The sequence below is a fragment of the Monodelphis domestica genome, chromosome 1 (assembly GCF_027887165.1).
Source record: "Monodelphis domestica isolate mMonDom1 chromosome 1, mMonDom1.pri, whole genome shotgun sequence".
In the NCBI taxonomy this organism is placed as follows: Eukaryota; Metazoa; Chordata; class Mammalia; order Didelphimorphia; family Didelphidae; genus Monodelphis; species Monodelphis domestica.
This window is the reverse complement of record NC_077227.1, coordinates 162,511,011-162,623,510: the sequence shown is the minus strand read 5'-3', so window position 1 is coordinate 162,623,510 and position 112,500 is coordinate 162,511,011. Positions and strand designations below refer to the sequence as shown.

The window sequence follows — 112,500 nt, the reverse complement described above, 5'->3', positions numbered from 1 at the left end:
AACTAAAAGACCCTTCCTTCTACTCACCTCTAATTTATTCCTTCTCTTACTTCCTTTTAGAATGGTCTTGACAGGTCCAACAATAAATCTACCTAGATTAAACTCAATCCACCCAGCCTAACTCCCTTTTTTTGTTTTCCTTTATTTTTTGTGCATAATGTTTCCTTGTTTTGTTTTTTTTTGTTTTGTTTTGTTTTTCTCATCTCCTCTCCCCCCCCCCCCCCCAATTTACAAGGTCATTAAGCATCAGGGAATATTTCAAAGTATTTTTCTTTCTTATCAACTTAACCCCAACAACCTTACCTATGTATAATTAGAACCTGCTCCCCAGGACTCCAAATCCCAGTATCCCACTTTCCTTCTCACATTATGTCCTTGCAGTTTTGGGGATCAAGTTTGTGTGTGACCCCACCCCTCCTCCCTCTCTTTTTCCCCCAAACATAGCTGGGAAAACTTTTCTTTACTCAGGCTGCTACTTTTGTCCTTTTATTTCTTCTACTTCAAGTGATTATTAATAAATCTTATAAAATGTAAAAACTTGGAGTTTGGGGATATTAATTTAAATCTTACATGTATATATAAGAAGAGTTTGGGGAATGTTTGCTTGATTCTATATGTGTCTTTGAGGCAGCCAGTGTCTCAGTGGATGGAACACTGGGCCTGGAGTCAGGAAGCTGAGTTTGAACCTAGCCTCAGATACTTCCTAGATGTGTGATTTCACTTACCCTCTGATTTTTGGAATCAGAGATCCACTGGAGAAGGAAATAGTAAACCACTCCAGTATATTTGCCAAGAAAACATGAAAAATAAGATAGGACTGAACAACAAATATTTGTCTTTTCTTTCCACTTTCACTTCAAGGCAACAAACGAGTCTTATGAGTCTTCTGTATATCTCCATCAAGCCTAGGATAGTTATAATTCTGGACACATAAAAGGTATACCGGAAGTAGCTATAAATGTGTCAGAGGCTAGATTTGAACTCAGAGTTAACTGACCTCAAGGCACTCAATCCACCATGCCACCTAGCTGACTAAGAAGACCCAGATGATGCTTGTGGTCCCTTCTAGCTCTAAATTTATGACACTGGGCTCTCTGAGGTCCCTTACAACTCTAAATTTCTAATTTTATGATAAAAAACCGGGTACTCTAAGAAACAGAATCTCCATTTTACAGATGTGTTCCTGGAGCCAGGAGACCAAAGTTTGAGTCTGACTCTTCTACAAACTCCATTTGTGACCTTGGGTAGGTCCCTTTGACCCTTCAGTTGCCTGACTTGCAAAATCAAAACATTGATTAGATCAGTGTTTCCTAAATTAATTCGATCATCAAATAATACTACAATTAGTCTGCTATACTTGGGAGTATGGAATAAGAGATAAAAGGTGTTGGGGAAATTTGAAAGAAAAAAGTAGAAATCTCATCTTTCTCTTACAAAAAAAAGTCATACATAATAAATATTGTTGTTATATGTGTGATTTCCTATGTACTCTATGAAAAGGAAAACTATTACTAGCTTCAATATTTTCTTGCTATTGAAACCTTCAGTTCCTGTAGTACAGAGTATACAGTAGGAACTCATTTTACACAAGCTCAACATAGATGGATTCAGTTATATGAGATTGGCAATTGAGAAAACAGAGGCAGAAAAATACACAAATTTAAAATTTTTAATTACACTAAATCTGAGCCATTTTCCAAAGTGGTAAAGTCTCCCAGCACTTTCCCCAATCATACTCATTCTCTCTTTGAGAAGCTTTAGTGTGAGTCATTACATTGTTTTGCTCCAAATGTTCTTTGGGGTCACATTGGTATTAGTCTGGGGTTCTCACTTATAAAAGTGTCCAGGAGACAGCAACGCTTCTCTTTGTTTCATGAATGATATTTAGTTATTCATAATGGCCCCAAAGTACAAGAAAAGTAGCTCTGATAAGTCCAAGAAAAGTTGTAAAGTGTCTAGGCATTAAAAAAAAATTTTTTTTAAACCCTTATCTTCCATCTTGGAGTCAATACTGTGTATTGGCTCCAAGGCAGAAGAGTGGTAAGGGCTAGGCAATGGGGGTCAAGTGACTTGCCCAGGGTCACACAGCTAGGAAGTGGCTGAGGCCAGATTTGAACCTAGAACCTCCCATCTCTAGGCCTGGCTCTCAATCCACTTGGCTACCCAGCTGCCCCCTAGGCATTGTTATATAAGAAATACTTGCTAAATAATGGGGTTCACTATTAGGCATGATTTTCAACTTATAAGAAGGGTCTTGGGGGCACCCAGGTAGCACTGTGGATAGAGAGTCTGGAGTCAGGAGGACCTAGATTCAAATCTGGCCCCACAAACTTCCTAGCTTTGTGACCCTGGGCTTAAAAAAACAAACAACAGCAACAACAAAACAACCCAAAAACCAAGAAGAGCCTCGGAATATATTGGGGAAGTCCTCATGTAATTTGGGACTCTGTTGAAGGAGGAGATCTCTGAGATCTCTTCTAGCTCAAACATTCTATGATTTTCAGGTTCTATGAAATGAATGAATCAACTTGTGAAAGTAAACACCTAAGTGAACAGTGTTTCAGGGCCCCAAAATAGCATCAATTTTATCACATGTATTAAACAAACATTTATTTTACACCTACTCTTAGCAAGGCACAGTTTTAGGTGCTGAAGAAAATACAAAACAAGATACAATCCTCACCTATGATAAATTTATATATATAGTGGGAAAGAAAAGATTTTTGCACTTTTCTAAGCAGAACAAGGTGAATAATATACACAATGACTATATTAATGTCATTGAAAATAACTAAAATTATAATGACCAACTTCAGTCCTAGAAAAAAAGATGATGAAATGCACTTCTCTCCTTTCTCTAAAGGAATGGGAAACAATGGGTTCAAAACATTGCATGTACCAGCAGGAAAAAAAAAAATATGTTATCAGTTGCTTTTTCTATGGACTCTATGGCGACAATGGTGGGAAAACATCAGGAAATTACAGTGGCATAAAAGTAGGAAATGTCAATAAACCTTTTAAAGACACTTTAAAAAAAGATATATGTTTCTTCAGCATTTCAGTGCTTCAAAAGAACTGTTGGTTCCTCCAAGGATCCATGGAATAGGAAGCATTTGGAAAAGATCCTTAAAGGATAGGCATTCAGGAAATGGCAGGAACTAAAGTGAATTGGAGAACTAAGGAGTCCAACTCATGTCACAGGTCTGGTGAAGTCCAATCCTCTTTATAGGCCAGCCTTACTCTTGTACTCTCTAACCTCGATCACTAATCTTGGCTAAATCACGCTTCCTCTCTGGGCCTCAAGTTTTCTTCTCTATAAAAGCAATCATTTGACTTCAATGGTCTCTACGGTCCCTCCCAACTCCAACATTTTATGTTCCATGATCTTCATTTAGGTTGGGTTTTATGGTACGTTATTTGGTTAGTTTGTTTTATTGATGGCTTTTGTTTTTATATTACAGTCATTTCTGGATATAGTCCTTCCTTCTTTTCTACCCCACCCCCAGAATCCAACAGAGAACCTTCTTTTATAATAAAGAAAACCAGTTAATCAGAAAATCAAAACGTTTGCCTGCCAACCTATGTGATATCCTACATCCCATCTCTTTCAAGGAATGGAGGGACATGCAGTATTTCATTTCTTCTCCAAAAGTGACCAAAAGTGGTCATTACAATTACCCTGTACTATAGTATTATTTTTTAAACCCTTGTCTTTTGCCATAGAACTGATACCAAGTATTGGTTCCAGGGCGGAAGAGCAGTAAGGGATAGGCAATTGGGATTAAGTGATTTGCCCAGGGTCACACAGCTAGAAAGTGTTTGAGATCACATTTGAACCCAGGTCCTCTTGACTCCAGGTCTGGTGATCTATCCACTGAGTCGCTGTTCTGCCCTTGCTTTAATTATATTTTATCCATCACTCTCTTAAAGCTAGATAATCAACAATATGATGAATCAAGTCTTGATTTGTAGCATTTGCTGATTTTTGAGGTATAATAGCTCATACTGAAATTTTATCAGTCTGGCTGCCTTGATCCTTTGGCTTCTAAGGGAAAAGACATTTTAGAGAGAAAAAGAAATTTCCTGATGTGTCAAGTTCCTTGGAAAAAGAAGTATACTGATCACAGAGGGCCTGAGCAACATCCTTAGAGAGAAAATCCAGTGAACCACCCAGACTGTGCCAATCTAGTGGAGAGGGATTTGCTTGTTCAACAGCTTCCTAAGTTTGTTTACCTTCCAGAGGGAGTATGAACTACAGGTTGGAACTTGGAGGCTTGGGTTGTCTTTGTAGGGTTCTTGGGGGGCGGGCAACCTTACCAGACTATCAAAAACTTTCCCCAATAGTAATCACAAATTCAGTTCTTTTCCAAGGCAAGCTGATGGGCTATTTGAATGCTGTGGACCCCATCTGTTCTGGTTTTTGTAAGGCCTAAGGATGGAGTAAAATAAAGGCTGTGCCACATCTGATTTACATTTGTTATCTTGAATATTTGCAAGATGACCAGGGAAGCCACCATCCTCATTTGGGGAAATAGCACACAGGGGAAAGAACTTTGGCTCTAGTGTCAGATGACCTAGGTTCAAATCCTGCCTCTGATGCTTCCTGCTTGCCTGCCCAATTCTCTTAACCTCTGGGAGCCTCATTTCCCTTACCTGGAAAATGAGAACTTTGAACTAGAAACCCTTCTAAAGTCTTCTCCAGTCTCTAGAACTGTGATCCAAATTCTGGCCAAAACAGAGATTTCCCTCAGAGATTATTCTCTTTTCTTCCTGGTCCCAATGACTCCTTCATTACCTGTTTGTTTTTCATATTTAAATGTTTTCATTGGTTTCTGTTTGGCAATGAGCCTGAAAGAGAAAATCGAAATCCCCCCCAGGATCAAAGACAATCCGTGTAATCCCAGAATCTTGGTGTTCCCTAGGTTATGGGTTACCTCATAGAAATTTCCCCTCATTACTCTGAATTACTTAGTCATTGCTTCTTGTGACATGGTAATAATCAAATACCATCCAAATGTCATAGTTTCTTAAGCCATTCCCAAACCATTGGCCATCTACTTTGTTTTTAGGTTGTTGTTTTTTTCTCAAACAAAAATCACTGTTGTGAATATTTTGTGCATTTCTGAGACCTTTCTGAGACTCTGATTTCCGTGGAGTATGTGCTCTGCAGGGGTAGGTAATTTGCCTTCAATGATCCCAAATTGTTCTCCAAAATAGTTGTTCCAATCCTTAGTGTACATGGTATAGTGGAGTTTGTGTAAGTGCTTTTTAAAAGACCATTTCCCTTTACTCAGACTTTCAGACCATTTTGAAGACTTCCTTTTTTTCCTTCCACAAACCATTGTCATCTCCCTTGATAAAGCATGACCCTCTCCCTAACTTCCCTATTTTTTGTAATGGTATCACTATCTTCCCCATCACCCAGGTTCAAAACCTAGGTGTCACCTTTGACTATTTCCTTTTCCTCACTTCCCACATCTAAGTAGTTTCCAATTTCTGTGCTTTCCACCACTGAAATATCTTATGAATCTTGTCCAGGGCTGGACCTAGAATCATGCCTTAGGGAGTCAGTATATAGGGAGAGAACACATTACCCTTAGAGGTAACTCCAGATGGTACCATGACAGCCCTTCCCCATTACGAGGTGCAGCTGCTGATAAGACCAGCCCCAAAGGATTCTAGGAGTATGATAACCTTCTCCAGGTACCCACCTCCTGCCTCCTCCCCTCAACTCCTTTGGGGATAAGGGTCAGGTTTTCCCTTCCAATGAGATTGGACCTGCATTTGGAAGGTCCTCTTGACACCACCTGGCTGCCTCTGCCATTAAGTGGCTGAAGTGAGATTCAAATGCAAGTCTTCTTAACTCCAAGTCATTATTTTTTTTTTTCATTTCCCAAAGGCCATACACCTTCAGACTTTTCTATAAGGTCTCAGAGATCACTTCAGCCTCTCACCTCAGAAGTAATTTCTACCCTTGGGGCCTCTCCCTCTGACTGGATTGCTCCTCCCAGAATCTCCATTTAAATTTCATTTCCCACTAGACCATATTCTTCTGGACCTCTCCATCATATCCCTTCACCAAGTGCCATCACCACCACCACTACTTTCTCCTCCTCCTCCTCCTCCTCCTCTTCCTCCCTTCCTCCTCTCCTCCTCCTCCTTCAATTTTTAATAAAACCTTTACTTTCTATCTTAGAATCAGTACTATACTTTAGTTCCAAGGCAGAAGACTGGTAAGGGTTGGGAATGGGGGAGTAAGTGACTTGCTCAGTCACACAGCTAGGAAGTGTCTGAGATTAAATTTGAACCCAGGATCTCCTATCTCTAGCCCTGGCTCTCAGACCACTGAGTCACCTAGCCGTCTCCCAGGTACCTTCTTCTCATCCTCCCCTCCTTTCAGTTTCCTTTTATATGTTGTCTTCTCCTTTAGAATGTAAGCTCCTTAAGGGTAGCACTTGTCTTTTTCCTTATTTGTACTTGTAATCTAAAGTGCCTGACAATTACTGAACACTTAATAAATGCTTGTTGACTGGTCCATACTCTGTCCATTATGTCAGGATACTTCACTTGTACGCTTTGTGGTTTTTTAAATGAGGAATAATACTTTGTAATCTGTAAATGCTTTCTATTTTGATCATCATTCTTATTTTAGAAAGAAGACAAGTCAGAATCATAGAAGTTAGTCCCTCACCCAAGCAAGCTGAGAAAGCCTGGACTAGAATGGAGGTTTTAGCTGAGTTCTCTCTATGATGTCCCACATTTAAGCTCAGGCCAACATCCCCCCCCCCCCCAGACTGAGAGCTTCTGTTATATTAGGGCAGTTTGTGAACTCAGAGACTCACTTAGATTATGCACCTGCTGCTGCTATAGTCAGTGTCCTCCTGAGACCTGGTCCCAGGTTGCTTTTGTAGTCAGGGAGGGTCTTATAGGCTTTCCTAGTGAACAGGCTTCATCTTTGCCATGACTTTGGCTCCTCTGATGGTTTCCTAGGATCTATAATTCAAAAGTATTTGAGCAAATACATTTTCTATGTAGGGGCAGCTAAGCTCCAGGACTGGAGTATGGAGGACCTGGGTTCAAATTTGACCTCAAATACTTCCTAGCTATGTGACTCTGAGCAAGTCACTTAACTCCCATTGCCTAGCCCTTGCTATATACAGTATTGATCTAAGACATAAGGTAAAGATTTGTTGTTGTTGTTGTTGTTAATTGATACTAAGACAAAAGGTAGGAGTTTAAAAATTAGTTTTCTAGCTTTTTGGACAACCAGAAGACATCAAACTAAATTCTCTGTCCTCTTACCCTCTCCTGCACCCCCAAACACTCCAGAATCGCCCAACAGGAACCAACATTGATTTGGGGTGATTTGTTTAATTCTAGTGCATTATGTGTTTCCCTACTCCCACCTGCTCTAACCGTCCCCCTCTCCCACCCTCAATCATGCTATTGACTCAAGAGAAGCAGCTGGTTGGATTCAATTCATTCATTTATTCATTCAAAAACCATTTGTTTATTGTCTACTCTCTTTCACCACATTCTTGGCTGGGGGAGATCCAAATAAGACAGCTCAATTCAACAGACTTTCATTGAGTCCCTCCACCAGGCAAACCCCTATGCTGGGCACTATGGGCAATACAAAGATGGTGGATCTAGGTTCTAACCCTCCAGGAGTTTACAATTAAAGAGAGAGGTGGATATGACAAGTCTGCAAATACTACAACAGGAAGTATGCTATAGGTAATGTTGTTTGTTTTTTAATTTTAAACATTATTTTATTTGGTCATTTCCAAACATTATTCACTGGAAACAAAGATCATTTTCTTTTCCTCCCCGCTCCCCCCCCACCTTTCCCTCTCCCATAGCCGATCCACGATTCCACTGGTTATCACATGTGTTCTTGACTCGAACCCATTTCCCTGTTGTTGGTATTTGCATTAGAGTGTTCATTTAGAGTCTCTCCTCAGTCATATCCCCTCAACCCCTGTAGTCAAGCAGTTGCTTTTCATCAGTGTTTTTACTCCCACAGTTTATCCTCTGCTTGTGGATAGTGTTTTTTAGATCCCTGCAGATTGTTCAGGGACATTGCATTGCCACTAATGGAGAAGTCCATCACCTTCAATTGTACCACAATGTATCAGTCTCTGTGTACAATGTTCTCCTGGTTCTGCTCCTTTCACTCTGCATCACTTCCTGGAGGTTGTTCCAGTCTCCATGGAATTCCTCCACTTTATTATTCCTTTTAGCACAATAGTATTCCATCACCAACATATACCACAATTTGTTCAGCCATTCCCCAATTGAAGGGCATCCCCTCGTTTTCCAATTTTTGGCCACCACAAAGAGCGCAGCTATGAATATTCTTGTACAAGTCTTTTTCCTTATTATCTCTTTGGGGTACAAACCCAGCAGTGTTATGGCTGGATCAAAGGGCAGACAGTCTTTTATCACCTTTTGGGCATAGTTCCAAATTGCCCTCCAGAATGGCTGGATCAATTCACAACTCCACCAGCAATGAATTAGTGTCCCCACTTAGCCACATCCCCTCCAGCATTCATTACTTTCCATAGCTGTCATGTTAGCCAATCTGCTAGGTGTGAGGTGATACCTCAGTTGCTTTGATTTGCATCTCTCTGATTATAAGAGATGTAGAGCACTTTTTCATGTGCTTATTAATAGTTTTGATTTCTTTGGCTGAGAACTGCCTGTTCATGTCCCTTGCCCATTTATCAATTGGAGAATGGCTTGATTTTTTGTACAATTGATTTAGTTCTTTGTAAATTTGAGTAATGTTCTAAGAGAGGTACAAATGCACTGCTGAGTGTGAGCAAAATGGAGGGAGGGAGAGATCAAGTCTTACTTAGAGGATAAGAAATGATTCTTGAAGGATGTAATAAAATTTTGCCAGGTGGAAATGGGAAGCTGAGGGACCTCTCCCCTCTCTCAACTAGTGTTAAAAGGGCCCAAGATTGATATGCAAACCGAGACACATTTATTAAACCCTTATATTCTGTTTTAGAATGGATGCTAAATATCAGTCCCACCGAAGAAGAGTGGTAAGGGCTAGGCAATTGGGGTTAAGTGACTTGCCCAGGGTCATACAATTTAGGAAGTATCTGAAGCTACATTTGAACCTAGGAATTTCCTGTCTCTAGGCCTGGTTCCCTATACACTGAACCACTTAGCTGCCCCAATGAGACACATTTTTGGACATGGCGAATATGAGAATTTATTTTACTTGGCTGTATTCATTTGTTACAATAATCGAGTTTTTCCTTTTTCTCATTTGGGGGAAACAAGGGGGAGAAAAAAGAAATGTTTGATAACAGAAGGATAATGAGTAAATCATTATTGAGGGCTGCCCCTCAAAATAATCTGGAAATATATAATAAATAATATATATAATATATGATATGATGCCCTAGAAAGGAAAAAAATATGTAGGTTTAAAAAATACACAAATTGTATAAAATTATACAAAATTACTATATTAAAAGTATTTACTATTAAAGCATTTTTAAAAAAAATATTATTTCAATCCAACCAAGTGGAGTTGTCATTCATTTTTGTCATTGTTTCTCTCCATCTTTAGCTCTTTCTTTTCCATTCTTTTAACAGGAACAGAATTGTAGGGCAGTTAAGTAGCCCATTAAGTAGAGAGTCAGGGCTAGAGTCTAGAGAACCTGGATTCAGATCTGGTATCAGATATTTCCTAGCTGTATGACCCTGGACACTTAATCCCAGTTGCTTAGTCCTTATCACTCTTCTGCCTCTGAATCAATATTTAGTATCAGTTCTAAGACATAAGGTAAGGCTCTAAAAAAGAACATAATTATAGGCCAAACAATGTTTCTATAAGTAAAATTAGATTTTTTAAAAATCTCCATTTGTATTTAGACCAGTGTAAATATAGTCAGTCCATAGTACCTTCTCACTACTTTCAGCCATGATCACCAAATCTAGGAGATACGAGAGTCATTCTCTCTTTTTACACCTTCCTTAATCTGGTCGTTTCTGACCTCTGTTCCCTTTCAAAACTGTTCTTTTTTTTTTTTAACCCTTACCTTCTGTCTTAGAATCAATACTGTGTATTGGTTCCAAGTCAGGAGAGCAGTAAGGAATAGGCTATGGGCTTTGTGATTTGCCCAGGGTCACATAGCTAGGAAGTATCTGAGGTCTGATTTGAACCAGAATCTCCCATCTGTAGTTCTGGCCCTGGATCCACTGAGCCACATAGTTGTGCCCTCAGGGCTATCCATTTTAACTTTATTTCACCTGTGTACAAGGTATCTGAAAAGTCTTAGTGCCTTAACATGCCTAAAGCTGCATCCAGACTTTTGGGACAGTCCGTTTTAAAAAAATATATATATATATTAAAAAAAAGGGGCAGTATGGTTCTATGAATAGAGTATTAGCCCTGGAATCAGGAAGTTTGCCTGGCACATACCAGTTGTATGAGCAAGGGCAAGCTCCTTAACCTCTTGATGCCCCAGCTATATCTTTTAGATTCCAGAAAATTGCTGAGTTTCTATACTGGGAGCTTGGGGTTCCCTACATCCATAAAATCACAAATAGAGGCAAAAAATGGTGGCAATTTACCAAGCTTGGAGGGGACATAGAGTGATTTGTTCTGGGTCCCAGATCCTTCAAGGGGATAGCCTTGTCAGTGACCCATAGGAAGTGGTAGATGTCAGGACCCTCTCAAGCTACTCTATCACCCTTCTGCTATTTTCATAAGAACCTTAAAGGATGCCCTTTTTCCCAGAAGGCTGAGCTCACAGTTCCACTTTATGTTACCGTTAATGGCATAATCAAATTTGCTTCCTATTACACTCACTCATTCAACAGAAACTGACCTCCCCATTACCCTGTAGCATTCCAGTTAAAGAGGAAGAGGAAAAAAGCTATAGACCTAAGCAACCCCAAGACTCTCCACCTAAAGAGATCCATCCAGAATCTGCAGAAAGAGATGGAGATCTGACTCTGTCCAACTTCCTAAAAATTATCAGAGATTCCTGAGGTTCCATAGACTCCTCCATTTTACCCACAAATCCCACCACAGCCAAACCTCTCAGCTTGAAGGAGGTTGCCCATTTGCAGATCAGTTGCTCAATTGTTGTTCAGTAATGTCTTTTGTGGTTCAATTTGGCTAGGGGAAAGAGCAAAAACCAAATGGAAGAGTAAGTTAGAGCCAGAACCAATGAGATCAAGCTTGCAGCAGAAGTGAATGGACTAAGTAAGGCCAAGGCAGAGTATTTCCCAACTGTTCCCTTCCTTCCTAGTAGAATGTCAATCTCTGGAGGGCAGAGACTTTAATTTTTTTGATCTTTGTATCTCCAGCACCAACTAGAGTACTTTGCACACAGCAGGCATTTAGTAAGTGTTGAATTGAATTGAGAAATCAGAACCAAAATCAGTCAGAGAGACCAGACCCAAAGGCAGAATTAGTCAGAAAGGCAACTAAATTGGAGCTAGAGCGACTATCAGAGTTAAAAAGAATAAACAGAATCTGAGGTAGAGAAATAACCCATTTCCCATCAATTTCTACCCAAGCCTCGTGCTCAAAATCAAAGAGCAGATCTTAGAGGCCAAGCCCAAACCTTTCATTTTATATATTAAGAAACTGAGACTCAGGAAAATTATATGTATAGTGATCAATAGGAGAAAGAGTTACACCCAAGACTTTTCCCTCTAAAGTCAATACTCTTTCCTCAGTACCAGATCTATTTGATTGGAAAATGATAAAGTAGGGGTAGCTAGGTGACTCATTGGATAGAGAACCATACCTGAAGATATGAATACCTGGGATCAAATCTGGTTTCAAATTTGGCTTCAGATACTTCCTAGCTGTGTGACCCTGGGCAAGTCACTTAATTCCAATTGCCTAGCCCTACCCTTTTGTCTTAGACTTTTTATTAAGACATAAGGTAAGGGTTAAAAAATTATTTTAATAAAATAATTTTTAAAAGACTTTTTCCAGAATGTTTACTCAGGGCCAGCCAACATTTCTGGTGATGTTGCTTCTATTTCTAGTCATGTCTATGGAAGATAACAATTAAACAGAAGCCAGTCAAGCACAACATGGCAGACTAAAATATTCTTACTGACAAAGGATCATAGATTGAGAGCTGGCAGGGAATTAAGGGCAATCCTTTCTTCTGGTTGTTGAGTAGTTCAGTAATTTCTGCCTCTTCATAACCCCAATTGGGGTTTTCTTGGTAAAGATACTGGTATGGTTTGCCATTTCCTTCTCTAGCACATCTTGCAGATGAGGAAACTGAGGCACAGGATTACTTGACTTGCCCAGGTCACACAGCTAAGTAAATATCTGAGGCTAGATTTGAACCTAGGTATTCTGAACTCCAGACCTGGCATTCTATCCACTTTGCCACCTAGCTGTCTGAGGAAACTGAGGAATTCACCCATTAAAGGATCTGTCCAGGGACACCAATGAAGAAACATCTCCAGTAGGATTTGAGTCCTGGTCTTCCTGAATCTAAGTCCAGAGTTCTGTCTATAACATCATTGCTAGCTCTAATCTTGCCCTATATTAAGTATGCTGCTTAGAGAACTAAGGTAAAGCATTCTATTTCTGGGTTACAGGCGCTTTTATTAGACTCTGTTTGGGATTGAAGAGCTAAAGCTAGAAAGGCAAAGAGGTCAATAGCTTTTTTTTCCTTCAAAAGACACTTACCTTCCAACTTAGAACCAATACTACGAATTGGTTCCAAGGCAGAAGAGCAGTAAAGGATAGGCAATAGTGCAGGGGTCCCCAAACTATGGCCCTTGGGTCACATGTGGCCCCCTGAGGTCATGTATCCGGCCCCCACCCCACTTCCAGAAGGGGTATCTCTTTCATTGGTGGTCAGTGAGAGGAGCTCTGTATGTGGTGCCACCACAAAGCAGGGCAGTGTTCACGTAAAGTATTATTTCCGGTGATGTAATCCTTTGTGTGGTGCCTTGTTCTGAGAGTAACTGAATGAGAACGAGGCGTCATGCAAAGGATTATGTGGCTGCACAATGGAAGACGTCAGCATGGTGAGCGGTGGTCTGGGGGAGGGGATTCCGCACTGTGTATACTGCTGCCCAGTATAGTGGTGGCAGTGATGGGCCTGTGCAAGGTGTGACAGGCCCATCACAACCAGTGCTGCAGCCTCTGCTATCCCAGACAGCGGTATACAATGTCACAGGCCCAGCACCACCTCCAGTACTGTGTACAGGCATTGGATAGCGGTGATGTGGCCTGTGACATCAGTGGCGCACCTCTACTGTGAGAAGCCTACCACTACCACTGGGTGTTTTATAAGACACCCCCTGTTTTTTTGGGGTCAAATTAATATGATAGTGTCTTATTTTCAGGGAAACACGGTAGTACAATGGCCCCCATACTTCCCTAGATGCACAACATAATGGCCCCGATTATAGGGGCTATTATGTTGTCAGTTTGTTGATTTAAATTTACTTGTTCTTTATTTTAAATATTGTATTTGTTCCTGTTTTGTTTTTTTACTTTAAAATAAGATATGTGCAGTGTGCATAGGGATTTGTTCATAGTTTTTTTAATGTTCGGCCCTCCAACAGTCTGAGCAACAGTGAAATGGCCCCCTGTGTAAAAAGTCTGGGGACCCCTGCAATAGTGACTTGCTCAGGGTCACACAACTAGGAGGAAGTGTCTGAAGTCAGAAGTCAATAATATTCAAAGACACCACATTAATGAAGCATCAGAGAGAGACGATATGAACCAAGACCTTTGACTGCAGCCAGATTACTTTCTACTAGGTCATGCTGCTCCGACTGTACCCTCTTCAATTTTTCAGGAATGTCACCACCAAAACTCCCTTTATCATATCATTCTCTTACTTAAGAACCTCCTTCCAGCTCCCTACTAACTACAAGGTAAAGTTTGAACTTGTCAACCAAAGCCCCCTTCAAAAAGTCTTCAATGAGTCTTTCTAACTTAATCTCCCACAAGGAAGGGAGGAAAGAAGGAAGGGAAGAAATATGCATTTATTAAGTACATACCATGTGCCAGATACTGTCTCAGTCAGTCAATCAACAAGGGCATTCAAAGCTCTTTATAGCCTAGTCCTACCTTCTTTCTTTCTAGGCTTTTTTACACCTTACTGTCCTTGCAGTCAATCCAGTGTCAATCCAGTACATTGGCCTCCTGACTATTTGACAAAGAAAACACACCATCTCTCAACTTGGGGTCTATTTTCTGGCTGTCCCCCATACTTGCAATGTTCTTCCTCCTTATCTCCTCTATTTCTTTTCCTGGCTTTCCTTAAGTCTCAAGTAAAATCCTATCTTTCATAGTAAAACTTGCCCAACACCTTTTTTTTTTTTAAACCCTTACCTTCTGTCTTGGAGTCAATACTATGTATTGGCTCCAAGGCAGAAGAGTGGTAAGGGCTAGGCAATGGGGGTTAAGTGACTTGCCCAGGGTCACACAGCTGGGAAGTGTCTGAGGCCAGATTTGAACCTAGGACCTCCCATCTCTAGGCCTGACTCTCAATCCACTGAGCTACCCAGTTACCCCCTTGCCCAATACCTTTTAAGACATGTTATTATTTTTTATAGCACAATAGTATTCCATCACCAACATATACCACAATTTGTTCAGCCATTCCCCAATTGGAGGACATACCTTCATTTTCCAATTCTTTGCCACCACAAAAAGAGCAACTATAAATATATTTGTACAAACAGGTCCTTTCCCCTTTTTTATGATCTCTTTGATATCAGACTCAGCAGTGATATTACAGGATCAAAGGGTATGCACATTTATAGCCCTTTGGGAATAGTTCCAACTTGTCCTCCAGAATGGTTGGATCCATTCACAACTACACCAATAATGTATTAGGGTCCCAATTTTGCCTCATTTCTTCCAACACTTAACCACTTTCCTTTACTCTCATATTGGCCAATTGGATAGTTCAACAATCTTTTCAAAGAATTTTGTCACAGGTGGAAGAAGAAGAAATATGGGACTATAGTTAGTGGAAAGGATTTTTCTTTTCCTTTTTTTTCTTTTCCAAATGGAGGAGACATGAGTATGTTTGTAGGCAGTAGAGAATGAGCCAGGAGACAAGGAGAGATTGAGTATAAAAGAAAGAGTTGAGATGACAGAGGGAGTGATCTGCTAGAGGAGCTGGGATAAAATAGGATAACTGGAACAAGTAGATGGGTTAATCTTGGAAAGGAATAAAGCCACTAACTCATGTAAGACAGGTATGAAGGAGGAAATAGTAGCAGAAAGCATCTGAGTGATAGGAGATGAAGAAGAGGGGAGAAGAGAATTGTCCCAATTTTGTCTGTAAAATATGACACAAGGATCTCAGCTGAGAGAGGGGAAGGGGAAAGGAGCTATGGGAAATTTGAGAAGGGATGAAAAGGTTTGGAAGAGCCTCTGTAGAGAGTGGGATGGTAAATTGACAAGAGAGAAATAGAAGGATTATCAAGAAACTATGAAAGCCCAGTTAAAGTTATGTAAGATAAATTTGTAGTGGACCAGGTCAGAACAGTTGCATGGTTTTTTCCCCTTTTGTTAAGCAGTGTGGGTATTGGAGTGAAAGCAGGGAATAGTGGGAGTAATTCAAGTCTGAGGCTTGGCAGGGCATAATCAGTGATATGATAAGGAGGCTAGTGATTTAAGAGAAAAGAGCAGTGGCTCACTTAGGGGTCAAGGAGAGAAAAAGAAGAGAAAGTACATAATACAAGGTGCATAGTCAGTGAGAGAATTGAAGGGTCAAGGGATTGGAGGTCACAGTGTGGATAAGAGTAGGTTATCCACTCCACCACCTAGTTGCCTGCCACTATGTAAGTTTTTTAGAATGTATTTTCTCTATCACTGATTTTATCATAAAATTATATTCTGTTTGTTTCTCCACATTCTCCAAATAGACTATAAGCTCTCAGAGGGCAGAAATGAGGTCTTAAATCTCTTCTCTATTTTTCCTCACTTCTAGCATAGTGTTTTATGCACATAGTAAGCACTCCATATAACACTTTTGAATATATGAATGAGGAAACATCAGATTTTTAAAATATATATATATTTATTGTATTGTATATGTATATGTATATGTTGTATATATATATACAAGCTCTCTAGCTTTTCTGAAAACAAACAATGACATGTTTCTATGTGATATGGCAACCAAAAAAGCTAATGCAACCCTGAACTGCATTAAGAGTGGAATAGCAGCCAGGACTAAGCAAGTGATAGTTTTAGTGTCTGATATCCTGGCCGGATCACATCTGGGGTATTCTATTCTGCTCTGAGGAATACATTTTTAAAAGGACATTGTTAAGTTAGAAAGCATCAATGGGAAGGTAACCAAGGTTGGAAAAGACCTTAAGACCTTGCTATATGAAGATAAATGGAAAGAAGAGAGATATTTACACAGGAGAGGAATAGCTCAAGGAGAGACATCCAAACAGGCTTTGAACATTTATGGGATCATCACTTGGAAGAGGGATTTGACTTTGTCTTCTTGGTTCCTTAAGGAAAACCTAGGGAATAGCAAGTGAAAATTGTTTAAAAGTAGATTTCAACTCATTGTAAGACAAAACTTCCTATCAGGGCTATCTCAAGACTGCCCTGGGAAGTATGGGTTCCCCCCTCACTAGAGGTCTTCAGGCTAGAACCAGACAACCATTTGTCAAGGCATGTTGTAGCAGAGTTCCTTGTTCAGGCATGAGTTAGATTAAGTGATCTATATGGTCTCTTCCAGCTCTGAGAGTCTGTTCTTCTATTTTAAGCTTGGAATTCTCTCTTCTCATTTGCTTCTCAGAAGCTTCTCAGAAGCTTAACTTCTGTCAAACGGAAGCATGGCATTGAGTTCAGTCCTTTCAGTTGAGTCCATGATCATGACTCCATTTGGAGGCTTCTTGGCAGAGATATTGGAGTGGTTTGCCATTTCCTTCTCCAATATGGTATAGGGTAAGGAGGTGCATATTAATAGGAAAAGTAGAAATGTTGAAGGCTAAACATCATTTTTGACCTAAAAGTTTTATTTGAAAATTCTATGGGTCTCAGCCAAAGGCATTAAGTACTTAATTTACCCAGCTGTCAGGTATATTATAGCAGAAACTGAAGATAAGAAAGTCCCAGAGTAAGGGAAATAAGGGGATGAATAATTTGGTAGTAAAAAATTGAAATCAAGGTAATGGTAATATTCGTTGTAATTGGCATGGCTATTGGATCATTGTACCACATATAGTGCCCTATAATGTCAGATAGTCCATAAGCATTTATTATGTATTTATGTCCCAGACATTGTAAGAACAGAGATGCAAAGGAGGAAAAAATAGCCCTCAAGAAGTTTCCTTCTAACAGAGGTGATAAGTAGATATGTACATCATAGGCAGATACAAAAAACGGAATAAATGGAAGGTAATCTTTGCAGGAAAGGCTTTGCCTAGAGTGATGGGAAAGATGGAAAAGGCCTTCTGCAGGTGACATTTGAGCCAAATCTTGAAAGAAGCCAGCCATATATGAAGAAGGAGAGCATTCCAGGCATAAGAGACAGCAATGTAGAATGGTAAGGAGAAAGAGGGAGGAAGTGAGGGAGGGAGGGAGAGAGAGAGAGAGAGAGAGACAGAGAGAGAGAGAGAGAGAGAGACAGACAGAGACAGAGACAGAGACAGAGACAGACAGAGACAGACAGAGACAGAGACAGAGACAGAGACAGAGACAGAGACAGAGAAAAAGAGAGAGAACAAGAACCTATTACTCCTTACCTCCATATACTCCACTCTGTTCAAATCAGAATGCTTGGAGAAGGGACCTCTTCCAGAGTAGTTCTCATATTCAAGACTATAAATAGCTCTGGGGATTTATTATCCATCTTTGTGACTATTATTTAATCATTTTCAGTCATATTTGACTCTTTGAGGTTTTCTTGGCAAAGATTCTAGAATGTTTTGTATTCCTTCTCCAGCTATTTTTTACAGATGAGGAAAGAAAGGCAAACAGGGTTAAGTGACTTGCTTAGGGTCACACAGCTAGTAAGTGTCCAAGGTCAGATTTGAACTCAGGAAGATGAGTCTTCCTGATTCCAGGTCTGGCACTCGATCCACAACACCACCTAGCTTCCCGTCTACTCATTTAGGAAGATCTCGATTTTCCTCTTTCTTTAACTAAACTTTATATTAGAATATCACAAAATATTCACTTGCTAGAAAGGAGTCAGTGCCAATATACTGGAAGTGGAAATAGCATGTCATATATTTTTTTCATATTTCCTAGGTAGGACTGTAAGTCAGTGGCTTGGGGAAAAATCCCCCAAACTCTAAAAGCACTTCCCATCATGAGATCAAGATTTATAAAAGGATATGAAAGGTTCTCCCAAGCATTAGCTGAGTCCCAGAAGCATACTAAGAGGAAATGAAGTCCTACAGCTAGGAGAATGGAGCACTGTGAATTATCAATGAACTTTATATGATGTTGGCAAATTAGGATCATAGAGAGTTGAAATAGACCTCAGAGACACTAGTCCAATGCTTTCATTTTAAATATGGAGAAACTTCAGCACTAGAAGATTAAATGACTTGCCCAAGGTAACATAAGTATCAATTATCAGAAAGGTAGAATTTGAACCCAAGCCCTCTGACTCCAGAGGCAATGTATTTTCTATTGTATTACCTTGCCTCTCTCCTAGGGAGATACTCTGGCCTTACAATGGGGCCAGCTAACACATCTGTCCAAAAAAAAAAAAGCATTTATTGAGGCAGCTAGGTGGCTTAGTGGCTCCAGTATTAGACCTAGAGACCAGAGGTTCTGGGTTCAAATTTGACCTCTAATGCTTTCTAGCTTTGTGACACTGGGCAAGTTATTTAACCCCAATTGCCTAGCCCTTGCTGCTCTTCTGCCTTAGAATAGCTACCCAGGAATGATTCTAAGGCAGAAGATAAGAATTTTTTTTAAAGCATTTATTAGGCACCTTCTTTCTAAGTGTTAGACTCTTGTCTGAGGATACCAAGAAAGGCAAAAGACAGTCTGTATCCTTAATCTAAAGGGGGAGATGAACAAACAACAGGCAAACAACTATGTATAAATAAACTATATATATATACAGGATAATTAGGAAATAATCAGCCCAGGGAAGGCACTAGCTTTAAGATGGCCTGGGAAAAGCTTTCTCTAGAAGGTAGAATTTTAGCTGGGATTTGAAGAGATCCACACAAGCTACTAAGCAGAAATAAAGACCGAGAGCATTCCAGGCATGGGGGACAGCCAGAGAAAATGCCCAATGTCCAGAGATGAGGAACAGCAAGGAAGTCATTGTCGCTGGTTCAAAGAACACTTGTGATTTAGATCAAGTTTTCTTCCCAGTCTCTTCTTCTACCTCAAAATATCCCTGGTGTCCACCTCATTAGCCACACACAGATCATGGATTTGGATCTGGAAGAGACCTTAGGGATCATAAATCTAAGCCTTTCATTTAACACTTGAGGAAACAAAGGGTTTGTGAAGTCATAACTTGGTCAAGGTTAAATAGGTCCTAGATAGAAAATTAGGATTTGAACTCATGTTCTTTGACTCCATTGCTCTTTCTGAACTGATATGGACATAGGAGAGCCTTTTAACAGCATAGGTTGTAGTTGAGTTGTTTTTCAGTCATGTCCGAAGCTTTGTGAGCTCCATTTGGGGTTTTCTTGGCAATGATATTAGTCTCTTGACATTACCCCCAGATCATTTTATTGATGAGGAAACTGATATAAATTGGGTTAAGAGACTTGCCCAAGGTCCCATAGTTAACCAGTATTCAAGATCAGATTTGAACCCACGAAGTCTTCCTGATTCCAACCCAGTGCTCCCTCGACCGCAACACCTAGCTGCCCAGCATGGATGAGTCTGTACATTTCTTCTACCTTAACGCAAGTTAAAATAGAGAGTTTACACCACCTTGGGTTTGTCTGCCTTCTGGTGAGGTCTTAGAAGAAATTATACACAAACATGTACAGGATCTAGGAGTTGGGAGGCTTCCATTTTAGCCCTGGCTTCACCTCTTCAAGCCTCAATTTCCTCATTTGCAAATGATGGAACTGGACTAGAAAAATCTCTTCTAGCTCTAATAGTTTATGATTCTTTTCTTGTTAATATACCAAGGATTAAAGGCCACAGATTTAGCATCAGACAGAACATTAGTGGTCATCTAGTCCATCTGCTTCTTTTTATAAATGAGAGTATCTCCCCATTCCACAAGATTTCTCCAGCCCTTCTTTCTAGTAAGAGAAAATCTTAGCCTGATACCACTGCAGACTTCCCTATTTTTCATGAAAGAGCCTGGGCTTATGAGTTAGGAGACCTAACTCCAGTTCCAGTCCTGCCTCGATCACTAATTCAATGTGACTTTGGTCTCTTGGAATCTTAGTTTCTTCTTCAAAAGAGAGTAAGGATCCTTGTCTAGTCTGCTTGAGAGGGGTAATGCAGGACCAGATGATATTGAGAGAAGGTGCAGCTTTTAATGTATGTAAAAGCATTATACTCACAGACAAGATAACATAAAAGCTGAGTTTGTTTTTTCTTTTTTTATAATTATGAACATAACAAACACATATTTTAATAGACAAAACTATAAAAAGAATTGTGTATAAAACTATGAACTTGTTTTATGTTTGTTTAGTTTTGTAAGTGTACATCAAATTTAAGATGGTAGTAACAAAACTTCTCTGTTTGTTTCAGTGGGTTTTCCAAAATGATTCCTCTGCAGAAGTTCTCTTTAACTTGCAAAATCTCTAGTGGCTGGCATTCACATTTCCCAGTAACTTCCTGTTTATGTCACTTTAGCCCCCACCTCTAAAACTTTCTTCCATCCCTTTCGACTCTTCCCCTTTTCGTAGGTGTCTGAGAAGCCAAGGGTTTGCAATGTCACTTCGATACCCAGAGATTTCCCTCTCCTCTAGATAAGTCCAGTAGAAAAGGGAAGAAACTCATACCCTCCATTTCTTTAGGCCCTTGAAGCATTATTTTTATTAGATATATCTGAATGTCTTTCTTGCATTGGGTCAGAAATGGTTTTCTTGCTTACTTCTCAATTAGACTGTTAAGTTTGTTGTTGTTGTTGTTGTTAGTGTTGTGTCTGACTCTTTGTGACCCAATTTGGAGTTTCCTTGGCAAAGTTTGGAACTGAGGCAAACAGGATTAAGTAACTTGCCCAGGGTCACACAGCTAGTAAGTGTCTGAGGCCAGATTAGAACTGAGGAAGATGAGACTTCCTGATTCTAAATCCAGTGCTCTGGCCATTGTGCCACCTAGATGCCTCGAGATTGTAAGCTAAAGGATGGCTAATATGCTCTGAAATGCTCCACAGAACTAAGTGCTGGGACAATGAAACAACTAGTTTCAGTGTGATAAACAAAACTCCCTGACAGGCCTCCCCTCCAAAAAAGACAAAAACCAAAACCTCACAAAAGATCATCCTGGCCTAAGTTGAGTTGTTCCCTTGAGTTACTTAAAGAACTCAGCCACCATATAAAGCGGGGGTGGATTGCATTACAAGGAAATACCTCTTAATCTCCTAAACCTTCTCTTTTAATTTTTAAGGAGAGAAACCTCACAAATCTCTTAATGAGGGAGCCCAATCATTTTATTAAGTGTTGACCTCACTATGTAAATCAAAGATGGGAAAATTAGAAAATTGTCAATAAAGGTCAGCAACATACTCCTTCTGAAACTTTCAGATTCCTTTAATAGGCCATCAGCTTTCCTAATTATTTTTCTTCCTTGTGGAAAATGAACAAACATCCAATGGACCTTCTTTCCAGCTTTTATACACTACCTCCTCTCTGGCTGAAACCTTGAGTGATCATCCAAAGATTATCAGGAAATAGGGCACTAGGAACAGCCAAATAGTCAAGTAAGGATTTTTCTTAGAATTTGGGAAACATTTTATTTTTTGGTAAAAATATTTTATTTTACCAATTGCATGTAATTTTCCACATAAGTTTTCTGAAGTTATATGATCCAAATTGCCTGTCTCTCTCCCTTCCCCAGGAAAGTAAGAAATTTGATTTAAGAAGGTAAACAAAAGAGCAGATCACTGATATCTTTCCTCTTCAGAAGAAGATAATAATTGTTGATGAATCTTATTTGATTCTTCATGACTCTACTTGGAGTTTTCTTGGCAAAGATACTGGAATGGTTTGCCATTTCCTTCTTCAGCTCATTTGACAGATGAACAAACTGAGGCCAACAGGGTTAAGTGACTTGCTCAGGGTAACAGAGATAGAGAAGTGTCTGCAGCCAGCTTTATACTCGGGTCTTCCTGAATGGGAGACATATTTTAACAAGTTTAGTCTCACCTCTAACTACTCCTTCGAGTAAAGCCTTTATTCCAGTGAAATTTATTGTTACTCCTTCATCTTTGTTACCTTTCCACCTTTTCCTTCACTTTAAAATGCCTTCCCTTCCCTATCCAAATCCTACTTCATCCTCCATGGTTTTACTTCACTCTCATCTCCTCCTGAACCTTGACTAGAATTCCAATTTCATGTCCCTCTCTCTCCTTCTCCCTTTTCCTCTCCCTCCCTCCCTCCTTTTCCCTTTCCCTCCCTCCTCTCTCCTACTCTCTCCCCCCTCTCCCTCTCTCCATCTCTCTCTCTCTCTTTCCTATGAATGATTGCACTTATTGTCTGTACCTCTCATTTGCATTTATAGGAGATAATAGATTTGATGCAAGGAAAGGATACCTTGTAGATCATTTTGTCCAGGGACTACTAAATGAAATACATGAAATAGCTTAAAAAAATATATATATATGTATATATATATACATACACACATGCACACACATATACATATATCTATTATATCTATATTTAAGTATATATGCTTTTCAATATAATTATTTTGCTTTATAATCCCTTAAAAAATTATTCATTTAAAATATCACTCTATTAAGGTTCTGACTTTACCAACCACCAAAGGGGATGATTGTACATAAAAAAATTTAGGGGGGCACAGCTGAGTGACTCAGTGGATTGAGAGTCTGGCCCAGAGATGGGTGGTCCTGGGTTCAAATCTGATCTCAGACATTTCCTAGCCATGTGACCCTGGGAAAGTCATTTAACCCCCATTGCCTAGCCCTTACCACTCTTCTGCCTTGGAACCAATACATAGTATTGATTCTAAGATGGAAAGTAAGGGTTTAAAAAAAAGTTTAGGAATTAATGATCACTTACACATGGGAAAATTAAGGCCAAAGTCACACAGATAGTATCAGAGTCAAGATCTGAGGCAAGGTCCTCCAATTCCAGGCTTTGCTCTTTCTGCTACACCATGTTTTCTCAACATCCGTTCCTCTATTTTTAGTTCTCCCTATCTGGGGTGCACTGGACTCTTCCCAGAAGACTGTACCTCTGGTGGGAGGGCTTGCCAAGGCTTGCCACACTCTGTACAGAGTTACTTTTCATCTTTGATGTCCACCTGCCACCCAGCTCTCACCTGTTAATCCAAGAAACCATAGCATTCACAGTGGCCACACCATGAAAAAGTCTCAGCAGATGGGCTAAACCAGGTTGAGGGTAACCAACAGGTCTCAAACCTGTTAGTGAGTTAGGGGAGGTGCCTACCCCTTTCATGTGAAGACTTCCCCCTGGGGAAAAGGGTGAGGAAGGCAGCTAAAGCTAGAGCTGTAGAGTGCTTAGAGCTTGGCCAGACATGGAAGAAGCCAAGGTCATCTACCACTTCCTGGGCCTTAACTGGTCCTCTTAACTTTTGTCTTGCCAATGGATTGCAGTGACTGGAAGAGAGAGTGAGGCTGATGACTTTGTGCAACTCTGCCTCCCTTAAATCCATTTTATACAGAAGTGAAGAGATACAGCCATAGTGATGTTTTGATCTTCTTCAAGCATGAAGGACAACAACCAGCTATATCTTTAAGTATATATTGTGTCTCCTTGTAGATGGTAAGGTCCTTAAGGATAAGAACAATGCCTTTTATTTCTTTGTTTCCTCTGAAGCACCTAAATTTGGTAGGTACCCAACAAACACTTGTTAAATAATTAAAGGGGATTGATATTTCCATTCATATTTTCTCTCCTATAAATATCAGTCATCAGACACCAAGAATACTCAGCTTTCTCCTATGAATTAAAAAAAAACCTTCTAGTGTATTAATTTTTAAATTTTATGTTTCATCAGTTTTACAATAAGACATGAAACATACATAGACACACTGCTAACAGCAAAACTTGATTCTAGAATGATTTTTTCATAACTGCCTTTGATTTATATAAAGGACTTCTGATTCTACTTATCTCACTTTATATTATTTTTATGTAGACTTTTTCACACTCCCCACATTTATTGTCATTCTTGATATTAAGCACTTTTCCAGGGCACTGATGTAGACCTCCCCCATAATCTGACACTGATCTACCTTTCCAGCCATGTCATATTACTTCCCACCAGACACAGAACCCTCTAGCTAAACTAGACCACTCAATTTGTGCCCCTTTCCTATTGCCTGCTGAATTACTCATCTTTTAAAGGTCAAATTAAAGGCCACTTCTTTCAGTATTCTATAGCATCTACCCTCTGGGATCTCACAGGTCATTTTGTTTTTTACCTCTCTAATTCATGCATAATGTAATTTTGTGAATTATACATATAATAGAATATAAGAAGATGGAGGGTACAGATCAGTTTACTTAAACTTTGTAAACATAATTTTTAGTTCAATGAGTGAATGAATACTCCAACATTCTTCTAGCTTTGGGTAATCCTGGTCCTGCTACTTATTTTCTGGACTTGGGCAAATCACTGTTCCTTCCTTAGCCTTGATTTCCTTATGTGACAAATGAAAGGATTGGGTTAGATCAAGGTCTTAACATGATTTCCTTGGACTTGTTTAAATTTTTCTTTTAAACTACATTTTAGTTTGATTGGGTTCTTTTATAATTTACATATTTTAATATATATTTAAAAACATTTTGAGTAGTCCATGATAAGCAAAAAGTTGCTGAATCCCTGGATCAGATGACATCTAGAGTTGTTTTCACTTGTAAGTCCTGCAGTGCATTTTGCTTTTTTCTGGTTTACTGATATCACAAACAACAAAGCTATGGATCTCCATATGGTTTTTCAAGAAAAGAGATGAAAAAGGCCAATGATTTTAGAAAGCAAAGGGGATGAACGTCTGGATCATCTTGTAAAAAGGCTTATGCATCTCCTTTGCTGTCCCAAAAGATGAAAGATACTCAAACCTAGGTCACAAACACTGAAGTTTAAGGTTGGGATAGTGTTGTGGGTGGGGTGGAATCCGGAAGCTTGGTTATTCTTCATTATTCCCAGGGTAAATTACTCCTTCCCCTGGATCTATTTTAGGGGTGTTAGTGTGTAGTAAAAGGCTGACTGTGGTGGTGAAGATGATGATAACAGTAATAACAAGGGAAACCCTTTATTATTAATAACAAGAAGGAGACAATGACCAAGCTTTCAACCAAGGGAGAGATTTCCTGGAATTTTTAAAAAAGGAGATAATCTCTCCTCCTTGGGACATCTGAGCATTGGTCTTTGAAAAATCAAAGTAACTAGGCAGTCTACAACCCCTGAACCTGCCAAGTCAGACAGCTCTATTTCGGGAAGGGATAGGAGGGAGAGGTTTAAAAAAAGAAAGAAGAAAGAAAGAAAAGACTAGCAAACTCAAAATAAAAATGGATGCTGTGATCAGTTCTGAAAATAAAAGGCCAGATTCTTACAGATCTGCTGACGCCAGTCACAAAATCAGTAGCAGTAGTAGTTCAAGTCTGGGGCAAGCCCCCACCCACCCCCGTGGAAAAAAAAAATACTTTTGCCTCTCCTTTAATCCAGGCCTGGATTTCCTTCTTGCCCTGGTGACTCCTGTGTGAGCCAGGAATTCCTCTCCCACGTGGGGTGGACTCCAAGGTACTCAATTAGGCAGCCAATGAAAAGTCAGTTCTCCAGTAGCAAATGACCCTGACACTTCTTGTAACATAAACAGTTGAAACGTTTCCAATTAGAACTGGAGACAGAGACGTTTGAACTTTTTTTTTTTTTAATAATTGTCAAGCGCCTTGGATTGTGTGTGTTTTCTTTTTCCTTTCCCAAACACCAAGGTTAAAAATGTATTTTTTTTTTTCTTGCTCGTCTTGTGGCCCGGGGCGGGGGGGGGGAGGGGAAGAGGTGAGTTGGTGAAGTTTAAAAAAGGGATCTTGACCTCTTCTCTCTGTACGCCCCCACCCCCATCGCAGCTTTTCCTCAAAGACGGCTTGTGCTAGAGAAGCCCAGGACTGAAGGAGTTGTTCAGGGAGACGGAATGAGGTAGTGATCTGGTATCGGAGCTTTAGAAACCTCAGGATCTAACACTTCTGACCCTTCTTTAGTGGTTTTACCCAACAGTAACAAGATGAAGCTGGTTTCAGAAAGACTAAGGACAGCCCTGTATGGGCCTCACCAAGAACCAGAGACCGGAGCGCAAAGCCAGTTTTCTTTTAGGCCAGAATTTTCCACCTACCTGTGCAACCTAGACCAGTCTCAGAGGTGTTCTGTGGTATTCTTCAACACCAGTCTTTCTCCCCATCCCCATCCAGGGGAGGGCAAAAGCCAACGGGGAGACACTGCATCTCGTAGGCATTGTATTTAATAAACGCGACATTGCATTACTTATTTCCCCTTCCCTTACACTCTTCTGTGTCCCTCACTTCTTCTCATCCCAAATAGACATCTAGTGTGGGGTCCCCTTTTTACAAGGCCTTAGAAATTTCCACTTTGATTAAAAAGGGTCTTCAAAGGGTACCTTTTAATTTAACCCTTCTCCCAACACCATCTTTCTTGCCCTTTCTCCACTGAGAGCATACTAAGCCGTCCTTCCCAAACCTTTTCCAGACTCACCGACAACAAAAATTAAAGTCAATCCCCTTTTTCAAGGGTTGAAGAAACTACCTGCTTCATGTGTGTTGAGATGAGGACGGCTGAGTTTTGGCTTTTTTTTTTTTTGGTTTGTATGTGTGTATTTTTTTTTTACCTTTTATTATTTAAATTGATACGTTTCATTACTAGGGAGAAAAATAAAATATTCCTTTGATACACAAAATCAAATTGATATTTAGCCTCTGCTTACTTTTTTATGCATGGCTCCTTTATACCACATGGTAGTGACAGATTGTTTGAGCTGGAAGGAAAAGCCATTCAAAGCTAATTAAGCAGCCATTCCAAGCACTATTTGCAAGCGGGAGGCTCAGAAGCCCAGGCATTTGTCAGCGCTCCCCGCCCCGCGTGGTTTTGACTGACAAGCCCTGCTGGAGAAGGACAGTCCCCACCGACTGCACCAATTGGCGCAGGGCAGCTACCTAAGCTCTCTGTGATTGGTTGTTGGAACCTCGACGGGGGAGGAGTCGGAGATTCCCACGTGGGGCACCTGGAGAGGGAAGGGAGGGGTGAAAAGGGGAGGGTGAGCCCACCCGTGACGTAAGGGGGAGGGAAGAAAAAAGGGGGGTGGGGGGAAGAAGATAGAGAGAGGAGCCATTTTGTGTCTAATAGATGCTGTAGCCAGATGTTTGCATCTGCCGAACCGGGTTCTCCTCTTTTTCAGCTCCATACACTATTTTTATTTTTATGTAAATAAATAAATAGATTTTAAAATGTAGTGTTGGCAGGGACCCGTGGTAGCAGAGATCTAGGAGAGAAGTGTTAACTCTTTAAGAAACTGAGGCACTCACGTGTAACTCCCTTTTCGCCCCCCCCCCCCCCCCCCCAGACTCCCCATGTTGGAAAAGGGATCGCATCCTCCTCATTAAGATGCAAACGCCAATCTCCGCTCTTAATGAGAGGAAAATATAGATCCAGGCCGAGGAAATAAGCTCGCGACTGCGCTCGCGCGTGTTCTCTCCGGTTCTTCTTTCTCTCCAATTGTACCACCTCGCCAACATGTTGGGGAAGATCCTTTTTGCTAGCTTGCCCGCCTGCCCGCCTGCCCGCCAGCCCTTTCCTCTCTAGCCCGGAGCTGACATGGTTTATTGATGATTTACAGAAATGATAAAAGAAGAGGTGGTGGGGGTTGGGAGGAGAGGATTGGGGAAAAGATTGAGAGAATAGTTACTGGCTTTCACCTGGCCACAATTGGTTGCTCAACCCTGATGGTTCTATGTTTGAGAATCCAGGTTTTTGTTCCTTTGTATGAGGAAGAAGAAGGGGTTCTGTGTATGTGTGTGTTTGGGGGGGGGGGGCGTGTAGTGTAAGACAGTGTCTTTTCTTTCTCTTTCTTTCTTTCTTTCTTTCTTTCTTTCTTTCTTTCTTTCTTTCTTTCTTTCTTTCTTTCTTTCTTTCTTTCTTTCTTTCTTTCTTTCTTTCTTTCTTTCTTTCTTTCTTTCTTTCTTTCTTTCTTTCTTTCTTTCTTTCTTTCTTTCTTTCTTTCTTTCTTTCTTTCTTTCTTTCTTCCTTTTTAATTACACACATACTAAAGGCCTTCTCTTTTTCCTCTCCAGATCCGGCCTGGAGTAACCCCGAGATATAGTGATAAAGGACTATCTGTGATGGGTTTACGGTTTCCCGTTCCACTCTCCGCCTACCTCCCTCCCCCGGCCGCCTTAATGGCAGCAACAAGCTACCCTGGGATGGGTTGGTCTTTCCCACTCAGAACCCTATTGCTGTCAGGGTATACATAGGAAACGCTCTAGGTTAGTTTGGAGCGAGCCTGTACTAGGAGGTGCATTGTCAGACCCCCGGTCTTGTATTTGCCTTGGAGTATTCTAATCCTATGGTATGGAGTAAATTTAGTCCTCCTCTCTAATAGGCTTAATAAAATGCTGCGAGTGGATAGCTTTACTGACTGGTGGGGGTAAAAAATCCTCCCGCACGATCTCATAGACGCTACAGTAAGCACTACTTTGTAATGAGAATCCAGGGATATTAAAATGATGTTTGGTGAGTGTGTAACTTTAATGATGGTTACCCAAGTAGTTGACCAGGACTGCTCCGACTGGAAAGGAGACCAAGAGTTCGGGGATATGTGAGTGAAACAGGTAGTCCGGGTGGAACCGGGTTGTTTCCATTTTTTGTTAGCAGCCAACCAAGAGTTCTTCATACCTTCTCACTACCCATCTTACATCAAAGTGGGTGTTTATTTTGATTCGCAAAAAAACTGGAGCATGAAAGAGAAAATGGGGCGGGGGGTGGGGGGTGGGGGGTGGTAAGTTGAGGAAAAGAAAGGGCCGCCTAGCTATTCTGAACACATTTTTAAATAGTGAGGGGGGGAGGGGGAAAGGGGGGAAGAAGCAACTTTGGGAACAACCATTTTATCCGCACTAAATCTTGTGAACTGAAAACATAAAAGTGACAAAGCGATTCTGTTTGTTTTATAGTATCTAATTGGACTGCTTTGCAGACCTAATGAGATTAGAGGGAGGAATCGTTCGCCGCCGCTGCAGAATAAACTGATACATTATTACCAGCCACAGGTTTTTTTAGAATTGTGGAGAGGATGTCTTTTTTCTTTTGTTATTTTTCTTCCTTCTCCCTCCCGCCAAATAATTATTTGCTAGTGGATCGTGGGAAAAAAAGAGGAGGGAAAAAAACCACCCTAGCAGCCCAGGACTATAATATATATCTATTTATTATATGTCTTTCGGTTAATTCTTGATCTGAGGAGCGCTGTTTCTCACTCCCATGCGAAAGTCACCAGCGGGTAGGGGCTGATTGCTACTTTTCATGCATAGTTTTAGACACAAGAGGGCATTGTGACGTCGCCCCTGCAATCACCCATTCGCAGGCCGAGTTCAGCCGCCCCACGTGGGGGTTCCGCGCTCCCATTGGCCAAGGCCGGGCAAAGCTGCCACATTATTTTGTTACTTTTCAGTCCCTATTTGGAACTGCTCTCGCGGCAGTTCAGACCTCGTGCTTGTCCCCCTAGCCTCTGTCTGTGTGTGGTATCCGCAAGGTCCGGGGCACTTTTTTTTTTTTTGCTGTGAGTGTATGTACGTGTGTATGAGTGTGTGTTTTGGGGGTTAGTAAAGGAAAGAGTAAAGGAGAGGGACCGAGTGGAAAGCCACAGAGCTCTCTTGTCTTGCTGGGTCTTTCCTCTTGAGCGTCTCCCCCTTGCCCGTACTCGGAGGCAGCAGCAAGAGGGCTTTCTTGTCTTCGGGATTTGCTATTCCCTGGCTTTGAGGAGAGCGAATTTCTCCCCGGAGCGAACCCTGGCTAGTTCCTTCCTGCGCCTGGTGGAGTTAAGATGCCAAGCAATTGAATCGAATCTACTTAGAAGCGGCTTTTCTCCAGCTCCGGGAAGGGAATCGAAGCCACAGTCATCGCGGAGGAGCAGCTGGGTTCTCCGAAGGGGGCGGTGGAGGAGGGGGGTTGGTCAAACCGCCTGAGCTGAGCTCCTGTCCTCACTCTTCGGCACTCTCACCGCCTCAACTCGCCACCTTGGTCCTTCCTAATTCATCCTTTCTCCTCCGGGAGGGTTTTCTTCGGAGCCAGCCCGAAACCCGGCTACATTGGGGATCTTCTGAGCGCTCCAGTTGGTGGACCTGTCTGGTCGTGGCCCCCTCCCAGCCCGGCGGCGGTGATTCGGAGGAGAAGGGGTAGGGGAGGTCAGTAGTAGCTGCATCCACGGGTCTTGGGACTCCAACGCAGGACACCGCACCCTCCCCCGGTGAATCCGCGGGGAGGACAAGGATGTCTACGAACCCCCCGAGTCTGACTCCCTCTTCGCACTCGAGGGAAACCGGCCGGCTGCTGGCAGCAGAGCCCTAGCTAGACAAAGACAAGAAGACCCCCTGTTCCCCACCCCCAGCAAGCTCGGCCTCCCCATTCGCTTTCTCGAAGGACTTTTTTTTCCTTAATTTTTCCTTGGCTCTTTGTTTCTACTTGAGTCTGGTCCCGGAGCCTGGGATATTGTTTCGAGTGTGGGGTGGGGGGGGGGGCGGGGGAAACGACTCAATTTCCCTGCCGCCCCCTGGTCCGGCTCTCCCCACCCCCCTCTCCCTCACCTCCCTGGGTCCAGGTCTCTGTGATTCAACCTACTCTCGCAGAATCACGACCCCTCCCTGCGATGTATCCGCAAGGCAGACATCCGGTGAGTAATTGTAACTCGATTTATTTAATCAGCTATCATTGGAGGGTAAATGAAGCTGTTTATCTTGCACCTCCATTTTGCTTGTTACCTTTATGGTTTGTGTGCGTGCGTGTGTGTATGTGTGTGTGTGTGTGTGAGCGCCCTAACACAAAGAGGGAGGAAAGAGAGACTGGGGGGGGGGGGGAGGGCGGGGGAGAGCTGGCGGACTGGCGGACCGAGATGGTTAAAGCCTTCCGGTGCGCTTTGATGAGGCTGGTGTAGAAGGATGAAGTGCTTTTACACATATACGCCTTCGGTCCCCCACTCACCCCCACCTCTGCGTCTAAACAAACAGTGCTTTCCCCCTCCCTTTCCATGGTCTTTGGGATGCTGCCGGGATGGAAGCCCTCTAATGGAGGGGAGTGCTTGGGGTGCCTCTTCTCACGGTAGCTAAGAAACTTGGAGCTGAGGGGAGGAACTGGTTTAGAGGATTGTGTAGACCCGAGCTGCCGCGCGTATTGGGGGAGCTCCAAGGCTAGGGGATCAAGGAAAGCAGGACTAGGGGGCAGATGGTGGCTGCTTTGCCTGTGCGGATCCCGTCGCTGATCTCTTTACTCCCCTCTCCCTACGTCTGTCTCCCCCTGGCTATAGGCTCCCCATCAACCCGGGCAGCCGGGATTTAAATTTACTGTGGCCGAGTCCTGTGATCGAATCAAAGACGAATTCCAGTTTTTACAAGCTCAGTATCACAGGTAAGGTCTGAGGTGGAGGCTGGGAGCGAGTCATATCCCCAGAATCTCTTGGCATACTCTTCCCCTGTTTCCTAGGGGTTCAGAAATCCCCCGAGGAGAGAAGACTTGGGGCGCAATTCTTCGTTTCTCTTTCTGATCGGCCCCAGTTTAACTGTCACCAGGAGACCCCACTTTCTACTATTAATACCATCATCCCTCATTCCCAGAGTCATTTGGATCAAGGTGTTTGGGGGTAATTTCTAGGGTGAAGATTGCTTCCTTCTCCAGTGACAGGTTTTGATTTTATGATCCTTTAGCACTATTTACTGTCAGCCCACTCCCCAAGTCTCAGAGAAAGTTGACCTTATGGGAATGTTGCAGTTTCTTTGTCAGGGTTGAGTGGAGGGGCAGGTTTTGCTCTGTCTTCTTGCTCCCGCTTGTGGGTGGATAGGTGGTAAGGGGGTATCAATGAGTTATATCTCTTAATGCCAGCTGGAAGTGGGACAGTGCCCAGTGCCCTGAGCATCTAGAAAAGTGATTTTTAAAGCCCTCTTTCTCGACTTGCACATTTAGTAGAACCCTTTCCACTCCCCACCCCCACCCCCTAAAAGACTCAGGTTGGGGGTAGGTTCTGAAAATCATCTGGTTTTGGTCTTCATAGTCTCAAAGTGGAGTACGACAAGCTGGCCAACGAGAAGACAGAAATGCAGCGCCATTATGTTATGGTAAGAGCTGCTCTACGGAATGTCCCGGGAGTTGGGGGTTTGGGGGAAGGGGGAGTTGGGAGGGAAACAGTCCACAAATGTGAAGTCAGTTTAGACTCCAAGCATGGGGCCTAGGTAGGGACAGTGAAAAGGAAAACTTGGTGATGTGTGGAGGGGGAGGAGAGGAGGACAGGCATTTGGAAAGAACCAAAAACATACTTTCTTTCTGACTCTTTGCCCCGATTATCCTTATCACCCCAGGGTTCCTGGTTTTGTCTAGGCTGTCCAGCAGCAAAAATCCTCTGTCTCCATTAAAGAGGGATATTGCTTTAAGATAGGAGACACTTTCAGCTCAGTTCCAGGCTGAAATAAAAAGGAGAATTGAACTGGACCCATACATTGACCTCTCTCTAGTGTCCATTATTTTTGTTTTTATTTTTACTTTGACACTAAGCAGATGGTCTCCAGTGGTTGGTTCACCCAGTACTGTATTATATCCAGGGTCTGTGTGCCTTTGTTTTGGGTAAACAACTAACTTTGGAATCTGTTTGGTAACTTTCTTGCTCGCTTAGCCTTTTGGTGAAACCCTGGGTCTGGCCTTTAAAAGCCCTTTTAAACCATTATTTTTCTGACCTCCCCTAAGGCCCCTTTTAAGGAGGAATGATCGGCTTTTGTAGATAGCCATGGTATTATGTCCCCACTGTCAGCCTTCCCCCCCCCCCCCCAACAAACAAACAAACAACAGACCAAAACAAAACCTGAGAAATCTTTTTTTCACCAAATCTTCTTGGGGGGGGGGGGGTAGGGGGTCTGGTAGTAGGAATGCTGCCTCTCCTTTTTATATCCCTGAGATTATCACAGCAAGTCTAAATCTTCAGTTTGTAAGTGAGCAAAGAAGTACTTAAGCTCTTCTCCTCCACACTGCTTTCCACATAAGAGGCCTTTGACACTGTGCTAAATAAATAATTCTTAGAGGAAAAGAGGTAGCAGTGTCCCAGTGTACATAATATTCCCTGTTGAACTCGAACCTTGTATCAACAGGATATGTGGACTGCTAGAAGGGAGGCTGATCGCTATTCTCACTATATATGTTCCATTTGGTGGTAGCAGAAACACTTGTTCATTGTTGGCTTCTGGGGCCTCTGTAGGCTGGGCTATTAGTTTTGATTTAAAACTTCCTTGGCAAACCTATCATAAGTACAGTTTGGCCAGAAACCTTCCTCATCACAAGCAGCATTGGAAGAATGAATAGATTGCTGTGTGGTTTGTTTATCATTAATGGGAACACTTTTTGCCTTTTTTTTAACAGTACTATGAAATGTCCTATGGTCTGAACATTGAAATGCACAAACAGGTAAGTGATTGTTGCCAATCTGTGAAAAGAATACATTAAAGGAGAATAACTTGGTTGAATTGTAGTGTCTGTGGAATTTCCTGAGTTAATCTCCAGTTTGGGAAGTGAGGTTAGCTGCCTCCCCACCACACTATTCCCCCCCCCTTTTTTTTTGTCTAAGACAATGTGAAACTCAAGTTACAGCTTGAAGTGGTAACTGTAGGGCACCTACTTTTCTTAAACTGCTAAGCTGGGTTCCTCTAATTCATTACAGAGAATGCTACCTAATTGTCAGAGGCATCTGATTTAACATTTAGGCCATACCTCATTAAGAAGTTGTAAACAAAATGGAGGCACCCCTTAGATCTATCAGCTTTATATCTTGAAAGTGAAGGGATGGATTGTAACTTTTTATCTGCTTTTATGTAAAATTCTCTAAAGGAAGTGCTGGAGGGCTTGCTGGGGAAAAAAAAAAAGAAATGATGTTTTACCTAGATTAGATAACTGGAAGGGGCCAAAAGGCCCTAGGCACATGAGCATAAAATTTATGGGAAAGAAACCACTGAGATTAAGCCTGATTATTTACTTACTACTTCCAAAATCAGTCCTTATTAAGAATTAAAAGCAGGGGAAGGGGCAGCTAGGGGCTCCGGGGATAGAAAGACACACCCAGAGAAGGGAGATCCTGGGTTCAAATGTGACTTCATATACTTCCTTCCTGTGTAACCCTGGGAAAATCACTTTCCCCGACATTGCTTAGCCCTTATGCTCTTCTGCCTGGGAACCAACACAGTATTAATTCTAAGATGGAAAGTAATTGCATTAAAAAGAATAGAATTCAAGGAGAGACCACTTGAGCTCAGCTGTGGAATTCTGAAGTTAAACCAGTTTCCCTAGTAGGGGCATGGTTTAATGGATGTGTAAACTTATCTTATATTGTCACTATTCGAACTACAGTATGCCTCAAACTGAACAAATAGTAATATCCTTTATCTCAGTGGATATCTGTAATCTGGCACTATCCCTGGGAGGGGTAAAGGGTGAGGCCCTGGATATATTTCTGTTTGTAGGAGAGAGGCTGTCTGTAATTTGGCCTCTAGAATGATTTGCATTGACTGAGTCCATACTGATAAGGAAGGCTGGTTGGTCTCTTTCACAATTGGTGCTCCTTCCAAAGTTGTTGGCTAATACTGACTTTTGGCATTTCTGTTTAAGTGGACTTTCTATTAGAAATTAACTTGGCTATGAGGTTTAATTTCAGTTCTAGTTATGAAAGGTGTCACAGGTAGGAGGATCACTGAGAGTCTTGGAATGGTGGAGCTGAAAGGAACCTTCAGGATCAACTAATCTAATCCCTGGTATTTCACTGGGGAGGATATTGGTACTACTGTAATTCTAAGTCCTACATTGCCCTTCCCACCACATCTGGATCTCCCTTTAGGGATCCCCAAGTGAATACCCTGGTTTTTGTTGTTGTTGAGTCATTTCAGACCTGTGTGCTTTTTGTGACCCGATTTAGGGTTTTCTTGGCAAAGACACTGGAGTGGTTTGCCATTTCCTTCTCCAGCTCATTTTACAGATGAGGACACTGAGGCAGACTTGCCCAGGGTCACAAAGCTAGGAAGTGTTTGAGGCCAGATTTGAACTCAGGAAAATGAGTCTTCCTGACTTCTGGTAGGGTACCCTTTCTTCTACGCCACTTAGGTGCCCCATGCCTAGAAAATCCAGAAAGGTTTCTCAGTTGAGCAGTTGGGGAGAGATTCCTTTGGCAAACTTAGAGATTTGTCATCCTAACCAGGAGAGGGATGTAGGCACTGAAGTTAAGATTATAGCTTGACATTTTAATGAACCCTTTTAGAATGCTTCCTCTAGATAGGAAGGTTAAAACCAACCATGCAGCTTTGTAATGGGATTATTTGAAAAAGTTTAACATTTGTGGGAATAATGTGGGAAACATTTGTGGGAGTGTGGTATAATGAAGAGGGCTGGAGTTGATTCTGTTCCAGCTCTGCTACTTCTTATGTGACTTTGGGCAAATTCAACCTCTCTAAACCTAGTTTCCTCATCTGCAAAAACAGTAAGATTGGACTAGATGCTGGCGCAATAACAGTGCTTGAGTGTCAAGTTGATGGGGGTCTGGGGGGTGTCAGGTCTAAAAAAACTGAAGAACTGTTGTCCTGACTCCTTGTCTCCCTTCACACCCTTTTCCCCAAGAGCTGAGTTTCTTGGGTGTGTTTAAAGAGAGTAATTGCACCCAAGTTTAAAATTTATAGCAGCAGTTATCCTAAGAGCCTTATAATTAAGGTGTAATATGTTGTTGCATGTTGAGTTCTGCTGTGTGTTGGGCTTCCATGCTCCCAGTAGGAGTGGATAAGATAGCCCTCGACACCATGTGAACATAGAGGACTTTTGTAGTAGTCCCAGTTTTTTAAGTCTGGGGCTTTGGCATACTGAGTGTCCAGGAAAATGTTGGTTCAAAATCTTAACCTGTTTAGCATGTGATAATTTGAGAAATGGGCTTCTTTGCTAAAAGAGCCTTCTCTCAATTCTGGCTGATTTAGGAATTAATCTATTATATCTGTGAGTCATTGACCCAGTAAAGTTCTCTCCCCTCCCCCCACTGGCATCTGGTTCCCCGGTTTGATGAGTGTTTTCTGGTTCTTAGACTTCTTATAGCTTCAACTTGCAAATCTCTTAAGTTGGGTGAAATCGCCCTGTGGCAATGCAGGAACAAAGGCATAAGGAGGTGAGGAAACACTGTGATGATAAATGCAACCATAAGCTAATAGGGCTTGTCACTCCCCTGGCTTTTGAGAGCTCTGCAAAATAAATCCTGCCACTAATTGTAGTATGGGTACTGGGTGCATTCAGTGGATGGTGGTTAGGCCTGAGCAAACAAGTTTATCAGCTGACCTGTTTAGCGGTTGACTGGTGTTTTATCTGCACACACAATCAAGTGACTGGAGTGCTTGAATTATTCATGCAGTGTCCTGCCCTCTAGACTTGACTGTTCGTGTGATTACATCTGCCTGGAACAAACTGGATGGGTACTTCTTAAAGTAGAGGGGTGGGAGGGGGATTGCTTGTACATTTCTATAATACATTATCTACATAGCACCTTCTGGAAGTGTTGAGGTCTGCAATCCACAGAAGAGACAAGGTCTCTCTCTTTCTCTCTCTCTCTCCCCCCTCCCTCTCTCTTTCCCCCTCCTTCCCCCCCCCCCTTTCCTCTTCCCTCCCCCCCTTCCTCCTCTCTCCCCCCCTCCTCTCCCTCTCCATACCCTCTCCTACAAACTACATTTTCTTTCAAATTGCACATAAAAATGGATGCTCGTTTGTGTTTCTATGGGTTTGGCTGGATGGTGCCTAAGGTATTGAAGGAGGGCAGCTGATAATGTGCCAGCTCAGTCCATTTTTGTTTTACAAACAAGCTTTAGATGTGGTTTTGGTTGTCTATTCAGTCTGTGTGTCTGTCTCTGTTTCTCTTCCTCTCCTAGCCTTCAGATACCTAGAGAGGTAATAAATGGTTTCCCCTTCCTACTCTTCTGCCTTCCTCCCTAATTATGTCAAAGTGTAAATTACAAAATCTCTAGGGCTGGCCTGTGTTTACTGCCCTTACAGGGATTTTAGGAGGTCATCTAATTCAACCCCCAGCCTTCAGGCAGGATGTCAAGGATGATTCAGAAGAGCTGAGAGCTTACCAGTTCTCATCTTTCTTGTTCCCTGTTGTGTGTTTTGCTAGAGTATCCAGAAATAACAAAGTTAATTGAGGGACAAATCCCAGCAAGCTGATAAACTTTCCTCCTTAAATGAACAATAGTGATGATAGCGTTGTTAATAGTTTGGGTCACTAATACTTCAGGATATTGAATTTAAGCTATCCTATCATCCATCCTTCATTTAGCTGGTTTTTCTTAAACCCATTCCTTCTGTCTTTGAATCTGTCAGTTCCCAGGCAAAAGAGTGGAAAGGGCTGGGTAGTGTCTGAGGCCAGATTTGAAATTAAGTCCTCCTGTTTCCAGGCCTGACTCTCCTCTGAGCCCACCTGGCTTCCCTCTTTATTTAGTTTTAGTGTTTGGGGGGAGGGGGCTTGTCAAGGAAGGGATGAAGGTGGGGAGAAAGGGCTGGTCCTTGGTATAATGCAGGGAAAACTCTTGTTCCCTTGGAATTCTTATGTCAGAAAAATTGGAGAAGCCCTGGGTGGATGTGCTCCTTGCCCCTTTCTTGGCAAAATTTTATTGCAAGATATGGATAAGAGAATCATATGGATGGGTAGGCATGGAAAGGCTGTGATCTGCCTTCATTGGACAGTATGCTGTCATCGAGGACATCACAAATCCACTTGATTATCTGAGTCAGTTTTAAAGACTGAGATTTAAGGCATTTTGGTTTCAAAGCAACATTATATGCTAAGAGGAAAATGTTCTTGTTCTATAAACCTCCAGACTTCAGTAAAAGGGCTTTTTAAAGTAAGACAGAAGAAAAAGATTGAAAACTCATTCCTTGGCTGTTAGGAAGCCAAGTATTTAAACTGCCACCAGCTTTTATATTAATATCTAAAGGAGCTGAGGCTATAAACTTAGTATACAGAAGTGCTGAGTACCTAATTTAAAGTTTTATAACTGTGTCAGCTTGCCCTCTTTGTACTCATCATGTTTTGAATTGCTAGTTAGATTCAAATATTTGTACAACTAATGATTAAAAGTGCATAGTAATCCACATGTACCTAACTAGTTATCCTAGGTAGGAGATTTCCTGCAGAGAGGTGAAGACAGCATGTGAACTTTGCCTGGGGTGGGGATGAAGAGTTAGCATATGAAGTGGTGTGGGGCTTGGGAGCCAGGAAACTTGGGTTCTAGTCCTGCATTTGCCTTTGACTAACTCTGGCACAGACCACTTAACCAGGTCTGGGTCCCAATTTTCTTTTCTTTGGAATGTGTGATAGAATAGAGAGTTGTGGTGGAAGAAAGATCACAGAGGTCACCTGGCAGATATTCTATAAGAGTCCTTTGTAGGATATCTATATTGGAGGTAGGTATAGTTTGGATGGAAATGTTGGTCCAGAGTTGGAATTGCTAACATTTCAGAAACATTGCCAGAATTTGGCTCCATTCCATTTTCTTAGTTGTTGTTCCCTCCTCTTTTAATAAGACAAGAGCTCCCATGTTTTGCTATGGCAATGAATCAGTTTGAAAGAAATTGTTGTACTTTAGAATTCAAGGCCCTCTACAATCTGTTCCTCACCTTTCTTTCTATTGTTACTTTTCTCTTGCTCCCCAAGGACAGCACTTCTGAAAGTATGTCTGGGAGTCTCAAGAGGTTCCCAAAACCTTTTCAGGAGGTTTGTACAGTCAAAACTATTTTCCTAGTAATACTCATATGTTGTAACTTCTAACAGTAAATAATGATAACTAACCCACATAAAGAAAAGTCTTTAGAAGTTCTTAATAAAGAATACAAAGGGGCCCTGAAACCAGTATTTTGAAATGTGAGCTTCTCTGGGGAACTGAGTCATCTATTCCAGATCTTTACATATATACTTTGAGCATTCCCACTGAAATGTTCGTTCATAACTCTTTTTCTCTTTCAAGATCCAGCCATGAAATAGGAAGTAATTTTTCTGACCTGAAGTTTCAGAGCACTTTGTTACATGTATGTTTAACCACGCATGTGATCATTATTAAATATTATCCTCTACCAAATTTCCCACCCTTCTTACTGGATTCTTTGAAGATTAGAAGAATTGATCAAAGACTTAGAACTAGATGGCACAGTGGATAGATGTCTGTATCTGGAGTCAGGACAAAAGAAGTTGTGGCCTCCAGACACAGAATAGGTTTGTGACTGTGGCAAGTCACTTAACCTCAGTTTCCTCAACTGTAAAATGGAGATAATAATAACACCTCAGGGTTGTTGTTCAGATCAGATGAGACTAAAGTTTGCAAAGCAATTAGGACAGTGCCTGGTACATTGTAGGCACTATATACATGTTTTCCATTATGAAGTGTTTTGCCTGTAATAGATGATTGATAAAATGGTTGCTCAAATTCTGAGAAGACTTTGTTGGTTTATTTTTTTCTTTCATTTTTTAAAATAACCCTTACCTTCTATCTTAGAATCAATACTAAGTATTGGTTCCAAGGCAGAAGAGCGGTAAGGACTAAGCAGTGGGGGTCAAGTGACTTGCCCAGGATCACATAACTAGAAAAGTGTCCAAGGCTAGAATTGAAACCAGGACCTTCTGTCTCTGGACCTGGCTCTATCCACTGGGACACCCAGCTGCCCCTTGTTGGTTTATTTTTGAGTGGGATGAGTAGGAGAACCTAGGGTAGATAATTTGAGTCCATGATAGTTTGAGAAAATATACTTAAGGATATCTGCAAAAAAATAAGTATTTGAGTGATTCAGGCAAAACTTGGACATATTTGCCTTTCTTAGTAACCAGGGTTTTTGCTGTTGTCATTTATTTTGTTTTATAATACGCAGTTGGGATTCATGTATATTAATAATCCTACTGTTTGTGTATTTTAGCCCGGTCTTCCCAACTAGATTATATTATAATTTATTTTAAATTTTTATTTAATTGATTAAGAAAACTTTTCTGTGGTTATGTGATTCATGTTCTTTCCCTCCCCTCCTCTCCCACCCCCCTCCCATAGCCAACACTCCATTCCATTGGGTTTTACATCCAACTAGATTATAAACTTTAGAGCCAGGATACTTTTCTTTCTGGATCCATTATATCCAATATAGAACAAGATACGTAGTGGGTGGTTTGATAATTGTACAGCCACATATAGGCAGTGACTAGAGCAGTCCAGTGATATAGTCCAGATCTGAGAAGCAACTAGTTGTGACCTTGGGAAAGGCTCCTATCTTGTCTGCAAAATGAGAGAACTGGGTTCAGGTGGCCTGAACTCTCAGGTCCTTCCTTCCTTCTCAGCCCTGGACTTCTGACCCTGTCTTCACCCTGCAGAGACCCTCCAGGTCTGGCCTCGATCCATCTGCTGAAGCCCCATTAGGGTGGAAGCTCTTTTCTTTCCCCATCATCTGAGTTGGCAAGAGGCTGCAGGTCCCAGCTCCCCTGGACTTACTGTGCTCGTTTGGACTTTATTCCCCAAAGTGGTATTGTCTCCTTTCTGATACTGGTAATTCTGTAATCACTGGTTGTGACCCACCCCCCTCCCTCATATTTAATTCTCATCAGTATAACTCTCCACTCTGCTATTAATGATAGCAGCCAGCAGAATAGCTTTCAACATGCCATTGACAGTCTGGTTTAAGAGAGCACTTGAAAGAGTGCTAGACAGCTGAAAGTACCCATAATTGTGTACCGCAGTGAGAACTGCCAGCTCAAGGGCCTTGTTTTCATATGCTTAAAGGGACAATATCTTGTTTTCAACAAATGCTTCCAGTGACTTACATCCAAGATTGTTTCTTCTCTTGTGTCCACCCCTTTCCTCTTCCATTTTCATTTTTTTTGGTCTTTTTTAGTGTAGATATTCAGCCCTTTTAGGCTTTTCAGAGTATATGTGTATACATATTTGTGGAGGGAGAAGCATGTATTTGCATGGATAGCTCTTAAGGACAAACTGTGTCCTTGATCTGGAATGCTATCTGGACTAAGTGCCTGAGGAAAAGGGGGAGGGGGACAAATTTTCTAGGCTGGACTGTCCATGCCTTGGGGGTTTTTTTTGGCTGGAATGAGACCTGAACGGTTTTATGACACTTAAGTCTCTTGGGAACTCCAGCTGAATTTTCAGAATTGCATTGTTTATCCTTGCTGACTATACAGGCTTTAGGTTTAGACAGCAAAGCTCCCAGAGTCACTGAGCTTGTCTACACAGCTCCTCCCAGCTAGGCAAAATTGAATAATGAAAACTGAATGAGTGCTTTTTGAAGAAGATGCACGGTCTGAACTTAGATGATCTTTGAGGCCCTTACTAGCTTGGAAATCTTATAGTTCTGCTCTCTTCTGGATAGTATTGAACTATGAGAAAAAGTGTGGTATTGGCACCCAAGAAGTCAGGCCAGGATTAGAACAACTTCCTAGCTCTGTGGCCATGGGCAAGCTTCTCAGTCTATTTTCTCATCTGTAAAAATGAGGATAAGTGAGTGATGCTTATAACCTTAACCTTACAGGGTTGTGGGGGAAGCATTTGGTAAACCATAAAGCATCATGTAATTATGAGCTATTGTTGTTATCCCTAATTTAATTCATTTCCCCAGATAATTTATCATTGGAAGACCCTTCCATGTGATTTTCACCCTGCATTTCAATTAATATTTTTTGAACATGGCATAATTTCAGAGGTTCTGGGCCATATTAGAAATCTTAAAATTTTTATATTAAGTAGGGGGCTGGACCTTAAGAGATCTAGTTCAATGCCCTTCCCCCTTTTTTCTTTTCTTTTTTTTTCATAAATCCATACATTCTATCCTAGAATCAATACTAAATATCAGTTCTAAGTCAGAAGAACAGTAAAGACTAGGCAAACGGTTAACACCAATTGTGACTTGCTCAGCCACACAGATAGAAAGTTGCCAGAGGCCAGTTTCTAACCCAGGTCCTCCTGCCACTATCTACTGAGCCACCTACCTCCTCCCTTCCCCTACTTCTACAGATAAGGTAAATGAACCTCAGAGAGGTAAAGTAGTTTAGCCAAAGTCACACTGTCAGTAGCATAGCCAGGACCACCACTCAGATTTTCCTCACTACTCTCCTTCTGGTATCCATACTTTTTTTCTGGCCAAACCATAATAGTACCAAATTTCTGGTTAAAAAAAAATCTTAGTCTATGGAGGTAGACTTAACCCTAAAGCTTCTTAGCTCTGTTTGTTGTCCCATGTGGGTATCAACTCATGAGGGGTTCATTGTGCACTCACTAGAATTCAACTGTGCACAGTTGAAAATTGGGTCCTTGATCTTCCTTATTTCGTGTTAGATCTCATCTAGTCACAAGCAAAGCCCAGATCCCCCTGCAGCCTTTTGCCCCTTGCTGCCTTTTGTGCCCAGAACCTAAAGAGCTGGAAACATCATTGGAGATGGATGGGGTTAGTTTTCTTAGGGAGTTCTTCAATCTTTGTTAAAAATATGCTTATTTAATATCTATGTGTCCGGTCATGTGCCATTTTATTATGTGGGATAAAAGTGGAAATCAACAGTCCTCTTGAAGTCCTTCTAGCAATGGAAACAAAACTTAAGTACATCAAATAGGCAACACGATAAGACCACACATATAGGGCATGGCAGGTGATGTTGGGATAGACTCCCAATTTTAGGACTCTGAATAAGGCAGAGATTTGTGAAGGGATCCCTCTATTGAGGAGGTAGCTTTGTTCAGGCCATGAAAGACAGTTTTGAACTGGGTACTTTATAAATTCTTAAAAATAAAAAAAATCATGGTTTTTTTGTTTTGTTTTTTTTTTTGAGAAAATTCTCCAGAGCTTAGGAAATGTAATGTTGGATTCCTGTCCCAATAAGCATTCATTCATGTCCTATCTTATCCTGAGGATAAAAGAGAAAAATAGACATGATCCCTGCTCTCAAGGACTTATATTTGTACTAAGGGAATTCTAGAACCAAGTCATATGATTATCTTCCTGTCTTTTGCCAAAAAACCAAGAAACATTGTTACAACATTAATTACACTCCCTTGATGCCCATATACAGTTGTGGCATCTCTCTTTTACCCCCCCTCAAAAAAAAAAAAAGGCCTAACCAAAGACAAACTGAGCCCATCCTTTCCTCACTTCAAGTAAAATAGAGACATTTTTTGGCGGAAAAAAAATGAGATCTGACTTTCGCTTTGGTTTGAAAAAAAAATACTTGTATTTAAGACTCTCAAAAGCAGCTTTGCAGTTCTTTCTACAACTCTTGGCTTTGAACTCTGTCGGTGCTCAGTGATACCTAGTCCTTGTGTGCAGGGCTTTACAGCATGTGTATTTTCTCAGGGAGTTGTGATCCAGCAAGGAATCTCCAGATAATCCCGCTCAGTGTTTTATACACCTTTGCAGGTTTGGAACTCTTCAGGGAAACCTATTTCTTAAGCCCAAGTCATCTGGGGATTCTATCCAGTTCTCTTCTGGCTTTTTACAAGGATACTGATGAGCTCCATTCCTTAACTTTCATTAACTGGAAGGAAATAAGGGTCCCTTTCATGCCTCCAAAGAGGGTCTTAAGACAGATGGGGGCAGCTAGGTGACTTAGTGGATGAGAGCCAAACCTAGAGATGGGAGGTCCTGGGTTCAAATTTGGCCTCAGACACTTCCTAGCTATGTGATCTGGAGAAGTCACTTCACCCCATCGCCTAACCCTTAACCACTCTTCTGCCTTGGAACTGATACTTCATTCTAAGACAGAAGATAAGAGTTAAAAAAAAAGATGACATCAACAAATCTGGAGGAAAACAAAGTGTTGCCAACCAATAAAATCACATCACATTTCTTCCAAGAGTCACTGGGGTATTTTTCAAGTCATATACCTGGATGTTGGGCAGCTCGGTAGTGCAATGGACAGATCTTAGACACTTAAAACTGGGCAAGGTACTTAACCCTGTTTGCCTCAATATTCTCCAGTATATTTGCCAAGAAAACCCAAAAATGGGGTCACAGAGAGTTGGATACCATTGAAGAACAATCTGGATGTTGAGAGAGGAGCCCACGGGGTGGGTAGCCTCTTGGAATATGGGAAACTGAGTTACAAAGGCTGCTCCAACTCCAAACTTGGGTGTGTGGATAGAGGGAAGGAGATGATATTTTAGGTAGTTCTCCTGGACCAGGAATAAATTAACAGGGACAAAGATCTAGCTAGAACTCTAGGACTCAAGTGTGAAGTAACAGCAGTAATAATTTAGATTTAGATCTAGTGTTTATATAGTATGTGGTTTGAGGGATATTTTACATGCTTTATTTCAATTGTGCTTCAGAAGGACCCTGCGAAAGTAGTTGCTATTATTATCCCCCTTTTATAGATGAGGTAACCGAGGCTAAATGAGGATACGTGATTTGCAGAGGGTCACGCTGCTAGGAAATTTCTCAGGCCTGATTCAAATTCTGGTCTTCTTGATGCCATATCCAGCACTACTTAGTTGCCTAGAAGTAAAAAGTGTCTTGCCATATGTAGTATGGAAAAAGCCTGGGCATCTCTCTGAGCACTGCCTCCTTTGTGATCTTGCAGGTGACTTATAAAGGTGCCTTTTAGCACTGTGATTTTGGGGCTTCTCATTCACATGTCCCAGTCCTTGAAGATGGGCAGAGGACTAGCTTTGGGGGGGGGGGAGGAGGTATATTTTTATAATTGAATACAATAGCTAAACTGAAGCACATGACAGGAGAGTGGGGGAGTCTTTTGCCCTTTTCATTTCACAATGATAATAGTTAATAATAGCTCACACTTATATAGCACTTGACAAGTTCCAAAGCCCTTTCCTCATAATAGCCCTTTGAGGTAGGTTGTAATTTAAAAAAAAAAAAGTGAAGGGCAGCTGGCCAAAGGGTATGCCAAATAAGGGTGGCTTGATTTGCTTCTCATTTTCCTACTCTAATACACTCACTTCTTTTTTTCCCAGTTCTTCTCAGTTCAATTGGACACCTCCCCAAAAAAATTCCTTCTCCTAGGGGAGCTACTATAATTAAAAAAAAAAAAAAACCTCAGCATTAATTCTGATGAGAGAGACCCCAAAATTCAATTTAATGACCTACCTCTGTGTAGTTTACTTAAAAAAAAAAACAGCCTGTTGCTGGGAGAAGGAGATTTGCATAATGTTCTAAGGGGATTAGGTGGCTGGGGGTTGCTATGGCAACCCCATAGTGATGAATTGAGATTTTTTTTGTGGCAGGAGTTGGCTGATGGAGCTAAACTAAGGAGGGGGCAGGGTATGAGGAGGGGAGTGTGGAAGGGGTGGGTAGCAGCCGGAGGCTCTGTCAGAGAAGGCCCTATTGGTTTTTAGGATTCAGGATGAATGGGCAGTGTTTGGGGGTATGTATGTGAGGGAGTGGGGGGAGTATGTCCTATGAAAGCTTCCCCTGTTTCTGGTTATACAAGTGATCTCTTTGAGGGCTTGATAAACCTAAAGCAGGAGTGGGTATGGGAGGGGGAGGATCGTGGGGGTGAGAGGCAAGCAGATTTAAATGTGTTTGGGAACTGAGAAATTAAAGTGAACAAATATTTAAAGATTATTTCATCTTGTTAACAGGAAGTCTGATCCCTGTAAACTTTGGCGAAATAGAATCAAAGACTTAAGAGCCAGGAGAGACAAATTATTTGATGCCAACTAGGTACCTAGCACTGTGCTAGGCACTTATGCCTTCCATCTAGGAGCTAAGGAACAGAAGATATGTACCTAATTATAATAAAAAAGAATTCACTGCTGAGTGGATTAGGCAGAACCAAGCATTAAGGACATTTGGAGGAGAGAAAGCTTATTTCCAGCTAAGGACATAGGGGAAGATTTCATGGAAAAGGGATAATATTTAAGGTATCTTAATGCCCTAAATTCCAAGATGCCCCAAATTCCAAAACACCAAGGATCTTGAAGAGTGGGCAAGATTTCAACGAGTAGCGATGATGCAAGGCATTCTAGGCATACGGAAGATCGGGGATCAAAAGGAAGGTGAACCCCTAGATCAGTTTGGCTAGACTTTTTACAGCCATCTGGGCCAACTCCCTCTTCTGACAGATGATCTTCGCTGAGGTTGATACAGGAACATGACTTACTCAAGGTCACAATGCTCAAATCCTTGACTAATTTGTCAGGTTTTTCCTTTGACTCACTTAACCTAAATGTCAAAATTATGGGGTAGGATGGGAAGTGTGTTAAATTGGCTTCAGTCCTCCCACAATAACCATAATCCTTAACCCTGGATGGATTTTCTAGGGGCCAAATTTTGAATTCTGCCTTAAGGGCATAATTGCTGGGATTACTCCTGTCACCAATTAGTAGACTGCCTCTAGGGCTGGTTAAAGGTTTTGAGTTGGGCTGTAAGGTGGGGTTGTGGGGGTGGGGAGGGTGATCACAAATCCCCAATAAACAATAACACTGGAAGGCTGTAGGGCCTAATACTTTTAGTCCTCCTTGCATAAAGAATTCAATAGGTTCCCTTGGAAGACATAAATATTTAATGGAGTTGTAGTTATATATAATTTGATCAATATGTCAATGCTAAAAGGGGTTTTAAGGAGGATCACCTATCATTTAGCAATCTGTGATGGAAGCCTTCACCAGCCCCATGAGTAGCTGGGGTCATTATCTCCTGCTGCTGCTAAGTGGATCATTTATTTACCTTGAGCCTTCAACTTTCCTTGCTGTTTTTTTTTCCTACCCTAGCTCTAGTGCATAGCCCAAGTGACACCCGTTCTTAGAAGGCTGAACCCAAACCTAACACCTCAGTGCTACTCCTTAGGGGTTCAGGTCCACTTGGCTTTGCCTCTGCCTCTTAGTCCAGGCCCTGCCAAAGCAGCAGGGCAAGTTTTATTTCTATGTCCTTTTCTTTCCTAGCTTGGGCTGAGGAGCAATTCACTAGAAAGAAAGGTTATCTTATAGTTAAACACTTGAGCTCTATCAAAGACCTGTCATTTTGGAAATACATAACATGTAATCGAATATTTTAAGGTAAAGCTGTGCCCAGGACATGCTGTTCTGAAATCTTCAAATATTTGACTGCCGCTGGCTAATCTCTAGCACCCTGCTGTTAGTAACATTTGGACTGGAGGCTCTGGAGACCGTGATTCTTTCTGACCATTCTCTCAATTTGAGATGAAGACAGCTCACCTGGAGCTTCCCAGAATCAAAGGGAAACTGATTGCAATGATCCTGCAAAGAAGAAATCATCTTTATAAATATCTTTATAAATATAGTTAGGATCATAGGAGGGGCAATAATAATAATAGCAGCCTACTTAGAACCCTTTAAAGGTTCACAAGGCACAGTACATACATTATCTCATTTGATAAGATTGCAATTGATGTTGGGGGAAGGAGTACTGATTTTGAAACTTTGGTTCTGCAACAATGCTGGCATAATTTGGGGAAAGTTATTTTATTTTTAAGCGCATAGATAAAACAATTTATTATGTGCTAGGCTTTGTGATAAGCACTGGGAATACAATTAAAAGGGAAATCATCTCTACCTTCAAGTAGCTTTTCGGTTTTTCCAACCCCTTACCTTCCATCTTAGAATCAATACTGTGTATTATTTTGAAGACAGAAGAGTGGTAAGGACTAAGCAATGGGGGTTAAGTGACTTGCCCAGGGTCACCCAGCTAGAAAGTATTTGAGGCTAGTTTTGAACCTGGAACCCTCCTGTCTCTAGGCCTGGCTCCCTAATCCATTGAGCCACCTAGCTGCCCCCAGAAGCTTCTATTCTTTAAAAATATATGTATATATCATTTTTTTTTTCAGATTCACATTCTCTACCTCTTACCCTCAATACCTAATTTGAGAAAGCAAAAAAAAAAATCTATGAAACACTGCATGGTCAAACAAAGCAGATTTCCTCGTGACCAAAAAATACATGCTTCATTCTGCATGCCAAGTCTATCACCTCACTATCAGGAGGTGGATAGCAGGTTTCATCTTGAGTCCTCTAGAATTGTGACTGGTTATTTTGTTGATCAACATGAGTAAATCTTTCAAAGTTTGTCTTTACAATATTGCTATTATTGTAGAAATTGTTCTCCTGGTTTTTCTGCTCTCCATTTTGCATCAATTCACGTCTTCCCATGTTTTTCTGAAACTTTTCTATTTATTTCTTAAAGCACAATGGCATTCAGTTATGCACCACACAGAATATGTATATTACACAATAACTTTTTTTAGACATTCCCTAAGTTTTTAATTTGCCACCACAAAAACTGCTATATTTTTATACATGTGGATTCTTTCTTCTCTCAACACACTGAATGAAGGAAGGGGGCTACAGGCAGAGCCATTTGAGGATATCTGTAAGACCTCTGGGTACTCTCAATACTATGATTCACTTGTTAAGCTGTGAATAATGATTTTTGTATTACTGACTTCCCAATGCTACTATGAGAAAAGTGCTTTGTAATCCTTGCAAGAGAAAGTAAATGTTAGTTGCCATTATTTTTTAATTGCCCACATTCCTTTTTATTAGTTATTAGTTATGCTAATTAAAACTTAAGGTAAAAAATATCCTTTAAAATATTTTCAAGGCTAAAGTGTAAATAGAGCAACAAATTTAACTTCCTTTGAGGGGGGAGTGGAAGAAGGAGTTTCCAATGTAATCAACTCTTGATTATTCATGCTAATACAAAGAACCTGTGTTATAGATGATTCCTAGATGTTCTGTTTGACTTTGGAAGCACATTTTTTCTTCCTAATTTGTTTTCTTTAAAGTTCTTTTAAAATGTTGGCTTTACAAAACATGAGATTCCCAGTGCATTTACTAAATATAATGGAGAGGGGAACAGGAAGCAATAGTGGAATATCCGGAAACTATTTGATCAAAGAAGGACAAAATTTTAGAGTCCTATGGGACTATTTTACTCTCAAGCAATCTAAACTTGCCCCCTAACTTGTTTGTGCTCTTCATTTCCCTAGCAAAGTCTATATCTCCATGGAAATTATAGGGGTCACTTCTTAGTGTCCCTAACTATGGGACAGATTCAAAATTTATATGGTGAAGTGGGAAATGCCTTGAACTTGAGTCAAGAGATCTGAGTTGAAGTTCAAGCTCTGCTAGTTATTTCTATGTGATCTTAGGCAAATCTTTACCTTTCTGGGGTGGGCCTCTGTAAACTGAGGGGGGGGGTTTGAGCTAGATGACCTCCCAAAGGTCTTTATTTCCCACATTTAGGAAGGTTTACCTCCTGACTAGAGGAATAATCTCAGTTGTTTCTAAAGGAGGAACTGTGATTTGTCCACCAGGAAAACTGGGTGGTTTGAAGCTCCATGTGGAAAGAAATTTTAGGAGGGGACTGACAGCAGGTAGGTAGTAGAAGCCCCAAATGATCTCTTCCAAACTGCTTTCTCAAAGTTGATCTTCAAATACACACCTTAACATGCCCACTGTCAGTTGAATTTCTGATGGTTTTGCTAAAAGACCAAGCGCATAAGACAAAGATGGTGGAGAAGATGCAGATTGACCTAATGAAGCCTGTATACTCTATTGATAACAGATTGCTCTGAATTACGAAAAGGAATTTTAAAACTGTTTGATCTCCTTCCAATTTGTGCTTTTGACCAAAGTCTCCTTTGTCAAAGTAGCAGTTCTTAATTTCTTTCTCTGAGCTTGTTGGAGTTGGATCAACAGCTGTTTTAACAGCTGTTTCGATCTGAGAGGCCACAGTTATTAACCCCTGTGGTATATTTTCTTTTAAAAGCCACTCTTCCAAGGGATTCCAAATTATTAAATGTTATCTTCTAAATTGGACCTTGGTGTCATGGAGGTTGGGAGATCCTTTAAGTATTATTTTCTATATCTCCAGGAGACTTTCTCCTCCCCAATTGGGGGGAGGGGGGAAAGGGCGGGAACTTAACCAAAAAAACAGCAAAGAAACATGAGCTATGCATGGAACAATAATGGGAACTCCCAGTGGTTATGGAGTGCAAAATCCTTAGTTCAGATTCTTACTCTGTCCCTTGTACTTCTGTTGCCTTGGAGACAATCATTTAAACTTAATGCTTGCTTACAGTTTCCTCAGTTGTAAAATGGGGTTTTATAATATTTGCACAGTGACCATGAGACTTGAATGACTTAATGACAAGATCATTGTAAGTGTCTCCTGAACTGAATTCACACCAGGAATAACTGTCATGACTAATCTTGGCAGCAAAGATGAGAAAGCAGTTCCTTTCACTAGGGAATTTGGAAAACTTCTGATAGAGACTATTAAATGCACTGTCAAGATCAGGACACACTAGTATTGAATTTGATAAGATGTATCAGAAGGTGATTTTTGTTTTCTTAATCACTGAAATTTAAAAAAAAAAGTCTGCCTGAAAAAAAGCCAGGATCATGGAGGGAAAATTAAGTATGATCTAGTCCAATACCCTCATTTTCCAGATAGTTGCTGAATGGCACTTGTATTTCTGATTCACATAATCTGTTAAAAAATAGCAGGAGAGAAGGGAAGAATATGGCTAATCTGGAGAATTTGAAAATGTTTTTGATTTGGCTTCAATATAGTTCGACAGACACATTTGTGCTAAGCACTTCAGTCTTTTTTTTCCTGGAAGAATTGTGTTTGGATGATTATGGAATGGCAGGGAAGATTATGGAGGGATAGAAGAAAAGAGGATCAGGAGCTATTTCCTTTATGGGTAAAGAAGCAGAGAACGCAATTGAAGTTGCTTACAAAAGATTCCCAAAGAACCCCAGCTGATTTCTCAGCAACAGAGAACAGAACTCAACTGGGTAAATATATCGTAAAATCTTGCTGAAGTCACTTGTTGTGACTCTGGGGAATCAGATGACATTGGGCACCACACCAGGCACTGCAGGAGTTGAGAGGCATACACTATAGAAAAGATTGGATCTCTGTCTTCAGGGAGTCTACAGCCTTAAATCCTGGGGCCTCTTTTTTGTTCTTTCTCTGTAGGAAGAGGGGAAGGGGAGTCGTTCTCATTTTTTATTAAACCATTAAGGCCCTGACACTGACCAGTTGTGTTCAAAGTCTACTTTGGCTTGCCAAAGGAAGTTGGCAACTGGAAAGAACCTTTCATCCACAAGTGAGTGCTTTAATTGCATACTAGGTCATGGCCAGCTGGAAAACTTTGAAGCGTTCTTTCCTGTCTTCCCAAAGAGAAGGTAGTGTAGGCAGCAGCAGCAGCTGCCAGAGGCCCCATTGAGGTTGGGCAGGTATGGCTGGGCCATTTCTGTTTAATGAAGGTCTTACTTAGCCTTAGGTTGGTATGTCAACACTTAGTGCCTTCTGTTTCTACTATCACCCCTTCTCACCCCAGGTTTGCCCACAAATAGACATTTCTCCTCAAACCACTGGCCACTGGCATGTGCTGTTGGCAAGAGCTCTAGAGTTTGGATGACTGCACCTGCAATCCTTAGTTAGTTCTCTACCTTTTTTCCTTCACCTACCAAATGGTGAAGATCTTAAATTAAGCATAAAACAGATGGATTCATTAAGAAGGGGGATGTCAATACAGGTCAAATCTCTTAAGAGAACTGTTCAAAGTATTCCTCTTGAGTGGACCTACCTTCCTTCTTTCCTCCCTCTCTCCAAGATCTTTATCATACAGAGATTGGCTTGTATAAGGAAAGACATGTTAACTTTGAAATAAAATTCCAGGAATATTGTTTGTTTTCCCCTTAATGGAGGATTTAAAAAAAATTATGGGAAAAACTATTGTCCTACCTCAACTCCATGGAATCCAGAAAGGTTCTTGACTAAGAGTGAACCAAGGATTGTAGAATGAACCAATGAGCTTGATCCCCAGAATATTTGTGGGCAAATTTTAAATTATTTGGGACTATTTCAATTCAGGTGTCCCACTTACCTAATATTAGTGGGTAGGCAGGGAGATAGGGTATTGATTATCAAGGAAGATTGAGAAATAATAGGCAGGCTAAAATTATTTTTAAAACTGTTTGATTTAAAACAAAACAATGCAGATTGGGCTGTAGTGAGTTTCTAAATTGGACCTTCCAAGTATCTAAAATCCCTCCATATCTAATTACCTGTCATCACCTGTAGGCCTTTAGGATCTATTTCTTTATGGTTCAGAGAGAATAACTAATGTAGAATGGAAGAGGAAGACCAAAAGCAGCATCTGCTGAGAGCAGGAGGGGCAAGAGTAGGAGAAAAGGTCATCTCAAAGGCAGGTGCCTATGTAGGGCTTGAAAACTTTTTAAGTAGACTTAATTTTATCCTATAGTTATGTTTATCTCATCACTGGCAAGTAGAGAGAGACAGCAGGGGATACTGAAAGCTTAATAGATACTTGTTGAATTATATCTATTTTGTAAAATTCCTTTTGATACATACTTTAAAAGTAACTTCTTGTTCTATTTCCATAGTAGGTACCAAAACAATACTAAAGTCAAAAAAGCCTAGGAGTTATCCATCAACGGAAGCCAAAACTTTCCCAATAGTTTCATGAAACAAGCAAAACTGGGCTGACCCAATAGAGTGCCCAAAGAACCTGAAATCAGGGAGACCTAAATTCAAATCTGGTTCTGTGACCCTGAGCAAGTTTTTAAACCTCTACCTCAATTTTGTACCTTTCCAGGGTTATTCGGATGAATTTTAGAATTTATAGCATTTTTGATCTAGAGGAATATATCTCATAGTAGAATTTATGGTTAGGCTTTTTTGAGGAGGTTGTGTGTGTGTGTGTGTGTGTGTGTGTGTGTGTGTGTGTGTGTGTGTGTGTGTGTGTGTGTGTGATGTACAAGTGAGTGATTGAGTAAGATAGTCTTGGTACTGCATTCTGCCTACATAGAAAGGTTACTGCTGGCAAGCCTCACAATTGCCAGGCTCTTTGGCTACAGTACTAAGAAATTTCACTATATTATTTTCCAGCTTATTTGAGACCTTGAATAGATCTACCTAACATATTTTTTTTCAGTAATCAGCTAGAACAACCACTCTGTGTTCTTGTAGAATAATAGAAAGTCTTTGATAAGAAATCAGAGCCTCTAAAGACATGCAGGTTGGAGAATCCTGATGCCTGGAGCCAGCCTATTGGTTTTCTGAATATAAGTATAAAGGGTGAGACATCATCTCTCAAGTCCCTGCCAGCTCGAACCTCTATTACAGATGCCTTCCCTCTAACCAACCTTGGATGAGCTCATGCAGAGGGAAGGATGCTATTGCTTGTTAAAAGAGCATGCAGTTTTGCATTGTGGTTCAGAGTCTGGAATTAGTCTTGATGGTGACATTTCAATGACTTTGATTTATGCACCCAAGTTGATGCATGAAACTTAATGTGATCTCCTTTTCTTTTTAGACAGAGATTGCTAAGAGACTGAACACAATTTTAGCTCAGATCATGCCTTTTCTGTCACAAGAGGTAAGATATGTTTTCATCCCCTTTCTCTCCTGCCTTTACAAAGGACTAATGAATTTCCAAACCATTGTTTTTGAATGGTTCAGAAGCCACTGTCTTAAGTTTGATAATATGGATCTGAAGAAGCTTGAGCAGTTTCAAGAGACAGGGACTGATTTAGTCAAAGGGGGCATTTGACTGGCTTAGTTTGTAACCTGTAAGTTCAAGGCAACCCTGCCCATAGTTATGAAGATATTATTATAGATTTCAGTTTTCTTATCTATAAAAATGAGGGAGTTGGATGAGATGACCTCTGGTCTCTCCCAGTTGTAAATCCATGTCATTTCTGTGAGAAACAAATTCTCTTGAGTAAAAGCTCTCATTAAATGGTCAGCCTAGATCAAAGAGAACACATTGATCCTACTTGTCCTCACACTAGCTTTTTTCCCCCTAGTAAAAACATTTTTTGATTCAAAGATATTTTCCCCAATTTTGTATAATAATAATTTTCAACATGTGTTCCAAAATTGTAAAATCTAAGTTCTTTCTTTTCCTCCCCCCATTCAGAGATTCTAGGCAATTTGACCTGGGTCAAACATGTGTTATCATGCAAAACATACCTCCATTCCATATTGGTCATTGTTGTAAGAGCACACTCATATAAAACCAAAACACCCAAATAAAACCCTAATACACTGATGTGAAAGACAGTATGCTTTGATCCATATCAATCCAACTCCCAACAATTCTTTCTCCAGAGGTGGATGGCATTCTCATAAGTCTTTCAGAATTGTCCTAGATCATTGAGAGTAGCCAAGTTTTCACAGTTAATCATCATAGAATAGTGCTGTTACTATATACAATGTTCTCCCAGTTCTGCTTATTTCTCTCTTCATCAGTTCATGCAGATCTTTCCAGCTTTTTTGAAATCATCTCGCTTAGCATTTCTTATAGCACAATAGTATTCTATCACTAACATATAACACAGTTTGTTCAGCCATTCCCCAATTGATGGACATCATCCCCTCTGTTTCCAATTATTTTCCAGAACAAAAAGCTGCTATAAATATTTTTGTACAAGTAGATCCTTTCCCCCTTTTTATTATCTCATTGGGATACAGACCCAGTAGTCAGACTAACTTTTTTTTTTTTTGTAAACCCATACGTTACATCTTGGAGTCAATACTGTGTATTGGCTCCAACGCAGAAGAGTGGTAAGGGTTAGGCAATGGGGGTCAAGTGACTTGCCCAGGGTCACCCAGCTGGGAAGTGTCTGAGGCCAGATTTGAACCTAGGACCTCCCGTCTCTAGGCCTGGCTCTTAATCCACTGAGCTAACCGGCTGCCCCCAGACTAACTTTTTAAAAGGCCTTCTACTTGGTTAGTATCAAAAGATCCTAGATTTTGGGTGAGAAGGGACCTTAGAGATCATCTCAACCAAATCACTCATTTTCCAATAAGAAAACCAGGGGCAATCAAGTTCACAGAGAGATCAAGTAAGTGGAATAGCTGGAGTTTTAATTAATTTCATTGACTTCAGACTATAACACTGCCTCCCAATTTGATGTGACTGATTTGTTTTGGTGGAAAGAGCAGTTCCTCCTCGTAGTTTTGTTCTCCTTCCATTTTGGCTCTTGTTGGAGGCCATATGTTATACTTTCTTATCAATTATGCATATTTCTGTGTAATTGATACCTCAAACTTTGACTAGTTCCTCTTTCAATCCCGAATTTTGTACTGTGATGTTATGCTTTGGAAGAAACTCTTCCTTTAGATGATCTGTGATTGTGGTTTAAAACCAAGGCTCCCTCTCTTCCCCCTTCTAACTTTCATTAATTCTTTGGTCTCACAGCTTAGCACGTACGAAAGGATAGTTGCTAACTTTCCTTTTTTTTAGTTTCAGCCAAGTACTCTCCCCAAGGAGGTTGAATATTCCAACCCCAGCTTGGTATAGCGGATAAAACAGTAGAATCAGAACAACATGAGCTCCTTCAGTTGATCCTGGGCAAATCACTTTAGCTCTCTGTCTCAGCTTCCTTACTTATAGAATTATTCCCAGAATGGTAGCCCCTACCTTGCAGAGTTATTGTGAACAGTAGTGTCAAACTCAAATAGAAATGGATCCTTATGGGCCACATATTGACCTAGAAAACCACAAATTAAAATGATCTATGTTGTTTTGTATTTTTATTGATTTTATTAAACATTTCTCAATTCTGGGCCTGGGTGGGAGCCTGATGACCCCTGGTTGTAAGAATCAAATGAGATAATATACTAAAATACTTTGTTAACCATAAAGTACTGGTTGCTGTTATTGTTTTATCTTTAATGTGAAAAGGTGGGATAAATAATGTATCAAGGCCATTCTAGTTGTCTATCCTATTGGACTCTGCCTCACTACCTAATCACAGATGGATTTCTGTCTTGTACAGTATATATAATATACTGTCTTGAACAAAACTTTCATTTTCCTGCATTTGGTCAGTAGAGAATAAGAAAGTGTTTTGGGTAAGAGGTTTGGAGGTACTTGTATTTTATATTGTTCTACACCAGGGGTGCTCTGAACTTAAAAAAAAAAAAATATATATATATATATATATATATATATATATTTTAATATCATTGGTTTCCTTTGTAATCTTGCATATTTAATTTATTAATTTAAGAACATTATTCTGGGACAGCTAGGTGGCTCAGTGGATAGAGAACCAGGCATGGAGACAGGAAGTCCTGGGTTCAAATGTGAACTCAGATACTTCCTGCCTGTATGACTCTGGGCAAATCACTTAATCCCAGTTGCCTAGCCCTTACTGTTCTTCTGCCTTGGAACTAATACTGAATGTTGATTCTAAGACATGCATACAGGAAGGGTTTAGAAAAAACAATATTATTCTGAAAATCTGTCCACAACACATATAAAGGAAGGTTACAAATTCATGCTCTATAATATAAATTTGAAAAAAGAGATAAAGAGATGTGAGCATGATGAGAACATCTTAGCATTATGTTTCTACGCTGTATAATTTTTTCCCATTTTTCCCATTATTTCCTTGATGAGTTTTTTTCTTGTATAAGTGACAGATGTCTTTCATAACAAAACAGCATGGAGATATGTATTGCATGATGACACACATATAACCTAAGCTGTATAATTTTTTAAGGTAAAGAGGTAATGATGAATAATAGTGGTGCTTGTAAATTTGGTATCCAAATCTTTATTTGGAATTCTTTCTGACACTTGTAGAGACCATCTAATATTCTAAGGATTGCTTTAATGGACGCACACGCTCCCTTGTTTCTTTCAGCACCAACAACAAGTTGCACAGGCTGTGGAACGAGCCAAGCAGGTGACCATGACGGAGTTGAATGCCATCATCGGGGTACGTGGACTCCCCAATCTGCCTCTCACCGTGTGTATATCCCTTTTATTCCTCTCATTTACCATAACCAGAGATCAACCCTGAACTCAGTTGGTTTCAAAGAATGGTGGTTTTAACCCTCCTCCTGGACCCCACTAGGGATTTCCTAGTTGGTTTTCCAAATTATTTCCTGGCTCCCAGTCTGTGGAGTAGCTGAAAACAGCTGGATTCCCACTCTGGCCTCTTAATTTCTCATTTGGTATGACAGTTAGCCTAGAAGGGGAAACATTGCTTCCTCAGGGTTCTCCTTCCTCTGCTTCAAAAGAGGTCATCACCCAAGCTAGAAGGAAGGGAGCCTGTGCTCGTCTTTATGACCAGTCAAGACAAATACTTTGCAAAAGCAACTGTATAATGGGGCTTAGAGGAGCAGCCTTCAAACTTAGACCCTGATTCTGAGACAGAACCTTTGGGGCCAGGCAGGGGTTGTTGCTATTTCTCTAAAGCAAGCTTCACCCTTCTTTTAGCCACCTGGGATCAGAACTGTCTCTGTTGTACTGTTATTGTGAACTGTGCTGTGAAACATTGGTTTTTACTTTGCTATCCCATACATCAAGTGGCCCGTGTCAATGTTGCTTACATCTCAGCCAAGAGTGGTCTTCTTGGCCTAGAGGCAACAGGCCCAGCTGGCACAGATGGTCCTCTAGGTCTTAGGATGGAAAACTGGGTTATACCTCTGTTGCTGTGCTACAGGAGCTGACCTGAGTTTTGAAGGGGGTTGGATTACTGATCTTCTCCTATTGGATTTATCAGATTTCTTTATGAGCTTTCCTTCTCCCTGCTTAAGTGCCAAAGTTTAGTGTGAGCCTAAAGATGTTTTATTGTGAGGTATAACCCTTGCCTGCCCCTGAAGTTTCAGAGGGATAAAAAATGGAGTTTATTTGTTATAGGAACTCCCAGATGAGGGAGCTTCTACCAAGAGAAGTTGGCACTTTATCTGGAACTTAAATTCTGCCTAGAGCACCAAGAAATTAAGTGACTTGCCCAGAGTCACACAGCCAGTATATTTTAGAGTTGAGCCTGAACTCAAGTTTCCTGGTTTTAAGGCTGGGTCTCTATCGACTATACCAAGTTACTTTACTGATTTCTAAGAGGTCTTTATTTAAAGGAGGGGGAAGACTGACTATTTTCTCTTGTTTAGCAAAGGCCATTTCATGGCTCTTAGGGTTTTAGAATGGCACAGTTAGAAAGCACCAGACTTGATTTAGGAGATCAGAGTTTTCATTCTGATTCTGCCACTACATTTTAATGTGTGATCTTGGAATGAATCACTTGACCGACTTCACTGAACTTCATTGTCCTGATCTACAAAAGTGAGAAGTTTGGACCCAATGGCCACCTACTGCCCTTCTAGCTCTCAGACTCGAGTTTCAGTTGTAAGACGACTGTAGTGATGCCTATTGTGCTCTTTAAGGTTTGCAAAACGCTTTCTTCAGAACTACTCCAGGAGAGAGAGTGCAGGTATTATCACTCCCATTTGATGGATGAGGGAACCAGTTTTGTAAGTGGTTATCGTACAGCTACCAAGTATCTGAGGAGGGATCCAGACCCAGGTGTTCCAAGGGTAGCCCTCCATTTACTCCACCATACTGTCTCATTCTCTTTTTGATGTTGGTGAGCTGTCTGCTTAGGACGAGAAAACTGCATCACCCCTTGGACTTGGAGTGATTGTCCATCCAACCAATCCACAAGTTTGTACTTCTGGGGTTCTGTCCCCAAAAAGGAAGTTTGCAGACACCATCCATGAGTGGTAGTTAGTTTAGCTTGGAGTCTGGTGATGCTGTGGCCAGGGTAACTAGTCACCCATTGGATTCATTATCATGGAGATAATGGCATGGCATGGTAAGCAGAAGGACAGAGATTTGGGCCCATGTCCAGAAAGCCCAAGAGCCCGGGAAACACAAGAATGTGAGAAAATACTCAAGACTCCCTTGACCTCACAAAGGAAAGAAGCATAGACTGTTAAACCGAGAAGGAACCTTATTTTGCAGATAGCATTATTGAACCCCCAGTGAAGGGAAATGGCTTGCCCGCTTCCAGCTGGTGTGCTAGTGGCAGAGCTAGGATCAGAACACTTGAGTCTTGGGACATCCAGCTGACCTCAGAATGATGTGCTTGCTTAAAGTGCTTTCTCTGCATTTAGAGTCCAACACTGAAATGTTTGGGGGTCTTGGAGGGGAAGGGTGTCTGGGGAACTGTTTGGGGGTCTTGGAGGGGAAGGGTGTCTGGGGAACTGTTTGGGGGTCTTGGAGGGGAAGGGTGTCTGGGGAACTGTTTGGGGGTTTTGGAGGGGAAGGGTGTCTGGGGAACTGTTTGGGGGTCTTGGAGGGGAAGGGTGTTGGGGGGTCTTGGAGGGGAAGGGTGTCTGGGGAACTGTTTGGGGGTCTTGGAGGGGAAGGGTGTCTGGGGAACTGTTTGGGGGTCTTGGAGGGGAAGGGTGTCTGGGGAACTGTTTGGGGGTTTTGGAGGGGAAGGGTGTCTGGGGAACTGTTTGGGGGTCTTGGAGGGGAAGGGTGTTGGGGGGTCTTGGAGGGGAAGGGTGTCTGGGGAACTGTTTGGGGGTCTTGGAGGGGAAGGGTGTCTGGGGAACTGTTTGGGGGAGTCTTGGAGGGGAAGGGTATTTGGGGAACTGATTGTGTAGGGGTTCTTGGGGTGTGTTTCTGCTCTTAGAGCTCCTTAACTCTCCCCAATTCTCTAAAAGCAGACTTGCTCCATGTTTCAATCTTACAGTATAGTTCCACTTCTCATGTTGTGGCAGACCTTTCCCTGCCTCTCTTTCTCCATTCCTTCCTTCCTTCCCCAAACTGCCTTAACTGTTGACCCCTCTTTCTTACCCTTTCTCCTCTTTCGAATAAGGATGGCCTGGTGAATATTAGTTAATTAAAAAAAAAAGAAGACAGTAAAATGGAGGGAAGACTGTATGCTTTGATTAGCTGAGCTTCCTTTAAGTAGTATTTAGGAAGCTACAAGTTAGGTCAAGGCAGCTAGAGGCAGATATTGGAATTCAATTAAGCCAACGAGTGGGGCCTGTGACCCCCATTTTCAAGGTAATTGCTTCTCCGGCTCTGTCTGAATGCAGCCATAGTCCTGTCATTAAGCAAGCAGCCATTTAATCGCTCCTTCTGACAGAGTCTCACAAGGCAGGAATTACGGGCAGAGGAGGCACGCCTGAACCGAGGGGGGCTGTGCTTGACTGCACTCCAGCAAAGGAGGAGAACTAATCCAGTCAAGCCCTTCTTTATCTCCTCTAGAAGCCCGAGACCCAGCCGCAACGACAGCGAGGCTCCCCCGATCCTGGGGAGGGAGAGCCTGGGGGAGTCGGATAGGAAAGGTCTTGGCTTTCATCTCGGAAGGGCAAGCGGTCCCAGGAGGCCAGATCCTCCCTAGGCAGAGCCGGGGCAACCTTGGCAGCCCCCGCGTGGGTTGGCCAGGCTAGAGGGCGAGTTCCTTTTATTGCTGCTCCAGCTTTCCAGGGAGGGGCCTGTCTTGGGAAGCAGGAACGGGAGGCAGGGCAAAGGGCTGCCCGCCCTACCCACTCTGCCCAGTTCACGTGGGACTCAAGTGTCCTAGGAAGGAGTCTAGAGCCAGGAGATTGCATCTGTTCTAGTTCCCTGGGGGCCGGCGAGGCTCCACCCCGCTTGGGGAGCTCTGACTGGGGGGAGTTTGAAGAAACAATCCGCCCTTGGTGAGTGACTTAAAGGCCGAGCTTATATTTCTAGAAGTGGGTTAGAGACCCTGCCAACTTATTGTAATCCAGTCTCTTGAGGTTACTTTTACCTTGCTTCTCACAGCTCCTGGGGTGCTCACCACTGAAACTTATTTTTTAGCCCTCATTTCTAGCCTCAGAGGTTCTCTTCTCCTTTACCACATCCCATGGATGATGGCTGTTAGTGATACCATTTACAAGAGATGAAGAGTTCTTCACCGGGGGTCTGTAATCTTTTTATTTAAAAATATTTTGATAACCATTTCAATTTAACCGGCTTCCTTTGTTATCTTTTTCCCCCCTTTAAAAACCCTTTTCTTAATAGGTCTTGATCAATGATACATGTAAAACCCAGTGGAATTGTGCATCGGCTGGGGGAGGGGGGAAGAGGGATGGGAAAGAACATGAATCATGTAACCATGGAAAAATACACCAAACTAATTAATTAATTAGAAAATTTCAATTAAAAAATACAACCATAAAACCCTTTCCTTCTGTCTTAGATCAATCCTGTGTATTAGTTCTAAGGTAAGGGCTAGGCAGTGGAGATTAAGTGACTTGCCCAGAGTCACACCAGCTAGGAAGTCTCTGAGGCCAAATTTGAACCTGGGACCTCCCATCCCTGAGCCACCTCATATATTTTATGTATCTAAAATCACTATTCTGAAGAGACCATAGGCCTCACTAGACTGTGAAAGGAATCAGTTATGAATAATAGGCTAAGATTCCCTGTAAATGATACCGTTAGAGTATCCTGGAGAGCTTTAAAACGGGGAGGATATAGACCCCTTAATTCAGTTTATTGGCCTTCATGTGGGATGGGGGTGGGGAATGATAGAGAACATTATTAAGGATTGCAACAAGGTGGATTCAATTGATGACATTGTTTTGGTTTTGTTTTTTGAAAGCACAAGTAAGTAATTTGGAAGTGAGAGTTGTTTGCTCAAAAATGTTGGATAGGAAAGAAGGGCCTATGTCACCCAGACCGGTAATCCTTCTTCCTTTTCTTTGAGGTCAAGAACTGTTAATTTTATGCATCTAGGACATTTTCTTTGGCTCTCCTGTGAAATGGAGCCCTTGATTTGGGCAGAGCTCTGGAAATGATTAGACTACTTTACTAAATTTAACCCAAGTGGTGAACTTAAAGTGGTGAAGCATTAAATCTGTTAACAAAGGCATGAAGCATGATGTACATAATCCCATTAAACACTCTACATGCAAGATCTTCCCGCCAGACCTTTCTTGTAAAATTGCAGTGTCTTCGTCTTCTTCTTCTTCTCTTGAACCATATTGCTTTGGCACCTTCACAGAAGATCAGACAAGGAAAATGTGTCTGCTTTGGGAGGGTAGCTCTTACTGAGATTTCTTTGGTTTGGAGTGAATGAAGCAGGGAAGGAGAGGGGAGACCTGACTGCTTTAGCCCAGCAGTGCCCAATTTCTAGCCCACATACCCCCTCGTTTAGGACCTAAATGCCTGGGTGGTTTCAAATTTTCTTTTGCAGTATCTTTATTGTCTTGAAGGAAAATCCTGGTGTTCTAAGGATTAGGGGAAATTGGAGAGTGGATGCTGCAAAATGGCTAAGAGCAAAGCCTTCTGCAGTTTTTCAAGTGATTATACCAGTCTGCTGCAAAGGTTTCCCACTTCTTTTTCTTTCTTTTTTCTTTTTAAACCCCACCTTTCATCTTAGAATCAATACTATCTATTGGTTCTAAGGCAGAAGATCAGTAAGGGCTAGGCAAGGGGGTTAAGTGATTTGCCCACGGTCACATGGCTAGAAAGTGTCTGAGGCTCCATTTGAACCCAGGACTTACCATCTCTAGACCTGATTCTCAATCCACTGAACTACCCAGCTGCCTCTCTTCCCACTTCTTGAAAACATGAACTTGTCAAGTTACCCTTTGTGGAGGAGAGAATTGGAAAAACCTGCAACAAAAGACTGTAAATAATTCAAATAATCCCTTATTACACCTCTCACTCAGTTCTGCAGCATGCTATTTTGGCTTGTCCAACAAGTCATCCTTTCAAATCAGGGGCACCTTTTCAGTACTGGCCAGAGTTTATGAGACCAGGCCTCACTTGAAATGGAGAAATCTTGAAGAAGATAGACATTGACCGTCTTGGAAGCAACTTTCTTCATAGCTCTTCACCATGTGGCATGTAAGATGACCCAACTTAGCATTTAGTCAGCCCCTCGTCTGGAGCTATTTGTAGGTTGAGACAATTGGGTAACCAGTAATAGAAGATTGCACCATTAAGGAATGCAAGTTTTGGGGAGAGAAGAGGTCCTCCCATGTGCCTCAGCCAAGAGAGAACTTGGGTTTAGTCTCTTACTCATGTTATTAAGTGTTACCAACTCATTGTTTTGGGGAAAGATCTGGACTGAAATCAAAAAGTTAACAATAAGGTCTGTCCAATCATTGAAAGACAGGGCAGAATTGCCTCTCCCACAAGCCTCTGTCTCATCCTACCTTTTATGTGGTCTTCCTTCAATGAGAAGTTCTTATTTTTTGAATTTTTGTATGCATTGACTGAATTCTTTGCCTGACCTTGCCATCTCAGTCATATTTGGATTCTGCTCAGCCAAATTCTGATTTAACTGTCTGAACACACATAGGATCGACACGATAATTTCTAAGGTCTCTTTCTTTTCTGTTCTTATTGACTAAATGACATTTGATTATCTTGCAAGAGGTAGCAGTAGAGTAGAAAAGTTTATTAAGACTCAGAGTTGAGAGCAATGGGTTCCAATCCTGCCTCCAATTTTAATAGTTGTGGGAAATAACCATGAAAAAAAATATTTTTTTATTTCTTTGGGTTTCAGTTTGTTTCTTCATTTGCCAAGTGGGGAAAATAATGCCTGTAGGATTTACTTTATAAGGTTGTGAAGAAAGTAAAAATGAGATCATGTATATAAAAGATTTTGGTCAATTTGAAAGCACTACATAAATATCAGTCATTATTGGATCGGATTAAGGAAGGAATTATGTAGATATAAAATAGCATTATTCCTTTCTTTTCTTTTCTTTTTTTAAAAAAGTCTTTACCTTCCATCTTGGAGTCAATACTGTGTATTGGCTCCAAGGCAGAAGAGTGGTAAGGAAGTGTCTGAGGCCAGATTTGAACCTAGGACCTCCCATCTCTAGGCCTGACTCTCAATCCACTGAGCTACCCAGCTGCCCCCAAGATAGCATTATTCTTATTCTACCCTCATCTTCATGAAAAATATCCCATGTGAAAAGTGAATTGAAAAGCCATGGTCTTTCTCCCCTGTGAGAATAACTTTGGACCTTTTACTCACACCCATCCTCTTCAGCTTGCACTGAAACGTTTTGTAATTTAGCCCCTCTCCACCAACAGATTTAAAGAAAAGAGATGTGCAAACACCTGAAACAAAACTGACCTAATTTTAGAATTAAGTTTAAACAAAACAACAACAACAACAAGCATTGTAATTGTATGGAGGAAGTTCTTATTTTTACTTTTTGAAAATTTTATTTAGTCAATTTAGAACGTCATTCCTTGGTTACAAGAATCATATTTCCCTCCCTCCCCTCTCCCCCATCCCTTCCTGTAGCTGGTGCGCAATTCCTTTGGGTTTTACATGTGTCCTTGATCAGAACCTATTTCCATGTTGTTGTTTGCACTAGGATGTTCATTTAGAGTTTACATCCCCAGACATGTCCCCTCAACCCATGTGATCTAGCAGTTGTTTTTCTTCTGTGTTTCTACTCCCACAGTTTTTCCTCTGACTGTGGACAGTGGTTTTTCTTGTAGATTGCTCTGAGTTGGTTCAGGATCACTGCATTGCCACTAATGGAGAAGTCCATTACATTCGATTGTACCACAGTGTATCAGTCTCTGTGTACAATGTTCTCCTGGTTCTGCTCCTCTCACTCTGCATCACTTTCTGGAGCCCAGTTCACATGGAATTTGGAGGAAGTTCTTATGATGGGATGACAAATAGGTGGGAATGACTGGAGTTGCATTTAAACTAACTGTAGGGGACAGCTGGGTAACTCAGTGGATTGGGAGCCAGGCCTAGAGATAGGAGGTCCTAGGTTCAAATCTGGCCTCACTCAGATACTTCCCAGTAGTGTGACCCTGGGCAAGTCACTTAACCCCCATTGCCCAGCTTCTTCTGCCTTGGAACCAATACACAGAAGGTATGGACTTAAAAAAAAAACCCAAAACCTAGCTATGTTCCATGGGTGTCCCTTAACTGTCTTAATTAGTCATGGAAAGCTTCCTGGAAGAGGTGGGATTGTTGTACTAATGCTCTTAGATTATACTGCTTTAATTATCTTCATTTTATTCCTTCAGAATATCTGAATTGGCACAAGGTTTCATTAAAACCAGCAAGGATAATTTATCTTTCAACAGAACTCTGGTTTACAAAGCAATCTCCTCACATCAACTTTGCAATGTAGTTATAAAATACTCCACCCCTCAAACCCTCCCCCCCCCCCCATCTCCATTTTAACAGAGGAAGACACTATGAGATTCAGAATCTTAAGGTTATAGTGAAGTAGCCAAACTCACCTGTGGACAAAGGTTTTTCTGGTGCTCATTCTACAGCAAACCCATCACCTGCTTTGCTGCCCTAATGGTGGTAGTAGCTCTACCGTCTTACTCTCATTCCAGGTGTCATTCATCATGGTTTTTGAGTGTTATTCCCATTAGCTTATACAAGCTACTTATATTCAGGGATTACAAATAAATTACAATTTAAAAAGTAAAGCTTTGCAGTTGTACCTCTAACCCTTGGCACAATATCTGGTCCGTGTCTGGTGATTAATAAAGACTTATTAGTGATCATTGATTTCCTATGGAAATAAAGGAGTGTTTATGGCACGTAGACATGTCCAGCTACTAATTTTTTGAGGGCCTACTTTGATTAAGGTCCCATGTTTTGTCTAGGTGGTGGGGACAGATGATAAAATAGATCCATGATCTTCGGAGGAGTTTACATTTTAAGGGGAGGGTAGAGCATTTACCTAAACAAATTCAAAAGGAAGATTGTATTAAGCTCTGGAAATACATACAAGGAGTTCTGGTCTGGAAGCTAAGGATTCTAAAAGGTGGTGGAGAGGAGGGAGTCATTCAATACAGAGGGCAGCCTGTTGTATGGCATGAAGATGGGAATCAGAATATAGAGCTCAGGAAAACCAGGGCTGTCAGAATATGGAATGTATGTAGGAGAGAGTAACATGGAATTAGTCTGGAAAGGCTGGCATCTGCCAATTTATAGAGAGCATTAATCAAATGCCAGGCTGGGGTGTTTGTAATTTATTCTAGTGGCAATGGGGAGCCACCGAGGTTTTTTTTAATAGGAAAAGCGACCTGATCAGACCAACGCCTTAGGAAATTAACATAGAAGCTTGAGGCCTGTGATGTTGGAATTGGTGCAGCAACCTGAAGTCCTCTTTGGGGAAAGAAATGAAAATCCCCAGCTCTTGACCTTCAAAGTCATCATTGCTAGATAGCTGAATCACTAGAGTCTTAAACCCTTATCATTTCTTGTCTGAGCTATGGAAATTTTTTATTGAGTGGGGCAGAGGGGGCAGCATATCAGTGGCTCATCAGGATACCATCGCACAGTTAAAAATGAATCCCAGGCTGACAAGGCTTCAGCACTATTGATCGCATGACCACCTGAACTCTATATTCTCTTCTTTCTTTCTCACTCCCTCCTTTCCCTCTGACATTAAAAATTGCTTGAAAGGGAAGAGCTCTGGGCATATTATCAATAATACCATCTTTCCCCAGGCCCAGGCTGATTTTTTGGTTCTTATTCAAAAGGAAATGCTATGCTGCCTGGTCCACAAAGCTGATGGACTGTGGTGCAATCTCAATGAATAGCTAAGCATGCTGTGATGTCCCAGGGCCTTGGTTGTAGTGGTAACTGTCTTAAGGGTTCATTCACCATGGGTGTGGGCTAAAAGGTTTGCATTTCCAATGGAGCTCTTCTCTGGAAGTTGTTTGTTTTTCTTTGGGGGGGGGGGGTGAATTGGCAGAATGTTACCCAGATTGGGATGGGGTAGGATGGTTCCTTTAAAATGTTGGGTAGTCATTGCCAATCTAGGTTCTCTCCCACCCCCTGTCCTGCACAGGAGACAACTTTTCCTTCATCTGCTATTAACTACAAGTTCTCATTCTAGTCTTGAGGACATTAACCTTTCCAGGAAGCCCCAAAGCACTAGGATCTAAGGGGCAAGGGGCTTTCTTCAGGCTTGTTGCTATGAGAATTGGGCTGGTACTTTTTTTTAAGACCTAAAAACTGGGATACAACAAAGAGTTAAAAATGAATTCTCTTGAAGTGAGAGGGAGTCCTTGATGAACTCAGGTTGTTCTTTTTAAAAGCATGCATTATTTATTGCTGTCTTGGAAACAGGCATCGAAAATACTGTCCTGGATCTATGTGGTCGAGTGTTTGTAGAAATCTCTTATCTAAATTGAAGTCCATTAATTCTGGCTGTTCCTTTCAGAGAGAAGAATATGTTGTCTCAACCTCAGTCAAAGGTTTTAGGTTGTTCTACCCTAACCCCCTCCCCTCTCCACATTATGAGTGCATGAAAAAGGATTTGCCCTCTCTCTTCTTCCACTCACTTGTATGATCATGTTGCCATTCTGATATCTTCCTTCCCCATCAATTTACTTATCCAAGCTGGCTTTATTACAGCAGCAGCAGCTCCAGGCCCAGCACCTCTCCCATGCCACTCATGGCCCCCCTGTCCAGTTGCCGCCTCACCCTTCGGGCCTCCAGCCACCAGGCATCCCTCCAGTCACAGGAAGCAGCTCAGGGCTTCTAGCGCTTGGTGCCCTTGGCAGTCAGGCCCACTTGACTGTGAAAGATGAGAAAAACCATCACGAACTGGATCATCGAGGTAAGCCCTTTGGAATGGAAAAGGGGACAAAGAGGAGGAAGGAGGGTTCCATTAGGAGCTGAGGCCGGTAGGGCTGGGAGGAGACACGGGGGCTAACAATGAACTACTTAGCTCTTAGAAACTGTATATTTGTCCCCCTCTCCCCTTAGGACCAGCAGGCAGTAAAGTTATTGGGATCCTCTGCGAACTTGACTTTCTTATTCCAGAAAACATACCTTATGTTATGCTGAGAAGCAGCTCCTCAACATACCTGCTCACTTCCACATACCTTTACATTCTATTGTGGAATAAATAGTCTCCTTCTTACTTTTTGCCTACCTAGAACTTATCTATCTATCAAGTTCCAGTGAATAAGTCTTAGCAGAGCAAATAGGGCATTGGACTTGGCGGTCAGGGAGACTTGGATTAGAATCCTGACTCAGACACCTACTAGCTGGGCAAGTTCTTAACCTCTCAATACATCCATTTGCTCATGTATAAAATGAGGGGGTTGAGACTTGGCCTTTTAAGGTCCCTTCTAGCTCTTAAATTTATGATTCTATAAAACTGTCCTTTTATGTCCACTCCCCTACCACACCCTCAGCCTTTAAAAATATTGCCTTTTTTTTTGAGCCATGACTATTTAGTCATAGAATACAATATGATAGTTGAAAAGGGACCTTAGTTTACTTGATCCAACCTTGCGTCACACAATTAAATTCTGTATTCGCTGTTCTGTGACATCTTTGCTTTGTCTCCCCAAATAGGTAACAGTTTCTTCAAAGGACAAGGACCTCCTATTATTTCCAAATTCTTCACAGAATCTAGCATGATGCTGGGTATGCAGAGTAGGTGCTCAATAGATGCTTGAATGGATGAATGATTGATTAATTAATTTACTTGAAAGTGGGGAGAGTAGGGCAGTCCCAAGATAAAATGAGATAGGGGGGCATCTTTCTGCCCAGAAAGTGGCTCTCTTTAAGTCTTTCTCTTTGGAGACTTGGAGATATGATAGCTCCTTAGGTCTATTCGTAGCTGGGCTCTCTGCCCAGCCATCCCTATTTGTTTCCTTCAACTATTCCCATAACCACATCCCCTGTTCTCTTCCTCTGCACCTTTCACCCCAAGATGCACACACCCATCCTCTTCAGTTTGCACTGAAGTGTTCTTTTCATTCTGGCTAAAACTCAGCAAGGAATTTGGAGGCATGACCAGTTGAGCCTCTCTCCTCCCCGCCTTTTCCCTCCTGGGTTTTGGAATCATGTGGATTAGAGAGTTAGCACTGGAACCACAGGGTTTCACAATCCTTTGTGGAGTGGAGACCAAGCCCATGGCTTCTCAGTGAACCAGACAGGCTCATAGAGTTCAATTAGGAGCTTGCCTCCCGCCCTTTCAGGTAGATGGAGGAGATAGGGATTCTTCATTTAAGTCTCATTCTTCTCAACCCCCCCCCCCCCCCCAAACCCTACTACTAATAAAAATATAAATAATTCCTTTATGGTAGCTGGCACCTATTTCCCAGTCTCTCCCCCTTACTCCCATCAGAGCCCAGTGATCTCTACTTTTGCTACCTGGTTGGCAAGAACCAATTGAATTGAAGCAATTGATTTCAGGAAAATTAATTTTTAAATAGACAAATCTTATAGAAAAGCTATTATTGTTTTATTCCCAAGGAACATAGTGGGCTAAACCTGCTATCCTATTAAGGCCAGCTCTTCCCTTGCTCCTTACCCTTTCTCAGTTGGCTCAGAGTTGGGATACTCTCAATATTATTAGGAGTGCTGGCTGCCATTTGGTTCACAGTCCTACTACTGTGGCCCTGAAGTATTCTTCTGCTTGTGACTTTCTTCAAATGACATTTCCTGGAGTTCTACTATCTTCTATTCCCCATTTAAAATTCTCTAATTCAGTTGTTAGTCATAAATGACATTGACCCTTGGCTCCTAGTTTGTGTTTTGAATGTGCCTGGTTCTAGGTAAAACATCACCTGCCCTTTCTGCTCGTCTTCTCTTTAAAGGAGTTTAGTCAATTATAATATGGATTTATTTTTGTTTCCCGGAGTATAACTTCTCCTTATTTTCCTCTAGCTTCCCCATATCTGTTAGGATCATTCATTCTTCAAGGCCCAGAGCAAATGCCACCTCTATGAAGCTTTTCTGGATTCTCCAGTTCTGATAAGATATGCTCTCTCTAGCCTCTGAACCTTTATAGTGTTTTATTTATTTATTTTATTTTGCCCTTGAACTTCTCATATCTCCTTGTAGTATAGTTCTTTTGTGTATGTATTTTCTCTACTTCCCAGTAGATTATAAATTCCTCCAGGATAAGTGGGACTCTGTCTTAATTCATCTTTTCATCTCCCATGGTTTCTTCCAAGCAGAGTCATGCACATAGTAGGCATTCGATAAATATTTGAGTTAGTGAATGATGCTACTGCCCCTGGCAACAGACACCCATTTCTACTTTGTTGAGTGGATGACTTGGGTATTTTCTTTAGAAATGAATTTGCAGATAGCACTACCTTTCCTCCTCCTACCCACTCATACAGAAAATGTCTGTAAGCAGTGTTTCCCCTCCCTTGCAAAAACCGAAAGATTAAGGTGGCCCCTTAGAATATTCCTTTGAAAAGACTGTTGATTCCTGCTGTATATTATCTAGGGACTATGATGAAGGGAATGCAAATTCTGCCCCAGAATTTGCTTTGAAAATGGCAATCTTTGTTTCAGCCCTCAGTTTAACCCTTTGGCCACTGGTTTAGTTTTTGGTCTTAAACAGCAGGAGGACTAGAATTTATATTCGTAACCCTGAATTATCTCTGGCCTTATGTTTTCCTACTTGGTGCTTTGCCCCAACTCCTTGGGAGCTATAGTTCCTAGGCTTTCTTTGGCCAGGTGGGAAGCATATTAAAAAACCCCTAGCCATCCCAACGGCCCTTCTGTCTGCCTGTTACTCTTCCAGGTGTCTTTTGAGTAACTTAATCTCAGGATCCATCATACCTTTAGAACTGGAAGGGACCTGGAGGCCATCGAGTGTGACCCCCTTGTTTTACAAATGAGGAAAAGGGAGGTCAAACAACTTGCCCGAGATTAGGGCTTAATTCTAAAAGAATGTACAGCCATAGTTGTACTGTCTATCTCTTCTTGGTGTGTCTTGAGAGTCAGGAGTTGGTCAGGGCAAGTGTAAGCACTGGAGCCCTGAAAGATTAATTTTTAAACAGACAATCAGAAAGACCATTACTATGTCAACCCCCAAGGAACTCAGTGAACTGGGACTGCCACCCATTAATAAGGAGACAAAAGAGAGCAAAGTAAAAGGCCAGCTCACAGTATGTTGGGCTCAGTCTGAACTTGTTTTTTCTTTTTTTCCCCTGTTTTCCTTTTATTTTGGATACACAACCCTGCCTCTGACTTGGGCTTCGTTCTGGAAAGAGAGAGAATCCAGCGCAGTAAGTGACTTGCCTCTGACTGTGTTATAGGGTGGGAATGGGGCGTTTGTGTGTGTGTGTGTGTGTGTCTGTGTCTGTCTGTCTGTGTGCATGTGTTATTTTCCTACTCTGAAAGCTTCAAAAGCCATCTTCTGGATTCTCCCATTGTTTCTTGAAGGGAGAAAGCAGCCCCTGATTGGGGAGAAAGGCATATTACCCCACCCCACCCCCCCACCCCCCACCCCTCATCCCCTATTCGGTTTCAGATTGGTTAAAGGGAACCTTCGCCAACCCCCATTGTCTTTCCAGGATGCCTTTTAGTGGGTGCCAGCCCTACCCGCTCGAAGGTTCCTTTTCAATCTTTGTGATTACACTGAGGCCCGAGATTCCATTTCAAGTGAATAAGCCTCCAGAATGAGTGCACTAGCCTCTATGGATAAAGAAAAAAAATCCTCCTGTGATTAGCAAAGCTATTTAATTTCTGATCACTGTTCTTTTATCTTGGGCCATCTAATCTGTTGGGATGGCTTTGGTTATTACTTTGTGTTAAGTAGGACTTGGAAGGTCAAGCAGTTAACTAACCATCTAAATAGCATTGGTTGCTGGCAATCGTTGCCTCAGGCTGGTTCCCCACCACCCCCATCTTTAAAAAAAAAAAAAAAGAACCCTTCATCTCTGTGTTAGCCATTCTGTGTTCATGCCTTCTTTGCATTTGGTAACTGGGCTGGAGAACAATGTTTGGATTTATAAGCCGTCTGTAAACTGCACACCCCTCTCCCAGCCCCTCCCACACACCCCTTTTCCACCTCCCTCAGGAGGAAGCAGTGTGGGACACTGGAGGTCACTGGCAGCTAGGGAATCAATCCTAGTCTGTCACCATTTTTGTGTACCACTGAAAGGAATAATTTTGTCCCATAAAGGGGGGATGATAATACGTGACCCTGACTACTGCCTTCCAGATAGGATCCCAGCTAGTGTTCCTTTGAGGCACTTTAGAGGCCATCTAGTCCAAGTTTTAAATTTTACATAGGAGGAAACTGAGGTCTGGAAGTTAATTGTGCAAAGTCATACAGGTCAGGTAGAGCTGGGATTTGAATCTGGATTCATAGACACGCAGCCCAGCACATTTGGTTTTGTGTCAGTGCTTCCTCCCAAATGAAATGTTGTATAGGCTAGTGCTGTGCAAATATTCTAGTCTCTTATGAAATCCAATTTCATGGCTTTCCCCAAACCTCCCCTCCCACAAACCCCTCCTTTTCTTTTTTTGTATTGCTGTTATTATTTTTATTTTACTTATTTATTTTGCTTTGGGCCTCATGCCCAGATAGATGAAAGCTTTCTGTTAAAAAGAAACCCCCAAGGGGACTAAAAAAACCTACCCCAGTAAAAATCTTCCTTTTGCATGGATCTCCTGTCATCCATGCACTTCAGGCATTCATAGTGGAGCGGCCACAAATGAGCCTTTGGAGGATCAGATGAAGATGAATCAAAATGCCATCTGAGCTAGGGAGGGGAGAGGGAAGAGAAGGGGTTGATGTGTATTGGGGTGGGATTGGGGAGGGCATTAATCTATCCCTTGGCAGCTGGGTCATGGAGAAAGGGCAAGTCATCCAGGGAGGAGGGGAAGACAGTATAGAAATGTTTCTGAAGATGGGGGAGGCTGGTGGTGAAAGTAGGTGTGTGGAGAGGTTGGCCCCTGGAAGATTTCCCGATGGGGGTTAATACGGAGTATAATAGCAGATAGATTCATTCATATTTCCTTGCCTAGCCTAAGCAATAAAAAATACTTAGTTTTTTGGCCGCCTGCCGACAAAAGGCGGACTGGATCGATGCCTCTAAATGCCTGACATGACTCTCTGGTAGTTGCAAGGTTTTTCAGCCTGACTGCATGAGAAGAAAGGACTCCGTGTTATCCAAAGCTACTTATTGGGTACTGAGGAGAAACATGAGCTGCTTTGCTTCTCCCTTTCTTCCCCATCTGAAAAGGGAAGCAGAGGAGCTTAAAAACATTTCTACTTAGCATGGGGTGGCAGGCACTGTTAGAAGAGCTGAAATGATGGTAATTTCTGCCGGCGCTTGTAGGAACTAATTGAATTGCATCTGTGTTAGAGCATTGCCCGTTTGCACTGCTGTAGTTAAGGTTGAGTTGCACTTTCCATTATAACCTCTACTCTCTGTTCAAGGCTTTATAACTCTGCCATTTTAATTTGCTCCAGGCAGAAACTTGGCAGGGACAGGCTTTGCACAGAAGCGGGCTTAGGAAATGAATTCGTTGTTCTGCTGCTCTTGTTACCGCAGCAATATTTGTGTGCCCCCAAAACACACACACACACACACACACACACACACACACACACACACACACACACATCCCTTCTCACTGTCCCCCTCTCTGAATACATGACCCAGGCTGTAGGTCTTAGCAGAAAGTTAAGTCAGGGGAAGTTTTATCTTTCAAAGTTTAAGCAGCCACGCCGTATTTTGGTGGAGGACTGGACATGAGGTGACCCATCTCCTTGTCTGTTCTACCACTAAGCTTCCTCTGTGGCTTCTCTCTAAACCTCACTGTTCATCTGTAAAATGAGAGAGTTTTAGAAATGTCTCTCCATTTTCTTTCAGCTCCAATATTCTGTGACTCTTTTGGGGGGGAGAAAGAAGTAGAATGGAGGTGGGGAATGATGCCCAGTACGAGATATCTGAGGAAATCTATCTTTTTGGAAAGTAATCTGATATTTCCTACCAAGACCTTTGTGGTAAATAAGAGTGAAGTTTGTGTTTTAAAGGAAGAGACTGAAGACGACATGCTATATATTGCACTACCAGCCACACCTTTGGGTTACATGCCGTGCATCAGCACAGCCAAAGATAGGGGGCAGAGGCTGGAGTTAGAAAGACTTAAGTCATATCTTTGACATACCGCTGTATACGAGCTCTATAACTGTGGTCAAAGTCACTTCTCAGGGTTCCCAGGAAACTCTTTAAACAAATTGCTAATCTACGCCTGTGTGTGGAGTTTTCTACACCAAACAAATGAGAATGCAGCTCTGGGGCACCTTTGCCCTACACTTAATTTTAAGGGGGGGGGGGTCAAATGGGAATTCCCCTTCAAGTGACCATGCTATCCATTCTAATTAATTTATTTTGTTTATTTATTTGAAAACCCCTTCTCTTTTATCAATAGCAATTCCAAAACAGAAGAGTGGCAAATACTAACAAGTCAGTTGGATTTAAGTGACTTGCCCAGGGTCACACAGCTAGGAAGTTTCTGAGGTCAGATTTGAACACAGTTCCTTCTGATTCTTCTAGGCTTGGCATAATTTGTCTATTTTGAAACACAATAGAGGGGCTTCTTGGTGGCTTAGTGGATCGAGAGGAAGGCCTAGATACTGGAGGTTGCAGGGTCAAATTTGGCTTCAGAAATGTCTATCTTTGTGACCCCGACTAAGTCACTTAACCCCAATTACCTAGTTCTTATTGCTTTTCTGCCTTAGAACTGATATTTAGTGTCAATTATAAGACAGGAGGAAAGGATTTTTAAAAAACCTAGAAATGTGTCATTTCCTCCTATTTAATCTAGTACAAGGATTGGCCTATCTTCAGGGTCATAAGAAATGCTGTAGGGTTGAGATTTAGAAGATGCATGGCATATAAACACCAAAATTACCCCAGAATGACAATTGGTATACTGTTACTTTGCTGGCAAAATAATCCATTGGCAACTGCCATCTCATATCGATTTCCCTCTTAGCTCCCAGAGTTCTTCTAATCACCATGGAGAGGTCTTCCTGTCCACTGATGATGTACTGGTTTAGTGAGCTCTTCCTTGAAAATGAGTGTCCATGTGTTTTCTCTTAAAGACTTTCCTCACACTGCACCTCTTTGTTTTGTAGCAAAAGCATAGATTTTTCAGGAAAAGTGCATTCATTTTAGCCATCACATCTTCTAGCCCTGCTCTTTCTCCATCTTCTGACCCCCACAATTTCAAGTGCTGGTCTTGGAAGCCTGGCTTCCTTTAATGGTGAAAGCATGAATTGCGTTTGGACCCAGAATCTCTGTGTCCTGTCTCTTCCTATTGCTCTTTGGTTTTGGACATGGCACTTGACCTTTTGGGACCCTAGTTTTCCATCTTAAAAATACAAAAATGATTGTTTTTCAACTTGGATTTTTTTAGGGAGGGAGAGACAGAGAGAGACAGAGAGACAGTTGCTAATATTTCTCTGGATATTTATCAAAGCTAGCAGTATTCCCACCAGATGTTTAGATAAAATGCTAACAAGCTGGTTTGGGGAGAATATTTGTAAGCTAAGGCTTCTGGTGCTGTTTTCTGCAGAAGATTTAGACAGAAGTGTATGTGTGTGTGTTTGTGAATTCATGGTCATGTTGCACCAATGCTTTGTGTAAATGGACTTATATACTGAATGCTAATGACCATTCTTAACTTGCCTAGCAGTTACAATAAATGTCTCTAATGGCAGAACCAATCTCTTTCAGAATAACTCTGTGTCTCCTTCTGAAAGCTTGAGGGCTAGTGAGAAACATCGAAGTTCCACTGATTATGGCATCGACTCCAAGAAGAGGAAAGCAGAAGAAAAAGACAGCATGAGTCGATATGTAGGTCTGATGGGGGGAAGGAGGCTGTTATCTTTTAGGGCTAAACAAATCATGGGGGAGACCTTGGGCCCACTCCCAAGGGCAGTTGCCCTGAGCCTCTGCTGCTTCAGGGATCAGGCAGCTAGCTAGGATCCATGAATCTTCCTGGAAAAGAGAGGCAGGAAACAAACCTGTCTCTTTCCACTAGTGATTAAAGGCTTGTATGCTGAAGTGTTCATGGGTCTTATCTTACTCAAACCTCTTTCTCCCACTGTCTTTTGGTGTAGATGAGACTTAAAGCTAGCTGTTTACCAGCATCGTCTTCATCTCAACTCACCAACCCTCAAACTGCATGTTATTGTATTGTGCCATCTTGTCTTCAAGAGTTTCCCTCTATTCCTTCCCTCCCCCACCTCTTTCTTCCTCTTTAATTTTTAATTACAGGAAGTGGGGTGGGGTAGAGAGGGGGTAGCAACGTGATGGTTTTTTTAAAAGCCATTGCAACTTTTTTTTTTTCAAAAAAAAAGTTTAGAGGAAAATATAAGGAAGTTCAGAAGGCAGCCCAGATGAGTAGAGCAGTTTAGAAAATAATGTGTAGAGTTTATTACATACTGTTTTTTAAGAAAACATTCAAAACTGGTAGAATGAAATGGAGATTCATAGTTTCTTGTAGAATGTTCTTTTTGTGTTATGCTTATATGAAAGTGTCCTTTAAAAATAATTTTTTTGCATTTAATTGGGAAAATAAACTATCTTTAAAAAATGTTTGTTTTTTTTTATCTTCACATCAAAAGCTGACTTTGTTAAGTTTTAACCTGTTTTCCAAAAATGTAGGGGGGCCACTCAATAGAAAACTAGTGCCTCTAAGCATCATCTATAATGGAACCTCATTGATACTCAAGATAATAGAGAACAGCTTGAGTCTGAGATGAGGTTCTTCTCAAGAGACAGGAAATACCAAAGGATCTTATTCCTAGACTAACATACAGAGTGACATGTCAAGACTGCATTCTGTTCTAGTGGAGGGGTTGAATTTGGGTGAGGGAACCTATCTAAAAACTCTCTTCTCTCTCTTCTGGAGTTCTTCAAAGTCTTATTTCAGTGCTGTTAAAGCTTTTATTCAGTGAAAGCAAACTCTCCTTTGGAGACTAGTGGAATAGGCTGTTAAGATCAATCTGGTCATCATTTTCAACATTGCTCATTCCCTCATATATTCTACTCCCATCCTTTTGGACCCAGGTCATGTCCTACCCTAGTGGGGGCAGCAGTGGTGGGCTTTCCTCACAACCCAGCTCACAGACTACTTTCTTTATCTCCATGGCACTGGTTGTCTGGCCTTCTTACTTTGGATAAAAGCACTCAGTAGCTTTTATTTTGTATTATCTTTTATTGTGTGTATATCTAATGCCTTGTGGCCCTATCTCCAGCCCCTTATTGTAGGAGATGAAGAAAAATGTTGATTAATAGCATTTCTGAGGCTTAGTTCCGTGGCCCTAAAAGACTTAGAGTCTTGAAGTAGGAATGGCTGTAGAACATGTTAACTGTTACTAAGGTGGAGAAAGTCAATTCTAGGGTGAATCTCTGTTTAGCAAACTGAGTTTAAAAATGATAATTCAGAGTAAGAGCGATCAGATTGGCTAGTGGTTAATCAGAGAAGATATCCTGTGGAAGCGGGCTACATTTTGAAAAGGAGAAATGTATAGACTTATCAGAAGTAAGCATAGAGGATATTCCCATTTTTTAACCTGACCTCTTCTTCTGTTGCAGGATAGTGATGGTGACAAGAGTGATGACCTTGTGGTAGATGTATCTAATGAGGTAAGTAAGGGACTGTGTTGTAAATGGGACATTTAATAGAAAAATGAAGTTTGTTTTTTGTTGTTTTTACAAAGGACTAAGATGATAATCCTTAGTTGATGTGAGGCCATAGTAGAGACAAGTGACCACATGTGACTAGGGATGAAAAAGATCATAAATTCCATGACTTCTGAGTTGAGGAAAAGATGAGAGCTATAGATTGGTATCTTCAGCAGAGTTGTATTTCCATCATACTCCTTTCTGCTTATGTCCTAAGGAAGAATTTGATTCTTAGATCTCTTAAAAATTCAAGTCCTTGAGGGTTTTGGGATAGGTAGTGTTGCCATCTTTTCTAAAATAGACCCCCCCAAAAAAAGACTAAGAGGAAAACAGCCTTGATCATTCATTGATCCATCTCACCCAACTCCCTGCTCATGATTACCAAAAGGTGTGGTCATTCCTCTATAAAATCAATCCCAGCAGGTTAGCGATAACATGTTGTGGCACAGATAGTACCCACTGGAATTGGAAGATCTAGATTCTAATCCCAAATCTACCACTGCTTAATTCTTTGATCCTGGACAAATAATTTCAATTCTCCATTTTTCTCATCTATAAAATGATCAAGATGGACTCTCATATTCCTTCAGGTTCAAATTAGTATTTTAGAGTCTCTCAATTATACCTCCAAAATGTCTGTAGTAATGTAGAGATCCCTGTAGCCCGGTCTGTTCTCAAGTCTGGACTTCTTACTTCTTCTTTCTCCCATCTAACAATTATAAATTTGAACACCTGAGCTTAGTGGTTACTATAAATGCATTTCTTGTGTTTTTAGGATCCAGCCACACCCCGGGTCAGTCCAGCCCACTCCCCTCCTGAAAACGGGATAGATAAAACCCGAGGACTGAAAAAGGATGCTCCTAATAGCCCTGCCTCAGTCGCTTCCTCCAGTAGCACTCCTTCTTCTAAGACAAAAGATCTTGGTCACGTAGGTGGTGTTTGCTGCTCCTTATGTGTCGATGACTGGCAGCGGGAGGAGGGGTGTAGATGCAGATTTCTCAAGTAAAGAGAAAGAGCTTCAGTGACTCTTGGGTTTATTTCTTGTTTGGGCAGAAAGGGAGGGTGGGCATAATGCACTACTTAAAAAAGCTGCCTTTTGCAGGCTATTGTCAAAGGAGCGGCGGAACTCTTCATGTTTTCCTTTTTCTCTCCTTTGATTCTAGAATGACAAATCCTCTACCCCTGGTCTCAAATCAAACACACCAACTCCAAGGAATGATGCCCCAACTCCTGGAACAAGCACGACTCCAGGGCTCCGATCAATGCCTGGCAAACCAGCTGGCATGGATCCCCTAGGTAGAGACATGGTCCCTTGGGGTGTGTTGAGGAGGGATGGTCATTGGCAATTAAGTCTTCTTTCTTGGGTCTTTTCCCCTGGGAAGAGACATGGATGAGGATTTTTCAAGGCATGGGTCAGCAAACATCTGATTTAAGTTTTTATAGTGACTCATATATAAAGTACCTTTGGACAAAATCCAAAGAAGGTAGTCATAGCTTCTGTTCTTTGGGCAGTCTGAACCTAGTTGCAGATTCAGGACAGACACATTGTATTAATTCAGAATGCTTAGTTTAGGAATATGCCAACAAGTGCAAAGCATTGTAATTCAAGAGGTTTAGAGTAGAAAACACACTGAGAATTGGAAAAGCTAAATTCTGGTGCCAATGCAGCTGGCTCCCTATGTGATTGTAGGCCTCACCTTTTTGTATCTTTTATTTCTGTATCTGTAAGGTGAATCAGCTAAACTCCAAAGTCTCTCACAGTTTAGAGTTGAGTGTATTATGCCAAGAAAAATTTCCTAGTGGTCTGACTTTCATGGGGAGAATCATAGGTTCATAGACCCAAAGGAAGGCTTCAAAGACTTCAAAGGCCATTAAATCTAGCCAAGGATAAGAACTAGCCTCAGATGTCATTGGTTTAAAGAGGAAACTCTCAGTACAGGCCTGATGCCTTTTCTGCAATTGGGTTCTCATATCAACTCTGCCACTATTTAATACAGACAGTAGACAGTTGAACTTTTATGGGCCTTAGTTTCCTCATCTGCAAAATTTAAGAGGATTGGACTCTTGAGGTGCCTTCTAGCCCTGAATAGCATTGTAGGATCTCACACTTGCACTTCCAAAGTATATATGGTATTTTGCTTTGAGCTAGAGTGTTCCTTAGTGACATTCCCCAAGTTATGCCATTTTGGAGGGAGTGACAAAGGTTGGGGAAGGGTTCTGTGATACGGGTTTCCCAATATCTCTGTGTTAACATCCTTATTGCACGGCCACTATGTGTGAAAGGCTGAACTTGAATTCGTGTTCCTTACTTCATGGTCCTTTCTTTCTCCATACCAACATTATCAAAATGCTTAGAAGAAGGAGAGAGATGAAGGATTTCTTGGAACTGGAGCCTTCTAATATATACTCTCTCATTTCCATTTAGCATCCACTCTCCGGGCTCCCATCTCAATCGGCTCCTACGCTACTCCATTTGCTATGATGGGCCATCATGAGATGAATGGCTCGCTCACCAGCCCAGGGGCCTATGCAAGCCTACACAACATCCCTCCTCAGATGAGCGCCGCCGCTGCCGCTGCCGCTGCCTATGGTCGATCACCAATGGTGAGCTTTGGAGCTGTACGTAGAACTTTTGGCTCCTTTCAATGGGGATGAGGTATGGTTGGGCTAGCATGGATTTGGATAGAACAAACGGCACTCAACCGTAAGCTGTTACCAGCTCATCTGGTGTTCAAGGTTTAGAATTGTGGAGGGTATATCCATGTGGAGAACTTCTAGAGTGTTGTAGATGGGCAGAGAGATAAAGTGACCCTCTGAGATTCTCTCCAGTTCCAGGGCTTCTGTGACTAAGGAAACTGGCAAACCTAGTTCATAGAAGAGCTGTTTTCTAAAGGGAGGCTTAGGAGGCATTAAAACTTAGATATTTTGATTTATGTAAAATTGATTTATATAAAACTTACATTGATTTATGTATAATGGGCTCTGCTTTATAGAATATTTAAGTATGGTATCTCCAGCCCTTAAAAATATACCTGAATTCAGTCTAGGGTGTTTGAGGTAACACTACCTTGGACAAGTCACTTTATCTTTCAATTTCTATATCTGTAAATTGTGCATAACAATTTGTCACCAGATTATTGAAATGAGATAATGAATTTGAAATCACTTTGTAAGTAAAACATGACTAACCATCATCTTATATTGATCATATCAGTGTTGTTTGCCATTAGACAAATGGACTTTTTTTTGGCCTTAACATTTCTTATTTAAACAGGGGTTAATCATCAAGTATTATGTATTGTGTGCCTAGCCCTTAGGCTTGGTTTTATATATGGTAAAATAAGAAGTTTCTTATTCTTGTGGGAGAGACAAGATACATTATTTAGTCACTTGGAAAACAATTGGAGAAAAATAATAAGTAACAGAGTATGTTTAGGCACTGTAAGTACTGTAGGGATTTGGAGAAAGGACAATTCCACCTAGATTGTAGGGAGTAGTCAAGGCAAGACCTTGAGGGATGGGTGAGATTTGGGTAGGCAGAAGGGAAGAAGAAGACACATAGGGATTGTTTCAGTCTTTGTATCCTTAGTGCTAGCAGAAGACCAAGCATGTAGTAGGTGCCTAATCAATGCTTACTGCTTGAAAGGAAGAGAAATTTCTCTCGAGAACAAAACCTTTCTTATCTCTCATGCATTTTTCCTGAAGTGAATATGTGCTCAGTGACATTCAGCAGGCTATGCCATATCGAAGAAAGGGTACATGAAGGAAAGGTGAAAGAGGTGTTTATGGACTCGGTTTTCCAATAGCTCTGCTATGAACATCTTTGGGCTTTGTTGTCATTTTCCCTCTCCAAGGATTTTTCAGTTCAGTTAGCTGAGCTGGTGTTAACTAGAAAAGGCAACTGGGTTCATAGTCTTGGGTTGTGGCCTTAGTTTTATTCATAATTTGCTATGTAACCATGGGCAAGGCATCAACTTTCTAGACTTTATTTCTTCATTTGTAAAACAGGGATATTTAAATAGGGATATTAATACCTGCCTTATCCTGATCCATTGGTTATTCTGAGGCTCAGTTAGGTAACAAAGGGACCTTGCAATGTTTAATGCTTTATAAATGTTGAAGTGTTGTGATTTTCACTGAGGGTTAATGCTTCTGTTGGTTTCACAGGTTGGTTTTGACCCCCACCCTCCGATGAGGGCCACTGGACTGCCCTCAAGCCTTGCTTCCATTCCTGGAGGAAAACCGTAAGCTTCTGGCTCTTACTAAATTCCTTTGGGCATAGGGTGGGATTCTAACTGATCATAGTGCCGTGAGTCAATGTTAGGAAAAATTGGGCCACCCCATCACAAACCGGAGAGCTTATTTTTGTAAAATCTAGGAGAGGGGCCTTAAGAGGTCATCTGATAATTTAAAAATTGAGGAAATTAAGCAGCCAGAAGGGGAAGTGAATGATTTGCACCCCACCCCCAAACACATATACACATGTTAACTAGCTGGAACTTAAACTTGGATCACCGCTCTCAGTCTAGCCTTTTTTGCTTTTCCTCCATGCTATCTTTCCAGTTTTATTGATATGGCTCCAAACCCTGCTGACTTTCCCCCATTCCCAATCCTAGCTATGGACAGGAAAAAGCTAAAGGCTTTGAGTATAAGTACTGGCCTTTCCCATTTGTTCCTCAAAAACCTGAATGCAGGGGTAGGGCATTTAAAGGGGCCTATTAGCTCTGATTCCTGAGCTTTACTTTCTTTTTTTTTTAACCCATACCTTCTGTCTTAGAATCATTACTTTGTATTGGTTCCAAGGCAGAAGAGTGGTTAGGCAATGGGGGTTATAGCTAGGAAGTGTCTGAGGCCAGAATTTGAACACAGGACCTTCCATCTCTAGCCTGGCTCTCAATCCACTGAGCCAGCTACTCAGCTGCCCCCTGAGCTTTACTTTTCTTGGACATCAAAGTGGGTTGATTTGTCTCTTTAACTCCAGAAAAATTCACAGAATAAAGGCAGACTCCAGAAGTGCTGAGAGGTCAGCTCACTCCAGGTGCCCAGGGGTTTGGAAACCTCTAATCTGTGTCTACAGAGAAGCATCTCAGAGCTTTGGTGTTTTGTTTGTAAAAGCTGGAATGGGAATAAGATAAAAGCACCAACTTCTATAATATTTGATATAAGTATACCAGAGCAATTCAAAGCAATGCTGTATAATGTTTAAAAGGATGGAGGAAAGGTCATTACTAACCCCCATATAGGTGGGGTGAAGGAATGAAAAGCTTAATCTTGGATGAGTTGACATTTGAGTTGGCCTTTAAAGAATGGGCAAACATGGGGAACAAATGAACAGGGGGGAGGGGGAAACATTAACATTTTGCAATAGATAATTCCCAAAGTGAATAAATAACTTACACTGAACTAATTGAGAATTGGTGGTTAAATTTACTTTATCTATTACCTTGCTGGTTGAAAAATTTTCTAGACCTTAGACAAGAGAATCAGCACATTGTATTTCATGTGTGTATATAAAAACAACTGGAAGAGAAATAATCCCTGCCTCCCCCCACCCCACCCTCAAAATCTAGTACTTTCCATTATTGGATTTTAGATGTGGGAGTGGAAATAAAGGTGATATTGAATTTAATCTTAATCTGGCCCTTAAATCCCTTGTACCCTCTTTTTTCAGGGCTTATTCCTTTCATGTAAGTGCTGATGGCCAGATGCAGCCAGTTCCCTTTCCCCATGATGCACTGGCAGGGCCTGGGATTCCTCGGCATGCGCGACAGATCAACACGCTAAGTCACGGGGAAGTGGTATGTGCTGTGACCATCAGCAACCCTACCCGGCATGTCTACACTGGAGGCAAAGGATGTGTGAAAATCTGGGACATCAGTCAACCAGGAAGCAAAAGCCCCATTTCTCAGCTTGACTGCTTGGTAAGACAGTCTTTAGAGTATAAACCTGGTGTGACCAGGGGGGTATTTTTTTTTTCTCTTTTCTGTTTGCCAGAAACAAATAACCCCCTTTCCATAGCTTATAAATAGCCTCTTCTCCAGTCATCCCAGCCTACTTAGCATGCTCATTCCTTTCTCTGTACTTTTTTCTGTTCCTGAATCTTTCTAGGAATGTACTCTTCCTGTCCAAATCCTACTCATCCTTCAAAAATTAGCACGTCTCCTCAATAAGGTCCTTGAGGTCAGAGATAGCTTCCCTTTTCTTTTTTGAATCTCTAGCACATAGGCAGATGTTTAATCATGGTTATGGAAGGAAGGAAGGAAGGAAGGAAGGAAGAAAGGAAGGAAGGAAGGAAGGAAGGAAGGAAGGAAGGAAGGAAGGAAGGAAGGAAGGAAAGAAGGAAAGAAGGAAAGAAGGAAAGAAGGAAAGAAGGAAAGAAGGAAAGAAGGAAAGGAAGGAAAGGAAGGAACTCCCATTTTGTTTTTAGGGGAAAAGCTGCCTGTCTTTGGCCCTTCCAATCTGCTAGGGGGAGGTGGAGGACACAGAGCACACATGCCTTTTACACGATTTATTAAATGGTAGCCTATGGGGCAGCAATGAATTCTCATAGAGGCGTTGGAAATTTTATCCTATTTTTTAATATTGTGATGCTGGAGTAGGGAAGTCCAAATGGTTAATATGCTTCTCTGTTTTCCAGAACCGAGATAACTACATCCGCTCCTGTAAGCTCCTTCCCGATGGTCGCACACTCATTGTGGGTGGTGAAGCCAGCACGCTGACCATCTGGGACCTGGCATCCCCAACACCTAGAATCAAAGCTGAACTGACATCCTCTGCCCCTGCCTGCTATGCCCTGGCCATCAGCCCTGATGCCAAAGTTTGTTTTTCCTGTTGCAGTGATGGGAATATTGCTGTTTGGGACCTTCACAACCAAACCCTGGTCAGGTAAGGACAGATGGTAACCACCATCATTAATCACATTAAAAAAAAATCTTTATTAACTCCCATGATTCTTGATATCACATCAGGTGATTTATATAATGTCTTTATTGGGGGGGGGGTTCCTAATTTTTAAGTAATCTTAGGGGGCATCTAAAAGTATGACAAAGTATAAGACAGGATCCCTGTTCTCAAGGAACTTATCATCAGGTACATGTGCAAGATTTTTACTATAAAATGCTGTAGTACAGAGGAGATGAAGAATACTCCGGCTATTAGGGAGGTAGTTAGAGAATGTTTTCCTGAAGAAGGGGAAATTTTTTTAAGGCAGGGTTTGATGATATTCAGCTTGGCAAGATGGAGGTCAGGTAAGGGGGTGGGAAAAGGGTATTCTAGGTGGGAAGAATAGTATGTGGTATCATGCAGATCGGAGGCCAGTCTGTATAGTGTGTTCTGGGTACATAGAGTAGACAGACCTGTGTAAAGTGCAGTTCTTAACCTTCTTTTGTGTGTCCTGGACTTCTTTGAGATAGTGAAGCCTATGAATCCTTTCTCAAATAATATTTCAAATTCAAATAAAATGCAGAGGATTACAAAGGAAACCAATTGTATTGGAATATAGTTATCAGTTAAAATGAAGCCCCAAATTTAAGAATTACTGGTATAAAGGAAAAGTAGGCAAGAAGCTTGCAATGATAGGATGGATCCATACCGAATCATAGAGAGCTTTGAACACTGTGTTGAGGTACTCAAACTTTTTATCCTCCAGGTATTATGTCAGAGAGGGAGCTTGGGGCTGCCTAGCCTGTACTATTCAGGTGCTCCTAGTCTTTCTTCTCATCAAGTGTTTTCTCTGTGTGAAGCCCTTGACGAAATGGTATTACATGAGATCCATGTTTCCTTTTGTAACTAGCAGGATACTCAAACTCAGAGAGATTCATCTTGAGGGAAAATATGCAGTACTTATTCCCCAAGAATTTAAACTTACTGGGCTTTCGTTTCTTCTACAAAATGAAAGGGTTTAAACTAGATGGCCTTCCACATCCATTCAAGTTTTAAATCCATGATCTAGTCTGCAGATATTATGCTAATATAAGAAAATGCTTTCCAAAAATTAGAGCTCCTCAAAAGTGAAATGGCCCACCTTTGGGGCTGGCCTTCTGTATGCAACCGATACCCTGCCGATATCCTGCCTCAGAAGGGTATCATGTCCTAGAGGCCCAAAAGCTAACTTGGTCAGGTGGTAAATTAAATTGAAATACAAGACTCAGAGTCAGGAAACCTGAGTTTGGTGAATTCCACCTCTATCTGGACTGTTTAGTGTTGGACCGTCCCTTCCCCATTCTGGGCCTCAGATTCTTTATCTGTGAAATGAGGAGATCGAACTTGATGATAATCCCTACACTTCCTCCAAGCACTAACATTCTGTGACACTCCTAGGTTGATTTCTTTTTCCTTATTTCTCTCCTTTTCTCTTTATGCACTTAAGGCAATTTCAGGGCCACACAGATGGCGCCAGCTGTATAGATATTTCCCATGATGGCACCAAGTTGTGGACGGGTGGTTTAGATAATACAGTCCGATCCTGGGACCTGAGGGAAGGCAGACAGCTACAGCAACATGATTTCACTTCTCAGGTGAGTGTCTTTCCGAATCTCTCTGGCAGCTCAGAGGGGTCTCACGTTATATAGGCAAGGAGTTCTTTCTTTGGGACCTTTTCTTCTTCTTCAAGTTGCCTCTTACCTGTGTGCTTGTGTGCTTAGTATGCATGTTGTGTCCATTTTCCCTCAGACGGGTGATGTTACATGCAGGTTGAATCTAGGACTCATGACAAGTTGAATAGACTGTGATCTGTGATCTCAAAGAGGTGCATATTCCTCCTCTGGAAAAGGTGTTAGACTGGCCATTGGGTGCACATAGTAGTTAACAGGTGGAAAAGCCATTTGGTTCATTGGGTAGCTGGGAAAGTTAGATAGAGCTGATGATCTCAGATTTATTCATGCACTTGCATTAAACGTGTCATCACCATTACTAGGCATTTGTAAATGTGCATATTTTGATCTGTTGGATACCAGGGGAACACATGCCCCTGACCTGTCTTTGTGTTAGTATCTCCCTCCCACGGTATGACCATTCCAGCTCCCCATCACCCATTTCCTTGAGAATAGCTTTCCCTTTGGTCTCTTCTTGAATATAAGTAATTGGGGGAAGTACCATATTCTGCAGCCTACTTGGGCCCAATATTCATCTCTTCTTTGCCCTTTTGAGGTGCCTGTAATTTGGCTCAGATACGGTGGCGTTTCACATGTCTATAAAATTATATCTGAAACTTATCCTCATTCCTTAAAGGGCAGGGCCAGTGCCTAAAATCATTTTTGTTTTCTCTGTGCATGTCACACTGGAAGCTCTTTAGAAATTAAGTCCAATGTCTTTTCATGCCAAGTTCTATCTAGGTCTCAGTGTTGTACCTTTGGCTTCAGTGAGCCACCTTGATGGATGGGGAAGGCTCTTAACCCACCCCCTACCCCTCTTCCCATGTGTTGTTGGCCTGTAGGCAATATCTTCTCCCCTGTCCTGTAGAAGGAATGAGGGCAAATTTAGGAAAACCAGGCTAAGCTATAGCTTCCTTTTCCTCTTGAATATGCTATAGCTCTAAACCTTTCAAAGCATAAATCTCAACTTTCTCATGATAGAGATTTATCTTAGAAGGAGAATCTTAATTGAAAGATCTCATCTCATCAACTTTAAAAATGGAGGGGGGGGGGAGGCTTTTCAGCCAGCTTTGTGCAAAATGTAAGAAAAATGGCTCTTTGGTAAGCGGTGGCTATTTGGAAGGTCGGAGTTAAAGGAACAGGGATTCTAGGTAGAAGATGTTTAAAAATCAGATTGGGGATGTTTGTGACCTAGTTGGGAGCCAACAGACACAAGAGTGCTATTAGCTCATTCATATTCAATGTTGAGACCTTTTTTTCTCCTTTTTCTTTTAAAGATTTTCTCCTTAGGTTACTGCCCCACTGGGGAGTGGCTGGCTGTGGGCATGGAGAGCAGCAATGTAGAAGTGTTGCATCACACCAAACCAGATAAATATCAGCTACACCTACACGAGAGCTGTGTGCTCTCCTTGAAATTTGCCTACTGTGGTAAGAAATGGGGGGCAAGGGCATCCTTAGTCATCCCTCTTCCATCTCTAATGCACTTGAGGTTCTTTAATTGGCATTTTTCCTGTAACCCACCAGACCTACCCAAGCATGGAGAAGAATTCTTTGCTCAGAGTTAAATTATTAGCTCTTCAGCTTAGCTAAGAGTCCTTGAAGAAAGAATATTCACCATACCGTTTAGTTGATTTGATCTCTATGACCAAATTATGATGGTTCATTGGAGAGAGCACTACTAGACTGAGAGAAGTCCCAAGTTCAAATCCCAGCTCTTTGACTTATTTATCTTTGTGAATTTGGGCTACCCCAATTTCTTTATCTGGGAAATGAAAAAAAATTGAAGTCTGACCTGAGATACCTTCTTGCTCTAATATATTTAATCTACAAAGTCCAAGTGCATAAAAGACCTGTTATGTCTTTTATTTTTAAGGTATGCATGTTCATGTGTAATTATAATGCATCCTTGGAAATTCAGAAATGCAAACTTAAAAAGGAAAACACAAATAAAAACAAGAAAAGGAAGGAGAGATATAACTTGATACTACCTTTTTGAATTTAATTTATACTTTTAAAAAGTAGACTATGCAAAAGAACTTCAGGCTTTCTTGTACAATACTGTTTTGTTCTTTTTATGTTGAAATGTTTGTGTTTAAATTCATAATAAAAAAGTAAAAAAAAAGGGTAACCCTTCATAGAGGAATTGTAAAATTTTAGTTTGAAGGGTTCATAGAGCTCTGTTATTTAACAGGTAAAGAAACTAAGGCCTAGAAAGGGGATGTCCCTCGGTGTTGAGGGTCCCAGATAGCTTAGCAGCAGAGCTGCCTAAGACTAGAAACAGCAGCCCCCAGGGATCCTGACTGTTAAGGTCAATGATCTTTGGTGATACATTTTTTCTCGGAAGTAAGTTCGGTATATGTTGTGGGCCAGGATGCTGGTGGAAATTCCTTGCTTGCCATGGTCCCAGTTAGTTCTGTGGGAGGAGGAAGGTAATTCCTACCTTCCCAGTTCTAACAATATCTTGGTTCACTTGACCCTGTTGGTATTCAAAAACAATAACTAGGGTCAGTTAAGTGGTGCAGTGAATAGAGTACCAGGCCTGGAATCAGGAAGACCTGCATTCAAATTTAGCTTCAGATACTTACTAGCTGTCTAACCTCGAGCAAGTCACTTAATCCTGTTGGCCTCCTAAATAAATAAAATAACTAATTAAAAAAAAACTTAACTCATGATTATATTTGTCAAAAATCACCCTCATATCCTGAAAGTTTTCATTTCCACAGTTCCCTTCTATTCAACCTTCTCTTTTTGTGGCAGAGAAGACTGTACCTTGATATCTCAGCTTCTCATTTATATTCTCTTGTGAAATACTTTGCATGGGAAGCTTCCTACACACTGGGTTATTTGATCCCTCTCTAGCAGGCATTGGGGAGGAGCAAGGTTGCCTGGGTTTGCCTCCAAGGATAATAGCCACAAACTGAACCTTCTCTCACTTTTTGTCACTTAGGCAAGTGGTTCGTGAGCACTGGGAAAGACAATCTTCTCAATGCTTGGAGAACACCGTATGGTGCTAGCATATTCCAGGTATGGTGGTCCTCTTGCCTCCTCATTCCTACCTCTCAAAAGGGGAGTCGGGGTACTGGGCATGACATAGGCATGTCGATATTTTGGAAGGGAGGATCCCTGAATATACCTTCCCCTCTCCCACCTCTTTCAACACAGCCCTACCCTAAATCAGTGTCCACTTTGGATTTGTTCTGACTTAGGTGACCTTAGATTGGACTTCCTTATGAAGAGTCAAAACTGGATTGCTCTTGGCCCAAAGGCCACTGAAAGATTTTGCAGCCCAGTTTGCCTTTAACTCTGCCCTGTATATCTGAAGCTGTCCCTGAAATTTTCTTGGAAAGGGGTTAATTTGGGACATTAATTATTTAATTATTGTGTGTTACAATTATTCAGTAATCTTAATTTGGGGTATTTCCTGGATCTCTTTGGACAGCCTGGTTAAACCTGTGGAATGCTGTCTTAGAATATTTTTTAAACTATTCATAATTTGGAAGGAATTTTACTTAGGTTTGGAAAGTTATATATTCTTCCCCCAGTCCATTTTTGAAACCTCTCTGCAGATCTCTTGCTCTAGAACAGTACTAGGAAATGTACAGGTAGTTGACCATCTATCATAGATGGGAAAATAACAAGATTCTTGAGGATGCCTTTTCTCCTTCAGAATCAAAGCCAAAATTATTTTAGACAAGTTTAGTTAAGATGAAGGCAGTATTTTTACCTCTAACCTTTTTGTTTGTTTATTTTTAATGAAACTTTGTTTATACCCCCCCCCCATTTCTCTTAACTGTGTGCTTGCCCTGATTTTAAAGATCACATTGTTCCTAATTAATGAGCCAGCTCATTTCCTCATGAAAAGAGATAGAAGATATGTTCATGGGAAGCATTAACTTAACTCAGCCCTTCAGAGCATTATGGCTATTTCTGGGTGAATTTAAAATTTCTTTTGTAATATTATTGTGTCTCCTTCAAATGGTAGCGATTGAAGCTCCAGAGAGAGGCTTTTGACTTACTTCATGTAGCACTGAAACTGAGCAGCTGAGAAAATAAACTGTTACCTTCTGATTTTTTTCTCCCTCCTTCCTTTTTCTTCATCTCCTCCCTGCTAATCCTTGCTCTCCTTCTCTCTCCAGTCTAAAGAATCCTCCTCTGTCTTGAGTTGTGACATTTCAGCGGATGACAAATACATTGTAACAGGCTCTGGTGACAAGAAGGCCACAGTTTATGAGGTCATCTACTAAACAAGGATTCTAACAGGGCTGTCAAACTCTGGGAAAAACAGACCCCAGCTCTGACAATACAAAGGGCAAGGACCCACTGAAGGATGTCGGGAGAATGAAGCGTAGGCAGCCATGCATTCAGAGCCTCTTTTTCTGGCAAGCCGAGAGGGGATGTGCAACGTCATAGTCTGGGACTAATGTGCATGGATTGATACGTTTCAGCAACTTGGATAGATTTTTTTTTTCTCCCCCACCTCTCTTCAAAACCCTGGCAGATGATGCAAATGGATTTATTTGGATGTTTTCAGCTCCTGCACCCAAGGAAACCCTCACAAATCATGCCTTCTTTCACTTTCTTTTTATTCGGCTCTCATTTGTCTAAGCTTCAGTGGCACTGTAGTGGATGGCGCTTTTCCTTTTTTTTTTTTGAGGGAATGGTTTCCTCCCTCTTCCCTAATTGTGCAGTGCACGAGACTTGTGAAAAATGTAAATAATGGACAAATAAATAAGACTGGACGAGAGGGGGGAAAAGGAAGAGACTCCTTCCTACCGGGTACACTAGCTGTGTATTTTGTCTGCTGTAATTGTAATCCACTGATGGTGGTGGCTTTTTTTTTTTTCCAAAAGAAGTTCCTATCTGGGAGGGAGGAAGGGGGGAGGGGTCGTGGGAGCAAGGGGTTGGGGGTGGGGAATGGGACCAGTTGAGGAGGAAAAAAAAACCCTTTTTGGACCCACAGCTGGTAACCAGATTGAACAAAAGGCATCTACTGGTCAGCATTGTTCCTCCTGTTGTACATGTGAATTGTTCGGTGTGTGAGTCAAATGTTTGAACACTGTATGGGCTGACAGGATGTGGGTCAGAATGCCAGCTACCAATAGAGCATCAGCAGAAACAATCCGATTTTCTCTGGATTTGTTCTTTTTTTCTTTCTTTCTCTTTTTTTTTTTGGATGTTTTGGAGATACTAGAAAGTCCTAGTAAACTCTTGCTCCAGCCCCTTTAAATCTTTGGATACAGCCTATAAAAAGAATAAAGCAAAGAAAGCATAGCAAACTCAGCTCAGGGAGCTACCAGAGAAAATAGCAACTAATGTGTGTTTTTTTCTTTATTATTTTTTTTTGTATTTGAATAAAAATCAAGAATTAGAATGGATGGTCTTTTTAATGGCATCTTCTTACCCTCTCCCATCCACTGTTCTTTCTTCCACTTCTCAAGGGGTGGGGGGGAGTTTATTGGCCTCTGGGGTTATATATGGAAGGGTCACTTTCCCTTTGGTCAAAATAGGCTCCTGTCAGTTGGTCACTTTTGTTATTGGCTTCAACAGATTGAAATTGGAAACAGCCTGATTGAAGCCTACCTGTTACCGCTTTTTGTAACAAGGGGTTTGGGTTGTTTTTCATTTTTATTTTGATTCTTTTTTTTTTAAAGAAGATGAAGCTAATGGCCATTGTGAGTCCTTGTGTAGAGGATGGGCTCAGTGATGTAGCATATGGAAGAGAATTTTTATACTACATTTTTATGGATTATTTTTTAATTTTTGATTCAATCTGGTCAAAAGGAACTAGGGGGTGGGGTCTGATGAAAACTACCTGTCTTAAAAGTTCTTTCTAGGGCAAAACATTCTATATATAATAAAAAGGATAAAGAGGTGGGTGTTATGTACCTTTCTCTGTTGGGGCGAGGGGGCTATTCTTTCTGCGCCTCTGTATCTCAAATGTTTAGCCATTGCCTCTTGCTATAGTGTTTGCCATGAGGGAGGGAAGAGAATGGAAAGGACTTGACTCTAACAAAAAAAAAGAAGAAAAAATAAGTAATTGTAATGAGCTGTTTTTATATTTTTAAAAGTCTAATATTTAAATATTTGTTGTGTTTTAATTGACTTTCTTATGTACCAGTTAGTGCTTGGAACTAGAATATTTTCGGTTGGGTGGGAAGGAAAGAACTCAAGTTGCACAGCATTATGTTTTCTATATACATTGTCCACTCCAAGAAATGACCTTTTTCATAAAGAGATCTTTGAATTTGAATTCTATATACTTAATTCCCATGAAACTTGGGGAAAGGGGGTAGATGGGAGGTATGGAGGGCGAGAGAGATAGCAATGACTCCAAGGTAGAATTTAATCTGGTGTTTTTAGGCAAAGAATATGGTTTCAAGTTCACATTATTAAACTACTCATACTTGGAAGTTCCCAACAGTTAGGAAAGTTCTCATTTCCTTTGGAAAGACAATGCCCATAATACTGATGATGGCTAGATGTGGGGAGATGTAAATGTGACTATAGTACAAGTATGTAGCAGATTTTTTCAGAGCTGTTTATATCTCAGCTGAATTGGGGGAGTTGGGTGTGGGTAGGGTAGAGAAAAAAGTTAAATGTAAATTAATATAAAATGAAACACAAACACCATCTCTTAAAAACCTATAAGCTCTTTTAAAATGAACTCGTTTGGGGGAGTGGGCCACCAATTTTGGCATTCCCCCTGCCAAACAATTTAAACTTCTTTCTAAAAATTAAAAAAAACAAAACCAACTCTTATGTCCTTAAAAGGCAACTCCATTGACAATGGGCAATAACTTTAAAAATAGCAATCTGGAAGAGGGTTGTTTAGAGGAGATGGAATATACTAGGTAGAAGTGTTCATAGTCATAGTGTGTATATGCCATGAGGAGCCTTAACTTAAGGAAAAGGATCTGGGGCCAAAAAAGGAAAAGACACCAGGTAAGAGTAAAATGGGGAGAATAGTCTGCTTGCCAAACTAAGGCCCCAAGGCTGGATGTAGTAAACACTACTTAATTCCAACTTGCTTTGTGATATTAAGCTAGCTATCTCCCTGGGTTTCACTTCCTTATCCACTGGTCATCACAGAATCATAGATTTAAGGCTAGAAGGGAACCTTAGATTGAGGTCATGTTCAGCCCCTCATTTTACAGGTGGAGAAACTGAGGCACGGAGTAGTTAAGTGACTTGCTCACAGTCTCACTGCTAATAAGCACCAAAGGCAATTTTGGAACTTCTCTAGTCATCCTGAATCCAAGACCAGTGTTCTGGATAGTGTATCATCTAGCTACTACCCCAATTCCTGAGGAAGGGTTCAGCTTTTCTCTGTTTCTCTGTCTCTCTCTGGCTCCATGCACATATGTATTTAATTTTATATGTCTCTTACTTATGATGCCTTGTATTTTATTTATATACATGTCTCTTACCTACAATGCCTATCTATGTTTCTATATAGTCTCTTAATGTCGATGTACCTATTTGAAATGTGTATAACATCAGTAAGATTGAATTATGACCAAGACATCCAGAGAGGTAATGATAAGCACCTACATCCAGCCAGTCCAAGATTGCACAAAAAGTCAGCCAAAAGTCTGCAGGTGTTGGGAGAGTCATACTGCCAGAGAAGCCAGCATGAGCACAGATAAACAGACTGGAAGCATACAGTGTTCTGCCCCTGGGGGTGGTCCAGGGGGTAGGGACTCAAAATCCACATCATTCCAACACAATGTTCCAGGGATTGAAAGCAGCCCTCCCAGAATGTTCTAGAGGTAATATCGGCAATGCTCTGACTGAAAATGATATGGGGGGAAAAGGGGGGGGGGGGACTCTGGAATCAGCCAGCACTGATCACAGGCGCACCGAGGGAAGTGGAAGTCAAGAACAGGAAATCAGAGAAGGGATCAGACAGAGCCTGCTGCATCCAAGAATGTTGATGAGGGCAGAACCTGTACTTGGTACAAAGACTCAAATCAGGAACTAAGAGGAAATAAGGAGTAAGCAGAAGACACTCAAGAGGTAAACCCAGAATGACCCAATAATTCCATAACAAAGATAAACAGAGGATTGGGGGTGGGGGAGAGAATAATCTCACCACAAGAACTCCCAAGAGTGGTCAGAAAAAAATGCAATAGGAAAAAGATGAAATTGTAAGTGAAATAAGAGATTGAGGAAAGAACTGGAAAGAAGCTAACTTGGAATAGATGGTAGAAATTTTTACCAAGTAATGGACTCTGAAAATTAGAATGGAACAAACAGTTCAATGGCTTTAGAAGATATGAAACACTAGAACCTAAAGACAAAAGAAGGAACAAAAAGGTGACTCGAAATGAGCTGACCTGGAAAACATTTTGAGAAGAGAATTTAAAATTCAGCAGCCTTCCTGAAACCATTATCCAGCAAATGCCATATTTGAGGAAACCATAAATGAAAACTGTCCAGGATCTATTAGGACCAGAGGACAAAGTGAAAATAGATTCTATTAGTTACTTCAAAGATCATTCCCATTTTACAGAAAGGACAGATTGAAAACCTCTCTGAGGGGATCTGGTCAGCAAAAGTGGCAATGGAAAAAAGTCATCTCATTCCATGAGTGTCAAGATCAGCCTTCAGAGTCTAATAAAAGTTGTCCCTATCCTTCCTCCTACCCCGCTCAAGACAAAATGCCAGCTGAGGGATTCTTGGATAGGAGTTGTCTGAGGTGTTTTTGCTGGAATTTCAAGGGGGAAAGAATATGTATCAACAAAAGCATTGTGTATCTCCAGTGGACTAGAGGAGGAAGGGAGGATGGGGCAGCATTAAACATATTCTCTAAGTGTAAGCACATCTTGGATCTTATTTCAGCACTAGTTCCAACAATTAATCCTGCTTCCTACAACACCCTGTCATTGACCTGCTTCCTGCCCCATCACTCCTGCAAGAGTTCCCCAAATTGTGGGGCCCAGGTTAATTGCAGTTTGCCATATCCTTGAGACAATACACAGCTCATGGACCCAGGGACAATCAGTCAAAAGAAAAGCTGTGACAAGATTGTCATATTTGAGCCATTAACATTGGATTTTGTCATCTTGTCCAACTCACTCAATTCTATTTTGGGAAATATACCCTTGGAAGGTAAGATTACAGAATCAGGGCCACGATCCAGTTTCCTTATCTGGCCTGACTTTTGGACCAGTGTTTCAATGGGACTAGTCTGAGTGTGGCAGGGGACAGGTGGGAGAGGGTGCAGTTGGCAAAGGGCATAGGAAACAAAAGGAAAGACAAATGCTGGGTCTAACCTCCAGGGAAACATTGGTAGCATTTGAGATTGAAAATTGCCTAAAAACTCACAAGCATGGTCTCTTGCTCTTTCCTGTGTAGTATAAATGCAGCTCAGGCCCTCCTATGTCATTATTAAATTAAAATGAGGCTTCTTTTTAAATTAATTTGCATTTAATGTCATCTTCAAATTCTAGAGAGATTTTTCCTCAGGAGTTAACAAAGCCTTGCAAAAAGGGATGAGGTTTACCAGCCTACTGATGTATATTGGCAATTCCTGGTCTTATTTTACAACATTTTCTCCCAGATTATTTCTCTCAAAATTGGGGGGGGGGGGGGGAGGAGTGGAGGTGGGGAGATTGTTTCTAGTCTCACTCATATGGCTGTCCATCAATAGATTTTTTTTGGGTAGCCAGCTTTGGCTAAATACCAGGGGGGTGAGGTGGGTAGACTAAGGAAAGGAACCCTTATCTTTCTTTTGCATTATTCTATTATTCTGGTGTCTTAGTTATTATGGTGACATCAATATGAAAAAGAGGCTCTTGAAACATGCCCAAAACAGGCAAATACAGAAGCTGGGGCTGGCTCAGGCTTCTCTTTATTCTCTCTTTTGCTCTTTCCTTTTTTTCTTTCTCTCCGCTCTCATTTTTCCTGTACTGGAATTAGATATATGAAGAAAGACTGCCAACTTTTTTACTGTTCCTGTGACAGATGTTTGTAAACTGTTTCTGATTCTAAACATAGGTTCAGTGAGAACACACAGTTGGAGTCTGTGAGCTGTCTGGAGCTGGCCTAATTCACACACACACACACACACACACACACACACACACATCCCTCCTGCAAAATGGCTAGAGCATTGCTGTGTGTCCTGTTTAGATACTACCGGCTTGGAAAGAACATTTGAAATGTTGATACCTTTCCTATTTGCCTTGGCCATCCATTCCCCAGGTTCTTTTTTTTCATTCTCCCCTTCCCTTCAGAATAAATGGATTAGGGGGAAGCTGGGTACCTCAGTGGATGGAGAGCCAGGCCTAGAGACAGGAGGACCTAGATTCAAATCTGGCCTCTGACACTTCCAGCTGTGTGTCCCTGGGCAAAGTCACTTAACCCCCATTGCCTAGCCCTTACTACTCTTCTACCTTGGAACCACTACACTATATTGATTCCAAGATGGAAGGTAAGGGCTTAAAAAAAAAAATGGATCATCCTATAAATATATAGAATCCCTGTTTTGTGCTCAGTCCTATCCCAGAAGGCTAGAGCATGGTGTGAATAAAATCAGAGACATGGGTCCAAATCTCAGATGAGTCAAGTAAGCTTAGCTGTATTTTCTGGAGATTGAACCCTTAACCCTGGGCCCATAATTTTTCAAAGCTGATCACCCAGCAAAGAGTGACTATCTCAGCACAACTAATGAACACCTCCTGGATTGGCAGGTTGAAGGAAAGGGAGAAACTTGAAAAGTTCTTGAAGATGCCTCGATAATACCATGAATCTCAATGGAAGAGACCTTAGAAATGATCTAGTCTAGACCCTAGGTCCCTTCTGTCTCTAAATCTATATTGCTATAATCAGCTCAATTTTCTCATTTAGAGAAATAAAAAGTAACTTCGTTATGGTCACAAAGAAATTTAGGAGGAGTGGAGCTTTGACACCCACAGCCTTACCTTCCTGTGATCTTTTTCTCCTCTCTTTTCACCCAGCAGATTCATTTTAATCAATCAACTAGCATTTATTAAGTGCTCCACTATGACCCAGCCCCTCTGCCTGGTAACAGCACTATTGTGTTTGTAATACAATAAGTTAAGATACCTGCTGATTTTCCCCATCAAAACCTACTTTTGGACCTTCCTACTTAAAGTATAAAAGCATCAAATGCCACACTACATTTATCGTGAAGCCCTTCCATTACTTAAAGGAGCCTGGAGAGTGACTGGGCAACTCTCCAGCCCCTTTACCTTTGAGGAAGGAGACTGGCCTTTAGTTTGAACCCAGGGGGACAAGGCAGAAAGTCTAATATCTCAGCCTCCGTGCCGGTCACTGCAAAACTCTCCTCTCTGCTGTTGGCTTTGGCACCCCATCCTGTTCTTTCTTGCTGGAGGCAAACCAAGTAGACTTTCTGAAAGATCTTTCTTTGTGTTCTGTTTTGTTTTATCAGAAAACAGTAGGTTCCTAATAAGTGCTGGTTGATTGGAAAAGATCTAAGGGTTTCAGGAGACTGCAGGCAAAACAAACAAACAGACAAACAAACTACTCTGCTCTTAGGTGGCAGTAAAAGTAGTTGGGCATCTGGAAGGAAGGGAGACAGTCGTCTATTCCATCCGCTTCTGGGCAGCTTAGTTTTGTGCTCAGTTCTGGAGACCACATGAAGAAGGCCTTTGATGAGCTGGAGAGCTAAGAGAGTAGGTAACTAGGATGATGAATGGTTTGGAAATCAGGCCACCTGAGGATTGGCTGAAGGAACGAGAGACATTTAATCTGGAGAAGATAAGATTTCAGTGGGGAACACGATCGCTTTCTTCAAGTATTTGAAGGACTGTCATGTAGAAAGGAATAGGATATGTTCTGTTTACCCCCAAAGGACAGAATCTGGAGTCAGATGACCTGGGTTCCAGTCCCTTGAAACCAGAAAAAGTGTGACTGGGGCCAGGTAGGCAGGGGGCTCAGTGGGTTCAGATCTGGATTCAAATTTGACTGCAGCCCTTCTTAGCTGTATGACCCTGGGCAAGGCTCAATGCCTAGCCCTTATCACTCTTCTGCCTTGGAGACAATACATAGTATTGACTCTAAGATAGAAGGTGAGGCTTAAAAAAACAAACCACACTAGTGTGACCTTGAACATTGCATTCCACCTCCTAGGGCCCCAGCTTCTCCATCCATAAAATGGGGAAATAGTTCAAATTCCTCATTTTACAGATGAGGAAAATGAGACTCAGAGAAGTCCCTGCCAGTTCTAGATCTATAATCCTAACAAATTGGATTATGATACCTAATTATAATAATATATAACTATAAATTGGAGTTTTTAAAAAAGCAAGCATAAGGGAAGATAAATACAAGTATAAGGGAAGATTTTTCTAAGAATTAGAGAGGCTACTAAGTGACCCAGTGGATAGAAAAGCTGGACCTGGAGTAAAAAAGGCCTGATTTAAAATCCCTTGTCAGGCACATAATAACTGTGTGACCTTGGACAAGTCACTTAATTTTAGTTTCTTTTTTCTTTTTTCTTTTTTTTGGAGGATGAATGAAGAGCTTTACTTTTATTTTTTTTTAATTTTATGATATTTTATTTGATCATTTCCATGCATTATTCATTAAAGACAAAGATCATTTTCTTTTCCTCCCCCCCACCCCCCGTAGCCGACGCGTGATTCCACTGGGTATCACATGTGTTCTTGATTCGAACCCATTGCCATGTTGTTAATATTTGTATTAGAGTGTTCGTTTAGAGTCTCTCCTCTGTCATGTCCCCTCAACTGATGTAGTCAGGCAGTTGCTTTTCCTCGGTGTTTCTACTCCCACAGTTTGTCCTCTGCTTATGAATAGTGTTTTTTTCTCCCAGATCCCTGCAGATTGTTCAGGGACATTGCATTGACACTAAGGAGAAGTCCATTACGTTCGATTTTACCACAGTGTATTAGTCTCTGTGTACAATGTTCTCCTGGTTCTGCTCCTCTCGCTCTGCATCACTTCCTGGAGGTCGTTCCAGTTCCCATGGAATTCCTCCACTTTATTATTCCTTTTTGCACAATAGTATTCCATCCCCAACATATACCACAATTTGTTCAGCCATTCCCCAATTGAAGGGCATCCCCTCATTTTCCAATTTTTGGCCACCACAAAGAGTGCAGCTATGAATATTCTTGTACAAGCCTTTTTCTTATTATCTCTTTGGGGTACAAACCCAGCAATGCTATGGCTGGATCAAAGGGCAGACAGTCTTTTATCACCCTTTGTGCGTAGTTCCAAATTGCCCTCCAGAATGGCTGGATCAATTCACAACTCCACCAGCAATGAATTAATGTCCCTTTTTATAATGTTTTATAGTGTCCTGCTGCCTTGTGAGGTCACTTGATTCTAGTTGTTTTACTCTGGTTCTTAAAGATTGGATTTCATCTTTGGCTTTTTGGTCGTCTTTTTCCTTCTGGTTTGATTTTCTTTGGAGATCGTCTTTCATCCTCTTTACCTCATCTTTCATCTCCTTTGCCTCATCTTTCATCTCCTTTACCTCATTTTCCAGCTGGATGATTTTGGCTTTCAGGACACTATTTTCTTGTTTTAGTTCAAGTGCCTCTGTTTCCAGATGACTTATCTTAATTTTTAAGTTCTTTTCCCAATTGTCTTCAGCCTCTCTTAGTTGTGTTTTGAGTTCTTCCACAGCCTGTATCCAATTTGCTGGGATTTCTGGTTTATCGTTTGCTGATCTCTCCCCCTCTGGTCCATTTGGTGAGTAGTAGCTGTCTATTGTAGTTTCTTTCTTCTGTTTCTGTTGTTTGTTCAAATTCACCCCTTCTTTCCTCCCCGTATTTGCCTGTGCTCTTGTTCCTCTCATTTTTTTTTTGATTTTTGGTGACTTCTATCAGTCTCCCCTCTTGAAGCTTTAACAGAAGATCTCTTGGTGTAATCTCTGGGGGAGGGTTGTTGGGGGTTTGAGCTTTCCTGTCCTCTGGAGGCTTTTGATTGGCTTAAAGTCCAGCACTCAATGAGGATGGCTGGGGAGCCTGGGCTTCCCTGAGTTCTGGAGACTTTTGATGGGATTGAGTTCAGCTTAGTTGGGCTGGGTTTACTCTGAATTTTAAACTTCCTAGACGGCTGGAGCAAACATGGAGGATCTCCAAAGCTCTGGCCAGGCTGCCAGGTCTATGCTCCTTCTAGGTTGCCATCTTGATTTTGCCTCTAGGTTTCTGTTTTTTCAGAAGACCCTGCTCTCTAAGGGGGGAGGGGTAGTGGCTTGCCTGGGCTCTGAGGGCTCCTGATGGGATTAGGTTCACCTGGTTTGGGCCAAAAGAGCCCTGAAGCAAAAAACCTCCTCCTCCACAATCTGTGTTGAATGCCTGGAGACTGGCCCGGGTTGTTTTCAAGGTAAGCCCTTCACTGGCACTGAGGTTTTTGTTCTTTCAGAAGCTCTGAGGGCTCCTGATGGGATTAGGTTCAGGTGGTGTGGGCCGAATGATCCCGAGCCAAAAAAAGGAAGAAAAGAAAAACAACCTTCTCCTCCACAGTCTGTGTTGAATGCCCAGAGACTGGTCTGGGTTACTTTCAAGGTATGCTCTTCGGAGCAACCCCTTTGCCAGCTCTGAGTTTTCTGTCCTTTCAGTAGCTCTGAGGGCTCCTGATGGGATTGGGTTCAGCTGGTGCCCTAAAGCTGGGACCTCCCTTGAGACTCAGATGGAAGGACCCAGCCAGGGGCCTACAGGCTTCTCCCTTCTCTCTATGTTTCCCTGCCGTCTGTGTTGGGTGCCCCGGAGACTGGCTCAGGTTGCTTTCAAGGTGAGTCCTCAGAGCTCTGAGGTTCCCACTGCTGCCGTGGGCTCAGCACTTTGGGTTGGGGGTGGGTGGGTCCTGGGACCTTCCTTCTGCCTACCCCTTAGATCCGAGTGATTTAGGGTTCTGGCTTTTGGGGTGTGGTACCTTTTGATCCAGGTCCAGGAGGAGGGTTCCCCAGGTCTATCCTGTTGTTCAGCTTGAATTTCGGTGTCCTAGGAGCACTCTGTTTGCGATCGGTAAGGAAGGGTTTCCGAGGTCTGAATTTTCGCTGCTTCTATGCTGCCATCTTCTTAACTTTAGTTTCTTAACCTGTAAAATGAGGCTAATAATAGAATTGTGAGAACAGCTAAGTGACTCAATGGATAGACAGCCAGGCCTAGAGGTGGGGGGACTTGGGTCCAAATCTGGTCTTAGCTGTGTGACCCTGGGCAAGTCACTTAACCCCCATTGTCTAGCCCAAGTGATGGGCAACCTTTTGAGCTTGGTGTGTCAAAATTTGCCAAAAAGCCAAGCACAACAAAAAGCCAAGCATACATCTCTGTATGTGGCCACATGGCTATGTGTATTAGTGCTGACATGCACATCATAGGTTTGCCATCACGGGTCTTGCCCTCATGGCTTTTCTGCCTTATAATCCATATTTATCATTGATTTTAAGACAGAAGGTAAGGATTAAAAAAAATAGCATTGTGAGGATTAAATGAAATATTAGTAAAGTGATTAACACAGTGCCCAGCATATAGTAGATACTTAATAAATGTTTGTTCCCTCCTCTACATCTGAAAGTGGCTAATGACTTGTTTGGTATGTTATAAAAGATTCTCATTCAGGTAAGACTTGGACTTCAGGATGTTCTTACTCTGGATTCTGTTTTTCCATGTTGATTATATTCAAAGCGCAAAGCTTTAGAACTTCAGGCATTAGGCTAGGAACTCTTTGGAGACAGGAATGGGGACTGGGCATCTCACGTGAATTCTGACCCATCTCAAGAAGTAAGAAAGGCTCCTTTCTAGACCATGTTCCTTGAAGGAAAATATTTGGACCATTCATTCTGTTCAGCTTCCAGCACCAAGCTTGGGAGCACTGCCTATGGTCTGTAGGTCCTTAATTAAGGTTTGCTGACGGAATTGAGCTGGAAATGGAAATCAAGTCAAGAAGCAGCTTTTGGTCATGGAATCTGAACCCATAGCAGTTTAATGAAGTTAAGTCTCACTCTCCCATCTTTACCACAGCTGGTTATTGTTCCTCTGGGCAGCTGAGCAAATTCCTCCTTTCCCTTCACTACTTCCTTTAAAAAAACCCAACCCTTATCTTTTTTTGTGTTAGAATCAATACTGTGTATTGGTTCCAAAGCAGAAGAGTGGCAAGAGATAGGCAATGGGGGTTAAGTGACTTGCCCAGGGTCACACACACAAATAGGAGGTGTCTGAGGTCATATAGGACCCCAAGTCTCTAGACCTGACTCGAACAACTGAACCACCCAGCTGTCCCCACTCTCCCACCCTATTCTTCTTACCTACTAAGCAAGGGGAGCTGAAAGTTTGATCTGTCTTCTCACCTCCCAATTTACCCTCATAACAAAGGAATTTGAGCAGTAGCTTTTGGCAGAGTTGTTCTAAGGATAGATAAATATGGGTGATCTGTATTTACCTTCATCTCTCCAGCATCTTCTCCCTCACCCCATTCAGAGGAGCAGTTAATGAAGAAGTTGGTGAGTGCTTTGTTTTTTTTTAGTAATATTTTATTTTTTCCCAATTACATGTAAAAACAATTTTTAATATTTGTTTTTTAAAATGTTAAGTTTTAAATTCTATCTGTCCTTCCCTCCCTTTCCTATACACATTATACAGTGTCATTTTTTTCAAACAGGCTTGATGCTTCTACCCACATTCACCTATGTACATATATACACGTATATACAATATATAAATATATATACCCATACATGCTTATATACATACAAATCCACACATACATAGATATACCATAAAATCAGCTTATAAACCCCCCTCCCCCTTGTCCAGGGAACCACATAGCCTTATTTTCTCAGGTCTTCTTTTGCTCTTTGAGGCTCATCTTTGATTTCAAAGCAAAGATTGGAAGGGCCTTAGAACTCAAATCCCAAACCCACCTCTCTCCAACCAAATTTGAGGGTTTGAATGAAATCAAAAGGAAAAGAAGCATTTACAGGATCTTAGCTTGTACATTAAAAAGTCAGGTGGGTGGGAGTGGGGGGAGAGAGAGAGAGAGAGAGAGATAGAGAGAGAGAGAGAGAGAGAGAGAGAGAGAGACTGAGAGACTGAGAGAAGTAATGGCCATTACAGTGGAAGGGAGTGTGAAAGAGGAGGCAACAGGGCAAAATGGTGACCTTCCTTGATTCCCTGTTCAGGGCTTTCCCCTCATCTTGGCCTCTTCTCTTTACAATTTTACATTCCTCCTATCTTTCCTATCCCTAGTTCCATCATCATGGAATCTTAGAACTTAAGAGTTGGAAGGGAATTTAGAGGCCATCATCCCCTTCTACAATATTCTGATTGATGGTCAATCAAAAAGAGATAAAAAGAGTTTATAATCTCCATCTTTCCCTATACCCCCTCCCATTAAAAACTGTCCTCAAGACCTTTTCAGTTCTTCAAGGGTCTGTCATTTCTCCAGGGTAGAAAAAAACTTGGTAGATGGACTTTGTCAGTCACTGTGGCCAAATAACAAATCATGATTCGAGACTGAGATTTTCTGAATATAGCTAGGCTGAAATTTGGAACAATCAACACACATTCCATAGCTAGATTGGTACTCCAAGAGTTCATGTTCCTGTAGCCTTTTGAGAAACCAGGGTCATCTGTAGCTGTGATGATATAGAAAGAGTGCTCAAGAAAGTGTCTGTTTGATCACAGTATTTGTGTGTTCACATAAAAAAAGAAGCAACATGATACAGTGACCAGAGTACTAGAATTCAAAGTCTTGGGTTTGACTCCCTAATCCTATACTGTGTATGATCTTGGGATTTCCTTGTTCTCTGGAATTTAGTTTCTTCACTGATAAAATGAGAGGATTAGACTAGATCAGGGGTTACTGACCTTTGTGTGCCTACATGTGGTATATGTGTGTGTGTGTGTGTGTGTTTTGGACTCTGGGAATCTGGTCTTCTCATAAGCCTAGGGATGTCTTCTCATACAAATGTCTGTAATAATTGAAGGAAATGCTAGATTTCAGTTAGAGGTGAGTGAAAACAAAGTTGTAATTTTTTACCTCATCCAAATTCATGAAAACCCTGAGATCTATCCATTAGCCCAAGATTAAGAATTCCCAGACTAGATGATCTCTAATTTTCATTTAACATTCTTTGGAATAAGGCTAAGTGCAGAGTTGAAGGCATCAACCAGAAAGTGGATATGGTATTTTGCTGGGTAAGGAAGCCTTCTAACTACTCTAGAAATTCAGTTTGTTCAGGTTTTGTATCCTATTGATTCATAGAAGCAAACTAAGAGAGGTAGCTGTATAGAGGTAGGTTCAGATCTCCCACTAGTATAGTTTTACTATCTATTTAAGAAGTAGTTGTATAGCGGTTCCTTTTTTTCCTTCCTTCCTTCCTTCCTTCCTTCCTTCCTTCCTTCCTTCCTTCCTTCCTTCCTTCCTTCCTTCCTTCCTTCCTTCCTTCCTTCCTTCCTTCCTTCCTTCCTTCCTTCCTTCCTTCCTTCCTTCCTTCCTTCCTTCCTTCCTTCCTTCCTTCCTTCCTTCCTTCCTTCCTTCTTCATATAAATCATGGGGAACAACACACGATTCCTGAGGTGAGGGTAAGGATAAGAACAGGAAGGAGTCGGGAAACTATAGATGAGGAAGAAACCTGCTCCAGATCTCACAATATTTAATAAATGTGAACCGGGTCCAAAGAGAAGTGACTTCCCAAGGTCATGCCGGGCAGAGCCAGAATCTGAATCTAGCTCTTCTGCCTCCGAAGTCAGCACTTTCCCCACCATCCTGGGAGGACAGGGCAGCATCAAAAACTATTTATTCTACCTGTATTTGAGGTTGTCTTAGAACAGCTCTGGTCGAGTCAAAGCCTTTCCCTTGCACTAGGACATATGTAACATCCAACAGGGGTTTCCCCAGTGAAGTATTGGACATGACAGAGCTAACTGCGAAGGAGAAGCAGAAACGGAACTCACTTGGCTTGGGTTTCAGCAGCAAATGGTTCTGAGTGTATTTAAATTGGATTTTCAGCTGAACGGAGTGAGGCGAGTTCCAGAGAACAGTACAAGATAAACGCCACAAGCAATCCTAAGGTGTTCCATGGGAAAGAAGGGGGGCACATGGGGAAGATAGAAGGGCCAGGCTGGGGAGTAATGGTCGCTCACAGCTACCAAGCAGGCCCCCGTCCAGCAGGAGGGGAGGCCCCAAGCAATCTGCTCCCTTTCGCAGTTTCTGTTATTCATGGGCTCTTCCATGCCTTCGCCACCCAGGATCCGATTTCCCGGGACTCCCGGCCTGGTGCCGCCCTCGCCTTTGCTTTGCATCAGGAAAGGCCCCCTCTGAACCTTGAGCTCATCGATCTTTTCCTCAGGCTCGACGATCGCCTCTTGCCAGATGCTTCTTCCTTCTTCAGGTCCAGGCTTGCGCCCCCCAAAGGCTGAGAGCACCTGGTGGGGCTCTCCCCCCCCCCCCCCACTTGCTGATTTCTGATGTCTAACGTAGCCTTGCAGGCAGAGCAGTTGAGATCATGTTTATCCTCCAGCTTCACCCCACCCTGCCTATTTGTTTTCAAGACAGCCTCCTGACCCCCTTGGGATAGATCTATGTCTTCTCATGCTGAAGTGTCAGGTGGAGCAGGAATAGACCTTGGCAGAAGTAGGAAGGAAGCGAAGTGCGGCTTTGTCATCGCCCCTCCCCCTGACCTTCGCCTCCCAGGACCACCCTCACCTCCTCCCTCTCTCCTCCCTCCCCTGGCCAGAATCTGGGTTCGAATCCCGTCTCTGCCACTTCCTGCCTATGTGATCTTGGGCAAACTATTTAACTTCCTCCTGGCCTCATTTTGCTTATCTGGAAAATGAAGGGTTCAACCAGATGACCTGTGGTCCTATCCAGCTCTAGTACTTTCATCACTAAGTCTCTCTGGCTATCTGAAGCCCTTCCTTGAAGTGGGATACTTGGGACTCCCTCTCTTTGGGGAGAGTTTTAAATATGCATTTTATAGGAAGGGATCCTATAGAAGGAAGGAAGGAAGGAAGGAAGGAAGGAAGGAAGGAAGGAAGGAAGGAAGGAAGGAAGGAAGGAAGGAAGGAAGGAAGGAAGGAAGGAAGGAAGGAAGGAAGGAAGGAAGGAAGGAAGGAAGGAAGGAAGGAAGGAAGGAAGGGAGAAGGAAGGAAGGAAGGAAGGAAGGAAGGAAGGAAAGAAAATTTTAAAATTTTTTGAAAAAGGAAAAGAGACCCTTAACCCCCTAACTCTTTTCAGCTGGTATAGATTTTAGATTGGATCATAGCTGTAGATCTGGAAGGAAGGGCCTTCTGAAGTCATCTACTCCAACTTCCCTTTAACACATGAGGATACTGAGGCCAAGAATGGTTAAATGACTTGCCAAATCTTGTCATATCTACTTTCACAGCATTTCTTCTGTATGATCCCTTCTGCCCATTCATATATCCCACTCTAGTTCAAGCCTGAATCTATCATCTCTTTCCTAGACTATATAGCTATAGCCTTAAAAAAAAAAATTACTTTCTGTCTTAGAATCAATAGTATTGGGTCCAAGGCAGAAGAGCACTAATGGTCAGGTGAAAGGGGTTAAGTGACTTTCCCAGGGTCATACAGATAGGGAGCTTATGAGGTCAGATTTGAAACCAGGACCTCCATCTCCAGGCCTGGCTCTCAGTCCACTGAGTCACCTAGTTACCTGAACAATAAAAGCCTTCTTAACTGATCTCCGTGCTTTAAGTCTCTTCATGCTTCAATCCAGCCTCCATTTATTCTGTCAAAGTGAGTTTTTTAAAGCAATGGTGTCAAACTCATATAGAAATGGGGGTTACTGATCCATACATAACAATCCTTGATGGCTACATATTGACAAATCATATCTATGTTTATTGTTGGTCCCCCACCACCACCACCACCTTGGGGAGCTAAGTGGCATCTTGGATAGAGTATCAGGCCTGGAGTCAGGAAGATTCATCTTCCTGATTTCAGATCTGGTCTCAGACACTTACTAGCTGTGTGACCTTGGGCAAGTCACTTAACTCTGTCTCAATTTCTTCATCTGTAAAATGAGCTATAGAAGGAAATGGCAAACTAGTATCATTGCCAAGAAAATCCCAAATGGGGTCATGAAGAGTTGGATATGACTGAACAACTGTATTTGTTATTCATTTCATTAAAAATTTCCCAATTGCATTTTAACCTGATTTGGGTTGCATTTGAAATGTTGCCAGCCATATTATGGCTACAGAAGCTAAAAGCCATGTCAACCCCATCCCATACCTTTGCTCAGTAAGCTCCAGTGACTTCCTATTACCTCCATTATAAAATATAAATTCTTTGGTTTCACATTTAAACTCTCTGCAGTCTGGCCTCTTTCCTACCTTTCCACTCTTAACACTTTATTCTTCTCCATGTCCCATATGACCCAGCTGTACTGGCTTCCTTGCCACCTCTCAAATATAACACTCCATCTCCCAACTCATTTCCTTTATGCTTGGAACATTCAGTCTTCCTACCTCTATCTTAGTTTCCCTGGCTTCTTTCAAGACTCATATTAAGTCCTGCCTTCTGTGAAAAGCTTCTCAAAGTCCCTTAGCTGCTAATACCTTCCCTTCTCAGATTACTTTCCATCTGCTCTGTATATGTATATATGTATAACCTCCCTCCCCCCTCCCCTCTCCTCTCTCTCTCTCCCTCTCTCCCCTCTCACCCCTCTCCTTTCCTCTCTCTCTCTCCCTCTCTCCCTTCTCTCCTTTCTTCTCTCTCCCCCCCTCCCCTCTCTCCTCTTCTCTTCTCTCCCTCTCTCTCCTCTCTCCTCTCCCTCCTCTCTCTCTCTCTCTCTCTCTCTCTCTCTCTCTCTCTCTCTCTCTCTTTCTCTCTCCCCCTCCCCCTCTCTCCTCTCTCCTCTCTCCCTCTCCCTCCTCTCTCTCTCTCCCTCTCTCTCCTCTCTCCTCTCCCTCCTCTCCATCCCCCTCTCTCTCCCCCTCCCCCTCTCTCCTCTCTCCCTCTCCCTCCTCTCTCTCTCTCTCTCTCTCTCTCTCTCTCTCTTTCTCTCCCCCCTCTCCTCTCTCCTCTCCCCCCCCCTCTCCCCCTCCCCCTCTCTCCTCTCTCCCTCTCCCTCCTCTCTCTCTCTCCCTCTCTCTCCTCTCTCCTCTCCCTCCTCTCCCTCCCCCTCTCTCCCCTCTCTCCCTCTCCTCTCCTCAACAAATCTCAACAAAATCTCAACAAAACTTGTCAACACACTGACCAAGTCTGCCAATGTAATATTCCATATCTAGACTCCTCCACCCCTGTAAATAAGGGAAGGGAGATACATTTTCTAAGCTCTTTTCCAAGGCCAAATGAGTAGAGCATCTATTTGTAAGATCAAGGGGTGGTGTGGGGTGATGTTAGAGATTGGGCTTTAAATGTTGGTTGACTTCTAAGTTCCCTTCTAGTTCTAAATTTATGACCCTATGATTTGACTAAGGCATAAAAGGATTGTGGTGTGCATTAGTGAAGTGGGTACCCATACCAAGTCTTATGGAAAAGTAAATCTGTATGTGTATAATTTGATGAATTGTTTGGAGTTCCTGGTGCCCCATGTATAAATTACACTATGGAGGTAATTTGTTCACAGATTGGCCTTGAGTGTCAGAAAACTTGGACAAACCAGAGAGGAGGTTAACTGCATCTGAAGAAAGTTCTTTCAGGAAGGTGGGCCACATTCTGCTTTTGGCCAAGTTTGCCCCATAGGCCTTTCCAAAAAAACACCGTGCAAGGCTGATGCTCTGGAGTCAGATGTCCAGGTCCAGTTGCACTAGGGCAGGCCTCTGTTCCTGGGGCTCAGGAACCCTGGTGCCTGTACCCTGTGGGTGACTGAGAACTGGGTAGGCAAGCTCATTTGCATCGAGGCCAGGCTTCTCCCAGGAAACCAGATCCTTTGAAGGTGAATAATTGCAGAGAGGCCGAGTCAGGTTGTTTGAACATGTTCTACTTTGGAGTTGAGCTACGTTGGATGAAATCTGAATCGGTTGCACTTGTTAGTGTAAATAATGCCTGATCTGTTTGCCCAGTTGCACAGGCTGTATTTGTATAGCAGTGAACCTGCCGGCACTGTTTCGATTGAGCAGACTGCTGTTCCTTCCAGTTGGGACTCTACCTGGGGCTTATCTTCCTGGTTTATCACAGGTGGAGATTTGCTTTTCCCTGGAGAGTACAACAGCTGCAAAAACTACCCCAGTGGCAGTCAGTGAGCTGATCTGCAAAGTTAAGTCAGAGCCAGGCATGAGCAAAGCTAGACTTCTGGAACTTTCAGCTGGAAGGGATGCTGAGAGGTAGAACCTAGGACACGTGACTCCTGGTTCAGTGCTTGTTTGTTTATAACTTTTGTTCCTTTCTTCTCTCCGCCCCCCTGACCCCCCCTTCCCCCCCCCCCCACACACTCCATTTATTGGCTGGGCATTGGCTCTAACCTGATTTTAGCATGAACTCTGCTACTAACAAGTTCTATGACCTCATGGAAATATTTTCCCTTCTCTGGAATCCCAATTCTAGTTTTCACATCTGTAAAATGAAAGGATTGAACTAGACACACAATCTTTTATGGAATCAAAGAATGTCAGAGCTACTAGAGGTCATCATGGAGAAATGTAATTTTACAGAATCTCCAAGGTTGCCTTCGACTCTTTTTTTTGCAAGTTTTGCAGTTTGCCTGGGCAAGAGGTGGAGTATGGGGTGTGGAAATGGCTAAGGAAGAGAGAGATAGGAAATATTTCCTATGGCAATTTACAGCTACACTGTTTTTCCTGAATTGTGAGATCTAATTGTCTCTATTTACTATGTGACACACTTTATTTGTATAATAGATTTCTATTAAATAGATATTATACTAAATGAATTCATAGTAAACAAATTAAATAAAATTATAAAATGTAAACAAATGTCTTTCCTTCTATAGACTCTTCTTTTTTTTTTCATTATTTTACTGATATTCTTTTCTATTTTCCATTTATATCATTGACACTTCAAAATGATACCCTCACCTCCCAATAGAACATTCTCTTGTAAAAAACAAATCAAGGTAAAACAAATCAACACATTGGCTGTGTCTGAAAATGTGTATCGCCTTCAGTGCCTGAAGCCTCTACTAGAAAAATCTACTATAAATATTTTTGCATATTTGTAGATATAATTTCTTAATGGCCAGATCTGATAGCTTTTTCTCAGGCCTCATTCTTCTTTACTTCTCTGTGATACTGTTGATATGTTCTCTTGGAGTGTTCTTTTGGGACACTGCTTTCCTGGTTCTCATCCTACCTATCTGATGGCTCCTTCTTGGTTTTGTTTGCTGGATCTTCATCCAGGTAACTCTCTCACTAACTACAGGTATCCCAAAAAAGGCTCTGCCCTGGACCCTCCTTTTTTCTTTCTTTATGCTATCTCCTTTGATGATCTCATGAGCTCCTATGGGTTCAATGATCATCTCTTTGTAGATTGCTTTTCTCAGATTTATTTATCTAGCCTCCATCTCTCTCTTGTTCTTCAGTCTTGCATCAACAACTGTCTGATAACAGCCCCCCCCCTTTTGTAGTAAAGATATTTTATTTTACCAATTCCATGCAATAACAATTTTCCACACCAGTTTTCTGAAGTTATATAATCCAAATTGTCCACCTCCCTCCCTTCCATCCCCCTTCCCAGAGATGGTAAGTGATTTGATCTGGGTTATCCATGTATTATCATGCAAAACATCCTATTAAACCTCTTGAACTGGATATCCCATCAACTCAAACTAAACATATCTAAAATCATACTCATGATCTTCTTTCTTCCTGATGTCTCCCTTCTTCCAAACTTTCCAATCACTGTAAAGGACATCACCATCTTCCAAAAATGGAATTCAGTTCTTTGATTTCCAAGGTCCCTTCCAGTTTTAAAATTATATTCCAACCCACTTATTTTGCAGACAAGAAATGGAGGCTTAGAAAGATTAAGTGACTTGGTCAAGATCACAAAGTAAGCAAATATTCAAACTATAAACTGAACCCGTGTCCTTTCCTCCAAATTCATTCTTCTTTCCTCCACACCACCCTAACCTTGCCAAAGTGAATAGAGCTTTGGGTCTGGAGTCACAGAGTCCTGATTTTGAATCTGGCCTCAGATACTTAATAGTTGTAGGTTACTGAGCAAATCATTTAATCTCTGTTTTCCTGAGTTTCCTCCAGAGTAAAATGGGCAAAATAAAAGTACCTAACTCCCAGGTTTACTATGAGGACCAAATGAGAGAATATTTGCATAGTGCCTAATACAGTGCCTGATCATAGTAGGTTCTTAAGAAATGTATATTTCCTTCCTCCCTCCCCTTCCTTCCTTCCTTCTAGGTATTGGAGAACATCTCTCTCTCTCTCTCTCTCTCTCTCTCTCTCTCTCTCTCTCTCTCTCTCTCTGTATACACACACACACACACACACACACACACACACATTTGTATGTATGTGTGTATATATACAAACACGGAGAATAGATCATTCAGTAGATTGTAAACTCCATGGAGTCAGAGACTATGCCTCTTATACCTGTCCTTTGTAATCTAGCATACTGCTAGACACTTTGATAAGAATTTAGGGGGCAAATGGGTGGCTCAGGCTTAGGGAGGTCCTAGGTTCAAATCTAGACTCAGACACTTCCTAGCTGTGTGACCCTGGGCAAGTCACTTGACCCCCATTGCCCAGCCCTTACCACGACTAGCAGACCTCTTGCTGCCCCTGGCCAAGTCATTGACGCCATTGCCAGCCTTACCCCCTATTCACCAGATCATTAGGAACTCACACCCAGTCACCCTTACCCCTTCCTTACAATACACAGTATTGATTCTAAGATGGAGGGTAAGGGTTAAAAAAAAATAAATTTTACAAATCCTCATCACGTGAATGAATCTATCAACCAAGTAACTTATCTAGAGTCATAACCAAGGCTCCAACTCAAACCCATGTCTCCTGACTCTTACTTCAATGTTCTTTCCACTAACCTAAGCTGTGTTTAGATAGGATCTTATGTTTCTCCCTCTGTGTGTGTGTGTGTGTGTGTGTGTGTGTCCGAGAGAGAGAGAGAGAGAGAGAGAGAGAGAGAGAGAGAGAGAGAGAGAGAGAGAGAAGAGAGAGAGAGAGAGAGACAGAGACAGAGACAGAGACAGAGACAGAGAGACAGAGACAGAGACAGAGAGACAGAGACAGAGACAGAGACAGAGAGATTATTCTTAAATGATTTTTTTTCAGGACTTCCATTTCTTCTTCCTCTTCCTCTGTTTCCTCAACTATTGATTGTTGATCAATCAACATAGGATTATCTGTTCTCTCATTCAGAAAGTCACCAATCTCCCCATTTCT

The 112,500-nt window shown here is 41.7% G+C and overlaps 1 protein-coding gene across 16 annotated transcripts; it reads left to right on the top strand.

Annotated features, from left to right (window-relative positions):
* The first annotated feature begins 29,812 nt into the window (after window positions 1-29,812).
* Window positions 29,813-92,281, top strand: TLE3 (TLE family member 3, transcriptional corepressor). 16 transcript variants are annotated; one of them, XM_016427784.2, is made up of 21 exons: window positions 29,814-31,040; window positions 31,671-31,771; window positions 32,412-32,475; window positions 33,764-33,808; window positions 53,715-53,777; window positions 57,058-57,132; window positions 67,558-67,759; window positions 68,506-68,586; window positions 71,167-71,183; window positions 75,654-75,773; window positions 77,520-77,570; window positions 78,385-78,537; window positions 78,773-78,905; window positions 80,035-80,213; window positions 81,777-81,853; window positions 83,281-83,530; window positions 84,247-84,494; window positions 85,978-86,125; window positions 87,478-87,628; window positions 89,148-89,224; window positions 90,337-92,281. In XM_016427784.2, exons 1-21 carry the CDS (start codon window positions 31,017-31,019, stop codon window positions 90,442-90,444), a joined length of 2,367 nt encoding a protein of 788 aa, XP_016283270.1. In that variant the 5' UTR covers window positions 29,814-31,016; the 3' UTR covers window positions 90,445-92,281. The 16 variants fall into 16 exon arrangements, with proteins under 16 accessions (XP_056664997.1, XP_056664989.1, XP_016283270.1 ...); XM_016427783.2 differs by having other exon boundaries at window positions 80,035-80,228; XM_016427782.2 differs by having other exon boundaries at window positions 67,555-67,759; window positions 80,035-80,228.
* Window positions 92,282-112,500: the final 20,219 nt, after the last annotated feature.

What these genes read in the sequence shown, in the direction of transcription:
- TLE3 (XM_016427779.2), top strand. Translation starts at nt 31,017, where the DNA reads ATGTATCCGCAAGGCAGACATCCG. An exon ending in ACATTGAAATGCACAAACAG is followed by an intron (nt 33,809 to 53,714) that starts GTAAGTGATTGT and finishes TTTTCTTTTTAG; the next exon opens with ACAGAGATTGCTAAGAGACT. An exon ending in TGCCTTTTCTGTCACAAGAG is followed by an intron (nt 53,778 to 57,057) that starts GTAAGATATGTT and finishes TGTTTCTTTCAG; the next exon opens with CACCAACAACAAGTTGCACA.